The sequence below is a fragment of the Bemisia tabaci genome, chromosome 9, assembly GCF_918797505.1.
Source record: "Bemisia tabaci chromosome 9, PGI_BMITA_v3".
In the NCBI taxonomy this organism is placed as follows: domain Eukaryota; kingdom Metazoa; phylum Arthropoda; class Insecta; order Hemiptera; family Aleyrodidae; genus Bemisia; species Bemisia tabaci.
The window spans coordinates 4,300,163-4,444,341 of NC_092801.1; the positions used below are offsets into that span (position 1 = coordinate 4,300,163).

Sequence of the window (144,179 nt, forward strand, 5' to 3'; positions counted from 1 at the left end):
AATCGTTTTTGCGTTTCTCTGAATTTGCTCATGTTTTGCTTTACTTGATTGTATATATTGTACCGTTTAATTATTTATTTCTTTATTTATTCAATGAAGGAAAGAAAATTATCGTTTTCAACAATTTTGTTCAAGTTTGGCGTGTTTTCCTTGCCCTTACAAAAACTCCAGAGGCTATCTCGTTTAAATTATGGAATCAATTTGTCAAATTGGTACCTGGTGGATCGGGTAAATTTATTTAGTTTTTCATTCAATATTTCGCCCTGTACTTGTTTCCAATGACCATTTCGATAAAGCAATGCCATGTATATATTATGTGTTTCTTACTTGAGCTTATTCTCAAGATTCACAAGTGGCATCTGTTCTTTAAACAATGGACTATCTCCATTTGAAAAACAAGGTTCATGCACAAAAAGCTAATGATGTCTTAAAATGTGTGTCTTAAATGTGTGTTAATGATGTGTTCAGGCGGCAAATTAATTTTTAGGGATGCAAAATACGAACTCAAATTACTCTGCGCTACGTCTGCTGACCGTTAAACTTAAAACAAGCTAACCTCTTATTTGTCTACTGCTATTTCTTCATTGCAAAACGTCGAGTTAACCGCCATTTTGTTTTTCAAAATATGTCTTTTCGACTCATGACAAATGTTCTTTTAATGCCAATCGGGGGATATCACAAGAAGGTTGACACACCTCAACCATGATACAAAAGATGAAATTTATGAGTATCTCACAGCATCTGCGTGCAATCTAATTTCTTGTCTGCCCACAAAATATAATAGAGCCTGAGAAACTTAAAAGAAAAATGTGTTCTTCACTGAAAAACTTCACCCGAATTGCATTCTTGGCAACAAAGGAGTTAGAATTTTGGAACATGATTTTTTCTCTAGAACTGACAGAGATTCGCCCATTGCCAGTTACCGGATTTCACAAAAAAATTAAGACGAATGGCAAAAATGTGTGCATTCACAATGAGGCGGCAATGTGCAATGAAGCGATTCGGTTCCTCAAAATTCATGCGGTAAAAGTTTTATTGATTAAGCTTGTTTTTCATGATAATATACTTATAACATGCAGTTTTGGCCTCATACGTTCTGAAATTATCAGTCCAAACCGTACTGTGCGTTTTTGTTATTTTGTGTCGCTCTATTTCGATACACATTTATCCGTCGAACATTTTCTTTATCTGAATATTTTATACTAATTTCATTCTACGTTTCGTTTACGGACAAATTCCTAAATCATTAACTGGATCACGTAAGCAGAAATGAACCAAGCCACATCGGTCATTGCCACATGTAATTCAGAAATTTAATTTTTTACATGAAAACGGTAGTGCGGCTTTTATTGCAAATATCAGAGAACTATGCATTGCACAGGGCAATTTCCTTGGCATTCTCAAAGGAATTCGCACAAACGTTCTTTTGTAAAAAATTAAATTGCCTAGTTATTTGACAATTGCTGATGTGGCTCGGTTCCTTTCGGCTAAACGCGGTCCGACTGATCACTCCGCCCGAAAATAGCCGTCTATACCGGGTTCTATTTATTTTCTCATGTTGCAAAATAGAGACACCAAAACTGTTAAAATTTGCGTTTGAATAGAGGTAATAGTTAAAATTTTCCGGGGCAGAGCTCCCCGAATTTCACCCGCCCCTTACAGGGGAGCGACCTAAAGAAGTTAGGACCCTCTTGTAGGGGCCTCTGAATCATGATCGTCCCCTGACTTATTCGTTACGAGTCCGCCGGCGAGCTTGAGTATATGATCGCACCATTTTACACTCGTCGCCGATGCCCCTTCAATCCTAGTTGACGCAATACCTCTCTCATTAGTGCAATCGGAATCAGTGCTCTTCGCGGTGTTGTATGTACCTACAGAGCTACGCGGTGAAAATGTGAGCTTCCTTGTAAGAAGTAGAGACTTGATGATTCCCTCAAATTTACGTCAACCTATATTGCTAAGATTCATTTATAGAAATATCTATTGTTAAAAGCGGCGTGGTAAATTTTGAAAGATTTTAAGGCGAACTGATTTGAAACATTCTGAGACGGGCATACTACAAAAAGATTGCAAATTGGGAAGGTTTTAAACACAGAATCTGTGGAGCTAGTAAGATATATTTCGAAGGAAATTAGTCAACACTGGTAAAAAAAACCTTTTGGTTCAAGAGTGCAGTTTCTTGTCACTGGGTTTAAGAGTCTTGAACTCTTGTTTCAAGTGGATTTTGCATTGAAACAAGAGTCAAGACTCTTAAATCCGGCGACAAGAAACTGCACTCTTAAACCAAGAGGTTTTTTTTACCAGTGAAATTAGACATTTTATCAAATGCCTGGGCAAGTAGTCAAATTTTGACGGTTTACGGAGTTCTGTAAATTAAGGCGAGGAGTTCACAGGTTTTCAATATTTTGGGAAGAATATTACTTCAAATCCGCAAACTCTCCTCGTTCCTTCCTTTTTAAATGCCTTTCATACATTTAAATGTTAAAATTGTAAAAATGCTATGTTTCATGACGTGTTGAAAATTTCAAGATATGTCCGTCTAGGCACAAAGAATCGTTTAAAATAATTCTGTACGCTGAATATTTTTACAGGGAATCCTTTCTTACAGAAGCAACGATTTATTTTCTCTTAAAATTAGGAAATTAATAAAGATTTTAATCTAAGTGAGAATATTTGCCTACGCATTTGACTATTTGCTTTCGACATACAGTAGACTCTGGATTATCCGGCTTCGTATTATCCGGACTTTGGATTATCCGGATCGATTTTGCAACCATGTAACTACGTACGCATTCCGATAAGTGAGCGGATCCGCGGAGAAGCGGTCGCAAGGCATATTGGCGCCTGCAAGGCTGAAGAAATACTTCACGCATTGCGTCAAACAGTGAGGCCGGCGTGGAAGGCAAATACTTCTCGCACTACGCCAAACGCAGTGCAGTCGGTTAGTTAGCCTAAAACGCACATTAGCGGCTACAAGACTGCATGAAAACTTCACGCATTGCGCGCTTTAATCGTTGTATTGTAATTTATCGTTGTCGGCTACCATTCACAATCACCATTGCGTCGTTCAGTTTGGCGTTAACCTTTTAAATTCGTGTTGGTATGTACATGATGTATACATAATAAAAATACTGTGGTGTTGGTCGATGGTGTTTGTGTTTACTATTTTTATCCGAATTTCTTCTTCATCCGGATAGGGCCCGGCACCATTAATCCGGATAATCCAGAGTCTACTGTATATACAGATTGAGACGGGCATCGTGGAAAAAGATCGCAACTTGCGAGTTGTTAACGAAAAAGGACCTGGTAAAGTGGGTATCAACAGATCGATACGAGTATAGTGTATAAAGAATATAAAGGTTGCAAATTGTGAGAGTATTAAACAAAGCAGTTATGGACCTGGTAAAGTATCAGCAGATATCAACATGTAGCCGTAGTTAGAAATCTCGGTCTCAGCACCTGAATAGTGGTTACGGACCTCTATCGTGGAACTTCTTCTGTGTCTCTGTGATAAATCTCTTTCTGGTTAACACAAATGGGAGCCTGAGGGGTTTTTCATATTAATATACTATTATATTTTTGTTTGCTGGTCGAGCAAGGGGTTGCATCCACCCAGAAACGTCTCACGCATTCTGTTTGTTATTAGCCGTGGATTCCCATTTCCTGAATAAAGCCATAAAAGATACCTGCAGGGAAGGAAGCTATTGCTATGGCAAACAGAATTTTTTGGGATCAAAGTATCTCCAAAGAAAAAAAGAGATTGATATACAACATCATAATCAAAAGCATTCTGACCTACGGCAGTGAAGTATGGCCTATGAGTGATCGTACCAAAAAGATTCTCAGTTAAGGCAACTGAGATGGATTTGGTGCACACAGTTCCGTTTGGCAGGAATACGTCCAATTTTCGTTATGGAGGCCTCCAAATGCCTACATGTCTGCAATCTCCCCATTTGGTCCTCTAGTGACGTCACAAGCTTATATCTCTGGTAAGTAAACCCTCATACTGATTATTACCCAGCCTGTCTGCCATGCTTAAGAAAAACGCCGTATGAACATCCAAGAGTTGCCAAATTTCCCTTCCTAAATTATTAATTTCTGAGACAAATAATGAACATCTCTACTTGGAATCTTCGGATACTTTTAGTCACACTGCGAGAAAAATTCTCTGGAAAATTGAACGAAAAATTTATACAAATTTTCCAGAAAATTCGTATTTCCCGACAGAAATTTGGCAACGCACAAAAATTCACACGGCGTTCTTCCTTAGCACGTCAGCGAGTGCGCTAAGTGTTCCAAGCACGGGTCTCGACGTCATCTCGGTGACGCGAGCGCCAATTGGACGTATTTCTACCGAACGGAACTATGTGCATTATTACGTGATCCCTGTTATGCATATATTCTTACGGGTCTCAGGGCTCTTATCTTAATGCATATAGTTCCGTTCGGCAGAAATACGTCCAATTTACTCACGATCCAGGTTGCCTGATTGAAACTTAAAGCGTCGCGTTAAACGTCAGGTTGACGTGGATTAAGAGCGTAATTGAACGGACTCCGGCAGCGCGACAGCGATTTACCCCGAGTGACCTCGAGAGCTATTCACCGAAAACAAAGGGGCGCTCAGATTCCTTTTCCGAACTCCTGTTTGCATTTGTGCGACGCAAACGGCGATTAGTCAGCCGGCCGGCTCGACGTACTTGACAGCGATGTCAAATGAGATTGGCGGACGTTCGACGAGTGCACCGAGGGATACAGGTACACTGAAAAAAAAAATTCTTGAGATGTTATTTTGACTGAAAACGTCGTTTCTTATCGACGAAATTTGATTTTTCTCAGTTAAGTCCGTGCAGATTTAACTTAAAATCAATTTTTTGAGATATAAAAGCGTTATTTCATTATCGTCAAGTTCAAGTTCAAAAAACGAATTACAACGTTTCTTCAACTCGAAAAAACTGAATTTAAGTTAAATCAGCACGGAATTGATTTTAGAAAAATTATGGACAGGAAACGACGCTTCAAGTTAAAACAATATCTCAAAAAATTGAGACCTAGATATTAGACCTAGACCTATATAAAGATTCCGTAGACCTAGTCTTCTTGACGGAAAAAAAACGGTTCCAATTAACCTACGGCCATGCTCACAGTCTTTCCTGAAACATTCGCTTTTCGCAGGGCGGCCCGGTCTAAAATCTACCGGTTCCTGTTCGATATACTGACCCCGGCAGTAGAGTGCTAAAGCCACCCTCAATAGAAAGGATGTTTTCATGCTAGTTGACCCCAAAGAATCCGAGTATTAAGGTCCCATAACATTCCGGGGCCTCGCTAATGGGGTACTAGCCAAGCCGTAGACTTTTTACATTAAAAAGTTCAGGGTCTCCATCTGTTATCGTACATCAGGGAGACCCTCGAAAACTTTGAAACCGTTAAAATCGGATTCTTCGCCGTCAATTTTCTGATCGTCTCACGCGGTCTTCGACCTCGGTAGACGGTAGAAAATCAGAGAAAATAGCCTGGCACACATGGTTTGGGTGGGACCCCCTGCATGTTGTACGGAAAGCAGGGTGTTTCATGATTTTCTGATTGATGGGCGCATAGTATAATGTGGTGTGGGCCTCCTTAAAATGCGCAACTTCCAGGGGAAGGAGAGGTTTACACTGACTTCATAGGGAAACTAAAAAGGCAAGACGTGTCGAGCTGCCGCAGGCTCTTTCATTTGGACTACATTTTTAAATTGGGAACTAGATTTTTTGACTTAGTTAAGAAACAACGCAAGTACCATCAGTTTCCCCCAAGCACATAAGTAATATCATGGATTAATTACAAATTAAGTCCATTTATGTAAATGTCGCATTTATGGCACACTTAGGATGCTCTGCAACACCTTACCAGAACTGGATTCTACCAAGATAAAGATCTTCCGGAAGCTGCTTTCTATTTACCTCTTTTCGGATGCGAGAACCACCTTTAAAACGGGCTTCACAAAATTAGTCAGATATTGAGAGGTTCCATCATAACAAGCACATGTGGCAAAATGCGACTCATTGAGAGAAGTAGTTCTCAAATTTTACGCGATGAAATTTTCTTTACTATAAATTTCAATGTACTTTTACATCATTTGGTGCAAAACCGATTTTAAAAAAGTAATGAAATGTGTTACAATACAAGTACCTAGCCGTGCGCTTAAGATCGGCTGGCAAAATGGACCAGGCAATCAAAGGGCGTAATCTGGAGGGGAGGAAAGGCATCGGAATGATGAATGGTATTCTTCGGGACCAGACTATATCTAAAGTGTTAACAAAAAGAGAATTTATATAACTCCATCATCAAAAGCATTGACCTATGTCAACGAGGTATGGCAGCTGAAGAAACGGTCCCTGGACATTCTTACGGCAACCGAAATGGACTATTGGCGTGAATCGGCCGAAGGGTCAAGGAAACATCGCGTTCGGAATGAAAGGGTACGTGAAATTTTGAGCGTCGAAAACAACATAGTGCATGATATTTTCACACAACAGCTTGTCTGGTATGGGCATGTGCAAGGGATCCCAGATGGTAGGTTTGCCTAAGAAGGTTCTGGATTGGGTCCTCCCTGGCAGAAAATGTAGAGGACGCCCTGCCAAATCGTGGATTGAGGGAATAAGGCAGGAAATGAGGAGATGCGATCTGCCGGAGGAGCTATGGCAAGATCGCTGTCAGTGGCGGTTGGGTGTCGCAGCGCGCACAGTAGCACTATAACAGCGACTTATTAGTAGTAGTAGTAGTAGTAGTAGTAGTGATAAAATGTGTTCCATGTGCGAGAAAAGCAGGTAATTTGCAATGCAAAAAAACTGCAACTTATTCAAATTGAATTGCGATACATAAAAATTACAAGAGCCCCTTCATTCAGAGAACTGACAACATACATAGCAATGTGTTTACCATGTGATTCCAATTTAGTAATGTCTGCGCTACTTGGGTGGGATCATGCCGTTCCTAAATTATTTGGTGATTTTGATAGTTTTTGCAGCTGCATGATGAAGAGCTTAAGCACAAAACGTCCTACCTTTGAGATGTTTTTAGCCCATGGTTGACGTGCACGGTGTTGATATAGCCCATGGTGTCAAGAATTCTTAAACATGCTCATTTCCTAATTTCCCCCTGATTTTCGATAAGAGGTCATTCCCGAAAGTTTACTGATAATCTGCGAAATCTTCAGTGCACATTCAAATTTTTAATTCGAAAAGCGTCTCTGATGTATACTTATATTACATGGTCAATGAATGCGTCTCTGAAATTCCCGTTTTCTAGGAGAGATTCTCTTACTTCCCCTAATTTTGCCTTATCATTCCCCAATAAATCCCAAATTTTTCCGGGTTACCTCAGCCTAAACACCCTTTTTCTAGCCTTGTACACCCACGCATGTTGCTTTTACTCTTTCGTGCTGATAAAAGGCGACACTAAAAAAAAGGCACAGGCTATAATGGACATACAGGCTCAGAGGCCGAAAATTGCGGGTGCTGGGGCCGTAGCTTCGAATCCTCCAGGTTCTGCGCCTGGGAACTTTCAGCCTCTGAGCCCGGACAGCGGACGGTATGTCTATACAGCCCGTAAGTACGGGTTCCACGGCCGGAGTTTTTTTTCACATTGAAAAAAAATAAGATAGATTTTACCACACTCTGACACAGTGATACGAGTATTGTAATGTACTCTACGGTAGCATTTAGCATATCATGGTAAGTTTCACCGGAGTTCTGGCGAATACTACTATAATTCTAACAATTTTGCACTAAATACTATCACTGTGTCAAAAATGGATTGCATTTTGCAAAAAGGAACCACTAGCATTGCAATGATGCTAAGATTGTGCAACTTCATCTCTTGCAATAAAATTGCGGAAATCGTGAAAAACTATGAAATTTAGATGATAAATTTTGTCTTAAATTCACAGTTTTTAGCGAGTAAAATAGAAACTATTAATTAATGGATAATCGGGTTTTTCCTCAAAGACAAAAGAAGTTGCACAATCTTAGCAACATTGCAACGCTAGTGGTTCCTTTTTGCAAAATGCAATCCAAATCAAGTATACTTATAGTAGATGTAATTAGAGTAGTTATTACCATACTTTTTTTCTTCAGTGTAGTGGACGCACTTGCATTCCACGCTGCAAATTTGGCAGCTAGGGTGCGGCAGACGGATACCGGAAACACTTGAAGCGTCGTGAGGTCCATCAACGTCTTCACGACACCCATTCACAGTAACCAGGACGCTTTTGCTCGTGGCCCGTCATTTCCAGCTCGTTTTATTTTTCATTTTTTTCCCTCGCCTTGAACTGCATCGGGCCGGGCGAGTGCCGAATAGTGCAGCCGCGGGACAGGACAGGAGACAGGAGGGAGGTGCTATAAAAGCGGGGCTCGGCCGGGATCAGGGCTTCACAGTCATTAGTTCTTGTGGTCCACGTGCTCCGTTCCCGAAATCAGTTCGTCGACCTCCAACTCCACTGCACCTCCGTCAACATGAACAAAGTAGTTTTGGTGAGTTACGGGTGAACGCTTATTATTTCGTGGTGTTACGGGGTGAAGAGTTTTCCTGGATTGGGAAATTCTTAGACTTGAAAGGGATATTTCACTTTTAAACGTTTTTGGGGTGAAATTCTGTGCCGGAGTTTCCGTCGGTGGCGTTACATAGTGAAGAGTTTCAAAGTTCTTAAACTCTTGAGGGATATTTCGCTAATAAAAAATTTGAGGTGGAAATTTGTGCCGGACTGCCGGCGTCTTCATAGGTAGCGTTGCGCGGTGAAGAGTTATCCTGGATCGCAAAATTCTCAGACTTTTGAGGGATATTTCACTGATAAAAATTTTGGGGTGAAATTTTGTGCTGGCGACTCCATCGGTGGCGTTACAGGGTGCAGAAAAGTTTTCCAGGATTGCAAAATTCTCAGACTTTTGAGGGATATTTCACTGATAAAAATTTTGGGGTGAAATTTTGTGCTGGCGACTCCATCGGTGGCGTTACAGGGTGCAGAAAAGTTTTCCAGGATTACAAAATTCACAGACTTTTGAGGGATATTTCACTGATAAAAATTTTGGAGTGAAATTTTGTGCTGGCGACTCCATCGGTGGCGTTACAGGGTGAAGAAGAGTTTTCCTGGATTGAAAATTCTTAGACATTCGTAAGATATTTCACTATTAAAAATTTTGAGATGGAATTCTGTGCCGGAGTCTCTATTTGTGGCGTTACATGGTGAAGAATTTTCCTGGATTGGGAAATTCTTAGACTTGTAAGAGATATTTCACTTTTAAACATTTTGTGGTGAAATTCAGTGCCGGAGTCTCCGTCCATGGCTTATATGGTGAAAAGTTGTAAAATTTTACGACATCTGCATGAGGGTTATTTCACTATTAAAAATTGTGGGTGAAATTCAGGGGTGAAGAGTTCTCCTGGACTGCAAAATTCCCGGATTTGTGAGGGACAGTTTATTTTTAAAAATTTTGGGGTGAAACTCTGTGCCACAGTCTTCTTCGGTGGCGTTACATGGTGAAAAGTTCCAAATTCTGAGACTTTTGAGGGATATTTCACTGTCAAAAATGTTGGGGTGAAATTCTGTGTCGGAGTCTTCGTCGGTAGCGTTACATAGTGAAGAGTTTCATAATTTTTAGACTTTTGAGGGATGTTTCACTAATAAAACATTCGGGTGAAATTCTGTGTCAAAGTTAAAGTCTTCATTGGTGGCGTTACATGGCGGAGAGCTTTCCTGGATTGCAAAATTCCCAGAGTTTTGGGGGATATTTCACTGATTAAAAATTTGAGATGAAATTCTGTGCCGGAGTCTCTCTCGGTGGCGTTGCGGGGTGAGGAGTTTTCCTAGATCTCGAAATTCTCAGACTTGTGAGAGATATTTGGACAGAGCTCATCAGAAAGGAACCAACCCACATTCAGTTGAAACTGAGAAAAACAGGTTTGAAGTTTTATTCCGGCAAGAGGCTTAGTGTAAAAAGTAAACTTTAAACCTCCTTTTCACAATTTTTTTTGTTTTTAGACTTTCAGTTTTAGACAGGAGAAAATGTACAGCTAGTGAAACTATAAGACATTCTTAACTCAATTTTTTTCGAAAATGTGGGTTGGTTTTCTGATAGACATTTCACTGTTACAATTTCGAATTGAAATTATGTGCCGAAGTCTCCAAATGTGCCCAAAACCCCTGGTGATATGGATGTGGAACGGAATGAATTTTCCATTCGAAGTGACTTACACTATCAACTAAACGCGAAATCTATACTCTTTTAGCGGTGTGATATACGCTTTTATGATGCTAATTTAACTTAATGAGTATTGAAATCCGGGAATTGATTTGCTCTTTGCTCCGCAGTCTTCACTGAAAAAAATTTTCATGATATATTATTTTGACTTAAAGCGCCGTTTCTTGTCGACAAAATTTGGTTTTTCTGAGTTAAGGCAGATTTAACATAAAGTCAGTTTTTTTTTTAAATGAAGGAAACTTTGTTTCGTTATCGTTAAGTCTAAGTAAAAAAACGACAGCAAAGCAACGTTTCTTTAACTAAGAAAAAAAATGACTTTGATTAAACATTAGAATTTTGCGAGTCCTTCACTTATTCAGAAAATAACTGATAGTTATGTTAGGTTCCGTCCCTGAGGGATTCAAACTGGAGGGTGAAGCATTATCTGAAAAATGCTCGATATCCTTGACTTCTCAAAGATTCTAAACGAAACTCGTATATTTATACAGTTAAATTGTGTCGTGAAAAAAAAATTCGTGAAAAGTGATTTCTACGTCGACTACACTCCCTCTTTCAGCGACATTTTGTACGAGGAACATCTGAACTTCTTCAGCATTCTTCATGAGATGAAACGTTAAACAGGACATCACGTCCTCAACTGGAGTTAAAAACACGTAGGTGCAGTCGATCGCAGTCCTTAAAAATTTTCAACGGGACATGAAAATCCACGGCTCAGAAAATGAAATTCTTGATATTTCAAAGGTTTACTACGAAAAATTTCGGAATTTGTCCTCGACGCCACAAGGTTTTGGACAGCCTAGGAATGAACCGGTGGTCAGCCGCGATGGGAGCTTCACAATCATTAGCTCTATAATAGATGGTCCTAGCATTCGCGTTCCCCAAATCAGTTCATTGACCTGACCGCTCGTTCGCTGCACCTGCATTGATGTGACCAGAAGTGGTTTTGGTGAATTTCCGATGGCGATGCACTCGGGTCCATGCACGGAGAGCGGTACTGCGTCTGGAGTCTAGTCATGTTGAGAATGGATCTAGTGCTCCCAAGATTGTACACGGAGAAAAAAACTTCGTGCGTGGGACCCAAAGTTTAGGTCATACGGATCTCTGAAGTTTTCGGATTGAGCATCTGAATACTTTAGGTCCAGCTGCTGAGGTTTGGATCACACATCTGAAACTTTAGTTCTTACATCTGAAGTACTTCGGTTCTCACATCTGAAGTACTTCAGATGTAAGAACTGAAGTTGAAGATGTGTTATTCGAACCTCGACAGCTAGACGTAAAGTGTTCAGATGCTCAATCCGAAAACTTCAGAGATCCATATGATCTAAACTTCGGGTCCCTTGCACAAGGTTTTTTTCTCCGTGTATACATCCGTGTGAACGGGTCAGTGGCGCTAGTCACAGAATCGTGTTTTGATTGATTATTGTAGATTAACTAAAAATAATAAGATCTGTCCTAACTGCAACTTTCTACGTTCAATATTAACCGACATACTGGCCTTTGAAAACTCGGGTTTTTGACGTCATCCACCGCGGTATAGTGACACCCTTGGGTTCTTCCACCTAGCTTTCATAAGTCAGGGAAACACACATTTGAACTGGTTACTCAACTTGAAACTCGGATGAAAGCAAGGTGGAAGAAACCAAGGTTGTCACTTGTCACTACCGCGGTGGGTGACGTCATAAGCCGATTTTTTCTAAGCGCGATATCTCGGTTGATATTTATTAGCGTAGAAAATTGCTGTTTAGGCAGATCTGTACATTTTTAGCTGATCGACAAGAATTAAGCATCGAAATACGATTCTGAGACCCGCGCAACTGATTGAAGTAAAAAGGCACGGAAATCACGATGAATTAAAAAATTCGAAATCCACTCTTACGTGCGCAATTTGCGCGGTTCAGAATACGCTTCTTCAAATTTCCCGCGTCTGAGGGCGGTTTTCTAGTCACCGGAAATGAGAAAAAAGGAACTTCCGGCGGCCCCGGTTTCCGGTGAATGCTGGTAGTTGCCCATCCGTTGTTGTTGGTAATTTCCTCTGCTTACAAGCGATACGTGATACTTTGATAGTGGTATATACCTTGAAATGTTACAGTGTATTACATCGATCATTCGCGATATAATTTTTCATGATTTGGTCTATTTCACCTCCGTGATGATCCGATAGTTTAACTATGATTTGAAGCGCCTGAAAATGCTGATGATTAAAGGGACAAATCAATATAGGGTGTTCGATAATGTGCAGGGAATAGGCGTGAATGATTAGTTGGACGTATTTCTGTCAAACAGACCTATGTGCATTATGACGTGAGACCCCGTTATGCGTGTATTCTTATGGGTATTAGGGGTCATATCTATATGCACATAGTTCCGTTTGATAGAAATACGTCCAATTATCGATAATTCTCCTTTTAAAACTATGGTAAAAAATCGATTATTGAGGTGTTCGTAGCGAACACCCTGTTCATTAATCCTTTTCCATAGGTTGGAATGTTTGATCAATCAATATATCGCAAAGCAAACCTCGCCGCGGCACTGGTAATGTGTTCTTGTTTGAACCAAAAAACTCTTTCTAGGTTCTCAACGTGTAACTAATTTGAACTTATGGAAGTACAATTTTTAACTTTTTAAATATTTGAACTCACTGTAAATGAATCTCAAAACGAGTCTCTACACAGTTTTTCGTGGATAAATTGTTTCTTACAAAAGATGAAAAGCGAAATACTCAAAGGTGGAAAAACAGACATTACCACTTTTCGCACGATCCGATTATAGACATAATTTGGGTATTATTAAAGATTATGTAAAAATTCGACAATTAACGCTTCAATGCAGGCAACAATGCATTTGGTTCGACAAAAAGTTCGCCCCCGATTTATCACGAAATTAGTGGATCAGTATGGTGAAGATCACGAGTTCGAATCCCGCACTGATGACCTGTGTTGTGCCCGGCAACCTTAATCAGCATTGATATACTCTGCTCGGATTTGATAAACTTTGGTCGATCTTTTATCTAAAACTGACACTGTAAGTTTTGGAACACTATGCTGCTCTGTAATTTTTCAATGAGAATTGCTTGTGGTCGGGAAAATCAGTCGCTACTGTAATGTATATCGGTGGCCGTGCACGCAAAAAAGGCACCTCATACCGAAGGACTAAAAACTGAACTGGATTTCATTTTGCAATCGGGAACTACAATTTCTGGTTCAGTTTAAAAACGAACTGCGTGCGTAAAATACTATTATAATTTTAAGTAATGAGATATCAGCTTTAAGCTGAACTTTTTACGCGCAATGGCTAAAAAACTCCATCATTATCATAGTTTTGACGCAAACGTATCGAAAGTTCTTAAGGAAGCAGACAAATAAAAACTCACCCGCTCTCTTTATAATAAATTAAAATTATTGCCAAATTTGTAGAAAGCGCAATAGAGATGGCAGGTTTTGATCCCAGCCGCCTCAGTGCAAATGAGTTAACTGAAGTGATAAATTATTTCATTCAAATACTTGCATCTAACCCCGTGTATGTTTTTTCATGCTGATACCAAGTCACTTCTTTTCAATGTAATTACTACAACATGTGGACGTATTTATGCTAAAAGGAACTATGTCCCATGCAAACTATGCACATAGTTCCTTTTAGCATAAACACTTCCATTTGGACCGCGTTTTACAATGCGGAACTACTCTTTCTGGCTCAGTTCAAAAACAACGCACGCACCATTAGTTTCCCTACGCACATGGGTGTTTTTACAGACGAGACAGATATTTCATTTCCTAATTGCGTAATGAAGTCCAATTCTGCCATGCGGAGGAAAAACGCCGTATGATCCTTCAGGCGTTGCAAATTTTTTTTGGTAAATCACGTATTTTCGGGAAATTTTTTAAATATTTTCCCAAAAATTGTTCAGATCATTTTGTTCGCGATTTCACGTAAAGTACCCGAAAATTTCAAGAGAAAATATTCATATCGTTCCTCATAAATGAACATTGCATCGAAGGAAATTTGGCAATACCCGAATATTCATATGGTGTTTTTCCTTAGCGCAGCAGAATTGTTCTCACGACTTCTTAAGCCAAACGACACACGTAAGGAGGTTGAAAACCATCTGCATTTTCAATTTAGGTCCGGGAAGTTTTCTTGCAAAGTAATGCGGACTTCATTTCTGCGAAAAAGTTACTTCAAAATTCTCTATTGATTTTCATGCAGCAAAGGTGACCCCAAGTCCAAACGATGTAATTTAAGAGAGAAAAAATGGGGAAAAAGAGCCCAGCTATAATTCCAAAAATTTCAACTGCGCATTTTCAACAGGGTACTATGGAAATAGGTTTAAACACTCAGAACGCAGAAACATTGAGAGGGTCATCAAACCCTCCAGTTTTTACTAACACTCACACGAGTCATACATAATGACAAATTAATTCTTTTCACAGACTTCTATCGTGTTAAAAACATACGCTTTCATCCGCTTCGTTCGAACGTTTTAGAAAACTCTCAGCACAAAAATGTGACAGACTCGCGGTATGCCTAGTCGTGATTTGCGGTGAATCGATTCTTGCGTCATTGAAACCTGTAGAAAAGGATTGATTATAAGGGTGTTCGTGCCGAACAGCTTAATAATCGATTCTTCACCATAGATTCAAATAGGAAAATATCGATAGTCGATGGTTGACGGATTAACGGCTGGTACGATGTATTTACTCTTTTGACCATCCGATATCCACACTCGTATGCCTATAGACAGGAATTCCCTAAGTTGACAAAGCTCTCGAAAAACCTAAGATTTGTCTTGTCTCCGCACGATCGGTCTACTTGAAGCATGAAGCATGCGTTGCCAGTTCAAAACTCAGCACTGACGTCGGGGGAATAATGGATTAGGAGACAAGGTTTGAATTTGAGCATTGCAACATGTTTCCTCGTCAAAATGTCAAGTAAAACACGATTCGTACGACAGAAGTTACCGAAATTAACTCCGGACAAAGATAATATATACTGGGAAAAAAACACATTGGATCTAGAGTCTAGACTCTTGAAAACATGGACAAGAAAAAAATACTCTTGATTCAATCGGATTTTTGCTAGAATCAAAACGAAATCCGCTTCAATTAAGAGGCTTGGTTCTGGTAAACTAGATTCTGATTGAATCAAGAGGACTTTTTCCTGTCAATGTTTTTAAGAGTCCGGACTCTAGATCCAATGTGTTTTTTTTTTCCAGTGTAGTTTTGATGTACACAAATTCAAACTTCCCACTCATGGAAAACACAATGATCTATTTGCGTTTAATAGCACACTAAACGTTACCTTATGTTCGGGGGTATTTGAAGTGTAAGAAATAAGAGAAAAAATAGTTCTAACAGCTCAAAATTACCTCTTACTCATTTACCCCCAAAATATGGCTTGGCTCCTTTCAGTTTAATACGGTTCAAGAAAATTAACAATTTTTTTCATATAAAAAACCGACCACTTTTAGATTTTGTCTGCTTTTTCAAGAAACATCTACAGAATTCCGAGAGATTTTAGATACCTGACAAATATCATGATATCATTTATCATGGACTGTGTTTAAAGTTTTGAGTTCAAAATGCCGATGAATATGATTTCCATATGTAATCTTAATTGTGTACATACGGTAGCGACACTTTTTTCGTCTGAACATAATCGGACTCCTTGTCCTGGTTCCGACAATCGAATCCACTGAAGGAAGGGCATTGACCGCTCATGATTTGAAGCTCAAGACACGGTCATACCCTCTTCGATTGGGGTAGGATAGCAGGTGCCGTTCTCGACTGTTTTCCAACCGTGGAAAAAGGGTCATAACACCTTCCAAACTAGGCGCACAATAGAATGATTAATAATCGTGTTTCACGCTGCATTTCAGAGATGCACTGGTCGCAGCTATTCTTCACCTACACAAGCATCTAGTACCTTTCCGAGCAAAGATAGGGAACATATGTTTATACAGCGTTCTTCCTTAGCAAGGCAGAATTAATGTTTCAATTGAAGCTACCCGCAATGCACTGATTGCGAGAAAAAGCTATAGCTTATGAACCAATTACTGGTTCATACGGAACACCACTTACGGTAGTAAAGGCAACATATAACAATCGCACATATACCTTAGTATGGTAAGAGATACCTTAGTATGTTTCTCAGACCGAGAATTATTAGTTCATTTACGACTATTAGTGATGTTCCATATGAATCACTAATTGCTTTAAAAAGCCATAGATTTTTCTCCGTGTGGATCAGTTGCGCTGGTCAAAAAATCGTGTTATGATGCTAGATTCTTGCTGATCAGCTTAAAATAATAATTAATGTCTAAACAACGGCTTCCTGCGTTTAATTTCAACCGAAATGTCGAACCTTGAAAAACTTAGATCATAACGTTAATCAGCGCGGTAGTGCACACCAGGGTTTCACCGGTGCAACACAGTGATTCTAGCCTGCGTTTAAAAACAACGTATGTTCCATTCGTTTCCGTATGCACATAAGTGTTTTTCCATAGGAGCCTGAATTTATAGTTCTAAATTGCAACATGCAGTCCAATTGATGAAAGCAAGGTGGAAGAAACAATGGTATGCACTACCACGGTGGATGACGTCATTAACTGATATTCTTAAAGCGCTTTATCTCGGTTGATGTTGAACGTTAAAAGTAGCTATTTGGACGGATGGTATTATTAGCTAATCTACAAGAATCAAACATCAAAATACGATTCTGTGACCAGCGCGACTGACACATAGGGAGTAGTGTCAATACGAACATTAACACTGTTTTAATAGAGAGGAACGCCGTATGAAAATTCGAGGATTGCGAAAACCCCCGGATAAAACTTGTAATTTTGACGAAATTTAGGTGCACTGAGAAAAAATTATGGTTATAATTACCATATTAGTGGGGTGTTCAATATGCACTTTTAATTAGAAGTTGCCATAACCAATAATAGAGATATTTTTACCATTAAATGGTGATTTTACCACCGCACACTTGTAAAATTACGATTGCTCCAGTAAAAATATCACTATAATTGAGGAGCTCTCCGGAAAAAGGGCACATAGCAAAAAATAGCGTTCGAGAAAAGTGCGTTTTAAGATTCCATCATTAATTTCTGGCCACTGATGGTACATTGCATCGCAGCTTAGACTCCCGATTTCGAACGAGAGTCACTGTCAGTGGCCATAGGGTAATGATCAAAACTTTAAATGCATTTCTCTCGAACGCAATTTTTTGCTATGTGCCCTTCTTCCGGAAAGCTCCTCAATTGGTTATGGCCACTACTGATAAAGAGTGCATATTGAACACCACTAATATGGTAATATTATAACCATAGTTTTTTCTCAGAGTATGTTTTTCGATTAAATTATCAGATAGTTCAGATTACACTGGAAAAAAAAATAAAAAACACATTGGATCTAGAGTCCAGACTCTTGAAAACATTGACAAGAAAAAATACTCTTGATTCAATCGGCTTTTTGCTTGAATCAAGACGAAATCCGCTTAAATCATGAGGCTTGGTTCTTGATTTAAGCTAGATTCTGATGGAATCATTAGTACTTTTTCTTGTCAATGTTTTTAAGAGTCTGCACTCTAGATCCAATGTGTTTTTTCTTCCAGTGTAACGTGCTAAAAAAATAAGTAGTAATTCCTAACGTGAACATTACCGTTTCAGGTGCTCCTGCTGGCCTGCTGGATGGCGGTCTCCGAGGGGTTCATCAAAATCGGGAAGCAGTTCCCGCACCACCACGGCGGCTACCACGGCGGCTACCAACCGGGACACTACGGCGGCTACGGGCACTACCCCGGCGGCGGCTACGGCGGCCCAGCAGCCTTCGGGCGGCCGCCCTACGGGGGCTACGGCGGGGCCAACTACCCCTACTACCCCAGCCAGCAAGCGGCCATCCACGGTGGACACGGCTTCGGAGCTTACGGAACGGGTTACGGAAGATAAGCGGAGCCTACGGAACCGCTACCGGAAGATGAACGGAAAGTGAGCGCTGGAAAAAAATACACATTGGATCCAAGGTAGATTTACACAGGTCATGGACAAGTTGAAAATTCCCATGAGCCTCAGTACGTGTCACATGACTACGTGACGTAGGTAAAGGGGCGTTTTTAATTAAATTATAATCAAATTAACATTCAAACGTTTGTGCGTTTAAACGTTAACATTAATATCGCATTATCAAAATTGTGCAAAAAATCCACAAATTTTGACAAACGATAAACCGAACATAATAGATCAAATAATCAAAACATACAAATGGCGGAAGTTAAGGGCCTCTGGAGAGCCAATCAGAGGCCAGTTGTTAGTCTGTCCATACCTGTGTAAATCACCTTGCATTGGATCTAGAGTCCAGACTCTGAAAAACATCGACGAGAAAAAATACTCTTGATTCAATCAGATTTAAGCTTAAATCAAGAACCAAGCCTCTAAATTTGAGCGGATTTCCTTTTGATTTAAACTTAAATCTGATTGAATCAAGAGTCCTTTTTCTTGTCAATGTTTTCAAGAGTCTGGACTTAAGATTCAATGTGTTTTTTTTCCAGTGAGACATACGGATTTTGAAAGCTCTCTCGTGCGGACATTATTCCAACATTCTACCCCTGCTGAAACGGGGTTATCAATAACGCACCACGTTCGATGAACGGATGCATTTAAATCAAAAGAGCCGTTGTGACATGAGCCCTGTTATGCGTGTATTCTTACGAGTCTCAGAGCTCGTGTCACAATGGATACAGTTCCTTTTGATTTAAATACGTCCAAACATACATGTATTTGGCAAAAATGAACGTGGAGGCATTGTGTTCGTTATTGCAAAAATTAGCCCAGTTTCAGATATACATAGATGGAATTCCATAATGGACCACTAGACAAGGTACGAATTTCAGCATTTTGATATATGTTTCTTCAACAAAATTTCACGTAAAACACGATACGCACAATGAATTTTACCGAAATTAACTCCTTACGAAGATATTTAATGATTCCTGATACGTGAATTCAAACCACTCGCTCATGAAAACTCAATGCTCTACGTGATTCACATCGCGCGCTGAACGTTATCATGACAGTCTCTGCGATATAAAAATCTGGCAACCTCCACCTTGACGCTTTGGCTCAGCTATAGCAAATTACTTATAGTTTGAAAAACACATGGTGGGAAATGAACATGGCTCGATTGAGAAGCTTGCTGAAACCGTTGTAGTGCGCGATTTGACTCACGTAGAGCTTTGAGTTTCTTGTGAGCGAGCGGTTCAAATTCCTCGTAACCAATGTGAAATGAAAATGTTAATATCTCCGTTAGGAGTTGGTTTCAGTTATTTTCGTTGCGCAAATCTTGTTTTACGGGAAATTTTGATTAAGAAACATGTATCAGAATGCTTAAATTCGTACCTTGTCTAGTGGTCCATTTATATTTTGAATTTAACACTGATCAAAATTCTTTAACAATTCTGTCATTTGAAGTTCTTCCTCTCAATCTAAAATGTTAAAAATATGAACGTCTAAGTGTAAGTAACACAATTTTATTTATTTCTGTAAATAAAATGTAAATATTCGTAGTAACGCTATGGCTCAGTTTTATTTAGTCTTTAATTTTCGTTTTTGTTTTCATCCCGTTGCCAATCAACAGCTCATAGCAATGCAGTAATATCTTAAAACTCATGGTTTTGATCTAAAATCGGACACGTACAATGACTTTTTCCAAGGTATTTTTATTTATTCCCTCATGAAACTTTACATATTGGTATGCAACAAAAGGAATGAAGAGGTTGATCATGAGGGAAATTTGATTTCGAGAAACTAGAAATTTTATAGTATGCTGGACGGATCTACAAAGACACCGATGAGAAAAAATATGAGTACAAAGAATCAAACTTAGCTCATTCGTTTCAATGATAGGAGTGAAAATTATTGGCAACAGTAACGACTGGCATTGCACGGAGCATTTAGACGTAAAGAATTCCTTGTCTATATTACCAAAAACCTATCAAAAAGAGAGAAACTTCTAAGAAATCATTCGATGTCATTACACTAAATTTGAATTTATTCTTATCGTTCTTGTTTACTGAGTGAACTGCGCGTGAATCACCGAAGTCATACCGCGGAAAAAAAGAAAAAAAAAACCAGGAAAATTATTTTGTAACACAACAAACATGTAGCGTAAAAAGTTGATACTCTTGTCTGTGTTGATGATCTTTATAACTGCAAACACAGCTTTTGTGCCGTGCTAAATAACGCCGATGTCAATTTTAGCGGATAAAATTCATCGCTCAAGGAGCTTTAGAAGTGAAGCATATTAGGACTACATTTTACAATACAAAACTGGAATTTATGGCTCATCCGAAAGAAACTTAAGTGCAGATGGAAACTAAGGGCACATACGTTTTTGCTAAACCGAGCTAGAAATTGTAATTTCAAAATAAAGTCCATTACTTAACCGAAATCAGCCTTATTACAGTTGGTGTGATATTGCAATTAGGAACTAGAAAATCTAGCTAAGTTGAGAAAAAACTTGTGTAACCTTAGTTCCTGTGTGCACATAAGTGTTTCTACGCATAAGTCAGAAAATCTAGTTCCCAAGTGCATAATGTAGTCCTTTTTACATTGCCTAATATCCCTCATGTTTTATTTTCTTACGCAGAGAACTAAACTTCTTAACGTCTTCAAACTTTCTATGAATTTACCCGATTTATGAAGAATAAAATCACAAAATTACAAGCTTCAGTGATGCTGACGCGAGCAATTTTCTATTTGGAAATGAAACACGGGAGAAAATTCAGCAACGATTGATATAGCTGGAATAATTCTAGTTACATATACCTCCATTTGTCTTAGAGAGGTTAAGGCGCTTATGATTAAACTGCCGATTCGGTTTTCTAAGAAATTAGAAGAAAAATATTCACACATTTTCTGAAAATGTAATTTCATCGAGAGGAACTCAGCAGCGTCTAAGGGCTCATATAGCGTTCTTCCATGACAGAACAGCTTTCACGGTAATATTTCCAAGTCGGCGCATAAAATCACGTTAGAACCTGGACCTTCAGCCCCTATCTCATATTGACGAAACTAGATTCGGGGTGCTTCGCGATCCAGCATCCCAAAGCGCATCGCGCCTCAGCGGGGTTATGCATTCCGCGTTAATCTTATACGATTTTATAACTTAGAACAAGATTTCGTGTAAGAGTCGCTGACCAGAGCAATAGTACTACCAATAGTATTTAGATCCGTGATGAAGGTTGTGCGTCCATCTGCTACCGTATAGTATTTATCCCGGACGCCTTTTCCATGAAATATGGCACATTAAAAACATTATGAAGAATAATTAATAATCGATTACTATTAAGCCATCTTATAATATAACACTTGAAACTGAACATTTTACGGTTTTACATGTATGATATAAATGCAGTGTGCATGTTCTCCAGTGACCAACAATTTAAATTGAATTTCGTGACGAGAAAATACACTTATAAAGAGCCTTGAGGAGTATAGCGGAGAAAAAATCGCATCCAGAGAAAGGTTTTTTCAAACAGCACTATACTAAACATTCTCTAACACATTGTACGAGAAATTTCAAGAGATTTCCTACTTTAAAAATCATTAATCATTCTGCAATTAAATTAATACTATGAAATTTATGTTCATAGTAATTCTACAATAAATCAAGAACATGGCTCGGACGTTTCTGGGTGGTTCCAACACCGTGGACAACCACGAAACGAAGCATCTTGAGAAAATGAAATAAATAATAAATAAAATAAAGGGGACCGGGACCCCTTACAGATGACCGACAGGCCGTCAGGGACGCTACAGGACGTTGAGTATGAAAAAGTCAATTTGAATTATTCATGCATGTGGTCGACCTGACAACCATGTAAATTTTAAAGCAATTAAAAGTCGGTCACACAGACAAAATCATTTTATTTTCGCTTATCTGCACGAAAGTTTATCAATCCGCGTGCGCAGAGGGAAAGCGCGGAATCGTCCGCAATCGATATTTTCACATTTGAAAGCATATTAAGAATCGATTATGAAGATGCTCATCGCAAACACCCCGATGATCGATCCTTTATTATAGGTTTAAATGACAGGAAAATCGACTTATCGTAAACCATGCCGAGCGAGGGGGATCCGCGAGTGATCTGCTGAGTATAAAACTAAATGTCATTACCTCGGTATCTGAAGTTATTCATTGTAGTTTTTGAAGGCAATTTCCCTGCAGTTCAACCACGATGATCGCCTTCAGGTTTCTTACGGTGAGTGATTCAAGACTTCAATCTGAATATAGCGATAATAGACAACTAGACTAGGTCTACACTGGTTAAAAAAAAGTAGCTTGGATCTAGAGTCCAGACTCTTGTAAACACTGACAAGACAAATTACTCTTGATTCAAATGGAAATCCGCTTAAATCAAGAGGCTTGGCTCTACGATTCGAGGGAAAATCCGATTGAATCAAGAGTATTTTTTCTACTCGATGTTTTTAATAGTCTGGACTCTGGATCCAAGCTACTTTTTTTCTCAGTATGATCTAGAAATTAACTTCACATGAAATCTCTTCAAAATCTTACATAGAAAACGAAGAATACGACGGGAATTTCGGAAATCAACTGTTGAATGAGATTTTAGAAAATATTTTTGATACGTATCAAATGGAGGTTAGATAATACAAATGACGTCATTTTTATTTTTGCCATTTAACCAATATTAAATTTAAACACTTACATGGCTTGTTAAGAGTTGAACTTCGGGATTGCCGTTGTATGCTTCGTTTTCGTCGTAAAATTCTGAATAGAAAACATCTTGCGCAGTGCTTCAATTCGTTCCTTGTCGAGGGTCCCATTCTGTTTCACTCATGAAGCTGAAAACCCCGATTAATAAACGCGTGCGTTAAGTTTAGGTGGCGAGAATCCTAAAATTCCAAATTTAAGAAAATACTGAGGTAAGAAAACTAACTGACGGTTCCATTCGGTTTTTTTCTTTGTTTTTCTTTCAGTATGTTTCTGGGAAGAATTTAGGAATTCCAACAAAGTACTTAGATTCAATATTATTCTTCCTCAGAATAATTTTAGCGATCTGAGGAAACAGGGTAATACAGAAAGGTGTTACTTCAACTAAATGAGAAGCAGTTAAATTATGAGTGCCTTGACAATTATGAAAACCTTTCAAAGAAGTATGATTCCAACCAGGGGCGGACTGGAAGTCGAAAAGTTAGGAGGCGACCTAGATTTTGGGGGCCCCTCCTGTCGTTCGGGGGCCCCTCTAAGGAGATCCGGGGGCCCTCTCCCGGAAAATGTGGAAAATTACACACTTTTTAAACGCAATTTTATGCATTATTGGAGTCAAATTCTACAGTATTTGAACTTCAAAATAACCCATTCTCAGGATTCTTCGGGGGCCCCTTCATCACAAAAGCTTTAGACGACCTTTCATGTCACTTAGAGACAAATTTTCAAGGATTTTGGGACCTTTTAGTGACTGAATAGGATAAAAAAATTACAACATTACAGGGGTAAAACCATAACTCGAAAAAAATTCGCCGCGGGGGCCCCTTCGGGACCTCCGTGGCAAATTGTTAGGAGGCGATCGCCTCCCCGCCCCCATGGCCAGTCCGCCCCTGATTCCAACTTTATGGCTAGTGATAATTGCTGTTGTTTTTTTTTTTTTATTTTATTTATTCATCTATTCGATAATTATTGTGCAACGGGCACTGGAGTAATCCTCGCGGAATTCTACAGACAATAATACATACCAATATGGTTGTAACTTCATATCATTACTTGGATTGAATTTTGCAAAAAGGAACCAAGAGCAATCCGATGTTGCTAGAAGTGTGCTACTTACATTCTTTGCAAAATAATTACTGAAATCACGCAAAGAATTAGATATGCTGAAACACCACAATGTGCTGAAACAATAGGGAGGGAGGGGGGGGTAACTGGGTAACATAAAAGTTCAAATTTGGGAGGTGGTTTGTAGCATGGACGACTTCTCCACGTTCGATTTTTTAAAAAAAAAAAAAAAAAAAAAAAAAAAAAAAAACAAGCATGTCATAATGTTGTAACATTTTTAACAGCCGCAAAAACCATGTTGTCCTGCAAAACTAAATATTGAATATGATCCAAAATGGAGGGAGTGGCAGTAGCTGTATAGACGGCAGTAATCTTTATTTTTCTCAATTTTTGAGTCGCAGCGAAAAAAGTGTTTCGCACGTTGCACCCAAATTTCTGATTAAAATGGTGTTTTGCACCCTTCAAAGAATTTGCGCTGTTCACTGGATCAACTTCCTTTTTTGTTTTGTGTTATCTTCGGGTAGTTTCATTTTCAGGGATATTCTAGCTCTAATAATCTTTACATTTTCGGCACACGAATCAATCCACATGTCCAGATCTGGAGGCATTTTCTCCGGTGGCTATTAGACTTTCTTCCCGGCGCAGCGGCCCGATTATGGAAACAATGTCAGCACGATAAGAGAAGACAGTCCTATCTGAACCATGCGATATATCGAACTTCGATGTCTTATCGGGCTGCATTCGACTTCCAATATCCGGCCCACGGGAGAGAAACTTCAACATTTCATGAGATGGTCGAAACAAACGACATTTAAAATGTGTTCACGTTAAAAGTTAACTTCACATTAACGCGCGGTACAAGTTTCGTGTTTTTGTTTCGGTTTGAAAGGCTCGGTTTGCGTCGCGATCGATAGTTTGATATTATATCGAATGACGTAGTCAATGCATCAATCTGGTATACTTAAACACTATTATTTACCGTCAATAGTCTCAATAACTTGATATCAGAGATGCTTATTTAACTCAACTGCAGCGGTGCCTTGGTATCGACGATAACAATCCGAAGTTATCTCACTGCGACAACTTCCTTTAAGGGTGGGACACATGTGCAATAAGAAGCTTCAAAGTGATGGCTGTTTAACCAAGTGTTGTCATCGATGCGCAACATTTGACTAAACAACCACAACTTTGAAGCTTCACTTCGAACGTGGGTCCACGGCTTTACGCGTGGAGTAACCCCTCACTCTTTGAGTTGACTGCGTTCTCGAAATGTTTTAAGGTGCTGTTCTGAAGGTACGTTCAAACTTGTGATCAAATGAGGATATTTTTCGACGATAACATGCCGCTTAATACAACGTGACTAAGGTGACTGTCGCGTAATACTAGGGTGGCCTTCTTTAACACGGCGATGATAGTTTCGTCAAATTTTAGCTGCCGCCCACTAAATTCGTTCAGCTGGAACTAAAAAAGACCTCTGCCAAGTTTTGGGTCCTTTGATTTAAAGTGGTGCCGGACTTGAGATCAACTTATCAAAAACCCAAATAATACGATGAAATCGGAAAATTAGGGTATTTTCTGAATTAACTCGTATAATTTGGCAGCCTTGTATTTGTATTTTAAGGTATGCGCTGTAACACTACTGCATCTAATTTGGGCAATATTAAGGAGGCAGCCACATTACTCGAACAAATGCTCGAGAGAAATTTAATATTTTTGCCTTGCCGGCATCATATTTTTTAGTAAATATTGGCCGTAGCCTTTGAAATAAATTTGACTGCCTCTACAAGTCTTAACACACCACTGTTCAAAAAATTTAAAGAGCAGTGACCCAATAATAAATGAAACAAATTATACTTCTATAATGACAAATAGGACATCGTGTAAAATTTTTGATAGAAATCGCGAAAGTATTCTGGGATTTGTTGAAAACGCTTTGACCGATCTTCACAGCTAACGGCGTTGTTTTTGGGAAAACATTTTCCGTCTGGATTCAGTGTGCGCGCCATTATAGCGCATCATCGAGCGACGTGGATGGCCAAGGCAATATATTGCCCGAAAATTCTTTAAATTCATACATCAATTTGAACTATCTTCTTCAGAATTAGGAAGTATCCAAGAGTTTTTGTGCAAGACTGGTTCACCGCACCAGTGCCTCACTGAGCTCCTGCACAAGATCTCGAATTCATCAAAAATTGATTCTGTTATATCAGCTGTTGCTCATTCAACAATTAGTGGGCACCTTTGGTACCTTTCTCCGGAAACTGCAGCCCTAGCATTTTTTGATTTGGAAATTCCAACTACCCATAAAAGAAAAATGGTTAAAGCACTAAGCAAAGAGACACATACTATAAAAAAAAAAAAAAACACATTGGATCTAGAGTACAGACTTTTAAAAACATCGACAAGAAAAAATACTCTCGATTCAATCAGATTTAAGCTTAAATCAAGAACAAAGCCTCTTAATATGATCGGATTTCCTTTTGATTTAAGCTTAAATCTGATTGAATCACGAGTCCTTTTTCTTATCAATGTTTTCATGAGTCTGGACTCTAGATCCAATGTTTTTTTTTTTTTTTTTTTTTTTCCAGTGCAGTCGAGAAAGAGACCCAAAAGCGTTTTATTGGTAGTAATCTCGTAAAACTAAAGAAGAAAGAAATATATGATTTCATCTCTTCAGAGTCGAAAAAATATTTTTGATCGATTTATTCTATCAACGAAGTTTCTCTCTTTTGATCCAAAGGAATGGACGGGAAATGAGGATTAGGACGGGGGGGGGGGGGGGGGGGGCAAAATGACCCCAAAAATCTGTTTTTGCGAAATACCTCGGAAAATAACGCAAAATAGGGAAAAACGTGAAGACATCGATCGACCTTTCGGCTGACGATTTCCTTTGATATTTTTGCCTACAGGATTTACGAACCCATCAACCTCTCAACCCTCAAAGTTCAATACAAAGGCCGCCGTGAAATGTCCCACTGATGATCATAAAAGTACTCCTTCGGAATTTTTTTTAAATTTGAGTATGGCACCGACTGTGCTTACAGCACACTAGGAAATGGCTTCGTGGCTCCCATTATTCGTCGGGTGCCTGTTTCTGCTGAATCTACGGGGTAATGACTGCGAAAAAATACAAAATCAAGATATGGAGTGCAAAAACGCGTTTCTCGAACTTTACGCCACCAAATTATACGTCGACAAGTCCACCTTTATCAGAGACTTCATCACGATGGACATCGATCTCGTCCTACTAACTTTCCCACCGAAGTGGGGTAAAACCGTAGCCGTCGACATGCTCCGTGCTTTCCTCCAAATAAACGTCGACGAAAACGGCAATCACGTCACGAGCCCACCCGATGTATTCACCGATCCTAACCTCAAAATATCCCGCCACCAAGCTTTGATCGCCGCCCATCACAAACAGCACCCCGTAATCCACGTTTCTCTCCACGACGTGCAAGGTACCACCGTCGAGTCAATGCTCCCTCCACTGACAGAGGCAATCGCCCGCGCTTTCGACCATCACTACTACATGCAGAAAGTCTTCTCTCGCGCCGCGGTCAACGCGTCCGCCGATGACGTCATCAGAACCAACGCGCGGTACCACCTGCACACCTTCGAGCAAATCCGAAACCGGACCGCGGACTGGAAAACGCTGAAAACCGGTTTGCACATGCTCGCGGAGACACTCCACGCGCACTTCGGGAAGAAGGTGTGGATACTGATCGACGCCTACGATCACCCGATAGACATCGGCCAAACGCAAGACCTCGCGGAGGCGGACGTCAAGATGGACTATCTCCGCGACCTCCTCCAAGAGACGTTCAAAGACGACACCCATCTCCACAAAGCGCTGCTCTCGGGGGTGATGCGAGTGGCGAAGCTCAACAACTTCTACGGACTCAGCAGCGTGGTGGAGACCGACATGCACCTCAACCACTTCCTCGACGACTTCGGGCTCAAGGAAACGGAGGTGGACGCGCTGTTCGCAACACACAATCTAACCGGAAACCTGGTGGAAGAGGCGAAAGGTTGGTACAAAGGCTACGGGATAAGCTCCCACGTTAACAGAGTGGAGATCGTTGTCTACAACCCTTACTCCATCGCGCAGTTCATAAAAAACAAGAACGTCACCAACTACTGGGTGCAGACACAGAGTGTGGACATCCTGGGGAACCTCTTCAAGTCGAGTGAGATGGAGGCGGTGTTTTTGAGACTCCTGAGTGGGGAGAGCCCGAAGGTGGTTCTCGAGGATCAGGTTTTCTCCTCGGAGGAGCTACATATGATTCACGGCGCCCTCACAGCCCCTAGTGAAAATGCAAAACGCGACCTCTACTGACGATACCTCTTCGTGGCGGGGTATTTGACGCTCGACAGCGAGTTCGACGTCGACGAGGAGGCGGCGCATCTGCGGATCGCGAACAAGGAGATCGAGGCGGAGGTGACCGATAAGCTTTTGGAGCTTCTACCAGGTTAAGTACCGGATCGATAGGTGCGTGTTGAGGCGGGTCAGGGAGGAGTTCCGCTACGTGCAGAGCCGCTACGACACGGGGAGGTTCAAGAGCGCCCTCGAGGAGCTCTTCTTCGCGTACTCCAAGTTCCCGGGGTCGACGGAGGCGGCGCTGAACGCGGCGGTGCTGACGCTCAAGTCGGCGCAGCGCTACGGCGAAGCGTACTTCCGGAGGTGGACGGACGTGGGGGACGGCGAGAACGGGCCGCGGCCGAGCGTGGCGGCGGTGAACGTGGAGCTGAGGTCCGGGGTGGCGCTGGAGATGCGGTTCAACCAGTCGGTGAGTGTGGCGCTCAGCTGGGCCGGCGAGATCGCCAAGGCGTTGTGGCACAGACACGCCGTGAGGAAGGTCAGGGTCCTGGGGGTGCGAGTGCTGCCGGATATGACGGTGGTTATCGAGCCTGGAAGGTGGGAGTTTTATGGCGGCGGTTGAGAGGACGAACTCAATGTGAGGAAAAGGTACACTGAAAAAAAAAACACATTGGATCTAGAGTTCAGACTCTTGATTTAATCAGATTTAAGTTTAAATCGAGAACCAAGCCTCTTAATTTGAGCGGATTTCCTTTTGATTTAAGCTTAAATTTGATTGAATCAGGAGTCCTTTTTCTTGTCAATGTTTTCAAGAGTCTGGACTCTAGATCCAATGTGTTTTTTTTCCAGTGTGTGGGTTCTTTACGGAAAAAATTAAATTGCTGATTTAACAATTCAGTTGCTAAAAGAAGTGACTGCAATCTTTCAACGTAGATTTTACGACAAAAAAATGCCACTTCAACCACTATTGTAAGCTAATTTACTCACGAGGGTGGTTAAAGTAGCATTTTGTTGTTGTAAAATCTACATTGATACATTGCAGTCACTTTTTTTGCCAACGGAATTGTTAAATCAGCAATTTAATTGTTTCCGTGTTTTGTTCTTCCGGTCGATCTAGGAAGTGAAACGCAAAGAAACCTGATCTTGTCTGAATTTAGGTACAGTTTGCGGTAAATTTAGCGCAAAAAACTGTGAAAAAACCAAGAAACCCTTTTCACCGAGATTCTTAATGAGAAAAGGTACATGAATCTATCGCACGGTCATCCAGTTTTTCAAAATCCTCCTCTTGTAATTAATCATGGTCTTTAAAATAATCATGTATGCCAATCTAATCTTCTCTGGGGTTTCACTGGTAAAAAAAACCTCTTGGTTCAAGAGTGCAGTTTCTTGTCGCCGGATTTAAGAGTCTGGACTCTTGCTTTAATGCAAAATGCGCTTGAATCAATGCAAAATGCGCTTGAATCAATGCAAAGTCCGCTTCAAACAAGAGTTCAATACTCTTAAATCCGGAGACAAGAAACTGCACTCTTAAGTCAATGCAATGCGGCATTGGTCCAAGAGGTTTTTTTTTACCAGTGTTGGTAATTTGCGCTATATTTAGCGCACAAAACAATGCAAGACCGAGAAACCCTAATTACTCAAAGTTTTAATGATAGTTGGTACATGGATTTTTCGTATGATCCTCGAGTTGTTCAGAATCTTTCTCCTTCAATGAATCATGGTCTACAAAATATTCTTATGGTGAAAAATTGTTTTCCTGCGATTAATCAAACAATAAATCAAACCATTAATTCCATTGTATAACACATATTATTATTATTATTATTATCTACAGGATTCCCTCCAAGCGTCTTTCATGGAGTCACTTCAGGTCTTGAAATATTTGATCTTCTCAAAAACGTTGCTTTTGCTCCCCCCCCCCCTCCTTTCATCATCACTGTTCTTAGGGAATTTCTTCCCCCTAGGTTAATGTGCATTGTGTATTGTGTCGAAGAAATATAGCCCCCTCCCCCCTCACTCGTTTCAGTTCAGTCAAACGCGCGTTGGCAAAATTGCCAACATTCTAACTTGAGAATTGCTTCAATTAGGTAGTTTCCAGTAACGGTTATCACCACACTTCAGTAACGAGTGTTACTCACTTTGCTCGCGAGTTCATTTCTTGCCCTAAAAAACGAGTCAATTTTCATCCCCCCATACTATTCTTGTGTCCGGCGAATGAATTTTACGTTAGGGAACAATAATTTCATTCATTAAAAGTAAGAAATTAAAACTTATAAGTGTATGCTAACTAGTTGCGGGGATTAAAGTTTAATTCATGCTGTAAGAGATTTTCAACTCCCAAACCCCAAAACTTGTACAACAGATGCGGGAGGTCTTCGCCTAAACATTTTAGTTTACCTATATTCTAGCTTCTTAATGAGAAACATTTATAGAATGACTAGATTATTTCATAATTTTACTTTCACCATGTTGTTTTAATAAATTGACATTTCCTTAATTTACTTTGATTGGTTTTTATGTGTATTTAGTTTCACAATCCTACGAACTATCAACTAATCTTCATGAGTGATTTTACAAAGGTATTAGATTAGATCAATAATTTGTCTATGTTACAAAATAATTATGCAAATTTCATTGAAATTTTGAAAGGAGTAGCTAGGCTCAACCTCCTAACTTTATGGAACTAATTTCAAAGATTTTGAGAAAGTAATGAAATCAATGTATGACGGTATCAGATGCAGGCTCGGACTGGCCATAAGGCAAATCTGCCATCGGCAGATACGCCTCCTTTGCGCGCCAAAAACGCGCCCCGTTTACAAATAGCAAAATAAGAAGAAGAAAAAAATTACGAATGAGAATATGAGAGAAAAATTTCTTAAACGAACAGAAGAAGAGAGAGTTAGGAGTAAAGAAAGGTGCTTTAACGCATGATAGTGGTGAACAGAGGTCCAAGAACTACTTTCTGAAGCGTAAACAATTTTCTGTGAAATTTTCACCTTCTTCTTGATCATCTGCTTTATCATCCCCCTCCTTCATTCGCTATGTGTAACTCCCTAAGAAGCAATGGTCGGTTCGATTTTTAGACATGCGCATCCCTTATAGACCTCTTACGAGACCTTTAAACATATTTCATCATTTTCAAATGCCTATTGATTTGGACATACCATAGCATAGCTCAGGCAAACTTACCCTTAATTTATCTCGAAATTCAAAATTAAGAGACATCTAAAATGTAAACGCGATACAACTATTCTCGCAAGATGGATGTCCACATTGCATATGAAAAATGTAAGACGCGATACCGTGAGTCGTGAACTCGCAATGCTCTGCTTTAGTTTGAAGCAACATTACAAATAAGACAAACGCAAACAAATACAATATGGAAATAAAGCGAGGGAAAGGATGCGCGTTAACGACGGCGCAGAGATACAACTATTCGTACTTGATGGACGTCCGTGCTGCATCTGAAAAATTGAAGGCGCGATGACGCGAAGCGTGAGCTCTCAATGCTGTGCTTCACGTTCAATTTTGCAACTTTTACTCCGTGCGATCAATATACTTTGAACCTGAAAATAGCGTAAACTTGGGCTGCTTTGCCAAAATTTTCTGAACCCCTCTCCACGTAGGGAATGCTCTACCGGGAAATATCACATTACGCCCCTTTAACCAGTCAGGAGTCTACGCCCTCAGATGCGAGCCAGTCCGACCCTGATCAGATGTTCGTCAATTAGAAGTTCTCGAACGTGTTTTGCAACAATCTTGATGAAAATACGAACTGATCTTTTCTGCAACATCTTATCCACCTTATTTGATTCTTCAAAAGACGGTATTCGTCCATTCATTCATACTGTACGAACATCATCAATGAACGAATGGATGTTTCGGCACATGTGCAAGCCTCAGGGCTTGGTCACATCTAGAGCTGATGCCATCATAGACCAGTATTTAAGACCATCAGCGCAAACTATTTTTGGTCAAAACGATAATACGGCGGTTTTTGTGGCGAACAGAATTATGTTTAAGATACAAAGTTGATTATATATGTGTTTTTGCTAACTATTTATCTATAGCATACATCTATTGTCTCTATTATCCATCGTTCTTAAAGAAAATATGCAGTGTAATATACATATATGCCCTAGTGTGTATCCCTGGTGGTCAGACCTCCCTATATCTCCATAACAGAATAGACCACAAGTGATCACACGCGGCCATGCGCCGCTGAACGGATTTCCGCCGCCAATATCAGGTAATTTAAGATTGCAATGTTGCCATTTTTCACACTTTCTTAAGGGTCAATTTTTTTTCAACCCTAGTACATTGTCAAATGCCGGATTCTCGATTCGAAAAAAAAACTGTTCATTGTATTATTCGTACTTTTCCATTTCTTTTGATATATTATGGCTCCCAGGGAAACGATTAGTAACGGAGATATGAGCAATCTGAGTTTACGCTCCGCGCGCGCCGACTGGAATCCGGGCGCCGCTCGCCGCTCGGAGTCGTTTGCACACTCCCTCCCTTAAGCTTTACGAGGTTATTCCTACGTATTTTTTTGCGAACTTTTCATTTCTGGCCTTTAAAAAGGCCTCCGATGAATTTTTCGGGGCCTCGCGGTCCATTGTTGCCATTTTTGGCTCGTATTTAGGGTTTTTTCCAATTTTACTCTCAATTCTACTGTAAAACCTAATGTGAACTGAAAAGTGTGATAGTTGAGGGAGAGAACGGAAAAAAGAATAAACGTTCATTTATAACTTTTTCCTCCGTTGCCAAATTTTCGAGAAAAATCGTACCAAAGAGCCAAATATTGGAAAAATTGGATAAATCGCCACGCCATTGTTTAAGAAAGTGGGGCGCAACTGTAATATTGCCGTACGTAACGGATCTTACCCATCTATACAACATATTAAAATACAAAGGTAGGACGTTTTGGTACCTTACGGCACCATTATCAACTGCTAAAATAGAATTAAAAATAAAAACCAACAAACGGCGTTACATGGTGGGATTGGTATTGAAATGAGACTGCAGGAATGACAGAAACGTCCAGCTGCCTCTGTATTTTGTATTTTAGCCTTGTTTCCGCATTTACCTATGTTTTCGATCGTCGTTTCCGTTTCGGGCTGCTTTTACAAGTCTCTTTGGTTCCAACATATTAAAAAAGAACAGTTGCATCTGGATTCCGAAGATGTGAAAATTGTCCATGATGTCACCTTTTGCAGCCTTTTCTTATGTGTAAGACGGATCTTTTGAATGTTTCACAAATTTGATAAAAGTGAGGTTACCGCTCTTAAGCAACACATTAAGAATGGACAGCATGAATTTGATTTTGATCCTGTAAAAAATGTATACCGGGAAAACAATACCCAGGTATGTAAATCTCAATGAAAACTCGATAAATCCATTCATATTATAACAACCATAAACAGTTATTAATATACATGGTTTCCCAAAAGTCCCTTCCATCCCCTCTGAAATTTTACCAAAATAATATTTTGAAACGAAACTGGAATAACGGACGTTTACGGTTGGATTCGCATCAAACTTTTGCTTTACATTTTTGAAATGTTAAATACTTTCAACATGGCGGCCGAGTTTCATGCAAATCCAACTGTAATTGGGTGTTGTCCACACGAGCCCGGTTCGCGGAACTTAGTTCGGGGAACTTCTTCCCGGAACAAGTTTTAGCTGCGAGCTAAAAGTAATTCCTCCAAACCTCGGAACTTCCCCCGTAGATACTCCGAGCTTCAATGTTCCTTTTGTTGTGAATTCGTTTACTTTGGTTTTTTACGTCCTGAATTATGTCTTGACGTTTGTTTTTCTTACTATCACGGCCGTAGTTATATATTATTATATATCGATGGTGAAACTACCAAACCACGTATCTCGGTTTGCGACGTCGCAGACTTCCTGTCATACTTTATTTTTTAAATGAAAAACTAAGTAATGTCCAGTCTTGAGAATTTCTGTGATTTTTCCTCTTCGTGCGAAGAAAATTCTTTGAAAATTTCAAGGAATGATATTGATTTGGTCTATTTCAAAAAAAATAAAATGTGAGCGTAGATTTTTAAACACCGCAAACGAGATACGTGGTTTGGTAATTTCACCGTCGATATGATATATAATTGTATAGTTTTATTGAAGGACCGGTTCTAGTTCGGGCGAACTCTTGTGGACAGTATTCCACGTTTCAAGAAACAAGTTCGGCGAACTGAGCAGTTCGAGGAATAAGTTCCACGAACTGCGCTCGTGTGGACAGGATCTAAAAGTCCGTAATTCCAAGTTTCCGCCATTTTTTCGGCGCCCTTTTGAAGTCATTCAGAATTTGAAAAATCAAATGAAAGACTTGTTTTTCACTTGCCGAAATACCCGCCAATACCAAGTTTCATGCAAATCCATCGATAAACAGCCTAAATATTCCCTTGCCGCTCCAGATCGCCATTTTGAGAAGGACAGGATTTTCGGAAAACTAATGCCAGAATCGTTTATCTCGTCCCCAAAAAAACCTCCGGAGACCAGTTTTCGTTCCAATCCGTCAAAAAACGGTCAAATGTCAAATTTCCATTATTTTAAACTTTGACCGGCCGTCATTTTGTCAAAAATTCAGATTATTATGACTTGCGGTTTGCGCCAAAATTGTTCTTTCGATTGATGTGTCGCCAAGGGAAGTTGCCATTTGAAAAAAAATTTGGGGTCCGAAGTTACGTTTCAAAATGTTAATTAGGTAAAATTTTAGAGGGGGTGGAAGGGACTTTTGGGACACCCTGTATACAGAAATAAACAGATTGGCTTCAAGTAGTGTCTTGCTTTCTTCCTGAGCGCAAAATCTGAAATTTCCGCATCCAATGATAAATGAGGGGCTTAGAGGGCAAGCCGCAAAATTTTCATGTCCGGCGTCTCTAATTGGAAGTGATTCTGTCAAACGGAACTATAAGCATTAAGACATGATCCCTGAGACCTATAAGAATATATGTGTCGCAGGGAAATAGTAAAATCAGGCATTTTGTCAAATGCCTAGGCAAATAGTCAAATATTCTAACTTAGAATGAAATTCTGCTTCTTTTCCTAACTTCAGATAAAATAATTCATTGCTCCTACAGGTAAAAATTCTCAGTAAAAATTTGCACACACAATAGTATTTTAAACAAGTTTTAGCTCCTGAAGAGACACTGATCTTGAAATTTTCAGCATGTCGGAAAGTACAGAATTGTTGGAATTTCAACATTTGAAAATATGAGAAGCAATTGAAGAGGAAGAGCCAAAAAGACTTCGTAGGTTTGATGAGTTATTTTTCCAAAAATAGTGAAAAATCGTGAGTTCTTCACCATAAATTCACAAAATTTTGTAGACCGTCAAAATTTGACTATCTGCCTAGGCATTTGACAAAATGCCTGATTTCACTATTTGCCTGCGACATATGCATGACAGGACTCGAGTCATAATGCACATAGTCCCGTTTGGCAGAAAAACGTCAAATTGACTTGATCCACTGTACCTAGGTTCGACTAGAATTATTTATTCAATGTTTCCTTGTTGCAGACCCTGTTTTTCGCATTGCTGTTGACGTTGGCAACGGCGACCCTCAGTGACAATATTCCCAGTCAACCGGGCAAAGAAGTTCAAATCGACCAAGGCGGACTTTTACCCCCCGGCAGCGGACACCACCCCGGTGACGGACACGATCACTCCAACGACGGACACAATCACGGGGACGGACACCATCCCGGCGACGGACACAATCACTGATACAAACAACTCCAATTACAAAGCTGCGCATATTGAATTCATTGGCGGATCCATCGAAGTGGCAACATTGCTTGTTCTCCATTTAAACCCATGGAAATACATTGATTCTTGAAGGGGCCAGGTGCTCCGACAGGAATCGATTATTAAACATAGGTTTAAATGTAGGAAATTCTGTGTTGCCTGATTGCTGGATCCGCCCCTGATTAAATTACGCTAAGGGTTGAGACGAGCTTTTCAAGTCTGGCCTGTCAATGGACCATCTTCATCAACCGATTTCCACTTTTGATGCATCATCATTTGGACTACATTTTGCAATTTGGAACTATAAATTCTAGCCCGGTTTAAAAAAACCGTATGTGCCATTAGATTCCCTGTGCCAATAAGTGTTTTTTCCAGAAGAACCAGAATCTATAGTTCCAAATTGCAAAATGCTTTGGGCATACTTTTTCCAATGTGTGTAAACACTTATGTGCTTAGGGATACCAATGGTTCATCCGCTATTATTAAACTGGCCAGATACTGAAGTTCTTGATTGCAAAATGTAGTTCATTTTACCACCTGATTTCCCGTCAAAGTCAACCACTGAGGTGTGTAGATTTCTAAATACATAGGAAATGACCATTTTCAGTTCTTGATTTACTTCGAATATGCTTTTCTGCGTTTTTATGAAATACAGAAATTCTAAGAAAGTACCTAGTTATGTTTGATTCATGAAGACCTTTCCTTGCAGCGGACTCACTTTTGAAACTGGTAGAAAGATCAATAAAAAATTTAAAAACTCACTTGCACGTAAAAATATAGAAAAAAAAGAAAGAGCTTCAGACAAAGAACACAAAAGGATAATCGAGCGATCCTGTTAGTTGAAGGTTGTACGTTGTAGGTCTCATCGTGGAATTGCTGTTAGTTGGTTACTGGAATGTGTAGCTTTTTGAATGAGAAAAAAATCACTTTTCAGTTTTTGATTTGCTTCGAATATATTTTACTGAGTTTTAACGAAGGGAAAAATTTGAAAGAGAGTAATTATGTTTGAGTCATTCAGAACTCTCCTCGCAGTGGGCTTGTCATTAAAACTGATAGACAAAGAAAACAAATGAAAAATGAAGCAATCCTATTAGTCGAAGCTAAATGGTCTCGCCGTGGAAGCAAGGAGCAAAGTAGACTTTGCTCCTTGCTTCTCTCTTGGCTTCAAGATGTCTCAATTTTGACATCCATGATGCGATATTAGCCTTGTTTGTTAGTGTAATGGGCCTGCTGTTTCAAACTTTTGCTACAGCAGAAATAAGGTTTGTTACTCATAGAAAATGACTCAAAAATAACGATTAGCACATCGATAAAGTCTGCAATGTACTCCTAACTTCACAATCTGCGTAGGAAATTCACGCTTTTTTAAGCTTCCCATTTCAAAAACGATACTACGGTACAGGTGAACATTCCGTTGAAGGAGTCGTCCCCTTCAACCTCTGTGCAGAAGGAAGCTGCACAATATTCAACATGGCCGACGCCAATCCGCCAAAACTGGCCAAAACTCATGTACCGGGACAAAATTCTAAGCATTTGTTAACGACCTGGCGTGTTTAAATTCACGTTTTCCTCGCGTTCATAAAGATCCGTCTTGATAGCGTCGGTTATGTTCAGTATTGCAAGACATTCTAATACGCAAGGGTTGAATGGAACGACTCCTCTAACGAAATGTTCACCTGTGCCATGGTATCGTCTTTGAAGAAAGCTCCAAAAAAAACGCTTATTCCATACGCTAATAATTGTGAAGTTAGGAGTGGATTCCAGACTTTGCCGATGCACTCGTCGTGATTTTTGACCCATTTTCTATTAGGATCATCTCTTATTTTTGCTCTAGTAAAAGTTTGCGACAGGCCCATAATTAATGGCTGATGAAAAGAATCAATTATACATCGTTCACAGACGGCTGGTCTATGTAGTATATGATCTAACACTCGAGCTGTTAGCGGGCAAAAATGTTGACATTGGTTTTGTTGACACAATAAATAGACCACGGCTACGTAAGATTCTAGGAATGGAACGGACGGTGTCATTGACACATTTTTTTAGAAGAGCCAATTAATAGCAATATATTTTTTTACAAATCATCTGCGTTGTTGTAACCAGCTGACAGAGCGGGATTTCCTGTGTCCAATGCGGCGGCGGCGACTTGGTCATCGAAAATCTATGAGCGACCAGTTTAATGAGCGATAAACGCGAGTCGTAAATGCATTTATGGTCGTAAAATTTAACATTTATTGCGGGAAAAAATTAAATATTTATTGAAAATAAGACTTAAAACAGGTAAAAGTCGCAGCTTTGTTTATGTCCCACTTTTCTGTGCGAGACGCTAAAAAAATGGCCCAATTTACGAGTTTATTTTTCGTATCTGTTTATCTATGAACAAAAAACAGTTCACAGCGGGCAAACCTCTATGAATGAAAAACTGTAGACAACTTGCGTATTTCTCCGACGTATGAAGCTTGACAATGAGAGTTAAAGCAGTAAAACTAAGTAGGAATCCAAGTACGCTGACACTGCGTTGTTATTGTAAGATGATTTCCATTCAGACAGGTGTACTTCAGCAGATTTGATTTCTTCGATACCTGTTCAATTCTAAAACTTGATTGGATCTGCACACTTTTCCTGCTGTATTGTTTCCATTTTGCTTCAAACTTATCATTGACACTGAACAGCTGCATGCAAGTTCTCAATCTTAGAGGTGCAACTGGACTTGTTTCAACTAAGATTGTTTGCAATATGTGTCACACCAAACCGAAGTATGTAAAATTGGTCCGCGTTAAGTAGAAAGGATTCAAGCAACATCGGCTATTCCCCAATTTATGTGGACAATTTACTATTTTACATGAAAACGGTCGTTCAGATTTTTGTGCAAAATTCAGCGAATTTTCTGCATAGTACAAAGCAAACTACTTAATATTTGCACAGGGATCCGCACAAACGATCTCATATTAAATAATTAAATTGCCCGGGTACATTTGGCAATAGCTATGATGTGGCTTGGTTCCTTTCTGCTAACAAGGTCAAATATATACTTTCTTATATACTAGCGTGCACTGAATTCTTGAACGTCTGTTCAATTTCTTTCAGCTCGCTTGAACTACTCCTTATAACAAACCGTATGTATCTATACGTAAAATTAAGGGATGAAATTCCGTCATCATGTTTCTGAGCAGAATTTGATACGATAAGTTAGGGATGAAAACTGTAATAATATGGTAACAAGTAGTTCAAGCGCTGCACTTCGATGCGTCAACTCGAACTGCTGTTCGGCTTGTTGCGTCTACTGTTTTTGAAGGTTCTTTCTCTGCGGTTCGCAAGCCGGGGACTGGTTCGATATGTCTGTAAAATATCCTCACCTTCCAGTCAAAGTATCACAAGCGCCATGCGGCGTTTAAAAATTTCTGCCGCCATTTTATTTTATTTGCAGAGGTTGAATCTGTTTGAAAATTTCGCTGAATTTTATCGGTAGCAGAAAGAAAATTCAATGAAATTTTCGGAGAGCTTCGTAGATAAATATTACTGTAAAAATAAAATGACGGCGGAAATTTTTAAACGCCGCATGGCGCTTGAGATACTTGGGCCGGACGGTGACCATATCTAGATCCTGACCTTTTGGCCGTCATGAGTGGGATGCTTTTGAGACTTTTGTTTTCCCGGAGGCAGCAATAAGGGTGAAAATGAAGCTTTTAAAAATTAGACTCATTGATACTCTTGTGCCCAAGCAAAAATAGTTGTGTAAAGACCCTTCGGTTATGGTAAAATTGTGGGAAATTATCCAGAGGGTTTTAAAAATCAATCGGATATTTCAGAGTTGATAAGTTGATCATAATCCTATCGTAAAAGAAGGGATTAATTGATACCAAGTCACTTAAGCACCTACTGAAACAGAGCCTATATGACACTTCTTGCTCGTCTGCGCATACGTATAAAAATAATAAAAAATTCGGTTGGTTAAAAGTATACAGAACCCTTGCAAAATTACAGATGTAACAGCAATACCGATAACCAAAGTACAAAACCGCACGTACAGTGCACGCTCGCTAATTCCAAGCCCTTTACTCCGAAATGCTCTTTAATCCGAAGGCAAGGCTGATCCTCTTGAAATAAACCCTTTAATTCGAAAATTTGCAGTAAATTATGTCCCTCTCGATAATTCGAAATTTTGAGCGCCAAGCCGACTTGATAATTAGCTCTATGATTCGAAGTTCACGTATTCATTCGGTTTGAATTTAAAGTATTTAGATCAAATTTCGTCGAAAATTCAATTTTGAAAATTACGTCCTTAGTGCACTTTTGTAAACGACGAACAGCACTTAGAATTATGAGCTTCAGCAATCGCAGCAAAGCTTCAGAGCTCAAGTCTTATACGAACAGAGGATATGAACTGCCGCACAGTGGATCGGGTGAATAGGAGAGGTCGGACATAATCTGGAAACTTGAGTGCCTATAACTCCATTAAATCAAAACTTTGAGATTTAGATATGGCTCCATTGGTTTTTTCGTAAAATTTTCCTCCAGAAACACTCCTTCAAATTTAAAATTTGACGAAATGAACGTAAAAACTTGCAGTTTTAGTTCAAAATTTCATGTCCGACCTCTCTGATTAACTCGATCCACTGTGTGCCGTGATGATACTCGTGAGTCGCGGCAGTCATCAACAGAAATTCGAAACCGCATTTTCAGAAACAGAAAACGTGTGTAGAGGTGCCTTCGCGCAACCGACAAGAAAGAGGAAACAAATAACAATTCTAGGAAATCGAGACACGGGGATTAAAGACCGGCGAATCATAGTTACAATGCCGGTGGACCATTTCCGAGTGTGTACTTCGTATTGCTGAAAAATTGACAAGTGATTCGAGGTAAGTATCGAGTTTTTTTCACACTCAAAATTAAAAGCGGAATTATTTTATTTAAAAACGTGAGTCGAAATTGGTGATTTCTATAATCGACAAAAAAATCGTGTAAAATAGACCCTTTGGGTAGACTATGAACCAATGAACCATAATAAGGCGTCCGGCGACAGTTCACCGCGGACATTTCACCGCGCGACACTTCACCGCGGACAGTCCACCGCGCGACCTCACACCGCTCCGACCTTACACCGCCACGTTATTTCACCGCCACAATGCCAGGCAGTGCAGAAAGGAGAATGGGAAAGGGAGTAAACAAAGGTGGATGACCCTTGTCTACCTGAGCGGTCTTAGGGAAAACCCAAGAGATGCGAAAGGGTTGCAAAATGACCTCTCGTGATACTAAACTCATCGCAGTCCGATATTAACTGTCGGACTGAAATGTGTGTAGTGCGTTGTTTTACAGAACTTGTTCTCGTCGTTCGTTTCAACAATTGATTTTATTAGTATGGTAAATTTTAATTATTGATGAAATTTTAATTTTTGAAAAGGTGTTTAAGTTTTGGTGCAATTATGGAATTTGTTAAAACCAACAACTCTGTAGAAGGGTCCCACAACGTATTTAATTCAGTTTTAGGTGCCAAACATCCAACTGTGTGGAAGGTCATAAACGCTTTCAAGAAAGAAGAAAAAGTGATCAGATTAAGGTTCGAGGACATCCTTGCCGGCAGACAACCGTATCAGCAAAAGGAAAAGTATCGAAAATTGACAGATCGATTGAAAGAAGTCTGCGAAGATTTTGCGAACAGGGGTACCCTCGAATTTTTGAGGGGAGTGGCTCACAACCTGCAGTTTTACTCCTAAAAATATCTATCAGATGTAGAATCAGCAAGCAGCGTTACGTACTGTAAAAGACAATTAAAAGTGGTGTTTCACAAATGTTTTAATCAAAGCATTTCGTCTCGGAAATATGAAGTGTTATTTTTCTTATCAATTTCGTAGTTTAAAAGTCTATTCGAAGCGGTGCTTCACAAATATTTTTAATCAAAGCATTTCGTCTCGGAAATATGAAGTGTTATTTTTCTTATCAATTTCGTAGTTTAAAAGTCTATTCGAAGCGGTGCTTCACAAATATTTTAAACACGCCCAATATACAACTTTTTCATGTATTGGCCAGTCCTAAGCCTGGATAAGTGTGAAGGAAATATTTGTGAAAATATTATATGCGGAATCCCCTTAAAAGTCGTGGAGCGGTGAAAAATCGTGGCGGTGAAAAGTCGTGGCGGAGAAAAGTCGCGGCGGTGAAATGTCCGCGGTGAATTGTCGCGCGGTGAAATGCCCGCGGTGAACTGTCGTACATTCATAATAAGGTCAAAGCTAAGGGGAAAAATTCGACAAAGCTAAGGCGGAAAGTCCTCATGATGGCGTGTTAGGTGTCTTTTACTAAGTTTATTGGGTCAAAATATCGTGATACGAGGCTAACATTAGGGTGGCCCACAAAAAATGAATTTCGGAAATTTATAGCCGTAACCCCCTAAATCGGTTACAGCATGTTCAAAAACACGGAAAATGAAATTTGGGATCAATCGGATAAAATTAACACGACGCGCATTTGCCATTTATCCCCGAAAAAATACCGATTTTTTACTGTTTTTCGGTAATTTTTCGCTCCCAAAAAATAAAGTCGGAGGGGTCTGCAAATAAAACAGAGGGCAAAATTCGTTCATATACTACACCCTAGTGAAGTTTTGGTCCCCCTCCATGCTTTTAACCCGACGTTCGGTTGCCATTTTCACGCATGAAAATAGCGAACTTTGACTGTTTTTGATGATTTTTCCCTCTCGATAAATTAACGTTACGGATGCCTAAATTGTAATCAGAGTGTGAAATTAGTAGCTAAGATGCTCCCAATGCTCCCCTTCTGATAATTTTGACTCGCTGCGACGTTGCCATTTTTCTGAGCAAAATCGTGAATTTCGACTTATTACAATATCATCTCCCTAGACCTAAAAAAAACCTCAGGAGCCATCGGAATAGTGCACTAAAACACGGTGATTATATCATGAGAATCTTTTTTGAAAATTTGGACCCTGTAAAATGTTTTACTCGGCGTGAAGTTACCACTTGGCAAACAGTGGTTGACGGTAATAGTCAATTTTCATACGTTAATGCGCCTTCAATTACATTGGATACCGTGCAATACTTTCGTGGTGGAATAGTTGCATTGGCGCCTACAAACCTAACAGGGATACTGCATGCATTGCGCAATGAGTATCCCTGTTAGGTTTGTGGGGGCCAATGCAACTATTCAACCACGAAAGTGTTGCACGGTATCAAAAGTAACTGAAGGTGCATTAACGTATGAAAATTGACTATTACCATCAACCACAAAGAGGTTGATATGTGCAAGTTAATGACGCGCCTTATCAACACATTGTGTTGGAGTTCACTGCTTGTTTAACATTGTTCGGAACTCACCTTTGAGTTTCAGGAGCCATGTGGCGCAACGAGCTCGATTTTAAGGGCCAAGAGACTTTAAAGAATTTGTTTCCAAGTGTCCAGGCGGCAAATCTATTTATAACTTTTATGAAAAGTACCACTATCTGGATGCAACATTCGCAAATAAATTAAACAGACTATTAATTTATGCCGAGATGGATTCAAGTGAATCAAAAAAAATCTCAGCACGAAGATTTGATCGAAGAATTTTTAGGGGCCAGATTGACTTTTTGCCCGTATACCACGGTGCATTAAGTGAAAAGTTAGACGCAAGATGCGTTAGTCACGTGATTTTTAGGGGCCACGTTGGAGCAGAGCCATCATTTTTTAGGCGCCATGACCGATTTCTTAGGCGCATTCGGCGCCTGTGAGTTTCGAAAACTGATTTTTAACGTCATCAAACAACAGCTATCATCCTTAGTTCAACTCATAGCGCCGCTTAAGAGGTAAGCAATTTTGTCCTATTCCAACCCTCTGAGAGAAGAGAAGAAGAAGAAGTGAAAACGAATTGTGCGATATTTTATTCATTACTACATTTTTAATGTTTCTTTGGTTAAAATAATGTGTCTAATTGTCAATTGAGTGCATTTATTACTATAATCCCGGTTAAATACTCGACTTTAACTACTTTATCTTCCCGCGCAAACTAGTCGCAGGACTGTATGAGCCCCGTCCCGTGGAGACGGTAACTAGGAAAAATCCCAGAAGTTTCATTCCTGCGATTCGAACTTGGGACAAATCCCATGAAAACGTCCCGTGGAGACAAGGCCTAAAAAACATTTACCGGCGGAATTCACACTCCGAAAATACGGAATCGGCGGAATTTACAGCCTCCCATTGATTAGGCCGATGAGAACTTTCACTCTCGATATCGACTCGATGAGTGCATGGGTCTCACGGTCAAGTCGGCGCGAAAGATGAAGCGCGCGCTGGCGCCTGATCTCCGTGATCTATCGCGCGGACGCCCCAAGAGAGAGCATTCCGCGCGTGCGAGCGCGCCCGGAAAAACAATCGTCCGAATTCATAAACTATCGTTATCAGCGGGCGCCGACGTGCTGGAGGCGAGAAAACCGCGGGCAGGCGCCCGAGATAGGAAATTCGTCAAAATGCTTAAAACCGGAGGAAAACAGCGCCTGCTCAGTAGAGTTCTGCGACTTTGCTGAGGATATGGTTTCCACGTTAGGAGTAAGTACTTTCGTCAACATTTTTACTCTACGCATCTTTCTTTAAGCTTATTAAGAGGTTTTTCATCCAAAGTTGAGGAACAACCGATCAGGTACACACAAAAATGAGACGAAAGTGGTATCAGACGAAACTGAAGGCTCTCTGAGATGCTTTACAAGTGTGAACTGGATAGGAGGTGCGTGAGATCTTCGTAATTGAGGGGCTTGGAGGACAAGACAACAAGTGTTGGTTTTTGAAAAAAAATGAGATATTAATTATTTCAAGCAAAGTTGGTCTGAATGCACATTCTAGAAAAAATTCGCTCTATAATTCCAATTTTTAAGCATCAAAAAGTCCGCTTGAACTTTCTCTCCGCCATTATAGGAGCCATGTAATTTCGAAACTTCAAACACGTATTTCTCATTATAGCAAAAACAGCACATATGCGCCTTTTTACTCCACGCCCCTTAATTCATGAAAATATTTATTTGAGATTTTATTGAAAAATATTGTAAAATGGGATTTATTGAAATTAATAACATGGATAACCACAAAACCGTCACGATCATCGATTTGAAAAAAGCATGATTTGAATAAACTTATGTACCCACAACAGAGGTTTTTTAGATTTAAAAGCTGGACTTGCCTGCATTTCCCAACTCATCGGTGCAATTTATTATGGGGCTGCGAGGACAAGGTGCTTCAGTGCAGTTTTCGAAAAAATTGAAGTTGTATTAATGAGTTCAGGCATACTGGTCTAACTGCATAATCTGTGAAAAATTCGCTTCAGAATTCAAATTCTTACTCATCAAGGTCGGTTTAAACTCTCTTTCCTCCATAAGGATCCGTGTAATTTGAAACCTTCTGACACGTACTTCTCGAACTAGCAAAATCCGCACTTGTCCTCAAAGCCCCTATTAAGTGTTTAAGGCAAACTTTTGCTAGGATGGAGGGGGTCAACATTATCGGTTGATTGCTGCTGGTTGGTTTGTTGCAAAGTTTTATTGAAAGTGGTGAGGGGTGAAATTTATGGGTTCGTTGGAAACTCTGAAGAGAGGGAAAATGAGAATTGTTTCATGAGAAAAATGCCTGAGGAATCACGATGATCATGTCAGGAAGGTTTAAAAATTCCGCGAAACGCAACGATCTGCGTATGAAAGTTCGCATTATTGACCTCCCCACTTTAAAAAAGAACACAACATCGGAGACATGATAATTTGATGCAGGCAATTCATGCTGGTTTCAAAATCCCACATGAAACTGGGGAATGGCCATCGTAATGTGACAATGCCTCCATTAAAAATAGACAGTAAAGCACTTCTACTTGTTACACGTTACACGTAATCTCGAGGGAAGGAAAGCGAGGATAAATGAATCGCTTGTTTTGGAAAGTGTCAGATTCCGAAAAGAAAAAAAAACTGAAAATCCAGAGAACGAAAAAAAAAAACGGTTACAACTGAAAATTGTCGGTGAATGAGGAATGTTTTTGACTCACGCGAATGAGTCTGCAAAGCTCCATTGTCAAGATGGTGAAACTCAGTACCTTCATTTATATGAAATTGTTAGCAAGTTACGCAGGCTTGAAGTTACGTTATTTTCGAAACGTGCGATAGGGCTGGGCGCGATGCCCAGCCCTTCTACGTAAAATACAAGATACTAAGCTAAGAAAAAAATTAATGGTGCGCTTGAATTTAGAAACCGTTTCTTCAAAATAAAACGGATTTTATCTTTCTTACGAGTACACTGGAAAAAAACAGCTTGGATCTAGAGTCCGGACTCTCGAAAACAATGACAAGAAAAAATACTCTTGATTCAATCGGATTTTTACTTGAATCAAAAGGAAATCCGCTTAATTTAGGAGGCTGGGTTCTTGTTTTAAGCAAAAATCCGATTGAATCAAGAGTATTTTTTCTTGTCATTGTTTTCAAGAGTCTGGACTCTAGACCCAATCGATTTTTTTTGTCCAGTGGAAGGCGGTATTCGAAGCAATACCTACAATATGATTTTGCCCCAATCGCATCATACATGACCTGTGATATACATATATAAACAGAGTTGGGCCTCTACTGGACCAAATTTTGAAATTAGGAACCAAAATAATTCCAGGCTAATCCGTAAGAGCATCTACCTGCATAGGGAAACATACGACACATTTTGCTTTTTTGACACAGGCCAGAAATTGTAGTTCCTAATCGCAAAGTGCAGTCCATCTGATGCAGCGCTGTGCCTAAATTTACTCAACGACTCAGCATTCGTCACGACATGAATTCCTTCGAAATTTTGAAGTATTAAAACCTGTCTGACTGTCGGTTAAAATGTCAAAGATTAAAACCGTTTTGCATGTATAAAACAATGCATCACAACCACATTGTTTGTTGGCGGTTGTTTTTCACTCTGCATGCGCAAATATAAGTCTCTGCTAATTTTGTGAATTTTATTTCACATAAGAATTTCGTCGCCAAAAGCCGAAGACAATAACACTTTGATAAATTATTGAAAATTTCTTAGCACTTCACTGAAATGTCACATTCCATCTTGGTATAAAATATTATCTTCAATCCGGTTTACTTCCACACCTGATCGGGTGAGACAGCTCCGGAAATAGATGCTCGATAAGTCGGTAGATTCGGTCCAAATTGTATTACATAAATGTCGTCGGTATCTAAGGTCTGGTAAAAATTCGCAAATTAATGTGATTACTATGCATGGAATAAGCAATTTGCTGATCCAACAATTCATCTGCTAAAAGCACTGAGTGCAATGTTCACTATCGCATATTGTACAACAAAATAATGCTAAGTTCAACCACACTGAGAAAAAACTACGGGTGGTTAAAGTAGCATTTTTTTGTGTAAATCTGCGTGAAACATGCACTCACTATTTTTAGCAATTGAATTTGAATCAGCACATATACTTTTTTGGTCTCGTGTTACCTTTATTGCTACCCAGACTACTATAAGCATGTTCACCCAACTACAAGTCATCTATAAGAGCACTCTGGTGAAGTTCACTATTTCCCTATAGTGTACCATAACATAGTTATTAGGTCTCATGTAAAGTATAGTGGAATTTACTCTGAGCTTTGAACAAAAGATTTCAGATAATGCGGAGAAAATGAATACATTTTTAAGCGAGCAATAATCATCAGGAGTAGAGGGCCTCAGAATTAAGGTTACACTTAATTCTGAGGAACCACTTTTTTGGAAAAGCAACATGATGGAGTCTCTACAAAAAGAAAGATATAATGAAGCAAATTGACAGCGATCCTAAAAATCAGTAAGATTGTCGGGGAAAATGTGCGTTCGTGGAATAAATTTTCTACGCTTCTTTTCTGCACAGACATTCAATGTAACCATCCACAAAAAAAGAAAACTTCGTTCACCAAAACTCAAAATTAAGTACCTAATATTAAGGCGTGAAGGGAGGTTCACCGATCTTGTGAGACAAAAGACGCCCAAAAAGAATGCAAAATCAGAATTCGGAACTGAATTATGTCAGATAAGAAGTTGGAATTCCTATAAGGAGAAATTTCGAAAAAAATATACTTAAAAATAAAATATAATCTGGTCATGGTATAAAATCGCTACTCTTTCGAGCACATCTACATCTTTAAGTGACCTTTAAAGTGAACCAAAACGTTTTCAACTTGTTTTAAAGGATACTTGAACTACTTTTCCGTCAGAATCTAATGATACGATTTTCTTTCACCCTGAGTGAACCAAAACGTTTAAACTTGTTTTAAAGGATACTTGAAAGACTTTTCCGTCAGAATCTAATAATCCAATTTTTTTCACCCTGAGTGACCAAAACGTTTTAACTTGTTTCAAAGGATACTTGAAAGACCTTTCCGTCAGAATCTAAAAATCTAATTGTTTTACCCTGAATAGTTTTACTAAAATTTGGTCTCCGAGGCCTGAGGTTTCTCATCTCGTACACAGTACAGCAGTTATTGATACAGAACCGTTTTCTAATAGATTCACGTGATATCCGTAGCATTACGTCAAAGTTATAAGTTCTGAATCGTCTTATGTAATTTACCCATGTTTGCACTAGAAACCTGCTGGCCTCTGTGACCACTGATTCGGAACTTCAGGATGCGATCTTCTTACTCAGTCGCTCATTACAACTGCGCGGGTCGAACAAAGCTAGGAATTCCAAGAGAAAGAACGGATATTCCCACAATTTACATGAAAATCACGGCGTGTTTCATTAATTTTGCTGATGAAGAGTTAAAGTTCCAAATGTTTGAGATTTCGCGAGATTTGAATTAAGACCTGCGAAATAATTTTCCTCCCTCGAAACCAACTTTTGGCAACGTGTTCTTATTTGTATTCTATATTAATGGATTTTTCCCAATGGAGGAACATGTGATACACATAGTGTGTGTGATAACACTTTTCAGCTCTTTCTTCTTGTTTATAGACGAATAGCAATAAAGTGATGACACATCGAATTGAGGTGCTTGAGCTTTATGCAACTTTTTCACGCTGACCAGAGAGTAAAAATAAGGTGAAAATAAGTAAAGGCTGGCCATTCAATCAATTTTTCGTACGTTTAGATCTAACATTTTGAAAAGAAAAATGATTTCTAAATCGAGGATTTCTAAAATTACAATGTAGAAGCAGGTTATACGGGAAATTCAACCAGAAATCTGCCTAGCTAAGAAAAAACGCCGTACGTCTGATACGTTAGGCTGATTTGGTTAATCGTCGAAATCATAACCGGTACTTGTCAGTTTTAAATCCGCTACACTGAAAAAAACACATTGGATCTAGAGTCCAGACTCTTGAAAACATTGACAAGAAAAAATACTCTTGATTCAATCAGATTTAAGCTTAAATCAAAACGAATCCGCTTAAATTAAGGTCTTGGTTCTTGATTTAAGCTAGATCTGATTGAATCAGAGTACTTTTTCTTGTCGATGTTTTTAAGAGTCTGGACTCTAGATCCAATGTGTTTTTTTTTCCAGTGCTGGAAGCGTCTTTAAAATTGCCTTCCATGGGTCCATGAAAATCTTTCGCAAATCATACTTAACCAAAATTTATTGACAAATATCATAATTCTGAAAATAACTAGCAGAAGCTTTCACGACAATGACCGACGTTGATTGTGAAAATGTCATGCACATTATATTGAGATCCACGGTGATGCCGTGGGACGCGCGTAGAAATTAAGATAAATTCATCTCACTGAGGACCAACAGACTTGAATCCATGGTTGTTTAAAGGAAACGTATTAATTTCCGGATGGGCCCTGAAGTGAACAAGAACCATCACACTAGGAGGCTCATCTAAAAATATACGTGTTCCCTTCCAACAGCCATGGGTTCATTTCTCCACCTCTTTCCTCGTCTGAATTGCACGTATTTCTGTCAAACGGAACTATGTGCATTAAGACATGAGCCCTGAGACGCATAAGCATACATGCATAACAGGGCTCACGTCATAATAAACATAGTTCCGTTTGGCAGAGATACGTCCAATTTACCGATTACCCTTTGAAATATCGACGCGGTTTAAGGCAGCAAAATTTTCAAGGTCGCCAAGGCTCGCGTATTCGGCGTGTTATTCCGACACAGTGTTGAGTTCGGCTAAAATTACGGGTGTTGAATCCGCCGACTAGCGTTTCAAATATTTAATATCCATCCACTAATCTCCGAGCGAAGCGGAGTTTTCTATCCTGAGCGAAAAAGTCTAAGTCGTCCTACAGTGTTTCAGTTTCGCCTCATGAGATGATATTTTCACCGAGGGTTCTGCAAGTTTTTCCACGAAAACCATCTTAGGGTAGGTTTAGAAATATGTCGGAGAAAAATCAGGGTTAAGAACTGGAAGTAAAATTGCGATCTGTTACCTGCGAAAAATTGTTTCTTTGGAGGAATACACTGAATTACTGCAATCGACTTAAGACGCTTCGTCTGAGGACGGTAGTTTTAGCTCGGCATACCAGACGCAATGAGTGTGGGCGCAGGTAACAAAGGCAGAATTTATTTTAGACTTTAATGAAGGTTTCATTTTTAGAGAGGGCATTCTCGCGGAGATAGAGAGGCAGATCTAATTTACCGGGACCGTTTCGACCTGTATTTAGTGGTTTGCGATATAGGTTGATAGTTCTTTGTTTGGTTTTCCTCTCGTGCTCGGCAAATTGAATTTACTTCAACCGAGAGAAGGAGGAACGAAGACGAAGAAGAGGAAACTAGTTCTTTTGGCGTAAGGTGAAGGATGGAAATGCTGTGCAGATTGATCACGATAAATCAGCAGAATTCGATAGAAAAAGGAGTACGGCTGATCGAACATTACCTATTTTATGAGATCATAAAAATTGCATTAAAAATAAGAGCTTTTGTCGGTAATGCAGTACTTAAGTAATGTGGATTACAAACTTTTTATTATTACCTCAAGTGAGAAAAAAAGCACTCCTGGATCGTCCGCACTAGATACAGTTAAACATTTCCGTGTATATTGTTAGTTTGGATCACTTTGGAGTTACAATGAAAAGAAATTATCTTGAGATATTATTTTAATTTAAAGCGTCGTTTCTTGTAGACAAAATTGGTTTTTTTGAGCTAACTATAGGACCGTTTTTTTGGCTAAAAAACGTTGTTTTGTTATCGTTTTTTAACTTAAACTTCATGATAGCAAAACGACGCTTTTTCAACTAAAAAACTAATGTTGAGTTGAGTCCGCACGGATTAGACAAGAAAAAAAAAAATCAAATCCCAAGAAAAATTTCTTTCTGTGTCCCTTCTTTCCAGCCAGATCAATCAGTTGGTTGATCCACACTTTTTTCATGGTTAAATCGACCGAAACCGTTGGATACTCTTGAGCCATCTGGGATGAGAAAAATGTCCTGCTGAACTAACGTACTCTTCTTTCGCTGGGTGCTACGCTAATTGTAGAGCACGACCTGCGAGTAGCTTTTGCATTGGACTATCAGCAATGCGATCCAGGATCGATTTTGGCGCCTCGCGCCTGATTTTTAATGAGGTTGGACTTTTCCATCTCGAAGATTTAGGTCAATGTAACTCAAACAAAATCTAATCACAAAATATTAACCACACGCTTAGGTTACGTCGCTTCTCTACATCCCATATTGACACAAAATTTTGGTTATTTTATCTTACTGTGAAGATCTACCGAGTCGATTTTTCACGATTTCAGCGGATATCAGTAGAGCATAGTCCACAAATGACCGAGTTTATCACAAACGAACTACCACATTTACGAAAAAATTGAGTTTTTTGAGTTCCACTAGTCGTTTATTTTCTCCTGCCAGAAACTGAAAGCTAAAAACAGAAATTAGTTTGTGAAAAGAGGGGTTAGAGTTAATTTTTCACATTGAGCCTTACGCATGAATAAAACTTCAGATGTCTTCTCTGTTCACTAGGGGTTGTCCTTTGATGAACTCGTCAATGAGAAGCTCTTCAATGACACAGAGCTTGCAAAGCTAAAGGGCCTCTTATGGGGCGAAAGCGTCCTTTGGGTTTAACCACTTGCAGTCAGAATGCGTACCCCTTGGTATTTACTTTTCCCTAAAAAAGTACAAGACAACGTTCCGTCAGTGAGCCTTTAGAGTGAAATTCAACATTTCCCGGGCAGAGACAAGAATCACACCCGCGGGAACGAATGCGTCAGTGAGTGGTTGAGCACCTATTAATTATCCTGTAAGTCACGAGCGGGCAGTCTCTTTAAAATAACTTAAAATGCCGGGAAAATTGCGCTTGATTTCGCTCACGGGCGGGAAGCCCGCTAACATTGCGTCACCCAGAGCGAGAGGCCTCTTTCCGGCCCCAGAGTCCTCTTATGAGCTCGAGTACATTGTACGGGCATTGTTACCCGCTGATATGTATGGGAAACCGTACAACTTTGGGATGGATGCTGTGATCTCACATTGATACTACACAGGATGATTCAAAACTAAATGCGTCACAATTTTGGGGTAGCCCAAGGAGCAGTGATCACGAAAATGTGCGATTTGGTCGGAAAATGTATCGCGATTTTATCGACGTCGATTTATCGCAAAGTCATCGGATAAAAAATTGCGATTACATCAAATAAATGGATCGTGTTTAGCAGAAAGGAACCAAGCCACATCAGCTTACATATATCGATGATATCGCTATATCAATTGCGCAATTTGATTTTTACATGAGCCCGGTTGTGCGGATTTCTGTGCAAATTCCGGTTTTCTACATAGATCGAATGAAACTCTTAAAATTATCAAAGGAATGCGCACAGACGTTTTTATGTTAAAAATTAAATTGCCCAGTTAAATTTGGCAACAGCTGATCGGGCTTGGTTCCTTTCTGCTAAACGCGGTCAAAATTTATCATAAAATCGGGATTAGATCGACGGCGATCTATCACGCTATTATCGAACAAAAGTTGTGGTAAATTGAGATAAAATTCCGAGTGCATCGAACGCGGTTTTGTGGAAATAAAATTTCGACAAGATCGAGAATAGGAAAGAAGGGAGGAGGGAGGAAGGTTTTCGGGGAAAAAGAGACAGTGCGAAACCTCAAAACGCCAAGAATTGACCTTCTTAAATACTTGTAAATTCTTCTTAAATACCTCTCAAATAATTGTACTGGCCCCCTTTTTATACCTCTTGCTTCTGAAATTATAGACATGTTAAATTCACTTGAAAATATGGTCGAGTGAGAAGTTTCGTTTAATTTGATTGAGAGACGTTGCCACAATGTTACATCTTCTTTTCTTGACTCAAATTTCGGAGTACGCAGATGTGTAAATAATATCATTAAACCACAAAAAATGCTCGACCCAAAGAATGAATTGGCCACATTTTGCAATTATGAACCACAATACCTAGCTCATCAATAAAAATAAGTACGCGCATAGGGAGCCTGATGGTAGTTACGCTGTTTCTAAACCGAGCAAACAAGTATAGTTCCCAATATTTCAAAGTGGAGTGCATAGGGGCTGCATTATGCAATTAAGAACTGGCTTATCCATCAAAACGTTTTGTGCGCATGCAGGGTGGCTAGAAAAATTTCATTTTATCATTCCATGACTTCTTCTGATGAAATTCCCCGACTTTTTTACGATAACGTTAATGCGGTCAAAACGTTAGCACAACAACGCGATCAGCTGGCCCCTCGCGGATCTGATTTTTACATGGAACCCAGCTCCATAAAATTCCCTGGCCGTTGAAGAAGTTACTGGGTTATTCTCGAAAGAGTTCCATTCCCTGACTTCCTGGTTGCTAGTCACCCTGGCATAGGGAACGGATGGTACATACGCTGCTTACAACCTGAACCAGACATTGTAGTTTCGAATTGCAAAATGCTGCCCAAATCGACAAGATCCTTGAACCACCCTGTGCAATGGCTCATGTCAGGAAATCACTTCGAGCATTCCTCAGCAAAGCACGCGCTAGGAAAAAACACTCGGTGATCAATCGTACTTGAAAGTTGACAGATTATTCAAATGGGACGGGCCTCTCATTCGGAGTTTCATCACGATCGGTGGAATCACAGCAAAATCCCGTTGACGCGCTCCGCTATTTGCGAAGGATCCAAGTTCAGTTCATCTGCGGGTTACGGGTACCTCCTTAAGCGGCCCAGGTGCCTCTCATCAAACCCACGTTGGCAAGCGAGTAGAGTGAGTCGCTTGAGGAAAAAATTGAACTAAAACGGAGGAAATCCCAACATCTTGATAACAATGATGCTCGTACTCAGCGTATGTCTTTTTCCGCAATTTGACGTCATCATACGCAACACAAAGCTTTTGTGAGTTTTTCAAAAGTTCACATCGGTCTACGTACGGAGTATTCGAATTATTGTTACGACAAGGTACAGTGCTTAATAGGAATGCTGGATGAGCATAAAATGAATGTACACAAATTTTTCGTACGAAGCATCCATGACTGAATAAACTAACGAATATTGTTTATTCGAGCTTTCACGATTTTCCCCCCTCTACTAGTTCTTCATCTTTCTCTAAAATGTAATCTAAAAAATGTAAATTATTGAGCGGAATTCAGTTTGTAAAGTACGAGTTTTTTTTATAGTTTTCTTCTAATTTAGTAATAACATACACCAGATTTGCATCACGCATTTTTGGAAATAGAAAGCTTTCAGATGTAAACTCATTAAGATAACGATTAAATCACATGAAACGTTTATTTGTATCACAACTGGAAACGTTTCTGGACCCAAACTGTAAGAAGCATCGTGTTTTTACTGTGCGCTGAAAAGACAAATTCTTGAGATATTATTTTGACTTCAAACGTCGTTTCTAGCCGACAAAATTCGTTCTTTTCTTAGTTACATCCGTGCGGCTTCAACTTGAGTCGGTTTTTCTTACTGAAGTAACGTTACTTTGCTATCGTTAAGTTTCAGTAGAAAAAAACGATGGCAAAAAAACTTTTCTTTAACTCGAAAAAACTGACTTCGAGTTAAATCCGCACGGGTTTAACAGGAAATTTGCCAGAGGATAAAGTCCATTTTACATGCGGACACACTTTCGACTTTTAAACATCACGTCTTCGATTTCCTATTTTCCCGAGAGGGCTGACTAGAAGATGACAATAAACCAAACACAATCTCTGTATGACAAGATTTGGGCTCATCCCTTAGATATAGATAGGTCCTTTTTCAAAATGCCAGACACAGCCACACTCACGTAATTTCATCAATTCCACTAGTTGAACAGTTCCGAAGAGTCTACGTACACGCGTATCTGATGGCTAATCTTGGATTGATTCGGCCACACGGAGTGGTTCATAATGATAGTGTGTCACCGTCTCTCAGGACACGGAGACATTGTCCGAGAGACGTAGTCATAACACGATCGTAGCGCCACTTCACTCTTCGCCGCTGTCAAATTGCACGTGATTAAAAACGAGTAAGCGATGCGTAATCACTTCGACATCGGAATAGATGACCCCCTCAAGCAAAATTAGAAGCGTGGAGATATGTATATCTCTGCAGAAACGATTCCGCGCGCTTCCTGCGTGTGCGGAGACACGCGGAAAGAACATGATATAACACACTAACAGTACCACACTAACAGACGAGGACCAAAAACGTTGATTTAAGCGTGCTGTAAAATCAATTACACTGATATAAACATACTTTTGAATGGAGATGTTGCATGCGTGAGGAATTTGCGATTTGACTATTGATTCTTAGGTAAAAGTTCGTGAAAAACACGATAGTGCCACTGTTTTCCCTGAAATCAACTCTCAAGCTCAAAAAAGCTCTCATAGTTAAGGGCGTAATGGAGGAAATATCCCACGCTATCCTGAGAGTCCACCTCTACATCAAGACAATATGAAGCAAATACATTGACAGGGCTGCCACTTTATTTGGGGACTCCAAAACTGAAAACACGGCAACCCTGTCAATGTATTTTCTCCCAATCTTTGCATGGAGAGTTTGTCTTGATGTAGAAGTGGACTCTTAGCATAGCGTGGGATAACCTCTCCATTACAGCCTCAACTTTGACAGCGTTTTTTGAGCTTGAGAGATGATTTCAGAGAAAACCAGTGGCACCATCGTGTTTCTCGCAAACTTTAACATTAAATCGCAAATTCTCATACATGCAACATCTCCGTTGTGGACCAAAGGCCAAGTCAAAATTCATCAAATACAAACCTCCAATGAGCAGAAAATTGTTCGGTTGGGGAGATTCAGGGTGGACAGGGGTAGTAAAACGGTCCTCGTCGGTACTTCTACTTCGATGTCTCGATTTCAGGGATGCAGAAAATTCAATTGTTTAGGTCAATTTTCAATCAGCACAGTTACTACTCTCAATTCCACTTTCGAAGGCGTAAAATAACAGAAAAGAGCCGCAGAACTTCGAAATTCGGAGGTATACTTCCTAAAATGAAATTATGTGCGAATGATTTATATTAGAGAGAACTTTACATAAAAACAGTGTGCTTTACAGTTTCACTAAAAACATTTCTTGAGATATAATTTGACTCGGATCATCGTTTACTGTCGACATTTGGTCCTTTAAGTTAAATCCGTGCGGATTCAACTTATAGTCAGTTTTTTGAGTAAAAACTCATCGTATTGTTATCATTAAGTTTAAGTTAGAAACGACGACAAAACAACGTTTTTTTAAAACATTTGGTTAAATCCAAATTTCGTCGACTAGAAACTACGCCTACGGTCCAAATAATATCGAGAGAAAATTCTTTTTCAGTGCTTCATTAAATTTAATTACTTTTTTGATTAGATTTGTCTTTCGGCGGGTTCTTACGTCGTTTCCGATCGATGCTCATTCACTTCCGCTTAGCGATTTGCGGTTGCCACTAAAAGACTTCAATTTTTTTTTTTTTTTTCAGACGTGTGCTTTGACTCCTAATAATGATACGTAGAAAATACAATGTTTCTCGACTCTATTCATACTGACTAAAATACACTCCTCCGTAGTTATTTCATGACTAATCGATCCGTTTCTCTGTTCCACAGATCGCTTTACTATGCTGCGCGGCGCTCACCGCGGCCGTGCCCTCTCCATCCCTCCGACCCAACCGCCCGCCGGCCGACTTCGACATCATCGTCATCCAGATCGACGAGCCCGCCTCCTCCGAGTCCAGCGAACGGGAGGGCAGCGGCATCTACGATGACATCCTCAACCAGTTCTTCAGCTTCCAGCTCCCCGAGTTCCCCGGCTTCGGGCGCTACTTCTTCGACGAGGACGCCGCGCCAACCCTCGGCGGAAACGGAAATCGAGCGACCGGAAACCCTCAAGCGCCGACCGGAAATCGCCAAGCGCGACCGGAAGTAGACGACGTCCGACCGGAAACGACGATGGCGCCGGTCACGGAAGTGACGACGCATTTTATCCTGACCGATAGCGCTGGCCCTGCAACTCGCAGCGGTTACAACTTCGGCTTGTCGAGCCTGTTGAGCGGCATGATGTCGAGCGTACTGTCCGGTTTCGTGCAGGCGCTGAAGCAGTCGCCGGAAATGGCGACGCCGGACCGGAAGTTGTCGATCGACGACGGGAAATGCTGGCGTCGAGCGAGGAAGATCAACCGGAAGTCGCTCGGGTGACCGGTGGAAAGCCTCAGGACGACCTCGACGAGGATCTCGAGAGGAAAATCGAGCGGCTTTTCATGGAAAACGACGACAAGGACAACGATTTGAAACACGGTGGAGCCAAGAAGATACCCCTTCTACATGAACATCAATTTTTCGCAGCTGAAAAGCCGCGTGGAGCCCTGTTTCCGGTCATAGAGCACCGAGTTGAGAAAAGTGAGGCAAAATCAAACCCAGTCGATGAAAATAAACCTAAACTGAGCAAAACCGAGGAGACAAAATTGAGCCCAGCCCAGAAAAATGAACCGACATGGATCTCCGGCAAACTGGAGTTCGACCGAAAAATCATGGAGCTCTTATCCGCGATGGACGATCTCCCAGAACCGGTTTCAGAAGACGTCTCCACGGCTTCGCCCTCGGCGAAGACCGCGAGAAGTGTCGAAACTTCGACTCGGAGGAACCGGTCGCCGGCGAACGCGTCGTCCGAGAGAACTCCAACGCATCGGTATCTCCTTTCGACGACCAGTCTACGGAGGCGGTCCCGATCTTCGGGGAGTCCGTGGAGGCGGAAGAGGCGGAGGAGGTGTCCCTGGAGACTCCCGCCGCCTCATCCGAGGAGCAGGAATATTTCTACGTGCCCCACGGAGAGAGCCCCTCCCCGGAGGTCTTCCCGAGCACCTACCTGTTCCTGCCACGCTTCGAGGAGACACGCCGCAGCATCCCCGATCTCGCCGCGGAGGTCGTCCTCCTCCCCGCACCCCGACCTCCGCGGAGGTACATCCCGGATTTCGAACACTACTCCAGTTTAGGCCACGAGATTCTCGGGTATCCTAGTTTAGGCCACGGCTATCCCGGTTCAGGTTACGATTATCCTAATTCAGCATATGATTATCCCAGTTTAGGCCACGATTATCCAAGTTTAGGCCATGATTATTCAAGTTTAGGCCACGATTATCGTGCTGTTCCTGGTTTCGGCCACAGTCACGCGTCTATGGCCGACTATGCGCGGCCGGCGGTTCCTAGATTCGTGGCTGCGCGATCGCACCCTTATGCGGATTTGCTGTGGCCCCGACGTAAAATGCCGATGAGTTACCATCCATCCCTGGAATATTTAGATGTAGCGGAGCCTCGTCCGCCTATGGCCCCTCAGTATTTCCTTTTATAAATCGAGCCTATCTTTTGGGATTGTTGAATCCGAAAACACACTTTATCCATCTTAACGTCCCTGAAGTCGTTTATTTTGAAATAAGGTAAAAAAAAAGAAGAAAAAAAAATACGTAATTCAGCCGTGAATTTTCAGTAAATAGGAAAATATTGTTTGTGTAGATGGACCACATTTTGCAATAAGGAACCACTATCTCTGGCTCACTTTAGAAACAAAATATATGCCATTGGTTTCCCTATGCAGAAAGGTGCTTTTATGGAAGAGCCAGAGATAGTGGTTCCTTATTGCAAAGTGTAATCCATATGATCCTGTTTCCAAAAAGAGGCTCGGGCCAAAAATATAGTATTTTTCATGTGGTCTTTCAGCTGCAAAACATGAAAGTTTTCCATAATCTTCAAGTTAAGTCATTTTTAGAACAAGGGCAATACATTGCTTTCTTATCGATGTAAAATAAGATTAAAAAAAGATAAAAAAAAAAAAACGCTCCACAGGTTAAAAACCATCATTTTAGAATGCTGCCTGACCTGAAATGATTTGTAACGGGAGCATTATTCAAATAGGAATCTTCGGACTTCATAGTGTCAACGAGGAAAAATATTCAAAATTGAAAACTAAAAAATTCTATAACTTTGCGATTTTCTCAACTTTCTGCTTCAATGTATTATTTTTGTCGAACCTTTTTCTCTATTATTTTGTTGGACTTTCTCTCGGAGAGCAAGTTTTTTTTTTTTTTTTCTTTTTACAAAAACACCTATTAAATAACTTCTCCTTTTGAATCGATGGGACATAAAACGACGAATTCTCATGACGGGCGACGCCATAACATCAAACCCGGGAAAATTAACCTTGATTCCTACACTTTAAACACACTCGTTCGTGACGGTGCCGCTCTTCCTCGCGTTAAACTACGCGAGATGAATGCAAGGCATCGGTGAAAAATGAAAGTTTCAGAGGACGCTGGCGTCGATGTCATTTCGTCTTTTCACTGCAGTTACAGCGTACCTCCATTTAAACTCGAACCTAGGAAACCCGTGTGTTATGCAGAACACACAACTCATCTTGCAGCGCAGTTGAAGCCCTTAATGGGCAGAGGCACAACGCTGGATTTATAGATATTCGTTGCTGCGGTAAAAATATTTGATCGAGGCGCCTTTAAATGTCAAAGCGTTCGTAAAAAATGTCTCCGCAGCACCAATTTTATCAAACTTAAGGTCATGAATAATTCTCGGTACGTATAACGACTAATAAGACATATTTCCAGATGCAAATTACAGGGAAACTTAAACACTAGAAGGGCGGGTACTCATGCCGCTTTCGACCGATTTTATTTTCTAAACTAATATTATTTCACTTAAAGTTACTCCTGATATGCTCAAACTTAACATGCTCTGAGAACAAAGATGGTTTTCCTTGTGTGATCCACCTACACGGGAAAAAAAATTGAAAAAAGAAAAAAATCAGGTATAAATATTCATAGCACTAGTTTAGCAAGTGGCATGTAAATTTTTCGACAAAAAAGCACGCCAAAAGACAGACATTTAAAGCTCTGTATACAGGCCTACATCCACCAATGTTTGGAGAAATGTTATGTCATTTTTTGGCACAAAAAAGAGCTTCAGAATGTAAGAAAAATTCAATTACTTGACACTACATCTTTAAAATTTTGCGAAGAAAACGAATCGCATAACCAGAAGTCTCGGATATCAACTCCTAAACGATACATGCGTGTTTAAAATGAAGACTGTTAAACGGCAAAAATACAAATGACGTCATTTGCCTGATCTGACCTCCATTTGATCTCTGTTAAAAACACATGTTCAAATCTCGTTTAGGAGGTGTCCAAACTTCCCGTTTTGCGAACCGTTTTCTACGTGAGATTTTGATGAATGGACATGCGACGGTAACTTCTAGTTCAGACTTTGTGTGGCCGCCCGTTGAGAATAAATCGCACTAATATATCGTCTGTTGACGGGTAAAATATGCACTGCGGAAGTAACCCGAATTAATTAATGGTCTCTAGAGGATTTGACATGGCTCGTTTGAGAACAATAACTTATGTAATTCCAAGATGAAGACCGATCGATGGATGCAGTTCGAGGAAACGGTGATTTGTTGACATTAGTGTCTCGATGACCTCTGCTTGTGCTGGGTTTTACGTGTCACGGGTTCATTCCCTAAATCTCTATTAATCATAGCTGCTAATAATTGGTCGGAGATTCAGTGTGTGCAAGAAAGAGTTGGCAGTTAACAAGTTTTTTCTTCCAAGCGACTCTGCAATTTCATCGCGATGAATACGACACGATCGGTGAGTTTAAGTATTCAAGTTCACGATTTAGGGACACCGGGACATACAAACTTTTAAATCGATTGAAGAGTTTGCCCGGAGAGGGGCACGGCGTCTTGTAAAATGTATGTGTGTTTTGAAAATCAATTGTCCATCATCTGCGCATCTTCGTAAACACACGATAATGTTTGACGTTAGTCAAACGCTCCTAGGTACAATTAAAGGCAAAAACGTAAAAAGCCACTATCGCGAAGCTTCGAATGAATTTGGCCCGAAACAAATATAATGCCCTTCTACGGGAAACTTTTCAACTCAGGACGGCATCAAAGGTGTCGTGAGTAGGTTTATTTGGGGGATGGGGGCGCAAATTAAATGAAAACTTACGACACAACTTAACTTTGAAATAGAATACCCGTGTGCATAAAAAAAAAAAAAAAAAAAAATCGGGGCTCATTTTTACACTAAGTATACCCGAGAACGAAACGCAAGTGGGGTAGAAAAATATAATTTTCCACACAAAAATCACTTGACATTTTCATCCACCACCCTTTGACGATACAAAATAAATATAAATAGACATATTAAACACAAACATGTTATTTGGGCAAAGCAAAAGGCTCTACCCTTAAATTTCAAAATACGTGATAACATTTGGTTGAATCATTTTTTTCTTTTAAAGAAACAGCGTTTACGGAAAATTCAACTCAAAGATAAATGCAACGATCAGTTTTGAACTTCAGTATGGACTCGAAAATCTCCGGGGATCCAGAAACATGCTTCATCATCTCATGTTACATACCGAGAAATAAATGAATCAACGAATAATCGCATTGAAAGTTTCGAATATTCACACAGTGATTTAGACTCACGATGATGACGGCGCAAAAATCAGCTCATGTAATGACTTAATTAATTAATTCGTTCTAAAACTAAACGAACAACTAGAAAAAAAACACTATCACGCGGAGGAATGTTGTGTAAGTTTGTCGGTTATTTCTGTCGTGCTTGGATGGATTCAGGATTTTTTTTCTTTGAACAAGTTTAGTTTGGGATGGATTCAGGATTGTCAATTTTGTATAATTTAAGGGCATATTTATAGAATTTGTTTTTCATAAGAGGGCATAAAAGATGAAAGATTTTTGTGAGATTTTCACGATCTAAAGAGGAGCGCATCTAAGGTTGAAAAATACACAAAACAAGACACAACTGGAATTTAAACTCGAATATAACTAGGCGAAGACAAAAGTCTGATAATTGGTTTCATGATGCATACCGTTCAGCGAATGGCCTTTCACTCAAATGAACCAAGGGTTCTATTTATGAAAGAAGTCACTAAACTCTTTTAGTACGGTTTCTTTTTTGTTTATAAATAAATAAAATATATACTATCAGTGGCAATGCCCCGTATACTAGTAATAAATATTACGCTATTTACACTGGAGAAAAATACACATTGAATCTAGAGTCCAGACTCTTAAAAACATTGACAAGAAAAAATACTCTTGATTCAATCGGATTTTTCTTGAATCAAGAACCAAGCCTCTTAATTTGAGCAGATTTCCTTTTGATTTCAGCTTGAATCTGATTGAATCAAGAGTGTTTTTTCTTGTCAATGTTTTCAAGAGTCTGGACTCTAGATCCAATGTGTTTTTTTTTTTTTTCCAGTGTGCACCAGCAAAGCATCATGGGAAGTTTCAAAAGTATTGTTGAGGCAAATTGAAATTTTTAACTTTAATCTTTTTCTTTTAAATTTGAGTCGGGATTATGCATACGAAATGTCATTGATCAATTTTCTTTGAAATCTATGCGGTTCCGTTGCATGATACAACGATATTTACAGATAATTGAAAATTTCTCAAGAAATTTTGAAACCGGTTTAAGCGATCAGGAAAATTGGGTAAATAAAATGTCAATACACCGCGGGAGCCCCTTTTGAATTCCTAAGTTTTTTTTTTTTTTTTTTTTTTTTTTTTTTTTTTTTTTTCCCTGCTGGTTTAATGGCTTCGTGTCTATAGCACCTTCAGCCAACTTTAGACAATGTTTAGTGTCCGTAGACATCAGGCTCCATGCTCCAGGCTTTTCTAATTTTCAGGGATTAGGGCCGAGGAGAATCTGTTTCAGCAGATCTAATCGTCAATTCCGTGAAAATTAGACGCCACCACCGGGATTCGAACCCGGGACCTATTGACCTAGAGTCAGACGCGCTGACCACTGGGCCAACCTGGCCGGCCAATTCCTAAGTTCGCATCAGGAATCGTAGAAATTTTGAAAAATTTGGCTGCCGCGATTCTTGGATTTCCCGGCGCGGACGACCCGAGCGAAGAAGTTGCGAAAGCAAACGTTGCCGCTTCGCACCAAAGTAAACAAAGTTTCAACGGGAAAAATGATCAATTCGGTGAAAATTGGCGACACCGCGCTCTTGCCGGCAGGATTATGAATCACCGAGTGGTGCGTGCGGGTGCCGAACCGTGGCTCCCGAGAAGGTCAAGTTCAACAATTCGCACACTGCGGAGGAGAAAAAAATAGAGATCATCCGGCGAAATGTTGCCGAATTTCATCGGTAACTGAACTTTAGAACCGCCCAGATATTAAAAAAGAAAAAACTACGGACGCGCGTGAAAAAAAAAAAAAAAAAAAAAAAAAATTAAAGAAATAGAAATGTCCGTAAGACACCGCAATATCACGAGCTTTTAAACACTAACACTTACGAGCGGTCCAAAATATATTGTCCAATATTTTTAATTTCTTAATTAGCATATTTTTTCTAAAAAAAAAAGTTTAAACAAAATTTCTGATATACGACTAAAATTTCTAAACAAATGTTTTTACTAAAATAAATAACAGACACTGCAACACCACAGGCTTTTAAACACGGGCACTTATATGAGCTGTCCAAAGGGAACTTCGAAATAGTCGTACTTTCTGACTCCGCACATTTTATCTAAAAATTGTAAATTGAAAAAAAAATTCTAGGCTTTAGAGAAATAGTATTTGATTCGTCCACACTTTAGTTTTGAACATCATTCGCAACGTAGGTACTGCCGAATTCAGAGGGTAATTTTGAAATAGTTTCATGAAGGCCAAAATAAATTATTAACTATAAGACCTGCAGCTCACACATTTTCAAATCACCTTATTGATATCTATTGCTTTAAAAGAGAGGAGGCAGTACATTCAAATCACCTTATTGATATCTATTACTTTAAAAGAGAGGAGGCAGTACACGTCACGAAAATGAAACCACCATTATGAGGCTTATGTACTTCAGACGTCCAAATAATCTCAAGTAATCGCAAAGCGCTCTAAGCTCATTCACAGGTTTATTACGTTTTGGTTTTATGATCTGAAGTTTACACTGTGAAGTTCATCTAGGACCCGAACATCTAACACTATTTGTTTTGTTTTGTTTTTCTTTTTCTTTTTTTTTAAGCAATTAACAACACACGTGTATTTTGATCAACTGAAGAACATGGGAGACAGCTAAGCAATTTCAAAGAACAACGATTGATTTTCGGCGGTTGATCAAGAGCACTTGGTTGTTAAAGCGACTGGTTTCTAAAAAAAAAATAATTCGAACGCTTCATGTGTTTTTCCATTTAATTCATTCATATTTATCTTTTCTGCAACAGTGATTACGCATGGTCATGTACTACTCCTGTGTCAACTTTGACCCTAAAAATGAGCTAACACAATGAGAAAATAGCCTGAGATTACTTGGATGTTTAAAAAATGATCCTCATGCCTCCTCTAAACTTCTCCTCTCTTCTTTCGCGATGCAACCATAATGCAGGTCGATACCCCCAACCCCCCCCCCCCCAAAAAAAAACCACAAAAAAAATTAGTTTTTGCAGCCCATTTCAACTGTGAATGAAGGGGTGCGTTTTTGCATACACTTATAGTTGGGGGAAAAATGAATGGAAATTACCGCAAAATGAGTGATTCAAGGATTTTCATGAAGAAACTCCAGGTGATAAAGACGTATTAAAACAAGAAGGAAGGTAAAACGATTAAAAAAAAATATAGAAAAATTCAATTTAAAAAACAAATAAGAAAATTAATTTGAGTTCTTTCAGTCTCTTTCTCTTTTGAACGGAGTGGTGTATTTTCGCCGTATTTAAATAAGTTGATGCAAGAATAAAAGAAGAAGACGGCAAAATAAGTGGTTAGAGCATTTCCATAAAGAGATTCAAAGAATAGACAGGAATTATTGAAACGAAATGGAAAGCTTCGATAATATTGATCAAAAGATGTTAAAATAAAATAATGTTGCCGTCCAAGAAAACAAATTATCTTTGAAAAAGTAAAAAATACAACGTTGCGCGGTACGGGACGGGACCTCAGACCCTCTCCCACCCGTAAAATAGACGCAACTGCAACACTACCGTGCTAAGGAAAAACGCCGTATAAGCTTCTGGACGTTGCCAAGTTTCCTCCGATAAAAAACGAATTTACTGAGAAAATTGCGAATATTATTTTCCAAAATTTTCAGAAAATTTTGTACGCAATTGAATCTAAAAAATCTGAAAATTTCGAAGAAAAATGGGCACGAATGTCGTCAAAAATACATGTTTTATCAAGGCAACTCTCAAATGTTCATACGGCGTTCTTCCTTAGCACGGCAGACACAGCTACCAACCCCCTTCGCGTTCGTATTTAATTAACAGTTTCTTGAAGATGCATCTATACTCGAAACCGCGATATTTTTAGGATTTGGCAACACTGCAGTGGCGGGTCGTCTGTTGCACTTTACCGGAGTACGAATGAAAACCAGAAAATACGGGGGTGTGTCCGCTGGCTTCTCGACCAATCAAAAGCTTCGCGCGCCCTGCAAATCGAGACTGTCTTGGCTCTTTCCTTTAAAAACGGTTTCCCTCCTCAAGAAAGTTTCGAGTATCAGCCAACTTCTCAGTGCGAATCCACGCAACGTTGATTTTCCGCGAAATTACATTCGGTATACGAACCTATACGACCATGCAGTCAATCACAAAAGTAAGGATCCAAATTTTTCTTTATTTTTAATCGATTTTATGTTTTTAAAAGTTTACGGATTCAGCGGTTGTTGCGCTCGCTTTTCGCTGACTTCTACCACGTGACGCGTGTTTGTTTGTAGTGCATATGGTTTTCAACGATGGTTTCGACTGAATGTGTTTTGTTGCCAGCTGACACTGGTTGGTGTCATTGGTATTTTCGAACAGTTATAACAACCTGTTCATAAATGAGTTCATTTCGTCACACTAAATTCATTTATACGCAGTTTTGAATTTAGAAACCGATTTTAAAATATAACTTTCGACACCCCCATTTTCGCATAATTTTTGACGGATATGATAAAACTTTAAAAAAAATCGATTCAACCTCACGGAAAGTATTTACGCGTTTCATAGCTTTGAACTTGATGGGTCGGAATAATTACTAAATCATAAAACTGACAAAAACGGGGAATTTGAATTCATACGACGATAAGGACAAGTGATCAAAAAGCCGATTTTTACAAAATAAATAGTAAAAAAAACGAAGTTGTCAATGGTTCAGATAGGTCGTGCGAACACCTAAACAGATTAATTTTGATGATATTAAAGAGGCAATTAATTAATGAAAAAATTAGGAACTGCTGGCGAATTTAAAAGCATACCTGTGCGTATAAAAATTACTATTTGATAAGTAAACGTACAGAAAGAATACCATATCTTAATTCTTACTATAATACATGATTCCGAGAATTCAAATTAAACATCAACATTGTAACATAATGGTGCTGACATATGGAATCAATTTAAACCTTATTGGAAGTACCTATAAGGAATCACATAGGATTCACGAGTAATAAATTGAGATCGAAAAAAGACTGGCGAGAGACTTCAACGACTGAGTAGAAAAGTAGTCCATTAGATCCACCTCCCCGGTAGCTTGAATAGCTCAGCATAGCGTTACGTTGGCGCGATGTATACACTTAAAATCTTTAGAAAGTGAAATGGAGAAAAATAACGCTCTAGTAAATAATGAACTCCTCGATTTGCTTCTTCATTTTTTACGCGAATAGGACGTTAATCTCATTTCGTAACCGTTCAAAGTTTTCCACAATTCGGCATGTATGGTGACATTCTAACTGCATATTATACAAACTTTCAGTTTTCCGTACATCAATAACAATACCCTGCTCATCTTGTACTTCATTTGTTCCTCGGAAAACAAGTCAATGGAATTTCTTAAATTTTCATCTTCCTCTCTGTCAGCAAAATATTCTGGCTAAATGTCAATCTATGATGATAGCTTGTTTCCCTTTGAAAAAATAATGTGGAAGCGGAAATTTGGAGACATCCACATGGAAATACCCGGTTTTGCATTTAGACTATCGACTTGGATCGTTCGAGGCGAAATCAAATGATAATGCCTGAATATTAGGAAGACAGGTTTTTAATTTCATCACAGTTTTAAAATTAAAAATAAATTTAAATTCCGGATTGGCAAGATATCCAACTGATTCTTTGTAGCTTCGACAAAAATAAAACAGTAATTTCCATCGGTTGTTTTCTGTTGACTTTGGTTCGTTCACAACGTATCATGCCGGTGAACAACATTGGCAGGATGAACTATGTACAACTCAACTTGAGCCCTAACTTGTGTTAAAGATCGTCCGTGCTAAGGTTCACAACTTCATTTGGATAGACGGCTTTCGCGTGTCGCGGTTCATAATGATCAATTTAATTCCTATTCTTGGATTGATCCGAGCCTACTGCCTTCCAACGCTTTAATCATCGATTTACATTTCGCCTTTCCAGTAGTTTTCCTCGGTCGTTAAGTTGGATAAAAATGGTGATTTGAACGTTATCAGCCTTGAAAAAAAAAAAATTTGATCGTCCGGTGCATACCTATAGTCCATCCTTCCGTTCGTATTTTTATGGTCTCGGTTTACAAAATGAAATCAAATTCGATTATTATTTATCATTGGCGAAACCAGCAAAGTGACAACATTATTTTTTCTCCTTTTAAACCTATGGTAATATATTCATTATTATTTAACATAGGTTTGAATGAAAGAAATCAAGTGTTGCCAAATTTCTGACTCTGCTTGTGTTATTTATCTTCCTGCGTCGGATTAAACATGGGAAATAGGAGAAAAAGGTACTTTACTTGGCATGCGGTGTACGTTAATTTTAAAAACGAGAGAGTAAGAATCGAATTAGAGTTTTTAATTTTTTGCGTAACATTTATGAATTGATTGTTTTTGAAAAATCTTTGTATAATTGATCGTTTCAGACTAAAAATGATTGAATGTCTCATGCCAACCTCCTAAAATTTATACTGTTTCCATACCAAGTATTGTTTTTAAACTGACGTCACACAACCTTTGCCCCCCCCCCCCCCCCGGCCGGTAATTCAAACCCTCGTCCAAATTGACTCTTTTAAACTTTTGGTGATACTCAAAATATATTACTTGCATTTACGTATCCATTCTGCTTAAATTATACGATTTGTGATGGATTCTGTTAACCTTCTACATTATTTTCTCTGCGAAAACTTGAATGTAATTGCTGATACTGTAAGCGATAAAAATTTTCATTTTGTTACATTCTTCATTTGATTATTAAAAGTGGTTTTAAATTACGAGATTCACTTTGTCGTCCTGTAATCTGCCTTTTTTTACACTTCATTATATCATTTTGAATTACTTGTTATTTCTTTTATAGAATCAACCATTTATACGTGTAATACACAATGGGGGAAAAAACAAATAAATTTGTAGCGTTAAGAAAAAGGAAAGTTTCAATTTTCTGAGATAAAGTTGTTTAAACAAACCAGGTATGTGACACTCCAAGTAAAAGAGTTTTCTGTTTTTATAGTTGAAAAATGAATTGCAAAGCATGAAATACAAATTTTCAAAGGGGAGGGGGGGGGGACTAGTAAAGAATCTTAGAAGAATGTTGCTCGAAGGGGAGTGACAAGCACTACAGTCTAAATTTAGAGCACTTGATATTTTCCTCGAACTTAAGAATGACTCCACATAAATTAATTCAATTTGGATAATTCTTTTAAGCTCAATATTACGTAATTTCCATAGTTGTTTGTTCAAAAAATTTCAACAGGAATATTACAGTATTATTCAGTTTAAATGCTTTACACCCTTACTCTCTCACTTACAATTCTTTAAGGAAAAAGAGAAGGAAAGGAACGAAGAAAAAAACATTGGGAAACATGCATTGAAAGTGTAATACTCTCTAAATATTAATCGTCAGATATTCCCTTCAAGATACAATGACTGAGACGTCTGTAAGACGTCATCACTTAGCATGAGGCTTTGGAAATAACTCATCCTAATTGTACGAGGAAAGCAATTGAAAAAATCATCGTAATTGATCGTTGATATTAATAATTTTCTGTAGTCACGCATGCGCAAAGAGAAACAGGAACGGAGACATGCGTTATTTAAGATCGTGAATGGTACATACAGTGCGGTCAATCTCTTCTGCGAAGGTCACTCTGTCATTGCGACGAAAAGGGAAGAAATAGAAAAATTTCATCGTTCCACGCAGTGAGGAATAATGATAGGTTCACACATACTATGCTCATTGCTTTAAGTGCGGATCTTGATGGTTATGAAAGGAAAGTGAATAAGGGTAATACATTGGTGAAAAAGAGTGAACAAAAAAGGAGAAGTCCGGATTTTTTTCTTGGAAATCCTTAAAATACGGTCAAATTGAATGATCAACTTTACCAGTGCACTTATCCTGGTTCTACGCTGTAATTCAGGCTTCAGCTGAAATAAAATCCATGTACTGCCAGAATAATAAAAAGTTACTACTTTTTGCAGTTTTTTAGAAATTAGGAAAAATGGACTATACATTTGGACCGAGTTTAACAGAAAGGAACCGAGCCACATCATCTATCGCCAAGTTTAACTGGGCAATTACATTTATTACGAGAGAACGTTTGTTCGGATTTCTTTGAAAATTTGAAGGAATTTGCTTCGTACCATGGAGAGTTTTCACTGCAATTTGCACGAAAATCCGCACGACCATTTTCATGTATAAAATTAAATTGCCCAATTAAAGGCAATAGCTGATGTGGCTTGGTTCCTTTCTGTTTAACGCGGTCTATTTGGCAATTTAGACCTATAATTTCTGGCTCAGTTTAGAAACAACGTATGCACCATTAGTTCCCCTGTGTAAAAAGTGTTTCTACAGATAAGCCAGAAATGTGATTGCTGAATGCAAAATGAAGTCCAAATAACTCCACCCACTTTTGGTTCTGCATACTTAAAAATAAAATCATCTTTTCCGGCCACCGTTGGAGAAGATGTCCGACGCATCGTCAGATAAAGCCCAGTGTTTCAGGGTCAAGCCGCAGAGTGAATAACCGCGAAGCGAAGTGATAGACGCCGCAGTTGGCCGAGGTCAGTTCGGAAAATTGCATGACCGATAATCAGTTCCGGAAGACTAATTATCGAATGATTCGCGGAAAATTTTGCAGCGGAACTAGTCGAAAGAACGGAACTGGTTATTCTTAGAATCACGTTGTTTTGCGTTCTTGCTAGGCAGGCAGGGCGATTTTGGGACCTTAGTCAGTGATCGATATAGCTGTGAGGAGTGGCGTGGTATGCTCGTAAAATAAAACTGCGAGAAAAAAAAGTTTATTGATTGAAATAATTTCAGAGGAATGACATCAGATTACCTCTCTGTTGCTATGTTATACATACCCATTTTAACTAAATTTTGCAATTGAATCGGGGCGTGCGAAAACCGCTATAGTCCATTTTTCAAGTCTTACGTTTTTTTGAGTTCATAATACTTTTTGGAGTTAGTTGAGACCACGAAAAATGCGTCAAAACTTGTCTTCGGGTTTTCTTCACACCAAAACGAGTCCTTCCATCCATGTTGTGGTTGTATCAACTCTTTAAAAGTATATAATGAACTTAAGAAAACTTAGGACTAGAGAAATGGACATTAGCAGTTTTCGCAAGTTCCGATTCAATTGGGAACTACAAATTACGGGCACAGTAAACAACGTATGTACCATTAGTTTCCCTCTGCACAATGCACAAAAGGGTCTTTACAGATGAACCGGAAGTTTCTGTTTCTATTTGCATACTGAAGTCCAATTGGAAAAAGTTTAACAAAAACGCAGCAAATCGTTTCAAATGAACTAAATATTTCAATTAGGAACTAGAATAGCTAGATTAGTTCACAAACAACGTGTGAACCATTATTTTCCCGATGCACATAAGTGATTTTACGGATTAGTCAATAACAATAGTTCCTGATTGCAATATGTTGCTTAAGTTTGAACTGCGAAAAAGAGATTGAAGTTTTATTCCTCCATCAGACTAAATGTTAAGGACAAAGTTAAGCGAATGTTTGGGCCTCATTCGAAATATTTTTTCTGTGCTTTGAAATTTGACGAACGAGCAAACGCCTTCTTTCCCGCCTGTCTCCGTTTCCGTTACGCAGAAATACGTCCAATCACAACTAATTTTTTTTAGGATTTTCAGACAATTTTGTTTGCAATTTCATCCGAAATAAGTAAAAAAAAATATGCATGACTATCCTCGAAAATACATGTTTTAGCCGGGAGAATCCGACAACTCTTGGATATTTATGAGGCGTTCTTCCCTAACATGCACACGTTTAGTAAAATCTGACAGGATGGTTACTAATGATAAGCCCCAAACAGTCTTTTTCTTTTCTTTTCTTTCTTTCTTTTTTTTTGAAGAAAGAGAAAAAAAAATTGGAGAGCAAGCCAGTGATGGCTATCGGGGAAACCCAAGAATGATGAGCAAAAAGCCACTCTCATAGATACGACGAGGAGTTCGAGTTCATCTGGAGGGGCCACTCACACTTGCGCCGCGTCAAACGTGCTTAGTAAAAATCACCAAACTTGCAGTCAGTTTACATTTTAGATACGCGGTAATTCCTAAACATGGCCGATCTCGTGGCTGCGAACAAGTTCGAATGAAATATTTCAACATCAGAGCTGTCATTACAATTGAAAGAAATGACAATTTTTCTACGGCGAGAGACGAGCGATGCGCATCGAAAATGGGGATTTTAATGGGGGAAACGGCACCGCGGATAAGATTTCCTATGCTACCGCGGTGGCTGGGATTTTACCACGCGGTCTCGCGTGAGGTGACGGGGATCGCTAGGAAATCCTCCGAGAATGTGTTGGTGGATTCCATAGAGGATTTTTGCCTGTGTGCGTGTCGATCTTTGTGTAGTCCGGCAAGGCGTTGCCTCTACTCGCAAAAAGTAAGACTATCTGTGATCAGTGGCCAGGGTTGCAATTTTTCATGAAAGATAATATCATGAAATATTTTATGAAATTTCAGAAAAATATTTTTCGAAATTCGACTGGTTGCTGCATTTGGGTGTTTTTTAACTCATGTTGCATACCTAGCACCTGAAAATATTCTTTATATTTTACATAATTTTCAAAACTGATTTTTCGAAATTTTATGAAATACGTCACGGAAATTTTCAATATTTCATTTCATCCGTGCAACCAACCCTGTCAGTGTACCCAGCACCTGAAAATATGTTTCATATTTTACATAATTTTCAAAACTGATTTTTTGAAATTTAATGAAATATTTCACGGAAATTTTCAATATTTCATTTCACCCGTGCAACCAACCCTGTCTGTGTCTAGGCGTGATGATCGATTATCGATATTTCCTCATTGAAGCTACGGCGATGAGTCGATCGTTAACGTGTTTGTTGCGGACACCCTGTTTATCGATACGTTTCCATAAGTTGAAATGACAAATAAGTTGCTGTATCTCAAAGTACTCCACGCCACTGTCTGACTTCTAAATCGTTTTTTTCTCCCTTTCCGACCTGCTAACCAATCTTATTTTCCACTTAAAAACCTTAATGATACACATGTCGCAGGCATTTGACAAAAACCGCCAATTTGCGAGCGGTTCAGCGGGCTGATCATTAAAATTCATGGAAAAAGAAGACAAAGAGACCATGAAGTAAACCTATTGGTAGAAACAGGTGGTTCTCATAGACTAACGAGGAAAATGATGGACTACTTAAAGGGTTCCTCGTGGGTGGTTAGTCTATTCCATACTTCTTTTGTCCATTGCAACCACCCGCTTCCACTAATGAGACCGCTATCTAATCCCTTCGCCTTCTTCGTCTATCGCTTTGCCTGTCACTTATTCATCAATCAGGTGTCGTTTAAATGAAGCCCACTAATGCATAGCAGCATAATGAGGGTTTGGTGGGTAATGACCTTTAAAATCATGATCTCGAATTAGAGCGCCTTCAATTTACGCGATACTCCACGCTTTGTCAAAGAGTTAGTTAAGTTGCCTGTCAGATTCCAAACTCAACCAGAGTCATGTTCAATAACCATGTTTTGCTTGATATGCTGCCTCCGATATTGAATACATAGCTCAGCAATTGAATGACATGATTTTTTCTGATCTCCGAGCTGCTATCAGCCGAGAACAATTTAGTAAGAAGCGTGAGTCCTCGGTGTTAAAAAAATTTGATTTGACCGACACAAAACGCGTAAAACTTCGGTTTTTTTCATTCTTTTTTGTGCCGTGGGCGTCCTAACGTTGAGAAATTCTCAAAACTAATGTTAACAGTTTTATGCTAGTGACAGTGTCATAAAATAAAGTTGTTTAATTGCTCCGATGGTAAAAAAAAAAAAAAAAAAAAAAAAAAAAAAAAAAAAAAAAAAAAAAAAAGTCTTGAGAGGGAGATATTTTATGACAAACAACACCATAGACGAACCGGACACAGGAATAGGAATAATAAAGTCACCCAGCAAAAGATTGTCTGTTAGATAAATTTATAATTAGTTTGCAAACTCCGTTTGATGGGACCTGATGGATTTTGTGAAATGTCAACAGTCGTATTATTCATTATGCGGCGCTGAGTATTATACCATATTGATTATCATTAATTAGGCGGAACACGTCATAATAAAATCTTCAGACTTTCCGTACCTTAAACTCTGTTCCAAAAACTTTTTTGTGGCCAAAAGTGTGGCTGTGATGGTGGAACATCAGTTTGACTATATATCGCAATTAGGACTACAATTTTTGGTTCGTTGTAAAAAATATTATGTACATAGGGATGCTAATTGTAAATAGGTTGTTTCTAAACTAAGCTTGAAATTGTACTTCCGAATTGCAAAATGTGGCCTAGCCGATAGAAAGGAACGTCTCATCCGCGATTGTTATTGGCAAGTTAACATCAGGAATTTCAGATGCGAAAAAATGGTTAAATTGCAAATTTTTCTCACGCGCAGGAAATCCACTTAAGTATACAACAGGCAGCTGATTTCATTTCTTACTTTTGAAAGGTGTCGCGCATTTAATTTATTCCCAGCTCGAGTCTGTTCCGCCGCATTACTTTATGCGACAGGAAATCTGCTTTCTTGACATTTTGATATTCGACATTGACATTCTGGAGCTCCAAGAACTGATGCATTTAAAAATGGCGATTGAGGAATTTACAGAGGATTAAATTTGACTCAATGCACAGTTATTTGTCGCTCGAAAATTATGGATGGAGTAGAAACAATCGAGAGACAAAACATCCTAAACGAACCCCACCCCTCATTTCATCTTTAAATTATTGGGGATGACCTTTGAAAATTAACGGCGATTAAAAGCGAGAAAAATATTGTTACTTCAAAAGTTGTCTGTGTGATTACATTAATCCACACTTGCACACTATGGAGAGAAACGTTGCAGGGTATCGTTTCGTCGTTCGATATCAGTTCCGCCTGAAATACGGACGAAAATATAAGTGCCTCAAAAGTTGCGTGTATGATTATGTTGAATCAGAACTTGCACACTGTACCATGGAGAGAAAATTCGCAAGGTATCGTCGTCGTTCGCAATCAGTCAGCATTAAACTGCTACGTCAAATTGGACTGCACTTTGCAATTTGGAACAATAAATTACGGCTCTTCTGGAAAAACACTTATGTGCATAGAAAAACTAATGGCACATACGTTGTTTTTAAACCGGACTAGAATTTATAGTTCAAAATTGCAGAATTTAGTCCAATCGTGCCATTGCGCTATAACCAAATCTATTTAGGTTCGATCCTACCGATCCCGCGCCTTGTTTATACCGAGGTTGCTGATTTTCAACCCAAAACCTGATTAGGCCGCAGTGCAACCCGAAGATTATTTAGATGTCGATTTGTTGTAATAATATACGATGAAAAATTGCGATTTTATCAACAGTAATTTATCGTAATATTATCGAATAAAAAATCTAAATTGAGATAAAATTTCAAAAATCGTCATTTTATTATATGCATTTTATCAAATTTAACGGAAATGTAATTGGGACAAAATTGACGATTATCTCCCAGATATTGATGATCCTACCGATTTCATCGCCAGAAAAGCGTAAATAAATGACGACTCAATTTCAAAACATCGCAATTTTCGAGTTGAAAAATGCTGATGGGACCGTTTGTTTAGATTACTATGTGACCTATTTTAAACACTTACAGAAAATGTCTCTTTGCTGACCATGTGTATTCCTCATATTAAAAATGCAATACTTTGGAAAGGCTATGGAGATGTTGCATGTGTGAGGAATTTGCGAATTGACCATTGATTCTTATGTAAAAGTCGGCGAAAAACACGATGGTTCCACCGCACCGGTTTTCTCTGAAATCAACCCCCAAGCTCAAGAAAAGCTCTCAAGTTAAGGCCAAAATGGAGGGGGTATACCACGCTATCCTGAGAGTCCACCTCTACATCAAGACAAACTCTCCAAATCGTAAATTCCTCACACATGCAACATTTTCGTTGTACACTTTCTTATCCTATAGGTTATTATCACGTGTATCCTTTGCCTGTTTCAGATCCTTCTACTGGCCTGCCTGGTGGCAGTCATGATCGCAACCTTCGTGCGCGCCGAAGAGGATTCCTCATCAGACGACACCGACTCAAGTGACCTCTCCGGCGCCGAGACCTTCTACGGCGGTTGGGGACACGGTTACGGAGGTTACGGCCGAGGATACGGCGGTTACGGAGGCTACTACGGCCGCGGATACGGCGGCTGGGGCTACGGCGGTGGCTGGGGAGGTTACGGAGGATACGGAGGTTACGGACGCCGCTACGGCTACGGCGGTCACGGATGGGGAAGGCGCCACGGCGGTTACGGATACTGGGGTTAAGTCCAGTTTCAACCTCGACCAGAGACTCTCCGAAAGCTCCTAATGTGATCTAGTTTAAAAACACGCGTATCTCAGATTATTCTCTTTGAAATAAATGACGAGAAGATAGCAAAATGAAATGAAAAAAGAGACAAAGGTGCATACTGCCATGCTAAAGAAAAACGCCGTATGAACCTTCAGGCGCTGCCGAAATTTCCTATGATAAAATACGGTTTTATTGGGGAAATTGTGAAGATTTTTCTTCCAATTTTTCAGACTATTTTGTTAGCAATTTAATCTAAAATATCTGAAAATTTTAAGGAAGAATATGCATAAATTTCGTCAAAAATACATGTTTTATCCGGGGAAATTTGGCAACTCTCGAATGTTCATACGGTGTTCTTCCTTGGCACGGCAGCATAGTATTGCAACATTGTTGCATTAAGCCTGTTTGCTTAACAAACCGTTAAAGTTTGTGTTGAGAATATCCCATCGGCCTGCAGTGCTGAGAGTTCTCTGCGTTCAAAACCAATGTTCCTTATTCAGTATGATAAAAATGGCCATCTCATTACCACAACCGTTTACCATACTTTTCGATTGATCGATTTTTATATTTATCCACGATTGACACACGAGTCACATATTGTTCACAGGAAAACTGATGAAACGAAGGTGAGGATGATACAAATTGCTGAAAGTTTCAAACTGGAAATCAAGAAAAAACTTAATAACTTAACTAAATTACGCAAGATAAATATCTGTGATAACAAAATATAGCTTATAATTACATTCTTTTGGGAAAAGGGACATAAAGCGAGCGTTCGAGCGAGCCATGAAATTGCATTATCGGAAAGGGAGGGACTGTATTCCAAACTTTGAGCGCACGATTGGCATATCCAATTTCCCACCGATGTTGGAAAACAAAACATTTCCATTCGTCAAAAAAAAAGTTCGGAACATACCTTCTTGGTACTCTTGATAAAACTCCCGTGGAATGTTTAACTCATGTTCAAAATTAATGTCTGGTTACCCATCAAATCTCCTGTCTCCTTTGTCAAATGGTATTTCCATGAATTTCAGATGGCTACATTAGTAATGTTGTCCACATTCACCATACACCTCACCTATTGATTTGTGATTTGTCAATCCACTTTTTTACCTATTAAAGATCCTCTTTTGTAAATCTTGATGTTCATTTGTGTTTTCTTTTCCTATAAACTAGATTTATTTATTAACAAGTAATCCCTTGAACCTCAAAATTCTACATTGGAATTTTGCCACTAAACAACGCACGGAAGGCAGCGACAAGCGCCAATCGCATCAAGTTCATTATAATGATAAAACAAATTAAATAAATAAAAAATTATTTAAGTAAAAATGGTTAAATTGTAACAGATCCCGCTTCGAAGTTGAGTATAAAATGCAATTAAAATACTTTTGCGATTGGAAACTGCTTCACCTGACTTAATAGCAGAGGAACTTATCCTCATGAAGGAAAATGGTGACGCATACTGTCGTGCTAAGGAAGAACGCAGTATGAGCCTTCAGGCGTTTCTATACTGCCTTCAATTAAATAAATAATTTACAGGAAAAATGTTGAATAATATTCTATCAATTTTTCAGGCAATTTTGTCTACAATTTGATTTAATAAATCAGGACACTCCATGGAAAACATTCATAACTTTCCGCAAAAATAGCCATTTTATGGAAGGAAATTTGGTAATAATAAAAGGTTTATACGGCGTTTTTCCTTTGCACGGCAGCGTATATAATGTTGCTTCAAATATTGCTTTAAAGTGATCCTTCTTGCAAAATTTAATTTCAATAATGCTTTAAAGTCTGAAAAACACCGAAGGAACATTTGGATTTAACCAAATTTTCTCCGATGCAATATGTATTTTTTCAAGACACGCAACTTTTCCCCCTCATTTTTCGGCTACATTAGTTTCATTGAGAATGAAATTCTCTAAAACAAGAAACAATTTTAAGAAAAATATAATTAATTTTCAGGAGGATCAGAGAACATTCAACTGTTCAAACGGTGTTTTCCCCCCAAGAATGTTGGATGTTCGTATTCGACGAGCTACTGATCCAGATCCACTTGAGCATGTTGAATCCAAAAAGTCTACCTGAACCGGAATGTGTAATTTAATACACTATGAAAAATTGTTTAGGACTGAGAGCAAACCCCAGAAAAGGACGCAGCCTTGATCGCACCCGTCACCCGAGCTTGAAGCGAAAAGTTTGAAAAGTTCTGCAAGTTCAGTGTGCTAAATCAACGAAGATTTGATATTTCCGAAGATAATGGATCCTTCTAAGGACTTTTAGCGATGGAGAAGAATGTCGAGTACCTACATTTGGATGTATTTCTGCCAAACGGAACTATGTGCATTATGCCGTGAGCCCTGTTATGCATATATCCTTATGGATCTCAAGGATCATGCCTTAATGCACATAGTTCTGTTTGGCAGAAATATGTTCATTTGAGTTTACAAATAAGCTATCAAGCGATTCCCCTCATTTTTGACACTAAGGTTTCTACATGGATCTTTTTCCTTTGTTGTTCCATCTGTTTCCAGTTGAACTTCAGTTTCCTGAGTGCCTTTACGCTTGTTGCAACTTTTGTTCCGAAGAATATGAAATTAGGAAATGCTGAAATTTTCTCCTACAGAAGAAGAACGCAGTTTGATATTTATGGCTTTAACGAATCTTGTGATGATCGCTTGTCATACGCTTTCCTTGATACTGAATGAGTGTCCGCCAGAACACGCAACAAAACACGCACACCGCTAACACGCAATTTTTCAAATGTTTTCGGAACTTTTTCCTAGTCTCCGCATCATTCACAAAGTTACCTGAGTCTCCCAGATTTCCGGTTAACAGAGACGTTGAGCACACATCGCAAGCTGTTCATGCTGCCTTCAAAAATTCACGTCCGCAATCAGGTGCACACTAAAATGAGACGAAAGTGGTATCAGACGAAACTGAAGGCTCTCTCAGATGCTCTACATATGTGTGAACACTGTATACGCTAAGAAGTAGCGGTGCGTGAGATCTTAATGATTCATGAAAACGTTTATTTGAGAATTTGATAAGAAAAGATCTTAATACGGGATTAATTGAAATTCAGATCATGGACAACCAAAAACTCGTCAGATTTAACACAGAGCATGATTTGAATAAACCTAAGTACCCCTAACAGAGGTAATATCGATTCTAAAGCTGAAGTTGCCTGCATTTTCCGACTTATCAGTGTAATTGGGGGGGGGGGGGGGCTTAGAGGACGAGGAGACAACTGTTTTAACCAGGGAAAATATTTGTTTCTCCACGGAAAAAGTGAATTTATCGCGAGAAGAAAGTTTTTTCTTCCGAGCGACAACTTTCTGCTCCAGGGAAGAAAGTTTCTTCTCCAGAACGACAACTTCTTGCTCCAGGGGATAAACTTAGTTTCTCCGGAGAAAAAAGTTATGTCCCAGGAGAAGATATTTCCCTCTCCGAAGCGACAATTTTATGTTCCAGGAAAATATTTCTTTCTGCGCGGAGAAAACTTTCGTATCGGGAAAATAAACTTTCTTCACCCGGGACACAACTTCTATCTTTCCGGAAAAAAATCTGTTTCTCTCCAGATAATAATTTTCTATCTGTCTGATAAAAATCTAATACTTACTGATTTGCATTACAGAAAAATAATGGGCAGTGGTCTTGTTGTTTGATCATTATTATACATTTTAATCTCATTATGTTTTAGGGGGCAATGGCGATTGGGCGTCGTAGAGTGCGAGGCGGCGCTATAAAAGCGACTTTATGTATGTATGTGTAATCTCATTATTTTGAACTGATAATAGAAGAAAGAACAGTTCATTTTTTCTGAAAATGAGGTAGATGATATGAGTGAGAGTGACTTTGAAGGTGCACAAGAGGTATAGGTGGAACTAAGCGACAAAGATAATGAAAACCTGCAAGAATATATGCATTCTGGCGCTGCAACAACATCAACAGCTTCGAAGTCTTTAACACTTCCAGAATCATCATTAGCTTAAAAAACAACAAAGAGAATCCAAACAGAAAACAGTAAGAGTTCCACCTCAGAATGGCCCACTGTAATCCCCCCGAAAAAGCATTAAGAAAAGGAGGCTCCCGGTAGATTATTTTGCATGTTCAGTAAAACTTGGGCTTCGTAAAAGTCTAAAGCAGCGGCGTGAGCCGGATGGCTCTTGGCTGCAAGTTGCGACAACACTGCTAAAGCAGGACGTGGGTATGCGCACATTATTTTTAGTAGAACAAAGGAGAGACGAGCAACGCGAAATAGCAGATGATAAAGAAGATAATAATAAAAAAGAGAACATTGGAAAGAGGGCTACAAATGTTAAAATACAACAAACCAGGAAGTTTTTGCGTCTTACATTGCGCTCATCAGCCACAAAAATTACTAAAGCTACATATAAACATGCTCTTAGCCCTAGACCCTCTCAAAGTTGATTGATCCAGCTGGTAGAGGAAACATACCAAAGCCTTTCTACATCCAAGGCCAAGCGCTTTAAGAAAGCGATCTTGAAATGCATCATGGATGCCGTCGAAGAAGACGAATAACTCTAATTTTTTTTTATTTATTTGTTAGTCGAAACGTTGTGATAATCATTAATTTTTACTACTGAGTTCAACAGAACTCGCAATGCACCAAGAAAACAATTTGTGGTTTATTGAAAATTTATTCCTTTAAATGGAGAGAAGGAGAACAATTTTAAGAAATAATTATGTGACAAGGTCATGAAACTGCATTACAAGAAATGTTTATTCCCTACTGTATTTCAAAATGTTTAAAAGTTTCACTTAAAAAAGAGAGGGGGAAAAAAAGTTTAGTGTTATTTACAAGCTAAAACAGTTTGTGGAACTGCACGAGTTGAACGTTTGAGTAAAATGTATTGTCTGTCCACAATGGAAGGGAATTACTGCAGCGAATACTGAGGAAAGTAGTCCCCCCCTGAAGCATGCAATATGATCACACTTCAAGGCGCTACTTGTAAGAGAGTGAAAAAATTTAAGTTCATGGGAAGTGCCTTACAGCGGACAATATTTGGTAAGAATTATAAATTCTAGCTGTTCTGCGTGCTGGTGTATCAATGAATCAATAAAATCAGCGCATCCCTACATATTCAGCACCGGTGGCGCAGTTACTACGATCCCGATCTCTGCCACTTCCGTCGGATGGGAAGCCCAGATCATCTTGATTACGCGATGTTATAACGTGAGTGAAATATTGGTGGTTACCATAGTATTAAAATACCTGAAGGTGAAGGTCAAATACCTATTACTAGTGGGGCCGATAAGTGGAAAATATCATAAGAATCGTGCACTTCTGGACGAAAGCATGAAAATTTCAGAAATACATCTCTACCCTATGGACATTCAATTTAGACATAGACCCCAAAAATCTGAGCCCCCTCGAACGGCTAATGTTAGCGTAATTCTTCGGATCAAATGGACCGTTTTTACAGATTAGCGGATATTGGCGGCTAATTATTACTTAATACTAAGTATGTTTATACATCATATATTTCAAATTTTCTTTTTTTTATTTAATTTTTATTCTTTATGTCTATGATTTTTGGTGCCGAAAGACAAGTACTCAAAGACAATTTAAAGGTTCAAGTTGGAACACATGCGTTAACTTCAATGACCTTTATGAAAACTGACTCTCTTTAATGAAAATTGAACATTTTTGAGTTACCGAGTTGGTGTGTTTTCGTTCTCACTGATTCAATTTATGGACAAGTCCAACGAAGAATTCTTCCCCTCCGAAACCAGGTTTTCCAGGTTTGCGGAAAATGAAAACGTTTTCCCCACCTTGCGAGACAAAATGGCAAACTACGGAGGGGAACTAGCTTGTTACTGGTTCTGCGCGTCCCCTGGAACGAGGCGTTCCTTTCATTCAGTGGTTGGTGGGAAACCAGGTTTACCAGGTTAACCCAGACGCGAATTCAATTCATGGCGACCGGGTTGATAGAAAACTTGTCCCCTGAGGCACACAAAGCTAGAGCAAAAAAAAATTAGTCCGTTAACTTCTTAAAGTTATATTTTCAGTATATTTCTGGCAGAATTTTTTTCTTCATGCATTGCATAAGGATGAGAAGATAAATTAGAGCAGTTGTGAGATTAGAGAAGTACTATATCAAAAGTTCAAGGTAGGTCGTAAACGCGAGTGTATCGATACCGTTCATTCACTTTGATAAGTTGACCATGAAAAGAAGTCGTACTCTGTGAAAGGTTGTGCTATATTTTCATAAAATCTATATGATTACACTCGATTTAAGTTAATGCAGATACACGATCTCGTAAAGGTATGTACTTAAGAATCTATTATCCCTCTTATTCTTATTCCATATCGGTAGATAAGGTAGAATTTCAGAATGAAGCAATACTGTTAAATCGCCCCTTTATCATTTACAACCTATTTTAACCTTAAATAAAGGCGGACAACACTTGAGTTTAAGTCGTTCAGTCAAGGCAAAATAACGTAAATCAACTTTTATTTTGAATGCAGGACACGGTAATTATTGCAAGATCAACGATGAAACTGCAAAAAACGCGTATCTTGCTTAGCGACGCTGCATTTTTCCTGACATAAATCAGTTTGTGGATGGCACGTCTTAAAAATATCCATGATTTTTTTTCTCATGCATTTGGGGATGTTCGTTTTTTGGCGTTCGTTTTGATGTTAATTTATTAGTTATGACAATTATGATTACAGCGAGAAAAGCGAGAACTATATTATCTGCGACTCAACACAGCTTTGAGGAGCAGTTGACAGGAAATCGGATGAAAAATGATTATTCAAAACTTGCTCAAAATAATGGTGCTGACTGCTGGTTTGGAGGCCTACAAAATTTTGGTGTATTTCCCAACGCCTTCTTTCAGTCATCAACGTCCGATAATGGCTCTGACCGAACGGTTAATCACAAGGGGTCACGAATTGTTCGTGATCAGCCCAAATCCTGTACCGGTAAGCAAAATCGTACTAGCGTGAATCTTCCCATATCACTAAAAGTAATCTGAATGACTAATTGGACGTATTTCTATCAAACGGACCTAAGGGCCATAGGGTGAGGAAGGTAGAGGGGGGGGCTTGGATTGGCGGCGGAATCGGGCGTCCGGCTCATTCCGTCCTATACTCGCAATGCTTTTCCATGGCGCTTAGGTCCGTTTCACAAAACGCGCTATCCGGGATTCTAAATTCCTCAAAAGGAACTCAAATTGGCGCTTAGTTCCGTTTGATAGAAATACGCCCAATTATGAAAAGGACACATATCCGACCAACGTTCTTAAAAGGTTCACCTTTGGCGTTGTCGTTGCATTAATCTTTCCGAAGCTGCTCTTGGTGTCATGATATTTCAAGTGAGGCCTTCCTTAAAGATACAAAATCTTTGGAAGGTAATTGGTAACAGTAAACAATATAACCATTGAGGAGATTGCTTTACCAATATTGTAACCTCTCCATCGATTGGAAAGTTTTTATTTAGTAAAACGCTGTTTTACTTCCGAGATTTTCGATTGAAGAGAGTTTAAGGCAAAGAAAGCAGACTGTTGCACAGTGGATACGAGTCAATGAGAGAGGTCGGACATGAAATTGTTGACTAAAACTGCAAATTTATATGTTTATTTCGTCGCATCTTAATTTCAAGGAGTGCTCATGCAGGACAATTTCACGCGGAAACCACTGGAGCCACTTTCAAAATTTCAAAGTTTTGTATGAACGGAGTTATAAGCGTTAAATTTTCCGAACTTTGTCCGACCTCACCTATTGACTCGATCCACTGTGTGTCGGTAAAATGCCAAAAAGTTCGCTCTTGTTGGAGCACATCAGACGAACGTAGCAGACAGTCCTGACAAATCTGGACGTTCAAAAGACTTCAAGCAGCACATTTACGGTGCAAAACACATACGAATCCACAAAAGACATTACGATAGCTTGAAATTTCAAAAATTGGTCATACCATGTATAGTTATAGCCGTAAAGTTACACCTCATCCTCGCATTGAAGAGGTGTTTAAAATTCTTAGAAACTCGGTAGCAAGGAATATGAATTTAAATTGAATAGACTCTTTGAAATGCACAAGCAGCAAAACGAGTCTTGTAAACGAACTGATTTTGGACCGAAGTAGACTGCACGGGTATAGAGATAATCAATGTCCAAGTAAATCGCACCGTATACTTACCCTTGCATATCATCTGTCATATGATGAGTAGAATAAATGATATTGACACTTAAGGGGATCATCCTCGCCAAAAAGTCTACTTGGGTCCAAACTGAAGTAGCCTTAGAAATGTTGGTATTCTTCATTCTTTTCTTCGTGAACAGTGTTCGAAGCTCACAAGCGCCAACGCGCCTAAAAAATCGGTCATGGCGCCTAAAAAATGAAGGCTCTTCTAGGCCAACGTGGCCCCTAAATATTGCCCCTCAAAAATCTGGATTATTCACAGGAAGTCACATAGAGAAGGGAAAACAAATCTATTTGAATTGAAAAAACTCAGAATTTTCAGAACTGCAAGTGAAAGCTTGCTTTTTCTATTCCTCACTATTTCATTCTTAGTGCTTTTGTTTTCCCCAAGTTACAGCTACTTACTATTTCTGTCACGAAAACATGCTGCGTCTAACTTTTCACTAAAAGCGCCGTAATATATAGGCTAAAAGTCAATTTGGCCCCTAAAACTCAAAGGTGAGTTTCGAACACTGTCCCTAAATATCTGTAGCTGAAAAAACCGCACAGCTTTCTGGGTGAATTAAACTATGAAATAAAAATAAATGTGTTCTACTTGCCTGAAAACCTTATTGAAAATTCAATATCTTCGTCGTTCGCGAGAGATTAGTTCTCCCATTTAAAAAGTCATCGGATATAAATTATACTCCGTTAAATATTTTGAGACTTAAAACTTTGAAATATAGTCCTTTCTGAGGTATCAGCCGTGTATTTTCATGTTTGGATTTTCCCATACGAGCAAGTAACTCATTTGGATCCAACTCTTCTTAAATGAGCTACTCGCTCCCACGGGAAAGTCGATACATGAAAATCCATGGCTGATACTTCAGAAAAAACTGCATTATAAATGAAAGCTAAAATCGAACTTGTGATTTACTTTCAAACATTTACTCATCTTGAAAATAAAAATTCATATGTATATCCATATAGGAGCGAGAGAGAAACAATAGCCCCAATGCAGATAACAATAAAAATACACTAAAATACAAAAAACAAATGGGTATACGAGGTCTGTTAGATTAGAAACCGGATTTTGGTCTTAACTAGCCCACAATGCGTCCGAATTAGGTTTTCTTGAGCTTTCCTGATAGCTGAAAATATACCTAAGAACGCTACGTTCACAGATTTTGTTTATTTTTATCAGTGTTTATTCTGTGTCATCTTGAATACGAGTAAGTCAGGTGCGTTTTGCGATTTTAGCATGCGATCACTGACAGAGCAAAGATTCAACATAAAATTTTGTTTTAAACTCGGTATACCTTGTACCGAAACTTTTGGTATATGCTAAGAAAAGTTTACCATGATCATTGTACGAGATGTTCCCACTGTTTTGAATGGGTTAAACGATTCAAAACTGGTCAGGAGTTCGTCAAAAATGAGGAGCATGGGAATCGACCCTCAACGGCGACTGACATTTGTCACGTGGAAGAAATGCGGGCAAAAGTGCTCGAAAATGGTCGTTTCGAGCTTGTTGAACAGAGTAATATTTCTGAAGGCTCTGTACATACAATTTTGATAGAATATGTAGACACGCATCGAGTTTCAGGTACACTTGCCCCTTGATTGTTGTCCGTTGAACGAAAATCCAACCAAATGTCAAATTACCTTTAGCTGCTTGAACGTTCTAACAATGATCCTACATTTTTGGATAGGATAATTTTCGGTGACAATACTTTAGTGTACGGCTACGATATGGAGACGAAACTCCAATCGTCCTTGTGGGTTGAAAAATGTTGTGCAAGACCGAAAAAAGAGAGACAAGTTCGGTCAAACATAAAAATCGCAAAACACCCTTGAGGTTGCCTTACTTCAAGCCACATACCAACGAAGCTAATTAGGATTTTTCAAATTTGTGAACGTAGTGTTCTTGAATATATTTTCAGCTATCAGAAAAGCCCAAGAAAACGTAATTTGGACGCATTGTAGGCTAGTTATGACCAAAATCCGGTTTCTAATCTAACAGACCTCGTACAAGGCTAGAGGAGACATAAAACCTTTATGTCTTGTTTATGTCTCCTCTAGCCTTGTATACCCATTTGTTTTTTGTATTTTAGTGTATTTTTATGGTCCATCTAGTGAGATCTGATTGTCAGCTCATGTTAACTCATCAGCTTATTCTTTCACACCTGTCACAGGGACTCAACAATCACGAGAATTACACCTTCGTAGATGTCTCGTTTTCTTATAAATATTTCTCGGACGATACTCAAGATGACGATACTTTCAATATGCAAAAACCGATAACGCGGTGGGAATTCACTTTGCAATTTCCAGCCTTGGCTGGTATTCCGAGACAACAACTGCTCAGTGACGCACACTTGCGATTTCAAAGGTAGGTTTTTGACGTGAACGAAATTGTAATTGCATGCTTACTTTTATTAATCTGTGTATTAATTGAACTGCGTTTAACAGAAAGGAACCGAGCCACATCAGCTATTGTCAGATTTAACTGAGTAATTTAACTGTTCACAAGAGAACATTTAAAATTAATTCCGAAAAATAACGCTATGAAGGACAACATCGGATATTCAAAGGAAAACAATGATCAAGAGGACAACGTCGGAAATACCAAGATTGATAAAACCGACCGATACGACGATCACCATTGGCGGATTCAGCAAATTGGCAACGTTGTTTTTCTCGATTTAAACCTACGGAAATAAATCGATTCTTAGAGAGGCCAAGTGATCTGACAAGAATAGATTATTTAACATGGGGTAAAGTGGAGGAAATCCAGTGTTGCCAAATTACTGGATCGGCCTCTGACGATCACACCAGCGACCGCGGAACAGTCGCGCCGCACGCATCAAGTCCTGAAGAGGGAACCTTGACTTGGTCTCGAAACGCGTCGACAGTAAAATATAATCAGTGAAAGTGGTGAGTTTTACAAAAGTAAATTTTAACCATTTTATTAGCGTGAATTCCTTCGAAAATTTTGAGGATTTTCCTTTTTGCTGCGGAAAATTCACTGAAATTTGCACAAAAATCCGCACAACCGTTTAGAAGTAAACAATTAATTGGTCCAATTAAAGTTGGCAATAGCTGATGTGAAGAGCGCGAATACTTGAAGTGCGGTTGAGTCATCCGTCTTTTCGATTGAGCACAGGGGAGAATTTCATAAGCGCCGCCGTCCGCGGCGCACTATGGTCCAAAACTCAAGAATAGGAAGAAATAAGTCGGATAATGACTGAAAGATCACGAAAGTTACGTAACTGATGTTTTTGAGTCGCTAATTTGAATTTGATGTCAAATTGCCAACATTCTAACAGGCACACTGCGGCACGGCGTGCTGCCAGCTCGAAACGCGCACTGACGCCTACAAACCTAACGGGATACTTCAAGCATTGCGCAATGCGTGAAGTAGCCCTTAAGGTTTGTAGGCGTCAGTGCGCGTTTCGCGCTGCTGGCTCTCCCGCGCGCGCGGAGCGGTGAATGATTTCTTGCGGGGAGAGCTCCCTGGCGGAGAAACTCGTGTATCGGTTTTTTTTCTCTCTTTTTATTTTTTTTTTTTTTTTTTTTTTTTTTTAAATTTTCGACTTTGAAAATTACACACTGGTCGTGTGAGGTAATTAGTGAACTCTCAACGCTAGATGAAGTGTTACTACGGAGGCGCGGGTCGTGTGCCATCCTTTAAGGAGTGATACCTATCTTAAAAATTGACAGTCACCAGTCGCAGGATTGATTTAATTATATCTCTTGACTGATCGTCATGTGAAAATCGGCTTACAATATAGTTTACCTGGCGTTCTATTCCAGATTCATTCATATATCAATTTAAAACAAACCTCACTCATCTGTCAATGCGGTTAAATACAGGAAAAAATTGCTCCAGCGGCTACATTACCCAAACCCCGTTCCCCACTCTAAAAACCTACGTATACATAAATCAAGTTGCTTATAGCTCATAGTTCTTTTTTGAGAAAAATAAAAAAAAAACTGACAAAAATTGCGACATTAATCTTTGGTTTCAGATTTGTCAATGAGGAGAAAATCAAATTCGATCTCGTTATTGTCGAAACGTTTCATGTCCCATTCGCATGCGTTATGACACGAATTTATAATGGGACTGTACCTATAATTGCATTAACCCCGTATCCGACGGAGTCCATCGTTGAAGACAGCATAGGGTCTATATCACACATGTCTTACAAACCGTCTGTCTTCAACCATTACACGAACCGGATGAATCTCTGGCAAAAAATGGACAACTGGTTTGCGGACTATTATGTCGGGACTGCATACAGACGGGCACACGACACCTCTGTCAGGGGTTATCTCAAGGAAATGTATGGCTCGGGATCTGAGAAGCTAGCAGATGATTGCTGGTCTAATGTCAGTCTGGCGCTGGTAGCAAGTAACCCGCTCTACTATTATCCACGACTTCTAGGTCCGAATGTTGTTGAAGTTGGTCCTTTACATCTGAAAACTCCTGAAAAACTGCCGAAGGTAACTCCAAAAATTGAAATTCCAAAAAAAGAAGAAGAAAAAAAAAGAAAAAATTCCAATAGTATACGATGTAGGAGGGAAGTGATTCTGCACCCGTAATGCAGAAGTAATTTTCCGAAAAGGCGAAAAATTTACTGTAGCAAAAATCTCACAAGTATTCTGCCGTGCAACGGAAAAACGCCGTATGAACATTCGAGAGTTGCCAAATTTCTCCGGATAAAACATGTTTTTTCCGGGAAGTTACGTTTATTTTTCCTTGAATTCTTTCGATATTTAATATTAAATTGCGAACAAAAATTTCTGAAAAATTTAAAGAAAAATTATGACAATTTTGCCAGTAAACTCATTTTTTATCGAAGGAAATTTGGCAACGCCTAGAGGTTCATACGGCGGTTTTCCTCAACACGGCAGTATTGCGTGACGTATAACGCTGAGGCGCTTCGGAAATCGCCCGCAAAGCTCTCAGGGAGCGTAACCACCTAGTGATACTTGAATCAGTAAAACAAAAATACATCAACTCGGAAAAATGAGAGTAATTAAGACACACACAAAACTGCGCAGTAGGTGAGGAAGTTAGTTAAAGAGAAAGATTTCTGCTGCCAAAAGACAAGAACTTATGGCCACTTTAAAGGTCCAGGTTGGAGCAGACGCGCTAACTTCGACGACCTTAATGTAAATTAACTGTCTTTAGTAGAAATTGAGTATTTTCGAGTTACCGAATTGGAGTGTTTCCGTTCTCACCGATTCATTTTAAAATCACATACTTTCACTGAGGATGAAGAAGGCGTATCTCTTCCAGTCTTCATTGAACGTATTTCTGCCAAACGGAACTGTGTGCATTACGACGTGAGCCCTGTTATGCATTGCGCAATGCATGATGACGCCTACAAACCTAAGGGGATACTTCAAGCATTGCGCAATGCGTGAAGTATCCCTGTTAGGTTTGTAGGCGTCAGTGCAAGTTTTGCGCTGGTGGCACGCCGCAGCTCTCCGGCGAACGGGTTGGGAACGATTTCTCACGGAGAGAGCTACCTGGCGGAGAAATTCGTGTATCATGTAATTTTTTTACCGCTTTTTTTAATTTTCGACTTTTAAAATTACACACTAGTTTTGTGAAGTATTCAACGCTTAAAGTGTAAAATGAAAGGCGCACTGGAAAAAAAAACACATTAGATCTAGAGTCCAGACTCTTGAAAACATTGACAAGAAAAAATACTCTTGATTCAATCCGATCTAAGCTGAAACCAAAAGGAAATCAGCTCAAATTAAGAGGCTTGGTTCTTGATTTAAGCAAAAATCCGATTGCATCAAGAGTATACTTTCTCCTGTTCATGTTTTAAAGAGTCTGGACTCTCGATCCGATGTGTTTTTTTTTTTTCCAAAAAATCAGACATCAAATTGAATGGACGAGGACAAAATCGAGTTACAACACAGCTGAAACAGGAACAGTAGGGGTCTTCTTTTGAACTTTCCTCCCAAATCTGAGCGCCTTATCGGGAGCATGGAGTGGAACAATGCGAGCTCACTCCTCGCGCTTTCAATTTTGTAGATACAACACGGAATCCATTAATGTGCACATCATTCGCACGAATGAATGTGTCTTTGCGCTGTTACCAACGCGCTGTAATGTGCCTTTTCTTGCACGTTGCAATTGAAAAGGGCCGCATGCAGACCGCCTTTTCTTTCAAACACGACATGAGCGATGGCTAGCAAATGAAACTTCTCTTCCATACGCAGATATTTCGAAGTTTAAAGGACAGGTCGTCACGGAGAGTATAACCATCGATCCTAACTCCAAACGGGGAAAACCTGAAATTCCCTTTGGAGAGGCTTCTTAAAAAACTAAAAAGAGTAGTAATATTTTGCAATATGATTGTGTAGTTCATTATGTAGTTGTACTGTAGTAGTTTATAATTATTATTATTTTTGGTGGCAAAGCTTTGAAGCTCTGATGATGGCTCGGGATGGGCCGAAAAAACTTTAAGCAATGTAAGTAAAAAACGCCTGTAATAAATGTATAGTGCCCTGATTTTAAATTTAATTTTTTAATTCTAATAAGAGGAGTGTCGCAGATCTTCTCGCCTCCCGCGAAACAGCAGAGTTATTCAGGTTTGTAGCGGATTTGCTGCAGCCCTCAACTTCAAAGGGACATCAAGCATCAAATCTGTCCGATGGCGAAATTCTTGCATTGAATCTTGATTTGAACTTAACCGATCGGAAATATGAGTACATTCTAGCTTTTTTCAATATGCGAATGAGTAGTGGCAGTTTACCCGGACTGAAAAAACTTCGGTAGAAGAAAAAGGCGTACCTACCAAAAGTCTACGCGACTGAAACAACCGGCAAAAGTCGCCTTATAAGATGTTTCAGGAAAACTGACGACTGTCTAATCACATCGATTAAGATACAACCCTGCGTCTCCAAATTAAAATGGGTGAACCCGAATATTTCCCGTTTCCTGTCGCCGTCCTCCTTAGTCCGAACTGGTTCCCGGATGAACCAAAACTCTGGTCCGCACTGGTTCCCGATTCAAAATTTTCCTTGTCCGAACTGATTCATGCGAGTGAGTAAGTTCTTAGCAAGAACCGCCGACTGCTCAAGGCGAGCGGTTGAGGACCGGCTGTTATGAAAAGGAGGCTCACCTGGAAAGATCATTATCATTTAAAAATCATTTCATATCATTAAAGAGCATTTATATTTGAGATAATTTATTAATACTTGCGCTAGGAACCTATCTGCTTGGGAAATTCAAAAGAAGTTTACGTGGACGGTACCTCTTAAAGCTGCCCAAAACTGTTTTATCAAGTTTTTTTCCATTTTAATCAATTTCATGTCATTTTATGTGCCCCTTGTTTTTTGTGTAATTGATAGGCAAATGGGGATTAAATGATTCTTCTGGTCACAGCCAATATAGCAAAAATTTAAAAAACAGCAGCCAGCGACGGACGAGTTTTGTTTTCTTACCGCTTTCGTACCTCTCCAACTAGTAACACCGATAGGAGAGGTCATGTGGAGGAACCCTCGCCCAAACTCCACGTTTTATTGCCGGTCATTTCGATTAGTTTTTCAAAACGAGACGAAAGAGCTGGTCGACTCTCTGCATGAGAGATTCACAGCGAGATAAATAATCTGGTTTCACGCGAAAGTGGCAAGTATACAATCGACTTTGAGCTCCATCAAACCATGCTGGATGGAAAAGTTGTGCATACGTTAACCGGGGTAAAATGTTCTTCCCAATGTGACATTTGCGGGGCGAACCCAATGACATGAATTCGGCAAGTGTAAAGAGTGAACACTTCAAATTCGGGCTGTCTCCTTGGATCGAATTGAATTGAATTGGATTTATTTTCGTTTTAGTGTACAACATGTAAAAACAGACAAATAGGTGACAAACAAAAAAACAAAAAACGAAAATAAAACACCCACAAATGACACTTGGCCATTGTGTCGGGTGGATCCTCTTTGTTTGATTTTATTTTGTTTCATTATTCCCCTTTTTTTGTCAATTTTATCCCTTCTTTTTATTATTTTTTTTTATATTAGATTGGATTCATTAAATTCATCATTCGTTATTGTTATCATTCTTCTCAGATCCCGGCCATCACCATGTAGGGCTCAGGTTTTCATCATTTTTGTGGAATTTGTATTGTATTTGTGACTGGAAATGACTCAGTTTTGAGTCGAAACGTCTCGGTTTTTATGATTGTGTATTTTTAGCCTTGTTCCCCGTTCTTCCCCCGTGTTTTTCTACTGATTCATTACACAGACAATAGATTCTTAGACAGACATATTAGATTCATAGAGTGCTGTTTGCACATTGCTTACAGAATACTTTTCGAAAAATGACGGGCCAAAGGTCCTGAGTTTAAAGCCATTGTAGCATCCAGGAAAAAGGAAATTCGGCGAATAGCCCAGGAACGCCTTGGGCTGATCCTGGAGCAAGTGAAACAAGGTGCTGGTACCACGAACGATGGTAATTCTGCCAGGAAATTTTCTAAAGAATCAGCCGATGACCAGCTACATCCACCGTGAGCAAGTCGCCGGCCCCTAGCCAAGAAGCCATGGCCAGAGCAGAAAGCAAGCTCAAATCGGCGATGGAAGCCCACCTAGACTCACTGGGTATATCCAAGCCCACCGCCGCAATGACCGGGAGCCCCAAGATCTCCACGATCGAGGTCGAAGTTCCGCAGATGGGCAACGACCCTCGGCTATCAATTATAAGGTCTCTGCTACGCCTTAGGGGCCGTTCCTGTCAAACTGGGTGTTAGCTGCTAGTTGATCAACTAGTAGTTGAGGCGAACTACCAGTTCAGCGGAGCCGGGTGCCTTGTGACGAAATTTCAACCTCTAGTTCGTCAACTAGCGGTCAACAGGCTGTTGACTGATGAGTGTCTGATTACAGTGCTACTCTCTTCCAAAACATGCAAGAAAAGAGCCATTTCCGGTCAATTCGCAGCCACTTTTTTCCCAGAAATCACGTCACTCGTGTGTTGTGTTCGACTTGCGAGGTTATTTCGGTTTTGTGAATTGTGATAATTGTGAATCTGTGAAATTTTAATAAGTTCGTGACGGTTGGTAACTTAAGTGCAATTATGTATTCTGACGTTGTCGTTATGGATGCAGAAGAGATAAACCGAGAGTTATCTGGGGGGAACAAAGGAAATGCCAAAGGGAAAGGCAAACAATCAGCGAACACCACCAACAAGAACAGAGGTAAAATCTTAACCACTGATAAGGTCGACTGCTCGTTAGGTTTAATTGACAAGTACAAAAACATTGTGGAGTGCAAAATTACGGACAGAAAGACTTGGGAGGAGAAAAGAGCCCAATGGGATAAGAAAACCAGGGAGTTCATTGCCTGCGGTTTCAATGGACTCAGGACATCAAGCTGCTTACAGAACAAATGGAACATGCTGAAGGGGCAAACAAGAAAGGCATTAAGTGCGAAACAAACCTAACAGGGCTACTTCACGCATTGCGCAATGCTTGAAGTATCCCCTTAGGTTTGTAGGCGTTATCGCCTATTGCGCAATGCTTGAAGTATCCCTTTAGGTTTGTAGGCGTTAGTGCGCGTTACTAGCTGGCAGCACGCCGCACACTGGAACGGAATGGGCAAAAGGTCGGACATGGGGGTGTCGCTCATTTTGGATCCGGAATGGGCCTAAAGTGCTCCTATAGACTCATATTTTGAGAATCTGGCATTTAATTTTAGTTTTTTAGCCCCTTTTTTTCCCTAGAGCTCCTCAAATGTAGCACATTCTGCTATTCCTAAAATTGTCTCTCTCCATCATAATATTGTCAACCCTTGTATTTTGTTGTGAGGTTTAATAATGTAACTTTTGATGCTTGAAAATTATTTTTGAAATTCTGAGGAACATTTTTCACTGGCAATAATTGAGAAAATCTCAACTTTAAAGGCTACCACGTGTCTCTAAAGTTAACTACTTCAAAAAGATGAAAATTGAACTTAGAGCAAGCTTTTAAAAAAATCACCGCGTTTCACCGAGAAAGTAAGCATATAGCGTGCTCAAGTAATCTATTGAGAATGATAATCAGCCATATTTGGCTGCAGATAGGTGCATATTCGCGAAATATATTGATTTTTGTCTGATGAAGCCAGGCGGCTCAGGCGGTTTGACCACCTTGGGCTCTAGTACATTGGAGCGTTCCTCTTTTTAAATGTTTTCAAAAATATTTAAGTTGTTCAGTTATTTATTATGGTTTCAACTAAAACATTTTTCTGCCAAAGATATCTTAGTTCTACTCCCCCCAACCCCCCTCCTTAAGCTTTGTCGAATTTGCCTTTCCCAGACGCAAATATCCCGGGTTGTTTAACCGACTTACTCCGATGATTACACGGATTGGACTTGCGGATTGAGGCTTGGTACTTTTATCTAAGTAATATTGTGAACATAACGAAAACTACACTGCAGTGTTGAACATCAGCAAATATGGTTGCGTCTCCCGCAACTACAGACAGTTTCCCACCCCGCAGGGGTGGAAATCCGAAATTTAGCTCCCAGATCTGTAATGCCAAATGCCAAATGCTGTCTGCCAAATGTAATTTTCGATAAATTGACAGAATTCGCAAGGGGGAATAAGCTGTTATCTGCATCCACAAAAGAACCCTTTCGCTACAGGATTTCCACCAATTCCAAATTATGCATCCTAAAAGGATCGGCCCACAGAAGCAACAACGTTTATTTTGACGTCAATGTAAAAGAGAACATAATCAGGGTTGCTTAAGGCGCGACATAAGCCGCAAATGGCTGATGCGGATTTTCGATTGTACGATTTGAGATACGATGATCTTCCGCGCGGGAAATCTTTCATGCCAAATCATTTATTGAAAACTGTTATGCCATGCCACCCGAATCTGGTGCAAACAATTGCAAAGGTAAGTAATCATGCATCAAATAATCAGTTTTGAGGTTATACTATTCAGTTTCACGTGTTGATTAGGTGGTTTAAAGTGACGACGGTTTGTGTAGATTGTTATAATTCGTGATTTCATTTTCATTTTCGAGACGATTTTTTTGCTCTTGTATGTAGAACAAATCGTGTAAAAAGGCTGCCCCCCTTCGAACTATGTCGGACTTTAAAATTTCATATTCTAAGCTCTTTGAAAAGCTCTGGGACGCTGGGAAAAGTTTAAGTGATAGTGCGTTTTTGGTTGACTTTTTACGTAGTGAACATAAAATTGACAACATCAACGCTCTGGTGGTCGGCGAACCAACACCAACAGCAAAGGCAGTCGTTCGAGTAACCGACAAGAGAGCCATCGGTCAAAACAAAACCAAGATCTGCAAGAAGCGTTAAATCGCGACCTCACAAATAAACTTCTTCCTGGAGTGAAAACAGGAGAAAATGCAGCGAGTAGACTTGAGTCGTACAATACCAACCGTGCCGTCGTTATCGCCATTACTACCCGTCAGATGGGCTTTGGAGTTGCATGTATATTTACAGCTCTGGCGCAAATGCCTCCGAACCGTGTTCCCGTTGGAGGTACTCTTTATGAGTATTATCGAGTGGCAATCTTTACACATCACGCCAAAATGCATGGCCTCAAGAAAGCATTCAACCTTCCTATTCGTGATAATCTATCCTTCGACACCCCCTTCCTGTCGAGTGACTTCCAGAATGTAGTCCGATCTTATATCACTCTTCCAGATTGTTTGTCTCGTCCAATAAACCAAATCGGAGTAGTGAAGGAAGTTGATGTGTCATACTTTCCCATGTATGCAAGGGATACACTAGCAGGCGGTGAAAGATTTGTACCACGACCCGAAAACATTACTGCTACCAATCTCCGCCAGACAGTTGAGGCGTTGAGCTTGGCTGCCACACCGGTAGCAGAGAGGATCAGATTTTATCAAAACAATCCTATTCCTGGTTGTCAATGGGACAATGCTCCACAGAATCCACTTTTGTTAAATCCGAATGAAATAATACCAGCCAACTTTACCTTTAACGACTTAAATGATGATGTCGAGGCCATAAAAGGAAAATCTTACGCATTAGCTGGTTTGCGTCCAAAATACTACTTAAAAGCTGTTGCCTTCGGAACCGAGGGGACTAAGGCTCAATTGGTCTCAAATGACCAGAATCAAATGAGGATATGTGACCGAGGCCACAATGAAACTGTCCTTGCCTATTCACAAAGGATAAAGATTGAAGGGAATGTCCCCGAATTTGACAATATTCGACCTTTGGATTCTGAGACACAACTTACGGCAAACTTTTGTCTCTTGGGAGAAAGGCCTCTCACAATCGGTCAGCACTACCCGGCTTTCTCCGTACGCGATGCTGTAGCATCACCTCAAGTATCAAACGTAGCCTACAAAGCTGCGAGGTCGCTGATATATGCATAAGAACTAGCTTGAGAGAAGACAGTTTACCGACGACGTTAAACAAATGGTAACTGTAGATAAAATGGGGCCTCGAGGTTAGTGTCCGTAAGACAAAAAAGATGTCAGTCGGAGGTGCTCAGCGAAGCATAGTCCTGGAGGATGGTCAACATATAGAAAGTTGCGAACAATACAAGTACCTGGGGGTGAACCTGACTTCGGATGGGAAGCTGGATCAGGCCATTCGGGACCGTAATCTTCTAGGAAGGAAAGCCATCGCCATGCTTAATGGGATCCTTTGGGACCAAAGGATTTCCAAAGACAACAAGAAGAGGATTTATAACTCGGTTGTCAAGCCTATTATCACCTATGGCAGTGAAGTGTGGCAGTTGAAGAAGCGGACCCAAGAAATGCTCAAGGCGACCGAGATGGATTTCTGGCGAAGATCGGCTGGAATCTCGAGGAGGGAACGTGTCAGGAATGAACGTGTCCGAGAGATAATGGGCGTTGAGGGGACGATTGTGCACGATATCATGACCAAGCAATTGGTATGGTATGGGCATGTGCAGAGAATGGCTGATACCAGGTTGCCGAAGAAGGTGTTGGAGTGGGTCCCCCCAGGTAGGCGACGGAGAGGGCGTCCAGCCAAACGGTGGGTAGAGGGCATCCATGAAGAGATGGAGAGATGCCACCTTCCGGAGGATCTCTACCATGACAGATTCCTGTGGAGAATAGGCGTCGCAGAGCGCCCTAGCGCGCCGTAAAAGCGGCTCATACATACATACATACATAAAATTGTCGTCGATGGTCTGTGTAAAAGTAGTGCAATCGGTTTTGTCAATCTCTTGTGGAAAAATGGCGAAGTGCTGCCAGAAAAGAAGAAGCTTTTCTAAAAAAGTTTGACCGATGGCTATCAAAGGAGTTGATGTTTCGCCGCGAACCCGAGATAGTGGATTTTTTTGAAAACGTTTAAGTGATGGTGCGTTTCTGCGCACTCTCGTTCTCATCAGCATTGTGATTTTCGTGCTCATCATTACTACTTACGAAAAGAGTAAACATAATAAATGGGACGGTCAATGAACATAATAGATAATATTTGCCATAACTTCTGTTTTTTTAAATGAGCTAATTAAATAACATAAATTACTCTCTCTCTCTAAACTGAAGGAATTTAAGTTCAGAAATTTTAACAATTGTATCTTTCTCGAATCTCCCACTTCAGATAAAAATCCTCAAAAAGTAAGAGGCGCAAAGTTCTTGACCCTGAGGCTGCTGCCCTTATGGTCCCTCATAACAATGATGACAGTGTTATCGACCTCGAGGCGGAACCTCCTTGAAGAAGTAGAGGAAATAGAGGTCGCGGAAGTTGACGAAACGGACGATGATGGCGATTTAGAAAATGATGGGAATATATCAGTTTTTTTTTTTTTGTTGTGTCTCAATAGTGTTCAAATCCGTAATAACCGTACGTAGTGAATAAGTGCAGACTTTTTTTTATGAAATGCCAGTGTATTATCATCATCTATCAAATCAATAAGTTCTAACTATTTTAGTTTTAAATGATTAGTACGGACAGCTGCACGATAATCAGATCTATTGATCAAGATCAAAGATCAAGGCATTTGTTTGTGTACCCAATAATTAATTCTGTAATGTTAATTTCCTGTAATGTTTGTGTCTATAGATCTGTAAAATTATAGTCAAAATCGAATTCTACGATAAAAAGACATAACTTGATATTCAACTTGAAAATTTGATGGAGACGAGTGAAACGGTCGAATGAAACTGGAGAGACAATTCACAATGACACCTTCCACTAATCCCGAGCAATGTTTCATGAAAATGCCTGAAAATATGCATTTACGCCAATAAACCGACCAAAATAAGGTCCAAAATCAAATTCTACGATGAAAATACGTATGTGATTTGGGTCATTTGGTGGGTCATTTTGGTCTGAAATTCCGACAGGAATGAGAGATATAGCTGAGAGAAGTTTTGGAGGAAGTCCATGACCGGGCAAACCTATGATTCGTTTCAGTGTGTAACACCTACAAACCTAAAGGGCTACTTCATGCATTGAATGCTTGAAGTATCCCTTTAGGTTTGTAGGCGTCAGTGCGCGTTTCTAGCTGGCAGCACGCCGCGCGCCGCGGTGTGCTGCACTCATACTTTATGAAAGAATATTTACCAAAAAATGGCATTTTGCACATAAATTCGAGTTACTATTATTTCCATTGAACAGAGACTTCAAGACTGGCTGGATGGATCAGAAAAAGGAGCAATTTATTTCAGTCTTGGAAGCAACGTCAAGAGCAAATCGCTGCCTGCTGAAGTGAGGTCAAACTTTTTGAGGTTCTTCAGGGAGCACCCAGAATACCGAGTGGTGTGGAAGTGGGAATTGGATGGAGAAATTCCCGGCCAATCAGAAAACATATTGACACAAAAATGGCTGCCACAGGACAGCGTTCTAGGTATAGAATCTTATCGAGCAAGAATTCTTCTACAGCATATATTTCCGTCTCAGTACTTGAGTTTCAGGGTCATCAGTGCGAAAACCTGTCGGGTACCTTTCTTAGTTAAGACGCTCAAAACTCAGGACTCATAAAAATGACCAACAAGATCTTATTCCAAGATACATTGTCCAGACTGTCGAGATGGCGTCTGAAATATCCATGCCGTCGATATGAGAGCAACTGACACGGGCTATAGGCCTGGGTACACTCTCAAATTTCCGATCAAATGGTGACCGGTGCGCACCATTTACCATCAAATTTTTGCGGCTTGCAAAAATTTGACCGCCATCATATTGATCTAAAATTGACGGAAATTTGAGCGTGTAACCAGGCCTTGTAAGTCGCGGCATACAGTGATTACAGTGGCGCGGATATTTTCGGACACAGCATCATGGCTTTTGACGCGTTTCAATACTGGCTCAAAGTACAGAACTTCATCTTGTTTTTCGTGATTGATCATCCCGCAAAAATAATCTGGAAGCATTCCTGCGAGAAAATGCTCTCTTTACTTTTTAAAAAACAAGATTGGATCAATGACGGCCATTTTTTTGGACAATTCATTTTCTGAAAGTACGGAGTAAACTAAGTACTGGAAAAAAAACACACATTGGATCTAGAGTCCAGACTCTTGAAAACATTGACAGAAAAATACTTGTGGTTCAATCGGATTTTTGCTTGGATCAAAACGAAAGCCGCTCAAATTAAAAGGCTTCGTTCTTAATTTAAGCAAGATTCTGATTGAATCAAGAGTACTTGATCTTGTCGATGTTTTTAAGTGGCTCGACTCTAGATCCAATGTGTGTTTTTTTTCCAGTGAGCTCCTTGGAATTTTTCAGGGCTTTTTAAACCCTAAGTGGTACAGATACTCCGTTTTGAAAATGTCAAAAATGGGACCAGTTGTTGAAAACTATATTTTTGGCGGGCGCTGACGTAGGCAAACTGGGGAAACACAGTTGCCTGATTCGTTGAACTCATATTCAAACGTTGCCTACACATCAACTCGACTGTCGGCATTTGAGCGGTTGAATTTTTATCAGCATTGTCTCCCTCAGAAAAACTATCTTGAAGTTATATTGAACTCAATGGTTTTTTATTTAACGAAATTTTAAGTAAGAAAAACTATCTAACGTCCACTGAAAAAAAAAAAAAAAAAAAAAAAATTGAATCTAGAGTCCAGACTCTTGAAAACGTCAACAAGAAAAAGGAATCTTGATTCAATCAGATTTAAGCTTAAATCAAAAGGAAATCCGCTAATATTAAGATGCTTGGTTCTTGATTTCAGCTTAAATCTGATTGAATCAAGAGTATTTTTTCTTGTCGATGTTTTTAAGAGTCTAGACTCTAGATCCAATGTGTTTTTTTTCCAGTGTCCCTACAAAAAACCTAGCCACAGCATGACCTATGAAAAGTTACACAAATCAAGCTCGTTAAACCTTCAAAAAGTAACCGATTTCCATGCTCTACTTCTTTCATTAGCTCACCCCAAGTTGAAAGCGTACATTATGCAGGGAGGCCTTCAAAGTTTCCAGGAGGCTGTGCACTACGGCGTGCCTTTAGTTGGAATTCCTTTTTCCGGTGACCAAGACTGCAACGTCGGAAAAATTGTAGACGCTGGGATAGGGGTCAAGCTGGAAGTACAGGATCTGCACGCGTACGAAAAAATCAAAGCCGCCCTTGAAGCGGTGCTCTTCGACGAGAGGTAAGATGTAATTCCGTAGAGGATGAAGGTTCATAGTTTCAAATAAGGATCGAGCACCGAAGAGGGTAGTTACACTGAGAACGTGCATAGAGAAAAAAACTTCGTGCGTAGGACCCGAAGTTGAGGTCATATGGATCTCTGAAGTTTCCGGATCACGTGTCTAAAAACTTGAGGTCGTGCTGCCGAAGTTCGGGTTAGACATCGAGGCACTTCGGTATGTACCAGAGTACTTCAGATATATGACACGAACCCTTCGGTACATATCGAAGTACTTCAGATCTCGGACCCGAACTTCGGCAGCTGGACCTCGAGTTTTTAGACACGTGATCCGAAAACTTCAGAGATCCACCCGATCTAAACTTCGGGTCCCACGCACGAAGTTTTTTTCACCGTGTGGATATATTTTACAAGACGATTAATTTACTTACTCAAAAATGGGGATCTTTTGATGAATTTAGTACGATTATGTTGCCATGCATTCTGGGAGCGCTGCATACTACACCAAAGTCCAGCATTTTTTCGTTTTAAACGAACGCAATATAGAGTGCGGAAGTCAGAGATGCACTGGAATACGATGCAAGACATCGTAAAATTCTCTGAAACCTTTTACCGTTTATGTTAACTGGAGTTTCATATTTTGCAATTAGGAATTGCAATTTCTAGCTCATCTCGAAAACGACACACATACTATTGATTTCTCTAGGCAGCTGCGTGGTTTAAAAATGTGAGCCAGACATTGTAGTTCCACATTACAGTCCAATAGACGGTGATATCACGATAACGGGAATGGTCCGTGCCGCCGCTTTACTTATTCGAGCTTTCAAAGCTATACAACAATTGAATTAAAAAAGAATACATCAGTTTGCCCTCTTTAAATTATGAGGTCGTAGTGCGTAAAAGGAAGAAGGTTGTGTTTATGTAGCAATGTATGCTCCACAGGAAGAGTAACGACCTATATTTGGACTACATTTTGCAATTTGGGACTACAAATTCTAGCCCAGTTTAAAAATAACGTATGTGCCTTTAGTTTCCCCATGCACATAAGTGTTTTCCCAGAAGAGCCAGAATTTAAAGTTCCAAATTGGAAAATGCAATCCATTTAATTCCTTAGCAGTGTAGACCAGACGTCCGGTAGATTTTCTAGACGCGTAGTGAATACTACCAGAAATCAAGTTGTAGCTATAAAAGACTTTGCGAGGAGTATAAATCGCTTGACAGTCTAGTAACCACTGAAATACGTTCATCCGTACACTAACACCAAGCATTTACAAACTGATAGCGTTACACACGATTCGTAAAACAGTAAGTTTGAATTCTTTGAAGCCAGCGTGCATTACAAATCAGCATAAACCTGAAAATCTCAATAAAGAGGGGAAAAAGCTCGTATGAGCACAATTTTCCCTCAAGAAGAAACACTGTTTGGTGCAACTCTAGTAAGGACCATTCAGGAACGACCACCATGGCTCCAGTTAGACCCGAAACTCTTCTGCAGTTGCCTTCCTGAATGGTCGTTACTGGTGGTGCACCAAGCGGCGTATCTCTCTTAGGGTAAAATTTTGCCCATATGAACTTTTCCCCTCTATATTGAGATTTTCAGCTTTATGCTGATTTAAAGAGCAGGTTAGCTGAAAGAAATTTCACCTTACTGCCTTACTGCCTTAACACGAAGCATTCTTTAATCAACATTGAAACCTTTCAGGTACTCCAAGAATATGAAGAGACATTCCACCATATCCCGGGATTTTACCTCTAAAGGCATGGACCAGGCAGTCTTTTGGGTAGAGCACGTGGCTAAGCATGGTGGAGCGTCTCATTTGAGACCAGCAACTGCCGATACCACTATGTTTCAATATTTTTGTTTAGACATTATATCCATACTTCTGATTTTAATTTCTTTCGTCATCTATACTGTGTATTGTTTAGGTAGGTTTGTTCTTTCTTTCATTGTTTTCAAAGAGTCTCAAACAAAAATTAAAAAATCTTGATTTTTCCAATATATTATACAATACTTACTAGTTGTTAAGGCGATTAAGTTGTCAAAGAAACAGAAGTCTTGAATAGGCGAGCTTTAACAAAAAGTGTATCAACCGCAACTTGATGTATACGTATTTATTTTGGTATTGATTTAACATTTATTTAATTTCTTCACGTAAAACATTAATTAATTGAAAGCCAAAATATACAAGACTAGTTCCACTTTACATTTTCTTCATTCATTTTGTTCCCCTTCTTTTTAAGTATAAACCAACAGGTGGATATAATATTTCATGAATAAAACCAACATTTTGAAAAAATTCTTGGATGATAATTTAGCCTTTACGTAATGATTCAAAAGAGTCTCCCCCAAAAAACAGTCGTTTCTGCCCCCATCACGATTTCTGAGGATATCATCGACGTATCACTGATATACAATCTTGCAAACAAATACATTGCTGGTATAAGTTTTAGCTTGAGCTATAAAAGAGTTTAAGGAACAAAAACATTGGTTAGAATGGAATTAAGTCTCATGTAAACTGTGAGCTATGCATAGCTGTCGCTAAAACCAGCAACCAGCTTCACACCTGTCTCTATGAGAAAACTCAACAAGTAAACAGGGTTGAATGAATTCATGGTTTATGGCGTCATGGTTCAGTCATGACGAATGATTTGGTCATGATTAGATTTAGCTACTTAAGCTAAACACGAGAATATGGAAGTTCTGCCACAAAATAAGACAAAATCACATCGATGTTAAGGATTATGAGCGGCAATGTGTGCAAACTACTGTACGGCTACTATCAGAGAGTGTCGCAAATGCCATCCAGTGGTGTGGCGACCAAAGGTGGCGACGATGAAAAATTAAAATACAGGAACTACGCAGCAGCAGCAAGATATATCAGAACGACAAACGATTGGTTTGACGTTTTCAATTCTAGTAACAAATTCGATGCTAAAAAGGAACTATGCGGATATGGTATCTACTTGAAAGAACAAAATGAAGCTCTTGACAAAATGTATCGGATGGTAAAGGATATGAGGGAGATTGAACCAAAGATTCCTAAAGATATTCTACCTTGCCAAAGGGGAGTCCTATTTTCCATTGATGCTCTTAGAGGTTTATACATATGTATCAATAATTGAAGTAAACCTATGGGATCGATTACATCCTTACTGAAAGGTTGAACCAAGATTGTCTTGAGAATTTATAGGCATTTTTAAGAAAAGCTGGTGATCTGAACGATGACCCACTTCCAACCGATGTCCAGAATCATGTAAAAAAGTACATCCTTGGCAGACATTCAAGTGTCGCTTTCATAGAGGGACGAAATACAATGGAGCCAACTCAAGAGACTGACCTTCTAGCCCCTACGAAGAGCTTGAGAAAACGTGCAAAAACTGGTTTCCATGCCAAAAAATAATGACAACTCAGTTGCTGGACAAGAAAACACTGCTAATAAACCGGACAGTGGCACGTGCATAACTGCAGAAATGATGGCCAACTTGGAGGAAGTAGTGAAAGAAACTGGTGGTGGCGAAGAGGACTCATAGACGACGAGCGCCCAGAGGACGAGAGAGTAATTCTAGATGAAATTGAGAGGGAAGCTTTTCGCGATTTCGTCGGCTTCGAAGCTTACAAATTGCGCTTGAAGTATGCTCAGTAGCAAAAACCGCAGATGCCATCCCATGACAACACTAAAATGGTGATTACATCCGTAGTTTTTTCCCAATGTGAATGGATATTCCAGTGATACCACTTTCTCCCAATAAAATGTATATTTTCGAAGAAAACTACGAATGCCTTTTACCTTGTTTTTTTAAAAAAATTGCGTTTCATTGCAATGTCCTAAAAACTTAAATGATACAATCCCATGCCATCTAGAAAATTCGCATTTTGCTCAAATATAACGGCAGCGTTCGAGTGTTCACACAGCGCTTTACCTCACACTGCTGCTCCTTGAATTCCTTCGCCTAATACTGACAACAACTTCAGGAGCGATCATTTTCTTTGAATATCCACGATAACTCGTCACCTTCCAGGCAAAGTATCACAAGCGCCATGCGACGTTTAAAAATTTCCGCCGCCATTTTATTTCTTTACTAAGAAATTGTTGGTTGAATCTGTTTGGAAATTTCACTAAATTTTATCGGCAGCACAAAGAAAATTCTGTGAAATTTTCGGACAGCTTCGTGGAACAATTTCTCTGTAAAAAAATAAAATGGCGGCGGAAATGTTTAAACGTCGCATGGCGCTTGTGATACTTTGCCTGGAAGGTGACGAACTGTCGTTCTCACTGGGAAAAAGGCCCTTGGAACTGGAGTCTAGACTCTTAAAAAGATCAAAAAGAAAAAATGCTCTTGATTCAATCGGGCTTTGTGCTTGAATCGAAAGGAAATCCGCCCAAATCAAGAGGCTCGGCTCTTCAATCCAGGGAAAAATCGGATTGAATTAAGAGTGTTTTTTCTTGTGAATGTTTAGAAGAGTCTAGACTCTAGATCCAAGCGACTTTCTTTCCAAGTGATCTGACGGCACTATATCCAGTCTTCAGCGTTCATCGCTGCGACGGTATTCAATGGCATGTGGCTGCGGCACAGAACGCTAGATCCAATGAAACGCCCGCCAAAGCTGATTGTACTGATTTTCATACACCTACGCATCGTCGCTATACTTGGAGGGGGAAAAAAAACTTGCGAAGTGAACAAAATGAAGAACAACACAGTGAAGTAATCTGACTATAACAACAATTTTGAAGCATTTAAAGTTGAACTTCTTTTTATCGGGATGCATTTTATCTTTGATGATTTTACCTTTTTCCCGATCACTGCTTGTCTTCAGATTTTAGGCGATAGCCATTTCGATGGTGCGTACACATCATCTTCAGGCCACTTGGTTGGTAAACGCATAGTCATATTCTATACTATTATCAAAAATGTTTACTAAAATTTATTAAAAACAGTAATTAAAACACGCGCAGGTGCACAAGTAGCCGCGAACGCGTCTTTATCACCTGTTTTCCGGCCGTTGCGTCATCGAGCTGCCCGTTCGTTGTTGGTGCATACAGCCGCTAACACACGTACACTCGAAATGTACATTCTGGCGTACTGCGTATGCGCGGGCATCGCGAATGTACACTCATCATTCTCTTGAGAAATAATGTACAGTTTGACGAGAAGCAGAAGATACCCTCGATGATCTTTTACTCATTCCTGTAACTTATGGTTGTTCAAGTGAACAAAATGAGGAACATTCTCGATGCCCGCGCATGCGCAATAGGCCAGAATGTACATTCGGAGGGCGCCATCCAATTCCCTCCTCCGATTCCCTCATGCGGCCGGAACCGATTTCCGATTACCTCCCGGCTTTGAAGTAAATTGAAAATATGTGGCAACGTCGCAACAATTGATCAAGTAGTAAGACGAAATAATCAAGATCCAAAATAAACTCACCATTCCCGGATACACCTGATACCGCACTATGTGGCTTAGAGGAGGAGTAGAAATGTGCGTTTATGCGGCAATTCAGATAACGCTGATACAATGCACCTAGAGACTGGACTTAGTGCAGCGAAGCTGGACACTGCACTGCACCGCAATGTGTTTACCCTCCCAAATCAGTTTAGTGTACCCGCGCGCACCGTCTCACGCGTCCCGCGAAAATGGCATCGGGTTTTACAAAAATAAAAGTGAGCGTGATAACGATTTGTTCGTAATACAAAATATAAAGTTTTCTTTTCATAAAGTGTACGTGTACGTTTTTTTACTTTTATGATTTCTAGACTTTTCGAGATTTATGATCCTCATAGATTTTTCTTTCAATGCTTGAAACCTTAAGTGATTTCCTATTTCTACGTGACTTTTATTGATTATGTCAATTTCTGAGTTCTGGTGTTTAAACTCTGGTTTTTAGTTACCGTCTCGGCTGGATATATCTATATTGCACAGTTTTCTGAACTACTGAATTTAAGTCGAGTGTTTAATCGATTATAATAATAATAGAACTCAGAGTTTGTATATTTGATCTCTTTATTTTAATTTATGTTGTTTATTAATATTTTAGTTTGGTTCCTTATATTTCTCACTTGTTCTTCACATTTTGTGTTTTCTGTTAGCTTGGTTGTCCTTTTGGTTGGCCTATTTAGTTTTGGGTTGAAAAAAAAAAAAAAAAACTCAAAAGTGATTTGTACCAGTTAACAAGTGTAAGAGTTTTATTAACTAATGCTGCTGAGACTGAAGTGTTAGACAAAAACATTAGTGTGCGAGCATCCAATAGACAGCGACGGAAATCGGTTCCGGCCGCATGAGGGAATCGGGCGCCCCATTCAGAGTGTACGTGCGTTAGCGACTTTTCTCTGAATGGGATCGGAGGGGCTATCAGTGCTGCCACCTCACTCTCTTGTTGGTTATTGAGCAGGTTGTCACCTTTCTGGGACTCAATGTAAAATTTCTCATAGAGATTCATTCTCTTTCCTTTGGCGCCTTTTTTCCTTACTTGTACTTCCGTGGCTTCCGGGTCATGTTTTACGCTTATTAAATGATCCACCAACGACGATTGGCCCGCTTTTTGAAGACGGGCACAGGCTAGGGGTTCTTTAACCCTGGTCGCAATTTTTCTTCCTGTTTGTCCCACGTACGTCAAGCCACATTTGCAATTTATTTGGTAAACACCGCTGCAATCCATTGTGTCCTTCTTTTGATTTTTGGTGTTAATAAGGACCCTACCCAGATTGGGTTTGTTGCTAAAGGTAATTTTATGCTTGCTCCCCTCTTGCACCGTTTTTTGAATTTCTTTTTCTGAATATGAGGAGAGGTCTTATGGGTTTTAATATATATCCTTATAGGCTGGGTGGGGACGGATTCATATTATTCATTCTCTCTGATTTTTCAGTAAGGAGTGACTTTTTGAGGATCTTGCGAGGTTCTTTACAAATTATTTCCTTGGTGTCTTTTTGAGATTTTTCCACCACCTCTTGTTCAGGGAAATTTTCCACTTTTTTGGTGCATTCCTGTTCCTCCAGAATCACTAGTGCATTATTTTTGTCAGCTTTGGTGTTAATTAGGTTGTTCTCTTTTACTTTCTTTTTTATTCCAGAGATCACTTTCTGTTCCTTCTTCTGATTAACACTTTTGTTGGGTTTAGTTTCAATACACTACAAATTTACCTGCTTTATGGCGTGCGCTATGGATAAGTGAGGGATTATCGATTTTCTCATTATCTGAGATGACCAGATCAATGAGGTTCTCTTTCATGTCAGAGGAGGTTGGTGGTGGAGTATATTTGATGCCTCTATAGAGGAGATCTATCTCCTCCTCCATGAAGATTACATCAGAAAAGACAACTAGTCGGAGTATTACTTCCAAGCATTCCGGAGCGAAGCCCTATATCTAAAATAATGAAATGAATTAGTTCTAGCCCATGACAAAAGGCACCCTCTTTTTGCCCTTTTCTTGTCTTTTACATCGTAAAGGGCAAATTTAATACCCAGGCGGTTTTTTGTTTTAAATCGCACCGGGAAAAGCAGCAGGAAATGTGTCATTCCCTAATCTTTGTATAGTTTATTAAAACATTTTAATTTTCATTTCTTGTACTGTTATCAACCGTTATTTACGTGCCTAACGGATGTTTGCTGGATGCACGTTTCCTGAAAGTTTTGGGGCTATCTCATGCGAGCAACAATTACACACGCACACACATGCATGTATATACGCGTAAAAATGGTTAAACCACCGCCATGCGTCATTCGCCGGAACGCCTTCAAAATTCGCAAAAATAATAGTTGGAATATTCGTAACATACTTCTCAGATAACAATATCTAAGTTCAAGAGAATGCGTCACGCAATTCCACAGGCAGTATGTTCTGTTATACATAAATACGTACGAAATTGTGACAAAAGTATCACAGTATTTTATTGCGGCTTGCGTTCATATCCCGGTGCATTCGCTGTTGGAACTTCTGTGACACTCGCTTGTGAAAAATGTTTGCGTTGAGACAGCCAATCAAGTTTTTCATTTACCTCTTCGCGTTTACATTCATTTGTTCCATGATGGTCAGTGCGGAACTCAAGGGACGTGAAACGGACACTAACTTACCATGTAATACCGCGGGAGGTTGTGGGCAAAAGTATCTTCCTTGCCCAGGTTGCCTAAGTTGGTTTGCAAAAGTTGGCAGTAGATCAAAATTACGCAGTGCACGGAATTTGTGAGTCCAATCGTTGCATTTGCGGCTGTGAAAAAGCACAGCTATAGACCCTGTCTAATTGGGACTTATTTGTTTCATGATTTCTGGAATGTTAATTGTTTGTAAAATATTATTAACGAATGTGTGCTCATGAATTATAAAAATTATCTCCTATTTGCGGACCTATTTTTTCTGACATGTTGAAGACAAAATGCAGGTACCTCGGAAAAAAAATTCTAAGAAATCTATCACACGTGTTAAGGTGATTCGATGGACGCCATATTTTGTGTCAAAACGGCATGCGATATATCGCATCAATTGGTTCCATTTTTTCAGCTACTCGTCATATTTCTCCAATTTCGAGATCGCAATTCTGTTGTCAGGGACTAAAGCACTCACTTACCAATTTTAACAAAGAAATTCAATGTACCAAAGGCGTGGTTTTTTTTAGAGAGAAAACATCACATTCGATACTGATATTGAAACTGCACTCGAATGCGATATTTTCTCTCTAAAAAAACCACGCCTTTGTTATACGTTGAATTTCATTGTTAAAATTGGTATGTGAGTGCTTTAGTCTCCTGACAACAGAATTGCGATCTCAAAATTGGAGAAAAATGACGAGTAGCTGAACGAATGGAACCAATGGATGCGATATATCGCATGCCTTTCTGACACATAATATGGCGTCATCCCCATCCGCGGAAGAGAGAACCTTTTGCACGCCGGGCGGTGGGTTGAATCAACGGGAGAGGTCGGACAAAATTTAGAAACTTTAAAAGCTTACGTTTTCATTCATACAAAACTTTGAGGTTTCAAAAGTGGTTCCATTGATTTCCTCGTGAAATTTTCTTCTAGAAAAACCTCTTACAATTTAACAAATGATGAAACTAAACATTAAAATTTGCTTTTATGTAAAAAATGTCATGTTTGAGCTCTCTTCTTGGCTTGATCCACTGTTGGCCGGAGGACATTTTTCAAAATAGCTACTACTAATACTGTAATTTTTACAGATTGACTCCAGTGTCATTAGTCTTAAAGGGGGAAAAAGAAGAACTGGAGCCTTACTCGGATAGGAAAACGAGAACGCTTATTTTGAATACCCTTCATTCAAACTATCATAACTTCGTCAATTTTTTACTATTTTAGCTTGCAGACCACCCAATTGACGGTAAATTACACCAGCTTTAACATGAGACCAAGATCATTTCGATAGCTATCTTAGTTAGAAATTAAAACAGAAACTTTGAGTCAATAATTGTATCAGCCTCTAATAAGCGTTAAAAAATACAAAAAACGGTATATTTCTCCAGGAGCTTGAACAACCTGTTTTCATTTATAGCTAGAATGACTCCATTTTCACTCTATTTTTCGAATCCGTAAAGACTTTGTGAGTGATAGAAAATTTCAGTTAAGTTTTACTCAAACGAACCGTGAAAGATTTAGGAACCTGGGATTCGATAAGAGTAGTGTCCTGTAATTTTTTGGACTGGGGGGTTCAAGGTTCTCAAATTTTCTCGAATGCTTGAATCTTTTTACTTCCATTGTTTCTCTGACCTTTCGTCGTACTTTTTCGTCAAGGGTCTAAATTCTAGCCAGTTGAGTTTGTCTAACAATTCAATAAGTAAGAACGTGGCTCTTTTATAAAGGGCATCCCTAATGGCATGTTTATAATAAATTTCAAACCTGAGGGCAGTTTTCATTAGCTTGAGTTTGAGTTACGGGTGGCCTTCACATTTGCTGAGACTGTTTTTAATAAAGTTTGGGTAGGTGTGAGATCTTAGGCATTTGCTATTAAATTCAATATCTGTGTTTACCTCACCGATTTTCATCAGAACGGATTCGTAATTTCTTATAAATCTTCCGAGGTGGGCACCTTGAAAGCCTCTAGTCGAGCTGTTTAATTCAAAGTTGAACTTTTTATATCGGGATGCATTTTATCTTCGTTGATTTTACCTTTTTCCCGATCACTGCTCACTGGTAAAAAAAAAAAAAACCTCTTGGACCAATGCCGCGGTGCATTGACTTAAGAGTGCAGTTTCTTGTCGCCGGATTTAAGAGTCTTAAACTTTTGTATCAAGCGGATTTTGCATTGATTCAAGCGGATTTTGTAATGAAACAAGAGCTCCGGCGACAAGAAACTGCAATCTTGAACCATGAGGTTTCTTTTACCAGTGGCTTGTCTTCAGATTTTAGGCGATAGCTATTTCGATGTTACGTACACATCATCTTCAGGCCACTTGGTTGGTAAACACATATATAAAACACAATGGTCATATTGTATACTATTATTTAAATTGTTTATTAAAATTTATTGAAAACACTAATTGAAGTGATTTGAGATAAACATTTAAATTAGTTGAGATATGCGCACGCACCAACAACGAGCGGGCAGCTCGATGACGCAACGGCCGGAAAACAGGTGATAAAGACGCGTTCGCGGCGACGGGTGCACCTGCGAGTGTTTCAATTAGTGTTTTTAATAAATTTTAGTAAAAAATGTTAAAAATAGTTTACAGTATGACTATAGTGTTTTATATATGTGTTCACCAACCAAGTGGCCTGAAGATGATGTGTACGTAACACCACAATAGCTGTCGCCTAAAATCTGAAGATAAGCAGTGATCGGGAAAAAGGTCAAATCAACAAAAAATGGAGATGTTGCATGTGTGAGGGATTTGCGATTTGACTGTTGATTCTTATGAAAAAGTTCGCGAGAAACACGATGGTGCCACTGGTTTTCTCTGAAATCATCTCCCAAGCTCAAAAAAAGCTCTCAAGTTGAGGCCAAAATGGAGGAGATATCTCACTCTATCCCGAGAGTCCACGTCTAGATCAAGACAAACTCTCCATGCAAAGATGGGGAGCAAATACATTGACAGGGCTGCCACCTTATTTGGGGACTCCAAAACTGGGGGAAATGCTTAACCAGGAAAGTGCTTAGAAGTGGCACCAGCTCTCCCACTTACATTACGACTCTATGTACTCTATGGAAGAAAGTGTCCTGCAGAATTTATGTACCCCTTTTTTTCTCCACTCCGACATCGGTGGCGAATCTTGGAATTTGGTAAAATGGTTTTATCTTCCATTTACAGGCATTAAAAATATCGATTTTCGGTGAGGTAATTTGTCTCACCGAGGATCGATCGGTTGACACAGTTTTAAAGGGAGGAACAGTTTTGCCAACCCTTAAATGTTGCCACTGCCCGTCATTGACAGGTTGTGACTTGCGGGTGCTGACGCATTAGATTATCACCGATTCAATATTGACGGCTGGGGCCTAATTTTAGCGAGATCGCATATTTTCAGCACAAAAAATGTGTCGCTACAACACAAAAATTCGGTCAATTTGGAGCACAGGGGAAACTAACACAAAAACAATTAACAAACAGCGTGTGATACCTATACTTTATGATCTACTACACATCTACTACACATTAACACAAACTTTCGGTAACTTTTTCTTACGGTGTGTTACGCTCAATGACGATACAGCGCAGCTCCTCTTGCTTGGCCCATCTACGTTTACACAAAAATCATACACTTCACACATATAATCATAATTGTATTATTCTCATGAACAGAAGCTTCAAGACTGGCTAGATGGAGCAGAAAGAGGAGCAATTTACTTCAGTCTCGGAAGCAATTTCAAGAGCAAATCGCTGTCTGCTGAAGTGAGGTCAAACTTTGTGAGGTTTTTCAGGGAGCACTCGGATTCCCGCGTGGTGTGGAAGTGAGAATTGGATGGAGAAATTCCCGGCCAATCAGATAACATATTGACACAATAGTGGCTGCCACAGGACGGCGTTTTAGGTGGAGGATCTCACGATCAAATGGACTGCATTTTTCAATTTGGAACTATAAATTCTGGCTCTTCTGGAAAAACACTCATGTGCATAGGGAAAATAATGGCACATACGTTGTTTTTAAACCGGGCTGGAATTTATAGTTCCAAATTGCAAAATGTAGTCCAAATCATCTTCTATATATTGTGTTTTCGCCTTAGTGATTTAGCTTTAGGTTCATCCGCATTCTAGGATATTGTGTAAGTTCTACATTTTAGACGCGATTTAACTCGGAGTCTCGACAAAGTAACCAACGTCTTGTTGCAAGGCACACGTTCCGCACACACCATTTAGAATGCGCTATCTTAGGAAAGCCAACATGGCGTTTGAAAATAAACCCACCTGGAAAATGAGTGCAACTGAACTAAATCTTGGCAGAGGGATTACGCGGTCGGAGAGATATCGTCACCTTCTGGGTAACTTAACACAAGCGCCATGCGTAATCAATAACGTTTAGCATGATTTTTGAACTTCATTAGAGGAAAAAGTGACTTGATTCAAGCAGAAATATGCTCAAATTTACCGCCGAGAAGATTTCCTTATGAAGCAATGAAGAAAAAAATGCGTGTGTACAGAGGAAAAGATGCGTGAGTAAAAAGGAAAATCACTTACATCAAGCAGAAACCCGCTTTCATTCAGCGATTTTATTCTTGATTCAAAATAAGATCTTTTTGACGGCATACTCAAGAATGTGTCTAAATCAAGTCACTTTTTTCTCTAATGAAATTAAAAAATTAGGCTAAACGTCATTGAATATGGATGCTAGGACTAAGTAAGTTTTTGGACTTTCGCTCTCTTTTCGTGCCGTAGTATCTTATACTTTGCGAGGAAAGCTCCGTACTTTTTAAGGATGCCTTTTATTCTTCATTGTTGGAGCGCCTTCAATTTCGTATGATACTGTGCAGTACCTCTGGCGTGAAATAGTTGCTTGAGGCGCCTTGGCACGCTGCGCATTAGCGCCTACAAACCTAACTAGGATACTTCGCGCATTGCGCAATGCGTGAAGTATCCGTTTAGGTTTGTAGGCGCCAGTGCGCGTTTTGCGCTGGCAGCACGTCAAGCCGTTCCGTTTTGTGTTAGGCTCTAATATTAAAAATCGGGGAGTCAGCGTTTTTCAACTCATGATTTTGAAATTTTTGCACACTCTGTATGGATTATTCTCATTTTAATTGATGAAAAAAATATGTATTAAAGGAAAATATAATGTGTGTTCTATAAATGTTCAGGTCTACATGGAGCTCTAAGAGAATTGAGTGACCCACCATTGCAAATTTAACATCTTTTAGGATGGAATTTAGTCTCAAGGAAACTGTGAGCTATGCATTGCTATCACCAAAAAAAGCAACCAGCTTTAGCTTTCGCTATGAGAAAACTCAATAAGTATGTACGGTTAAATGAATTCATGGTTCATGGCGTCATGGATCAGGGTTCTAAGTATAGAAGGGTTTCTTGTATATCATTCCGACGCTTCTTATGAACCATACGTTCGATTTATACTGCAAATTTCTGAAAAACTGACAACCATGCGTTGATGGTTCTTTTGTAGGTGTATGTTTTAGATGGATTTAGGGATAATATTTTAACAACAAATCAGTAAAATGCACTCTTATTATATATTCTTAAGTTACAAAATACGCAACGAAATACATAAATTTCAAAATTTATAACCACCAGCTCCACGTTTTCCCACCAAAACTCCGTCTGCGCTGCCGTGAGCAGTCAAAAATGGACCGCGTTTAACAGAAAGGAACCAAGCCACATCAGCTATTGCCAAATTTAATTGGGCAATTTAATTTTTTACGAGAGAATGTTTGTGTGGATTCCTTTGAAAATTTTAAGGAATTTGCTTTGCACTGTAGAGAAAATCCACTGAAATTTGCACGAAAATCCGCACATCCGTTTTCATGTAAAACATTAAATTGCTCGATTAAATTTGGCAATGGCCGATGTGGCTTGGTTCCTTTCTGTTTAACGCGGTCCAAATATGCACCAGGAAAGTTTTACGGGTAAGATCACCATATAGATAGTGTAACTTTATAAATACACTTAATTGATAGCGGTCAAAACCAATAACATGTTGATTATACCATTGAAAGATGAATTTACTAACGTCGTGAAAAAATAACCAACGTAGTGATACAAATACCACTATCAGGAGTTTCGACAACTACTCATTCAGAGTTTATTGACATTAATAAAATGGTTATTTTAGCCATAGTTTTTCACCAATGTGTACGGATATTCCAATGCTGCCAACTTTCTCCCGATAAAATGTATATTTTCGGAAAAAACTACGTATGTTATACATCTTCGTTTTTAAAAAAAGTTTGCAATTTCCGCAAAAAATTTAATGACAAAATCCCATGCTATCTAGAAAATTCTATTATTCTATAGTCAGCAGCGTTCGAATGTTCACAAAGCGTTTTACCGCACACTGCTCCTCCTAGAATTTCTTCGAGAGCTATCATTTGCTTCGAATACCCACGTGCCTATTTGTCGTCCTCCGGTGTTACCAGTCGCCCAGTTTTCAGTGTCCATCGCTGTGACGATATTTGATGACATGCGGCACGGTTAATAATCTACGCGTGACTGCTTGATCCAATGAAACGCCCGCAAAAGCTGATGATACCAATTTTGATACAATTGTAAACCGCCGCTGTAGTTGAAGAAAAACCTTGCGCCTGATGTCTGAATAGTCCAGTTGCCCAAGATGGTTCTTTAATCTGACTTGCTGCTTGAATTAAACCTGCCAAATATGCTTTGAGACATCTTGAAGTTAAGGTAGCCAGTTAGGAGGGGCAAAATAGTTCCTCGAACGAAAAAGGATTCATGGGAATGGGCACTACATGATTAGTGCTCCGCATTTCTCTTTTGAGATTATGATTCATTTTCAGACGCAAAAAGTAACGAGTTAACCAGAAACCGGGGACATTTTTATAAAAATGCAAAAATTCAAGTTTGTAGAGAAAACATTAATTTCCATGAAAGGAATAAAAGCAAAACAATCAAATGACATTACCATTAGAAATTCTTTGATACCTAGAAATTAAAAGCAAAACAATAAAACCAGTGGACCGATTGAAAAATTACAAACTCGAAAAAATGGAAATGCGAAAGGCATTACTCAAAAACAACTTGAGACACTTGATCCAGGATTCGTTAGGGGTTTTTTTTTTTTTTTTAGCTTCTTGGCAAATAGTTCGGAAAAAATGTACATTCCTCGCCTGGATAGTGTCTCACATTACCCCAGTAAAAATTGCCAGCCAGCATTAGTTTTTATTTACCAGGAACGCTTCCCAGATTAAGTTTCAATTTGCACTTCTCAAAATATGAGTAGGTAAATTTTCTCCACTAAAAAAAAAACGATAAAAACTATTTTGAATATGAAAATTGGATAAAAACTAGAACATGCTGAAAATATTGGTACGTTGTAAATATTATAATATCAATTTACATTCACCCTCACGAATGCTTCATTTTCCTACGGATAAAGAATGACTCAACGCTTTGAATCCAATCAGAATCCCTTCGTGTTCATCTGCTTTCATCACTTACTTCAATATCCGTGTTTCTTATCGTGATGTTCCTTGATATGATCGACGATTTCATTATGCTTCCTATCGTGATGTTCCAGGACCTCTTCTAGGATTTCATGCAATCCAGGTCTCGAACATTCTTGTTTTCCTTCGTTTTTGACACTCCAATTTTCATCGGGCAGATCACGAACGGGTCCTGTCGAGATGGTTCTAATCTCTTTTGCGTTGATCGTGAGAACTTCAAATTCGAACATATTATGTACTGTATTATGGGCGGCAATTTGACAAAACAGTTGACCGTTACCTCCTGAGTACAAACCTCCTGCATACCATGTGCCGGGGCTGCGTTGCGATTTCACTCTGCAGATTCTACTATTATTAGGACCTTTTTTGTAGACTTGATTCTGGGAAACCCATTTTATTTCGCAAGTGGAACAACGGTCAAAAATTTCATGGAGGCGATGGAGAGGATCGTGGTGTGGATGGTGTTCAGGATCGTGGTGTGGATGTTCATGGTGAAAATGAGCAAAAGTAATTTGAAGCAAGCACGTTATTGCGAAGAAAAGTAAAACTTTCATTTTGTGCTCAGAAATGAGAATAATATAACAGATAAAACCGCGCACGGAGATTTAAAGACCAATTTATGATGAAAACACAACTGTAAGCACGTTTTCGTTACACTATTTAAAAGTCAAAGGGACTTGAACTGAACTTAAAATAATGGAGGAATGAATTCATATTCGTCTTTTATATTAAAAAGAGGTAGATGCTTATTTTTAATGCTCTCACGGTCACAGGATGTGCAGACGGAATGTCTAGCATGATAGCAGCAGTTATCAATTTTTAAATCATCCTTCTTTACTTAAAAAGTACGTTGAGACCACGGAATGCCTACAAAATTTTGAAAAAAACCCACAATACGAAGATAGTGGCCTGCTGACCAACAAAACTGATAACATTTTTCCGGCCGACAAAACTGAGAAGTAAAAAAGTTGTATGGCGAAATATTTTTGCAGATTTTCATTTGTCACAATTTGGACTATGGCGAGAGGAAAAAAGAAGGCACACAAAATACTATTAGGCATGGTGTTCAAATAGCCATTGACTCACGCCATGTTAAGGGAAATACGAAGTAGAAATGGCGAAATATTTCAATTGAAATGAAAATGCATGCGTTCAAGTTTAAAATTAGGTGAAAAGATCGTCGAAAAGTGTTATGAAGATACCTCGCCGAGAGAGTTGCTCTAATTTTCTATGTGTGGAATATGTTTCACGTTGCAATTCTTGGATTATAAAAATCAATTCCGTTTGTGAGCCTCAGTGGTATCACTGTGTCTCCTGTATGCGCTACTGTTAACAAAAAAGGGAAGTTTTAGTGAGGCGAGATACTTCACTTCACTTATTGTTGGTGTCAGTCAGTTTTCTGTTGCTCGCTGCAAGAGGAACACAGTCGTAATAGTGAATAGAGCAGTAAGTGCATGCTGAGATGAATCTCGAAACACATAAAGAATGTGCTAACCATAGCTCATACACAAACGCAGTTACGGCTCTCTTCACTAGCACGGCAGAGCGGCCTGCAATGCAACTCCAAGTGCCATTTGGGCCCTTGTAACAACAAGTAACCACTGTACACTCAAAAAGACGGCAATTCTTCGAATAGTGTTAAAAGGACGACAATTCTTCGAAGAATGTTAAAAGGACGGCAATTCTTCGAATAATGTTAGAAGGACGGCAATTCTTCGAATATGTGATTCTTAATGAAGTTTGGCCTGAAAATTTTCATGCATAACGCAAAGCGTTCAGGGGGCCAGCCCCCTAATATAACATCAATTCTAAATCGAACGACATATGGGCCGAACAACGAACGAGTTAGTACCTGCTTTAAAGAAAATGAATAAAAAAAAAAAAAATTATTGTTATTTGGCCTAGGCTGGATCTAAAAAAGTGACGTGCCGTGATAAATGAGGATTTTTTTTGTTTTGCACACAAGATGTCTTCACTTTCCGTCCTAGGTATCGCAAGCGCTATGTGACGTTTGAAATTTCCGCCGCCGTTTAATGTTTTTACAGAGAAATTTTTGGTTGAATCCGTTTAAAAATTTCAATGAATTTTATCGGCGGCACAAAGAAAATTTCACTGAATTTTCGGACAGCTCCGTTGAACAATTATTTTTCTGTATAAAAATAGAATGGCAATTAATATACGTCGCATGGCGCTTGTAATAATTCGGCCGGAAGGTGACAATATGATCAGAACGCTTAATTGGTGGCGCGCGGGAAATTGATCTAAGGAAGCGTACGTTACGAGTTTACGCCAGGCATGAAACTCTCTCCGGGTGCGAACCAAACGGGTTCCTAAAAAACCTAACCTAACCTAACTCTTGACTCTTCACTTTGCTCTACAATTTTCTCTGTTCCTCTGTTAAAGAAAACTTCATAGTTGGCGTGGGGCTCAGAATTGTTATTGATATGTATATTGACGAGAGGTCAGAAGATAAGTTACAGCAGTTATGAGATTAGGGAATTACTTTATCAAAACATGTCTTTGTTTCAAGTGAACGGATCTTATTCGTTCGTTTTGATAAGTCGACTGAAAAAGCTGTTGGTGGATTGAGAAAGATTGTGCTGCGAATTGTAAAAAAATGTGCATGATTTCCCTCGATTTCAGTTGATGCAAGCAAACGATCTCATAAAGGTAAGTGCGCACGTATTGTAATGCACCCCATAAGAACCGAGTAATAATACTCTTAGTTTCAATATACATAGACACGGAAAAGAATTTAAGAATAGACGAAAACTGTAAAAGTCAATTACACTGTTAAAAATCGTTGATTCCGTCCGACGGAAAATCCGGAGTGAGAATGAACGCGGGAGTGCGGTTCAGCGCGTAGGTGCTGAGACGGGCTGCATGTGTAGTCAAAGCACTCCGCACCGGAGCTGCAGTACGGCCCGGAGTCACGCGCACCTTCTCTCCCTCGCACTAGCGCTATATACTGTCTCTTCTCCCCTTTAAGCCTACCACTCTCAGAATGAAAATGAAAAATTTAAAGAGAAAAAAATAGAAAAAATAATAGAATAGTGGAAATAATAGAATAGTCGAAATTATGGTATAACAGAGACAATAGAAAAGAAATAAAATAAAGTAAATCAAATATATGATAAAATGAAGTCAAAGACTAAATTGAAGTAAATAATTAGAGGGAGCAAGGAGATAAAGAAAAAAATAAAATAAGGGAAACAACTAAATGATGTTAAAGAATAGAATGAATTTTAAGAGTAAAGTGAAGTCCAAAAATTATGATGAAGTATTAAAAGAGATCACAGTAAATATAAAACAAAGTAAAGGAATGAGAAGTAAATAATTAAAGAAAAAAAAATGAAGTGCTTGAAAAAATAAAATAGAGTGAAGAAAAAATAGAGACAACAAGGAAATAAAACGAAGTAAAACGATAAAATATAGTTAAAAAATATAGTAAAGTAAACTAAATACACGGACAAATCCAGGTAGATTGAAAATATCTTAGCGGCCCGTTCAAATCGACGTTAAATACCGTTTTTGCGTCCCACTCATGCATCGTTCGCTATAGCTCAATCGGTAGGGTCGACGGTTAGTGTTTGGTAGGTCCCGGGTTCAATTCCCAAGGTAGATAGAAAATTTCTAACCTTCAAATTCGGTTAAATCACGTACCAATGGTTTCTTTATTTTTATTTTTCATGGTTTCAAAAATTATTTCCACAATTAACCCCTTTCCACCATCCCCTAGCTGCGAACCCCTAAATTTGCGGCTCCCGCGAATCCGTCCGGCGTCGGAGTGATTTCTATGCGTACGGCACCCAAAATCCGTCCAGCCGATTCTCCGTCGGAGTGACTCCTCGGTCCGGCGAAGTGAGGGCCCGTTCTTACTCGCGCTTGTGCTGAGTCTCACTCCGTTATTTAAGCGCTCAGCCGATAGGCGGCGCTTTTTGATTTCGATTTGCCACTAGAGCTCTAGTATAGTAGGGCGCTCAAGCGATCAAATGGCGCACCAACTCATCGATGCACGAAACGCCATTTATACTTTTTTTTTTTTTGATTACCTCATTATGCCTCTGTGAATACGATTAAATGCAAATTAGCGTAAGAAATAAATAACAGTCCTAAAACTCTCTTTGCTATGCGGTTTATAGTTATCCTATAATTACTTCTGAAAGTTCAAGATTCGCGTTCTGTTTTCCGAAAACTTTTCCACCGGTGATAACCTTATTCGGAGACCTTAGTAGAATTCGCCTACATCTAGGTTATGTGTCTTTGACCTAGGTACTGGAGAGTATTGCCATCCTTTTGCCCTTCTCTGATTGGTTCATGAGTTTTGGCGTCTTTGGCCCTCTTCTGGCTTAATAAGATCAATGTTCATTTTCTGTAGGTACATAGCCGCGATTCAGATTCAGATGACACTACTCTCCCGTATTTGCTTCTCGCGTCTCGCTTACTCCTTTGTGTTTTCATATTTCGTCCATCTCCCTCCATCCATAATTAATTCCATAATCCATCCGCCTCGTTTAAGATTGTGTTGTGAAATTTAAGATTGTGAAATTGTCTGAAATTTGAAGCATAATATTTTGGAATTATTCAAAGTATGTCGTGTCTTGTCTTCAGACTCGTTCTGCCCACCTCGTGAAGTTTGTGAAAGTTTCTGAAGTATAATGCTGTGAAATTATTTGACCAATTATCATGCTACCTCAGAGACTGTTTTAGTGTTTTTGGGTTAATTAAAGTATGTCAGGTAGGAGATCTGCCATTTGCGATACATGCAAAATGCTTCATTATACTAGTGTACCACAGTTGTTCTCAAGCACCAATTACAACACGGTTTGCATTTTTATGCTGAATAGCATAGATAAACGACTGGAGCATTTTGCGCAGCTCAAGCGCAGGGATTTGTACCTTCGTAATTGTCACCACCTCATCGCTGCAAATTATGAAAAGGACCGCTCGAGTGTATCCTTGATCATAGAATATCTGTTATTCTCAAAGCGATGTCGTCATCACATCCCTGTCAGTTCACAACTTCTAATTATTGAGTTTAACTAGGTGTCAAAAAATCTGAGATATCTGAAGTAGCAGAAAATTGTGTACCTACTTTCAAAGTCTAAGATTTTTTGCGGCACCGACAGTTTCATAAATCTTCCTTATAACACTCTACTCTGAAACCGCTACATTCTACCTCTCACATTGCTCCATAACAAAGGTATGTGTTAGCCTCTTATTTGTACTAAAAATTCTAGGTTTCATGACTCATTTACTCATTCACTCTCTGGTGAATTTGGTTCCGTCAGATTCATTGCAAGACACCTTATGTGTTATCTCCGCAGACCTAACACAGACATTTGAACGCTCAATGAGAGCAAAATTTCAACTGGCCTGTTGTCTACTTTTCAGTAAAGAGGGTAAATAACCTTCCTTAAGGACTCCCTTTGAGACGATAAAACAAGGTTTCTCCATTACTTACCGTAAGACGATAATAAGTGTTCCACCAGACTATGTAGGAGATGAGGTTGAAAGTTACATCACCTCCATGTGTGAGGAAGTTTTCTTACCTACAACCTGATTTTATGACTTACAATAACAAAAGATACTGCTTTCGCCTGGCATTTTTTCATGTGTCGCATCGTCTAATAAACGGGGACCTACATTTACTTGATTCCATGAATAGGTAAAATGGCAGAGAGAATTTCGTCGAATGATCACTACGGCCATCTCTCATCCAGTTGGAGAACTTTTACTTACCTTTGATTAAAAAATTCATGAACCATAGAGTTTTTGGAAATTGAGTACACAATATTATTGTGAAAGATTTTTGAGGTTGAGTCTTTGTTTACATTCTCAAAGTATCAAAAGTTCTACAGTTTCATCGTGTTTCCTCCTAACTTTGTCAGCTTATGAGCAATGGCTCCTAATTTACTCAACTCCTCAGCAGGCCAAAACTCTATACCTCTACAGATACATATGAGAATCATGCGTTTCAACGAAACCTACGAGTCCTCTTATCATCACTCAGGAACCACCGATCTTTTCTGCAGGTGTCATGGACCATTCATGACAAATACTGTTGCAACCACCCTTATCCTAGGTACATATCTATGCATAGTAATTCTAGTGATCAGCTCCATACTCACAATGTAATTTCTGTAAAATACAGTTGGACGGTGGAATTACCAGACCCCGTATCTCGGTTTGCGACGTTGTAGACTTCCTTTCATACTTTCTTCTTTACACAGAAAACCAACCAACATCAATTTATAAAAACTTCTGCAATTTTTCTTCTCTGTGCAAAGAAAACTCTGTGAAAACCAAGGAGGAAAAATGATTTGTTCTCTGTCAAAAGAATAAAATGGGAGCGGAGATTTTTAAGCACCGCAAACGAGATACATGGTCTGCTAGTTTCACTGTTGACTTGTTACGACATACCTATACCTACAATATCCCTATAGATTACATTGAAGATATTACTGTCCCTGTAACAGTGACTGATTCGAATGTTATCACAGTAGAGGGTTTCAGATATTTGGGCCAGCATGGTTTATTAATTACACAGAACGTAAGTTACCTTTATAAATTAAGGCGTAGAGGCAACTTCTGCCTTTGGTTGGCCAGAAATTTCTGTAAACGCATTTAAATTCCTAAAATTTATGAGAAATTCCGAATCTACTAAATGAAAGCAAGGATTTCAGGAGAACATGATTAACAATTAGCTGTCAGAAGGAAAACTGCGGAAGGAAAGTGGGAAAGATTTTTCACTAAGGCTCAACATAATATGAGGAGGAAAAAATGAATGTAATTTCCGTTTACCCTGGTTATAATTCTGGTATTGCAAGAATTCTCTTTCTCTATTTACGTAATTACGTATTAGATTATTGTATTGTATGAAATCCTGTTATCACGAAGACAGAGTATCATAGAGCATAAACAATAAACATAGGAAAGGTTGTGTCTGATCATGAGTCATTAGAAGGTTTTAGCGTAGTGTGCTGCAACCTAGCGGACACATGGTGCCTTCGATTCGCGAAAAGTTACCTTCAGTACTCACAATCAGTTGCAGTTGATTGATTTCGTTTATTGTCTCATCATTTACCTCTTAATATTTATATTTCGTTCATTTATTTACGTATAATATTTTTTACGTGTCCAATTAGGGCATCATTAAAACAATTAATTTGGCCTCGTTAAGTGATACGTTCATCTTTGATACATTTTCTTCAAATGATCTAGAAAAGTTATTTTTTTGGAGCCGTAATAGTTTTCTCTGTTTTTATGAGAAATCGAGGATTTTTTATGTATTAATATTTCGGTACTTAAGTAATGGATCATTATTTTTCTTATGGATCTTGGATTTTTTTCGGGGGGGGGGGGGAGGAAGCACAATTTTAGATGTTTTAATTATTGCAAATTTTAACATACTCAGTTAATAGGTAGTAAATTAAATCTGGGACTCATTAAAATTGCGCTCACCGCTGAGCGCTTCTCTAATACCCACGTATTAGAACTTTCCCGCTTGTTTTAACAGTGTACTCAGTAATCAAAACCTTTAGGCATTTAAGACAGAGCAAATAAAACAAAAGTTCGAGTGCTCCCATCAGACATGCCCAACTTTCAAATAGCATGCACAAGAGCTGGGGTCAGTAGAGCAGGTGATTTGCGAGCAATTCTACCGACCACACGTCTAGCACTCTCTGAGAAAAATATTGCCTACAATTGGCCTTTGGTGTTCAACCTACTGCCTGAAGCCTTCAGGCGTAGGTTGATCACCGAGGGCCGGTTGAGTGCACCCAGTCTTCTCAGAGAGTGGCTTAGTAACGCGTCCTAAAACGAGCAGCAATCCAAAGTCTCTCTATGCCTTCATGTCTAAAATCAGTAATTAGGGTCTTAAATTTTAATGTGTTCTTTCTTTTTCTTCTCTTTTGTTTTTTACCTACTTTAATTGTCACTAAGTTGAACTAAGTTCTTAGAAGACTGAGCTAAGTAGGCAGTGGTGCCAATCGTCTATGATTTCTTTGGTTTCATTTACAATTAGTTTATGCTTTACTACTTTTGCCGCACGAGGCTAGACCTCTTGGCATTTTTATTTGTAGTGGCCTTAACTTAATTTGTATTATGTTTTTCTTTTATGAATAAATGAAATCTGAATCTGAAATCTGAGTCGTTCCCTGAGGGTAAATGAGCCTGATGCCTGAATCGACGTTATTTTTGAGTGTGGGGCTCATTTGCATATGTTGTTGTCAACGCTGGAACTGCAAAAATGTGTATATGTTGGTTTGCGACGCTGCAAACTTGCTGTCATGATTCATTATCTAGAAAGGAAAAGTACTGGACGTCATATCATTAAAATGGTCATGATTTTTATATTCTAACTTCTCTCGCGGCCGGAGGAAGTGCTTTTTATTATTTAATTAGTATTTTTTCTTTATTAATGCCGGAGGAATATGCGGCTGAAGGTTGTTAGGCAAAATTTGAAACCCGGGTCTGCTCGATTCTGCCGGCCTATTTGAAATAGATTCACGAAGGGAATAGAAGAAACTCTAATTAATGAGATAGCATTAGTCAAAGCGGAGGTTGCTAACTTCATTACATTGAAAGTGACGTTACTGTATTTTAACGAAACTTCACAAATCAAACACGTTTTGAAGTTGAACATGATTGATGAAGAGACGTATAGTCTATTCGAATAATATTCACCAGGGAAACAGAAGAAACTCTAATTAATGAAAAAGCATTATTGTCGAAGCGGAGATTTCTGACTTCATTCCAATGAAAGTGAAGTTACCGTATTTTAACGAAACTTTACAAATCGAACAAGTATTAAGTTGAGTTTTAAGTTAACTCAACTTTTTTATTTTTCTACTATATTTTTCTGTTTTTCTATGTACTTTGTTTTCTTTATTACTTTTTGCAAAATTTCAATTTTTAGTTCTATTTAGTTATGATTTTCATTGGCACACGTAAATATCTTATTCGTTTTTGTTTTTGTATTTTAACGAAACTTCACAAATCAAACACGTTTTGAAGTTGAACATGAGCGATACCCCCAACTGCATCCAATCCCTCATGATCCGCTACGTCGATTGCGAAACTGAAGTTGAAGCCTGCTCCAAATGTAGCGCATGCTTAAAGCCCGAGAATTTCCCAATGTTGAAGTTGTATCCAGTCATGTGGATCCTCCTTCCGAGGCTGCAGTTTATGGACGACCCGGCGAAAGGATGCCTCCTCTGCATTGCGAAACTTTTATGCGGCAGGGAATGCAAACTTGTAGAGGGCAACAAATTGCATCACTACAAAGAAGTAGGCATTTTCGCTTTCTACTCGATACAAGACGTCCTCTACAATCTTTGCGTTCACATCGCGAGCGGCTTACTTGTAGGTAACCTATCGTACGATAAAGGAAAGGAAGGCGTTTCGAATTTTCATTGGATGGTGAAAGACGTCTAGGTTTGACTTATAGCCTTCTCGAATAAGATGCACCAAAGAAACAGAAGAAACTCGAATTAATGAAATAGCATTTGTCAAAGCGGAGATTGCTGACTTCATTCCAATGAAAGTGACGTTACCGTATTTTAACGAAACTTTACAAATCTAACAAGTATTAAGTTGAGTTTTAAGTTAACTCAACTTGTTTATTTTTCTACTATATTTTTCTGTTTTTCTATGTACTTTGTTTTCTTTATATTACTTTTTGCAAAATTTCAATTTTTAGTTCTATTTAGTTATGATTTTCATTGGCACACGTAAATATCTTATTCGTTTTTGTTTTTGGTTCTTTCTTAATTGTAACTGGATCCAGACCCATATTTTGGTCAAGTAGAAATTGTGTCATTAAGGTATGTTTCGGGGCTCTTGTGGCCCCGTATATCTTTGTATATGAGAATTAAACAAATAAAATTCTTCTTGCCGACTTAAGAAAAATTATCTTTCTTAGAAATCAAAATAATTTGTCGTTGTTGCGGAGAAGAAGGTTGCCACTACCCTTCCTTAATGTTGCCACAAGATGGAATTCAGCTGTGCACATGTAGATTTCTTTCCCTAATTTAAAACCCAAATGTACTGAATTGAAAGTTGACTTCACTGAAGAAGATTGAGCTGCGACAGAGGCTTTAATCAAATGTTTGGAGCGTTTGAAAATCGCCGCCAAAGTGTTCGAATCGGAGCAGTTACTTATGGGTGAGTTTGACAGCTTTTGGATCTTTGTGAAGAGACTTTAGAGGAGCTAAACAAAAATTTGGAAGTCGTAGATGAGGAGTTGCCCCTTTCCGAAAGATCAGTAAATAGGCAAACAACAGTCTACGCTGATCTTCTGTTAGAAGCCATGGAACGCCGGGAGTCAGAGCCGAACCTAGCTTTCACTCAGGAAGGAATAACGTTCCTTAATAATCGCGCAGTTGTTGCGTTAGAATATTTGGACCAACGATTTTTCCCAATGCTGTCCGAAAAAGCAAAAGATACGGCGGAAAGGATACTGAGAGTACAAATATTAAAATTTCATGTTCCGGCAGTGATGTGTGCGCGGCATTCAATCATGGGCGTGTTGGTTGAAATTTCGGCGATAAGACATTCAGAAGTAGCCGACATTATCAAATACAAAATCAAAATTCATAAATCTCCCGGTCTTGATTTAGTAAAAGGTGAGTTTTTTACACTTTCTTTTCCTGAAAAAGATGTATATTTCAGTCAAGAACATGATGATCTCCACCGAGAATCGAACGGAAGATGCAACTAACTCTAAAGAAGCCGCAGACGAGGCTCCTACGTCTAAACCAGTCGATCCAAATTCCAAAAGGAATATTTTACGAGAAAAATTTTCGAGAACCGGCAAAGAAACATAGTTCCTCTGTCGAACGATCGAAACGCAATTGACGAACAGCTTCTCAGCTATAGAAACAGCGTTGAGCTCATCGAAGATGTATCCACTCTAATGAATTGTGCAATATTTTGTGAAGCGGAGAGCTGTTTTTTTCTAAAGAAAGAAGAATAAGAGTATTAGATTGAAACTATTAAATTTGTATGATGTATCTCTTAGTCTGTCCCTCACTCTAACTTGAGCTTTTTGAGTGTGTAGCAAAGATTTGGATACAAACATTCTGGAGTGGTGGACGGAAATAGATATCTTGAAGTGGTCAAAACTGTACCCATTATCAAGGATAGTTCATGCGGCTCCTGCCACCCGAGTGACTGTAGAGAGACATTTTTCTTAGTTTGAGTTTAGTTTCTCCGCATTGCATAACAATGTTTAAAATTTCCTGAACTAAGATAGGTAGAAAAAATCTATAATAAATGTTGAAACGCCACTACACTGGTTCTCTAACGCGATATATATTTTTAAATTTGGCTTGATAGTACTCTAGAAAGGTGGGATTTTCTGAACCCACCTCTTCTCCGCATGCGTTCAAAATTTTATGGAGCTTCATTTGCAAGTGAGCCGGCTTACTTGCAAATGAAGCTCACTCTATCGCTCAAGACAAAAAAGTGGCTTAGAGGTGGTTGAATACATGTAAAACATACCTACTTAAGTAAGGACATTTTCCAAGAAGGAAATAGCAGGATTAGCCGTGTTTACTTCAAAATCAGTTGCATCCGAGCAAAAGATTACAAGATTGTCAACGTTAATTCTCACTAGTTAACTGAATCCTTCATAAGAATTTAAGTTATCCTGCCCGTTTTCAAAGAAAATTCGTCAAAGATGAATGTTTGGAAAAATATGCAGCTTTTACAACTCTTTACCATAAATAAACCTGAATTTGACATTTCCTTGTTCTCCTAACATTGAATTGATCCCCTTACCTTTTGCTTTTCTAGGAAAATAATGAGCAGCGATTACCAAAAAGCAAGAGGTCCGGCTGAGAGATTTAGAGGCAGATATGCGGAGAATAGTGAAGTTGATGACAGAACTTTCACAGCTTGCGAGTTACAAAAAAATCAATTACATCAGGCTTTTTAATTGGGTCTACCGGGTAATGCGTAGGGTTGCCTGAAGGAGCATAATCCGCATGGATAGCGTTAACTGCTCTATCTAGTGCTCTCCCCCTTGTTAGTGTCATTCGTGAACCCGCATAAGAAGATGTAAATGAAGAGCCCGAGCTGTAGCAGTGTGAGGTATCAGCTATCCATGTAAATGTGAACCCCACTTGAGGTTTTTTGCGTTCCAGTCCCCTCCCACGATAAAACGATCACCTAGGGAAGAGAGATACTCAGAAAAGTTACCTTGCGTTATTTTTTCACCTGGCCCAGATGGGGGACAGTAAATTGACGCAATAGTGACGTAGCCCACTTTTGTTTTGACTGAGGTGGCGATTGATTGAATGATAGAGGTTTTGACTTCGCTATGAATGAAGTGTTGGATGAGTTTTTAAACCAGTAATTTTTTCGTTTTTTAAGGTTTCTTACTAGGAAAACAGGTACTATAAAACAGTAGTGTCGAAGTGTTTTGCACAACACATCTCCTCTCGTCGAAATCATTTCTCCTCTTGTTGTGTATAATTTGTGGATGTGTGATCTTCTTTGAGGTTCATTGTTTAATTTCTTGTGTAGTTAAGGATGGGAATGATAGGATTACACCTAGCCGTAATTAATTGGTGGTTGGTCTGCCCCCCGAGTTTGACCTTTTCAGAAGGTAGTTCGTTTGCGGCAAACATCCTGGGGTCTGACCGCAAATCAGTCACCGAAAACACCCGATTTTGTCCTTAGTTTAGGTTTTGCTTAGTTTGGAACTCATTTCAAATGAGATCACTTTAATATTTAATTTTTTCTGTAATACTAGTTTATATTATAATAATTTGTGATGATTAATAATTTGTAATGCTATCTTATTTTCAATTTTAAGGTTGCCGTCCCCTTTAATACATGGAGATTGCACTTTTGAGAGTTTATCACGAAAATCTCGAATTTCCGTACCTTGTAACGGAAAATCCAGACCTTCTCCTTACTCCCGTACCGATCTTTCGAAATCCGTGCTTTAACATTGTAGGTATCCATACTTTTTCCGTACAGGAAACACCCTGAATACACCACTTTTCTCATCAAATACAGTCCTAAGCTTCATTTTCACAGCGCGACGATCCGCTATTTGATTCGTTCCTTTAAAAAATGCCTCCTCATAAAATGCCTAGTCAAATAGGCAATCATCGTCTTCGATGAACATTTTCTCCTCGTGTTCACCTGGGCATGTTGATAGATGCCTAATTTTCCTATTGCTCTGCTGCATGTCCAGGAAGATGAATGAATATTTACTTGGAAGAGTTCTGTTGCGCTTAAATCGGCTTCATCATTATCTGAGTGGAAGAATTTCTGCCAAATGGAAAGATGTGCATTAAGGTATGAGCCCTGAGTCCCATGAGAATATGTGCATAACAGGGCTCGCGCACTGGAAAAAAAAGACACATTGGACCTAGAGTCCAGACTCTCAAAAACATCGACCAGAAAAAGTACTCTTGATTCAATCAGAATCTAGCTTAAATCAAGAACCGAGCCTCTTAATTTCAGCGGATTTCGTTTTGATTCGAGCAAAAATCCGATTGAATCAAGAGTATTTTTTCTTGTCAATGTTTTCAAGAGCATTTCTCAGTGCGCCGTAACGCACATAGTTCCGATTGGCAGAAATACATCCAAATGGTGGTGCTCGACGTACGCATTTTCAAATTCAGAGGTTGAAGGGGAGCGCTCGGACCTTGAAAAAAGAAGAAACGTCGAATTTTTAAAAACAGTTTTATTTTCAAAAAGAATAAAATAGCTTTAAGCAAAACTCGATTGTGATGGAACCAACAGCAGAGGTACGATGCAGCTGTGGTTGGGGTTGGGTGATAAACACGTTTAGCGTGTATGAAAACTGATTTAATTTGATTCTTGTGAGTAATGATTTCAAATGATGCGATCTCAAAAACATTTACATTCAGCTGCGCAGAGGCACAGGGGTAGGGGATCAAAAGTTACAATACATGGTGCTTTGTTTCAATTAAATTGAAAGGGATGAAAAAAATGCGAGGCCAATTCATGTCAATTATAACACATAGGGGGTAACGCTACATGCGTTTCCGTCGTGGTACAAAGCGGGTAGAAATCATAATTGTAAGAACCTATAATACAGGGACAATCAGACGAGGTAAAAAGATGGACATTTTTAAGGGAAAAAAAAGGTGAGAATTAAATAAAAGCGGATGGTAAGATAGAGGTTGGGGAAGATATTCTGTGCCCTGCTGAAATACTCGCAAATCTATAATATCTGATTATGTGAAAGTTGAAAGGGATATTATTGCATGCATGTTGTGACATTAGAAGTAACAGCTATCATTACACATATTCTGTTTCTTTACCGCACTTTCTTAAACATGCCGAACTTTTCCCGAGAACATTTTAATCTATCTCTCTCCAAGATGTAAAATTTGTACCGATTCTGGCGATCTGGAAACACTGATTTTCCTCCTTTAAAGATTTTGGCAAGCTAGAAACACTATTTTTCCGCCATTTAGACGTGCATATGTCGCAGGCAATTAGGAATCGCCGGTAATTTGCAAGCCAGTGGTAAATAAAAATAGAAACTCATAAAATTCAAAAATTAAAGTACAAGATTAGAGTGCTGATTATGTTGCCTATGATGTGAATAGACACAATCCCATCCTTAAAGACATGAAAGAAATATGCACACTCAGGAGAGCTTGCATAAAACTCCGTGACATTAGTCGGGTTGAGATCGGACAGGCAACTAAACTAACTACTTGACAAAGCGGAGAGTATCACGAAAAATGAAGGCGCTTCAAGCCGAGCTCATGCTTTTGAGGACCATCACTCTTAAAAAATGCATCATGCCGATGCGCATTATTGCAATGTATTGAAACAACATGTGAACCGCTTGTTAAGTGTTGGCGACTGCTAAGTGCCTGCGACACATGCATATGAAGCATGTTTGCCTGGCTTAGAATCAATTTTATAACATAAAATATTTAAATCGAAGAAAAGGAGGCCTGTCAACATCCTAGAATCGCCACTGGCGTAGGTTCGTTACAATTTCTTCAAATTTTCAAAGGGAAGTTCATTTTTTAAATAGGTGGTAAAATGTGCAAATTCTCTGAAAGAAGAGAGAATCTTCTTTTCTTAAAAACAACTAAATATGGTAGAATTTCCGGGGAGATTCAATGAAGCGTTGGCCGATACAAACATGTAACTATCCGTGGGAAACCGTTTCAATGAGCTTGCACTCTGTAGGTGCAAAATTGATTCGTTTAATTTTAATGCACGTTCCGTACTTACATATTTACTTACTTACTGGAAACCAAATCCAAAAATCTCATATTTTACTTATAACAAAATGTGTCAACAAAAATAAACATTTCCCCTTTACAGTAACTCGAACTAAACCCAAACTACATGTCAGCAGCAACAAAACAAAAACAACTCTATGCTTATCACATTGTTGGGGAAAACAACAAAATCAGCCAATAACGTGAAATAATAACGGCACAGTGCAGACAAAAATGGACAGCAGTGCTGCAAAATCACGTGTAGCTTAGAATATGAACAATCGACTTAGACAATACGTAGTTATGATTTAATCAACACTTAAATTAGGCACATGAGTTAACCAATTTTCACTGATGATGAAATACAAAACCAATTTACATTATAACTAATTGGAACTAAAAATGGGTCGGACGCAAACAAGAGAATAACAGCTAACTGAGTAGATTTCACGAAAAGTAGAATTGCAAGAAGACCGCGTCGAGCTAATCACGAACATCTAAAATTTCTCATTTATGCGCAATTTGCGTGGTTTGAAACACGCTTTTTCAAATTTTCCGTGTCAGTGGTCGATTGTCCTAAGTGTCCGGCAATCAGTTTTCCTCATTCAGTGACGTACGGAACCCAACCTCAATGAAAAAACACTGGCCGATCCAGCAAATTGGCAACATTGTTTTACTCCATTTAAACCGGATTAAAGTTCCGAATTGCAACATGCAGCCAATCTCAAAGGAAATTATTTCATATTGTGTTGTTAACTCGATTGCTAGTCTTAGTTTAATATGAATACTTCGTGAGCTTACCACGGACAATACGATCCAATTGGAATATGTAGCAAGTGAGAACAATTCAGCTGACTTGTTCACTAAGTCTCTCAGCGGGACTAAAACTCATTCCTTTGCCAAACGTATTGGGCTCCAACGAGAAATTTTGAACTAGTATTCAGAGTATTTTTTCCCCACATATATATCCACATAAGTACCGTGGACTCCCTGTTTTGTCAGCTACTAAAATTTTTGTTCCAAAATTGAGGGGAGGTGTTTTTGAGAACTTAATGTAAAATTTACTGTAATTTTGTGTTTAAAGCACTCGTTTGTAAAATTTATTGTGATTTCAGTTATATTTTTTTGTAAAAATTCAGCAACCGAGGGGAGGTGTAGAAGTACTTGTAGAGAATTTATCAGTCTTGCGGGATTTTTTGTTTTTCCCTATTTCCCCTCTTATTGTTCACTCTGTCCCCCCCCCCCCTGCCTTAGCAGACTCTCTCTGTGTTGGTGTGTGTTCGATGTATGCTCCTCCGCTATGTAAAGTTCTTGAATAAATCAATCTCGGGGCCGGTGAGACTCATCCTCACTAAATAATAAATAATCAATTTAGTTCAATAATTATTTTTATTCTAGAACACTCGACTTATCCTGGTTGGATTACATATTGCGATTAGAAACTATAATTTCTTGCTTATTTTAGAAACAGCTTATTTGCCATCAGTTTCCCGGTGCACATAGGTGTTTTAACGTATGAGCCAGAAATTGTAGTTCTTCATCGCAGAAACGTGAGAGCCCCGTCCCGATGAGACGGTGACTGAAGAAAATCACCGGAGTTTCACTCCCGAGATTTACAGTGGCTTGGCGTGAATTACGATAAATCGATTGTTATGCCATTTACACCTATGGAAAAGGATCGATAAACAGGGTGTTCGCAACGAACACCTAAATAATCGATTCTTTACCATAGGTTTAAATGGCATAACAATCGATACATCGCAATCCACGCCACGCCACTGGTGATTTATCTCATGAAAACAAGTTTCTGACAAAGCTTCACAAAGCGATTCGAATCATCCCAAGAAGCATTTTTCAACTGAAAAATCTCGGTATTTAACAATTCAGATGCGAATATTTGGCGATAAAATTGCTAGGATCATCGCACTGGTGATATCTCGTGGAAACAAGCTTTATACAAAGCTTCACAAAGCGATTTGAATCATCCCAAGTAGCATTTTTCAACTGAAAAATCTCGGTATTTAACAATTTAGATGCGATTATTTGGCGATAAAATTGCTAGGATCATCAACATCTGGGGGATTTTCCTCAATCTTGTCGCATCTAGATTAAATCGCGTTCGATAAAATCGAAACTTTAATCCTACATAAATTATTGTACGTCAAGGAGTAGATTTCAGACAATGGTGATGTGATTGGCGTGATTTCCGTGCGATTATATTTGTGAAAATCCTTCTCAGCTTGCTATATTTCTTGTGCGACAGATCCAATGAACAATAATCACACACAAAATTGAACGTCCGGGGAAATGACTGTACACAAGTAGACAAAAAATGAAAAGTCAGAAACGAACTTAAACTCAAGCGTTTCAACTCGGGTCGCATCCTGCAAGAAGGACCCAGTTTTTGGCTAACAAGGAGTCAGTCGGGTTGCGAAATTCTCCGTAGGCATGACAGTCGGTATTAATCAATGTACGAATTTAGTAAACTGAGATTGAGCTGACAGTAGTCAGCTCGTGCGATTCAATTTTTCACTTGCACACTCAACAGGGAAGAAACATGACTTAGTTGCAGCCAGAATTGGAGAGGAAGGTTAACTGGCTGATAAAATGAGGAAAGTTTAACTTGCGGTGTGTAAGTAGGTGTTGTAAGCAATTCAATTAGGAAAAATCTCAAACAAAATTTCGATACGCCTTCTTCATAAATCCATTTCGGAGTCTCGTTAGAAATTTTACGATGAAAACGTGCCTAACCTTGACAGGAGAGTTGAAGAAACTTGTTAACGTAACCATTCTTCGACTGATGTATTTTCTACCACGGCTCTTACTAGCACACCTTTACTCTTCAATAAAAGATTTTTATGAATTTATAGGTAATTGTTTTACTGAGGGCTATCCATTTCGAGGTTTTGAGCCGCAAAATGCGCGGTGCAGTACCGGACTAAAAAATACGCCACAAGACTGTCAGAGCAGGAATGGTTCCAAGTAAACTTTCTAGCTTCACAGCATGAAAATAAACATGAAAAGGAATTGTTTCAAGAATCAGCATACTGGCTTCTTTAAGTTTAAGCCACCAGTAGCATCAAGTTTCCCTATCACATTAGTCCCGTATAATAGATGAATTAATGGTTTTGCAATTTATTTGATGACTTTCTCACAATAATTTAGAATTCACACGTTTCCACTATGGGAATCAATATTTAATTGACTGAAGGCTGGACGCATTATGCCAAAGACGCTTAAAAACTCTTGAAATTTTCAGAGAGATCGATGTATTCCAGGCAAGATATCAATTTGAAGATTTGATTTTAGTTGAACGATTTGCCCCATGCGCACGTATTGTACATAACTTGTTAACTTCAGATGCCTATTTATTGTGGTTGCATACTTCAAGCGCGAATGTATTGCGAATAGCTATCTTATTGGTACTTATTGCTTCGTTTCTGTTGAAAATGGGAGGGGGCGCATGGGGGGAACCAGGTTCAACCATCAGTGACGATTTAATTGTAGGTAAACGAAATTTCTATGAATTGCATTTTGTTCACCTAGGCGCATTGGAAACACGACAAATAGGAAACTGGAGATCGAAAAAAAAATAAAAAGTTTAAACGGTTATGTTAGGAAGTTTTTGTGCATTTACTTGCCTCTCACATAATTAACATGTTTCATAAATAATCGTAACCCACAATTGTAGTTTCAATCTTAGCTGTGCCATCAATTTCAAACCGTTATACGTGTAAATATTTTTGCGGCATTACTAGTAGACTGACTCTTGGACTGCATTTTGCAATATGGAACTATAAATTCTGGCTCGGTTGAAAAACAACGTATGTGCCATTAGTTTCCCAATGCACATAATTGTTTTTCCAGATGAGCCAGAATTTATAGTTCCAAATTGCAAAATGCAGTCCACTTCTTGCATCAACACGTCCAAATCCGGACCCAAAACAAACACAAAATCTGACTCGAAGGAAAGCCACTCAACCATTAACGAATAAATGAATTTGCCTGCTAGCAAAATTATACCTTAAAACAATATTAAATAAAACTGCCTCTAGTTTATGTACAATATCACAATATTGACGGGAGGGAGCCTCCCCAAAATGGACTGCATTTTGCAATTTGGAACTATAAATTCTGGCTCATCCGAAAAAACACTTATGTGCATAGGTAAACTAATGGCACATACGTTGTTTTTAAACCGGGCCAGAATTTATAGTTCCAAATTGCAAAATGCAGTCCAAATAATCTCATTTGAGAGGGAAAAATCATAACTAAGCCTGGTTGCCTTAAGAGATACTTGAAACTATTATTGATATTAAGAATTGGTTGCGAAGGGGCCACATTAAATCGAAAGGCGTATACAGGTTTTAACATGATAGAAAAAGCAATGGGGAGATTACGCGAAACTTTCTGCAAGATCTATTATAGATACTTCGTTGAGTTAGTGAAGGGATAAGGATTTCGGTGGCATGATTTTCTTCGGGGTTCATTTCATAGGGAAAGACAACGGCAGGTACAGGTGTGGATTTAGTTCGTCCCTTATAACTGAAGAACGTCAACACATTTTCTGTAAGGCGCCTTAGTCCTTACGAAACGCTTGCGGAATTGAGATCAGAGCATTAAAAGAAAAGGTGGGATTGCTTGAACATCATGCATAATAATTGCACACATGTCTACAACTAATGTTAGAATCAATGTAAAAGTAGGTACACAATTTTGAACAGAGACCTGACGAATAAATTGCCGAGCAAGGTACAAAGATTCTAAGGGTGACTTAGACTTCTTCGAGGGTTCTACAATAACCAATCCCAGCCTTGAGAGAACCGGGTAGTTTAATAAAGCTGCATCTGCTTTATCAAAAACAATGCTTCGACCTTGATCTGTTGCATTATTCAGTTTACTCCGATAGGAAAGTGATTCAAGTCTCTGGATTAGTGTTTTCAGTTAAAAGAAGAAACTGCAAATAACACTCGTTAAACAGGGTGGATTTTAAGAGCCATTTACAATAGAAATGAGATGACATGATTTCGAAATCCACGGTTCACACATGGTGGTCTTTCAACGGGGGAGAAGTAATCGGAGACATTTTCAGTAGCCTAAACATACATCCCAATTCAATATTAAGGGTATACGTTCATGTCATTTTTCAAAAACACATCAAAGCGCGGACGAACGCCTTTGTCATGGACAAGTCGTAAATCCCCATTAAGCACATGTCTATCAGCATATTTTAACTTGGAATTAGTTAAAATTCTGTTAATATTTTTCTGACAATAAATCGATGAGCTTCGGCTTATGTGGTACCGGTATTCAGCTACATAATACAGAGACTTAAACCGATCTTAAGTCACCCTAACGAATCGATTTCTGACGCGAGAAACACGACCTCACGGCTTTCTGACGGTTACAGGCCTCACCATCATCGAACGACTTTGTCTCTACCTCCTCATCAGACTTATGAAAATATATCTTGACGTAAAAAACAGGAATAAATGCAGGAAATGGAATGACTTTGACAGATAAAGATCTGAAAAAAAATTACAAATACAGACGAGAGATACTCAAAAAGTTAGTGTAAAATCAAAATGCTCAACTTGCTTGGCCTTAAACGTATGTCACAAAGTTAGAATTGGTTTTCAAGAACACCAAGGGAGAAGATAAAGCAAAAGGTACTCTTTGATTTCAAAAGGATGTGACTTTTTAGAGAGAAAGGCTAAGTCAGAAACGTTACTTGTAAAATCGGTAATTGGGACTTAACAAAATTGGGTATTCTCTGGGAGAATGTGGGCAGGGAATCAGTGGCAAGTTAAGATCTCAACTTTCGTAGGAAGGAAAATCTCATTTGTAGGGAAAACCGATTATCAAGGCTTAAAAAAAAATCTTAAAATTATTTCATCGAATGGTAAAACAACTGTTCAACTTGAAAGTAAATATAGACTAATTAGTAGATGAAGTCCAGTACATGTTCCGGGTCGGGGTGAAATACGCTAACCGAAACTAGATGCTGACGCGATTAAATTTAAACAACAACCGGAAAAAGAAATCACGGGATAATACACATTTCTTGAAAATTATAATACAGAGACCGAGAGGTCTGTACAGTTAGGGTGCTGAAATTGACAGCAGGTATGGGACATAACTGTTTTGGACAAGGGTGTTGCCGTAAAGTTTGAATGCAATAGAACTTGAACATACTTCCAACCGGGGCTTTCAACGTCGATCATTCTCTGCTTGGTTCAAACTTCTTAAGAATCGAGGCAACAATTCAACGTGAACGAATTGGGGGGGGGGGAGGGGAGGGAATGTTGAATCATTTCTTATCAATGTGGGTAGGAAGTCCGGAAGTTTTGAAGGCTTTGAGCTTTGAACATATCAGTGGGTGAAACAACTCCAAGAAAAGATCAAAGAAAATTTCAAATTAGCAAACTTTGAAAATGAATAAACCTGTGAGATGGATACAACGGGGCACAGCTTTAGTTAGCTGTAATTGCTCGTTTACATAATCAAGCAAATGGTCAAACGCAATTTTTACAGGATCCAAAATATTAGGAAAAAGAGCTCCTAGCTAACTAGTAGGTATAAAATGGATATAAACAGGTAAACGTGAGAAAGTCGTTGTTTAGAGGACAATAAACTCGATTATCAGTAGAACCGTTTCGGTAAGAATGCACTTGAGTCATCAATGTCATAATCTTTACAATAAACTTTTAGTAACTTCATAACTCACTAACAATAATGATAAAATTTTTCAGCCCCTCTACGACTAGGGCATGATGATTGAGCTTAAGAACTAAATATCACTTTGGTTTCACGGGTTCAAGTACAAGGTATCAAGGGTAAAAAAAAACCAAGTAGCGGTCTGAACCGGTTTCTAAGAGGAAAAAAGCACATGTAAAGGAACTTTCATCGAGATTGACAATTCTAAGAGCCTTTGGGTTTCTTGCGGAGATCTCTTTTGCCAGCACCACCGGTGTTGGGATCTGATGTTTGTTGAACTCGCAGCTCTCTGAAGGCAATCTAAAAGTGAGAAATTGAAAGTCAGCGTAATGAAATGAAAATTTCAATGGTAAAAGTGTACTGCTTCAGAGAGAGAGACCGAGAGAGACGGAAGAGTATTATTCCTTTGTTTAATTGTTTCTTTCTTTCTTCTTTTGGATTCTTTTGCTATTGACTACCTGCAATATATAGACACAGTAACAATACCCTGGCAAAAATGTTTTCTGTCTCATTAGTAATGTTGCATCAACGTTGCAACAAATTCTCTGTCGATATTGCCAGGACTTGTAGCAGCGTAGATGCAATATTCCTTTGCAGATGGAAAGGCATAGTGAAATTCGTCTCTAATTGGCTGTGATATACGCCTCTTTGGGCGGTGATTGCATTTCTAAGAACACGACTCATCGTCCAATATTCTGCAAAAACTCGACGAATCCTGCTCCAACAACCAGAACTGACAACAATCCCCAGAAAATTCTCATGTTGGCAGTTCAACAACATTACGGCTACTATTTTCAGCGATCAAATCTCTCCTTTTCCCTTCCACCATTGATTGATAGACAAATCTATAGGCAAAGAGAAAATGGGCAATCTTATGGTAGGGACCGGGTGGTTGCAACGGACTGAGAAGGTTTAAGTAACATAAACTAACTAACGGCAACCCACGATAGGCCCACTGAGGAAGTTCATCTATTTTTCCACCTCAAAGAATCATCCGTTTTAAGCGATAGGATCGCTAAGTTTTCCTTTGGTTATTTTCGTCCAAAGCTTTGCCCATAATTTGATCACAACGGCAGGTGCAGTTCCTCATTGCAGTGCAATGATAATTGTGTTTTGATCAAAACAAGAACTTACGAGCTCTTCATTATCAGGTACCCTGGAGAGGAGGTCCAAGACTTCGTTGTTGGGAACGGTGTGCGGGCGGATGAGTTTGCGCGCGAATTTGTTGATGCCCCAGGCCATGATGAGGTACCTCACGGGCACCCAGTACAGGACGAAGCAGATGAGCGTGGTTAGGAACATGGCCAGGAAGCTCAGGAACGGCACGGTGAAGTTGAACGTGCTGGAAACGAGAGGACTTGCTTAGGTAGGCACGTTTTTGAAAACAAAAATAACTTAGCGACGTTACTTTTCCTCCATCGGCAATTTCAAACCCAAAACGTTATAACTAGATAGATGCTTACAATTTCCCAAGTTCAAAGTATAGCATATTCAACGAGAAAATCTCAATTTTTGCTATCAAGTTCAGATTTTGGACGATTTGTGTACGATAAAATCGCTAGAATCACCGACATCTGAGCGATTATCCTCATCTTAACGTAGTTTGGGTCATTTCCTAAGTAGCACTTCCAATGGAAAAATCGCGATATTTTGAAATTGAGTTGCGATTTGTACACAATTTTTTCGCAATAAAAATTCCAAAAATCATCGACAATCTGCATAATATCGCGTTTGATAAGATCGAAATTATGTCTCAGATTATCACGATTTTTGGTTGGATAATATTGCAATCAATCGCCGTCAATAGAATGGCGATTTTATTGCAAAATGCGATGAAATCGCCATTTTTTATCCGATGATATTGCAATAAATCGACGTCGATAAAATCGTGATAGGTACATTCTCCAATCAATTTCGCAACCTATCGCGATTGCTGCTTTCACGACGCGAGTGTAATCATCAGATTATTGCTCCTGATTCTGAAGTTATTTGCACAGAGTGATCAGGTAGAAGGACAAGTAACGTTTGCGATATCATTTGTCCTGATATAGATGGTAAAATTAGATATAATTTGAAAAATATACTTCTCACGGGTAAGAGGGTGGTAACTCGGGATGAGAAGCAAGTTACCTTTTTAAGCGAAACGGTCAATTGCCACTTTATATGTTCTTTGAAAAACTAGTCAAAGTAAAATTGCAATATCATTTATCCCGATGCAGATGAGAAGATCGGACCAAATACAAAAATGAACTTCTCAGAAGTTAAAGGTGATAACTTAGGATAAAAAAGTGAGTTATCGGACGGACGAAAAAGTCAATGACCTCTTAGTATTTTCTTTGAAAAACTAGTCAACGTGATTTCTTGAAAACTTTATTGATTTTCCTTCCCTACTAGGAGAATATTCTGCATGAATTTCTAACTATAAAGATAGTTTTTTTTTATTCAGGAAATGAAGTAGGAGATAAGGCATTGCATCAGAGCTGAATTGAATCACTAAATACAAAAAAGGCACATGTCCAGAAAACCATATTGTTCAGGAGACATACAAAACTGTTTATTTCGCGGTAGATATCTTTTGGAAAGTCGTTATGTTTAAAAAAATATCTACCACGAAATAAACAGTTTTTGGTGTCTCCTGAAAAATTTGGTTTTCTGGACATGTGCCCTTTTTGTACTTAGTGATTCAATTAGGAGCGAATCCCAGATCGTTCCACAACACTCATTATATTTTTCAAAGTCATATTCACGTAAATAAATAAATAAATTTAAAAAAAAAAAAAAAAAAAAAAAAAAAAAAAAAAAACCGAATCTACTTTACACAGGCAAAAGTTTGCAATAGACTAATTAGACGCATATAAAGAAAAAGGCACTATATCCACTTTCACAAACTCCCTCAGGTCCATAAGAATACACGCATGCCAGAACTCATGTCAAAATGATATACTTCCTTCTGATTTGAACGCGTCCGGTTTGAAGTGCCACCGGAACCGCTCGGGAACACAGCTTAAACTGTTTACCTGGGGTTTAAAAACCGTTTTCTTCAAGTCAACGACGAGCCTCATAAAGCAGTGTAAACTTTCACGTTACATCCTCCACAGAGCGCTTACTTTGAAGCACAGTATACTTGTATACTGGAATGTAACATTTAAAAGCTGGAGAGTAATTTAGACTGACTGCGTTTGTTCCGGGAAGTATTTCAACCCGTGCAAGCGGCATAGCTTGAATTTAAGGCTCAGAAAAGGAAGGATGAGAAAGTTGAGGTTGATGAAATGTTTGAACCTTAATTGCGGTTCTGAAAATTAAATAAACCGCAGGAATATTTGAGTTTCAAAATCGTTTGACTTACTTTTTAACCTGCTCCCCGAGGGATGCGATAAAACCGATGGAGTTTTGCACCGTCTGGGTAACTTCCTGGATTGCCTGAAGTTTCTCTTTCAGACTTTTCTTCTCTTCCTGGCGGTAGAAGATAAAAGCACGATTAAACAAATAGTTTATCTTTTACGTATAAAAGAAAAATTTTCAATTTTTTTTTTTTTTAAGTTGAGGAAGCGTTTTCTGCGGAAGCTGTTAAGAAATTAAAATGTTAAAACATTTGATCCCTCACTTGCGACGCAGTTAAATTACGTTATTTAATTACCTCCCGAGTGAAAGAACAAATTTTTAAAAATTTTAATTTAAAATACAATGGTTCTAAGTCCTCAAAATCAAGATGAAAGAGAGTGCTTCAAATTTGTTAGTTTTTTTTTTTTTTTTTTTTTTTTTTGATCAACTGAGATCTACGTCAATCATGATGGAAATTTTCAAACTTTTGGGAGCGTTTTAATTTTCTCAAAAAACAATTCTGACACAGTGCTTAATCTAAAATGATTCAAATTTTACTGAATTCACGATCCCGACTTTATCTTTAAACATATAGTAAACTATTTAATAAAACTGTGTAGTTTTTCACGAATTGAGTACCTATCCTAAAGCGCTGCCATGCATTTGTCCCCGAAGTTTTCTCCGCAACTGTGTGGCAGTAATACGATTGTGAATGAATCGCATTCGCTGCAAAAAACTACTGAATATTATCCAGCATTTCAAACCAAGGGAGGACGTCTCAAGTACTGAACGCGTTTGGATAGATACAGAAAAATCGAAGAGTAGCAGTTACGACATGTTTCTTTAATAAAAATTCTTCGTGGGGACGGACAAAAAGAGAAACAGATAACTGTTTCGTTTTCTTTTGGACGACGGCGCGATGTTAACGCAAGGTCTGGGTACAATTATACGTGCTCGGGGAATGTGCGTGTTGCGTGCGAAAAAAATGAAGGCGCTTCAGTTTTTCCTGTCTCCAACACGCAAAACGTGCGTAATGGTGCCTTACGTTGGTGTTGAACGTGTCATTGGTACTGAACGCGTTTGGATAGATACAGAAAAATCGAAGAGTAGCAGTTACGACATGTTTCTTTAATAAAAATTCTTCGTGGGACGGACAAAAAGAGAAACAGATAGCTGTTTCGTTTTCTTCGGGCCACGGCGCGACGTTAACGCAAGGTCTGGATACAATTATACGTGCTCGGGGAATGTGCGTGTTGCGTGCAAAAAAAATGAAGGCGCTTCAGTTTTTCCTGTCTCCAACACGCAAACGTGCGTAATGGTGCCTTACGTTGGTGTTGAACGTGTCATTGGTACTGAACGCGTTTGGATAGATACAGAAAAATCGAAGAGTAGCAGTTCTGACACGTTTCTTAAATAAAAAATATTCTTCGTGGGGACGGACAAAAAGAGAAACAGATAGCTGTTTCGTTTTCTTCGAGGCCACGGCGCGACGTTAACGCAAGGTCTGGATACAATTATACGTGCTCGGGGAATGTGCGTGTTGCGTGCAAAAAAAATGAAGGCGCTTCAGTTTTTCCTGTCTCCAACGCGCAGACCGTGCGTAATGGTGCCTGTCAAAGGCTACAAAAAGCAATGACGTACCCTGTCCTTGTCTTCGTCGTCATCATCATCATCACCGGTTGGCTCGTCGTCATCCTCATTGGCGGACCAATTCCCCATCAAAGTTTGCACCTGCGAATAAACCCGACTTGCGTTAAAAAGGACACTCTTTCTGAGTGGATTCCAGTGAAATCTCGCAAGTCAAATTGTCAACAGTACACCAGGAGAAATTGCAACTAAGGCGGCTTTCCGTCTTATCCGCTTCACTGCTTAGCACGATATGACCTCGAAAATCCGGGCTAAGCTATGTGAAGTAACTTATGAGCATTGTGTCTCGAGTCGCTGACAGAGGCGGATCCAGAAATTTGGCAACACCGAATTTCCTCATTTAAACCTATGCTAAATAATCGATTCTTGACGGAGCACCTGGCCCCTCCAAGAATCGATATATTTCCGTAGGTTTAAATAATGGAGGAAATCCGGTGTTGCCAAATTGCTGGATCCGCCAATGGTCGCTGACCATGATTTTTCCCTGATTTTCAAGAGCTCATTGTCGGATCGAAAATCAAGTTTTCCCCACTTTTCTAGGCTCTTCTTGCGAAAAGCTCATACTTTCCGGAATTCCAGACGAGAAAATCGTACTCTTTTCATCTTTCCACCGATTCTTCTACGCACACTAGAATATTACATTCCAAATGCTTTTCGATGTTACATTATCCGACCAATAAAAGCTTCTCTTTATTCTGACGATTTGAAGATTTAAGAGGTCAAGTCAG

At 39.2% G+C, this 144,179-nt stretch overlaps 7 protein-coding genes across 11 annotated transcripts in view; 6 read left to right on the top strand and 1 right to left on the bottom strand.

The window, feature by feature from the left end:
- LOC109042872 (uncharacterized) overlaps window positions 1-134 on the top strand; it is a 6,372-nt gene extending 6,238 nt beyond the window's left edge. Inside the window, exon 2 of the mRNA XM_019059872.2 lies at window positions 1-134. This exon is cut by the window's left edge and continues 2,809 nt beyond it. The gene's annotated coding sequence lies outside the window, so the exon portion shown is untranslated.
- Window positions 135-8,256: 8,122 nt separating this feature from the next.
- On the top strand, window positions 8,257-18,432 carry LOC109040400 (uncharacterized). Its single transcript, XM_019056370.2, has 2 exons — window positions 8,257-8,510; window positions 17,899-18,432. The coding sequence occupies exons 1-2, from the start codon at window positions 8,493-8,495 to the stop codon at window positions 18,175-18,177; spliced, it is 297 nt and encodes a 98-aa protein (XP_018911915.1). The 5' UTR covers window positions 8,257-8,492; the 3' UTR covers window positions 18,178-18,432.
- Window positions 18,433-22,635: 4,203 nt separating this feature from the next.
- Window positions 22,636-31,316, top strand: LOC109042537 (uncharacterized). Of its 2 annotated transcripts, none has more exons than XM_072304342.1 (2): window positions 22,636-23,172; window positions 26,932-31,316. In XM_072304342.1, the coding sequence occupies exon 2, from the start codon at window positions 27,078-27,080 to the stop codon at window positions 28,356-28,358; it is 1,281 nt and encodes a 426-aa protein (XP_072160443.1). In that variant the 5' UTR covers window positions 22,636-23,172; window positions 26,932-27,077; the 3' UTR covers window positions 28,359-31,316. The 2 variants fall into 2 exon arrangements, with proteins under 2 accessions (XP_072160443.1, XP_018915009.2); XM_019059464.2 differs by lacking the exon at window positions 22,636-23,172 and adding an exon at window positions 24,422-25,315.
- A 13,069-nt stretch (window positions 31,317-44,385) lies between these two features.
- LOC109041320 (uncharacterized) lies at window positions 44,386-57,643 on the top strand. The gene is made up of 2 exons (XM_072304566.1): window positions 44,386-44,638; window positions 57,056-57,643. The coding sequence occupies exons 1-2, from the start codon at window positions 44,621-44,623 to the stop codon at window positions 57,641-57,643; spliced, it is 606 nt and encodes a 201-aa protein (XP_072160667.1). The 5' UTR covers window positions 44,386-44,620.
- An 8,283-nt stretch (window positions 57,644-65,926) lies between these two features.
- LOC109041397 (uncharacterized) lies at window positions 65,927-77,397 on the top strand. Its single transcript, XM_019057782.2, has 2 exons — window positions 65,927-66,066; window positions 75,921-77,397. Exons 1-2 carry the CDS (start codon window positions 66,049-66,051, stop codon window positions 76,233-76,235), a joined length of 333 nt encoding a protein of 110 aa, XP_018913327.2. The 5' UTR covers window positions 65,927-66,048; the 3' UTR covers window positions 76,236-77,397.
- A 4,414-nt stretch (window positions 77,398-81,811) lies between these two features.
- On the top strand, window positions 81,812-103,268 carry LOC109040322 (UDP-glycosyltransferase UGT5). 2 transcript variants are annotated; one of them, XM_019056253.2, is made up of 7 exons: window positions 81,812-82,553; window positions 82,973-83,215; window positions 86,606-86,802; window positions 88,442-88,916; window positions 99,005-99,233; window positions 100,752-100,974; window positions 102,674-103,268. In XM_019056253.2, exons 2-7 carry the CDS (start codon window positions 83,039-83,041, stop codon window positions 102,957-102,959), a joined length of 1,587 nt encoding a protein of 528 aa, XP_018911798.2. In that variant the 5' UTR covers window positions 81,812-82,553; window positions 82,973-83,038; the 3' UTR covers window positions 102,960-103,268. The 2 variants fall into 2 exon arrangements, with proteins under 2 accessions (XP_018911798.2, XP_072160258.1); XM_072304157.1 differs by lacking the exon at window positions 81,812-82,553 and having other exon boundaries at window positions 82,945-83,215.
- Window positions 103,269-130,221: 26,953 nt separating this feature from the next.
- Window positions 130,222-144,179, bottom strand: part of Mctp (multiple C2 domain and transmembrane region protein) — a 338,130-nt gene continuing 324,172 nt past the window's right edge. For all 3 annotated transcript variants that reach the window (XM_072304484.1, XM_072304485.1, XM_072304486.1), the window contains 4 exons: window positions 143,446-143,535; window positions 141,830-141,936; window positions 139,618-139,825; window positions 130,222-138,783 (listed from right to left, as the gene is read on the bottom strand). In XM_072304484.1, coding sequence (XP_072160585.1) covers window positions 138,688-138,783; window positions 139,618-139,825; window positions 141,830-141,936; window positions 143,446-143,535 — 501 coding nt within the window. In that variant the 3' untranslated portion in view covers window positions 130,222-138,687. The remainder of the gene's footprint in view (window positions 138,784-139,617; window positions 139,826-141,829; window positions 141,937-143,445; window positions 143,536-144,179) is intronic.

Excerpts from the sequence above, each read along its gene's own strand:
- LOC109042537 (XM_072304342.1), top strand. The coding sequence starts at position 27,078 with ATGGCTTCGTGGCTCCCATTATTCGTCGGGTGCCTGTTTCTGCTGAAT.
- LOC109040322 (XM_019056253.2), top strand. The coding sequence starts at position 83,039 with ATGATTATTCAAAACTTGCTCAAAATAATGGTGCTGACTGCTGGTTTG. Across the intron at positions 99,234-100,751 it reads GCCACAGGACAGCGTTCTAG|CTCACCCCAAGTTGAAAGCG; the intron begins GTATAGAATCTT and ends TTCTTTCATTAG. Across the intron at positions 100,975-102,673 it reads GCGGTGCTCTTCGACGAGAG|GTACTCCAAGAATATGAAGA; the intron begins GTAAGATGTAAT and ends GAAACCTTTCAG.